The sequence below is a fragment of the Convolutriloba macropyga genome, chromosome 1 (assembly GCF_964194025.1).
Source record: "Convolutriloba macropyga chromosome 1, txConMacr16.3, whole genome shotgun sequence".
Taxonomy (NCBI): Eukaryota; Metazoa; Xenacoelomorpha; order Acoela; family Convolutidae; genus Convolutriloba; species Convolutriloba macropyga.
Genome location: NC_134468.1, coordinates 46,428,101 through 46,550,399, shown reverse-complemented (window position 1 = coordinate 46,550,399; position 122,299 = coordinate 46,428,101). Strand labels below are relative to the sequence as shown.

At 36.2% G+C, this 122,299-nt stretch overlaps 1 protein-coding gene across 1 annotated transcript; it reads left to right on the top strand.

Annotated features, from left to right (window-relative positions):
- Window positions 1-11,800: 11,800 nt before the first annotated feature.
- Window positions 11,801-112,718, top strand: LOC142349545 (uncharacterized). The gene is made up of 8 exons (XM_075401182.1): window positions 11,801-11,934; window positions 19,219-19,631; window positions 28,565-28,786; window positions 34,838-35,087; window positions 86,332-86,377; window positions 105,746-105,857; window positions 106,391-106,653; window positions 112,529-112,718. The coding sequence occupies exons 2-8, from the start codon at window positions 19,229-19,231 to the stop codon at window positions 112,631-112,633; spliced, it is 1,401 nt and encodes a 466-aa protein (XP_075257297.1). The 5' UTR covers window positions 11,801-11,934; window positions 19,219-19,228; the 3' UTR covers window positions 112,634-112,718.
- The last annotated feature ends 9,581 nt before the right edge of the window (window positions 112,719-122,299 follow it).

Genomic DNA, 122,299 nt, shown 5'->3' with positions numbered 1-122,299 from the left:
GCGGTGAAATTTCGTAAGAAATGCGGTGATTGCGGTGAATGCGGTGAAAAAAAATAATTCACCTTTATTCGACCCCAGGCCTGGGTGTCAACGCTAAAAAGCGTTAAATTATGTGAGGTTTTGTTGTGGGCTGAAGTATCCATATTGTTTTCAATAAAAGTAGTTGGATGCAGATGAAACTGGAAAGTGTTGAAAGCAGACAAAAGTAGTGAGAATATCAAAAAAAAATTTATTTTTAACCATTCTATCTATATGATGAAGCAAACAAAACGACCCCCCAACCTAGGTTTTCGAACTCTTGTAGTAATCTACTTTCAAATTATACTTGCAATTTTTCATGAATTTAATTTGGACTTCCAGGAACGCTTGCTTGCTTTTGAACGTTGAATTCTGTTTACAAACATCAGACTTTAACAGTAAATTAGTTTTTAATATACAGTAAATATGAATTACTGGTAATATTCAAGGTGAAAAGGTCGTTTTTAGAAATGTTGATCCCATATAAGTCGCTCCTACCTATCTAAACGATAGACCAATCACCTACCTATGCCTGCCTAAGCCCACTTACCCCCACCCCCCAACAACCCAAATACTTTTCCCGCCAACTCTACCCCTCGAACTCTACACATACCTAACTGAAAATTGGTTGTTTCTGAACTATGCAATGCTTTCTTCGTCTTTTTTGATATTTCAGAAATAGGTACAGTTAATTGAAAGAATTTCTATTGCACCTACCTTATCATCCCACTCACCAACATCCCCCGCACCCACGGAGCTACCCTTTACCCCTACACCTGCCTGTCCCCACTTCCTACCTACCACATCACCTATTTACGTCCCCCACACCTGCCTAAATTCCGAACTAAAATTTGGTTGTTTAACTATGTTCTGCGGTCTGATTTCTTTCTGATATTTCTGAAATAGGTGGGATTAGTTTTTTGAGTCGTTCCCGGCATTCTACGGGCTATGCTCCATTCATTTTTTCGTACTAGCGAATTTTTATCTGACAGATTTTTTCGTCTCGAAAACGGGATGAACAGGTCAAGCCCGGCTCTAGTCGGTTATTTTCACTATAAATCTTTGAATTTAATATGTTGCGAGGAGTAGACTTTGGTTTTTCTTCTAATTTAGTCTGGTAACGTGAGTTTCTAAACTTTTAAAATGATTGTTAAGCCGGAGTACTTATTTGAAGTTGATGTTTTTTTTAAGAAAAACACGAGTTAGTTGTCTCGGGGATGGTTTCAAAGAAACATAAGGACACTTAGAAATTTTCTCTATTAAAGTTTCAATGAACAAAAGAAGTACTTACCTGACGCACTCTATTGTTGTGTCGATAAATAATGGCCACAAAACTAAACCTGAATCCTATTCTAATTTTGTTTTGGCGCTGTCATTATTTTATTGACAGATCAATCACGTGTCAGAAATGAAATTCTTTGAGCTATGGAATTTTGATTTCCAACTGAAGAACTTGATTATACCACGATGGTGAATGATTCTTATAACAAGTTCCGGAAAAAGAAAATCAGGTCCAGGACTTTGAACTAAAATCTTTTTGCAAATCAGTCATGTAGAATATTTTTAGCTAATCTCAATTTTGTCTGTAAAAATTTGCATAAATAAGTATTACAAAAACGAGCTAATTTTTGTATATTTTAAGATCCACTTTAATTTAAATTTCCACTTATCGAATTATTTTGACCCGTGTTATCGACCATTACAATGGTATCCAGACTACCAACAGACAGACAAATTTTGGATCTACCAAATGCAGAATCAGCTACTGCGTGGATTATATCTTCTGTAGCGAAATGTCGCGCAGAGAAGAAAGAGGAAAAGATTAACACCTGTGGTACCATACTGTACTTACAGGTAGCCAGTCACTTTCCTATTATGTGCAGGCAAGATGCAATTCGTAGGCTTAGGAGCCTAATGAGTGCTTGGATTTTGATAGACACTCCGTAAAAAGACATCAGTTTGGAGATTCAAAATTTTTTTCTGCTGAAGAGAGAGTATTAACGGCAGAAAAGGCTGAATGACAAGGTGCAGGGGAGTCAGTTGACGATTTATAAGCACGACGCAGAGAAAAAGCACGCTATTGTGACTTCGTAACACTCAAAAAAGCGGCCGAACCCGAAGAGGAGATGGCGAAAATAAAGTTTATCTCAGGATTGAGGGAACCCGAAGCAAAACATAGACTACTAGAGAGTTTTAAAGCAAGACCACCATTGTGAGTTAATGAAATGACAGATAACTTACGGTTCAGAAGTCAAGCAAGGTATTTTGCAAGTTCTTTATCAAGTGATAAGACTTTTATTGTGAAATAAGAAAATAGCTACAACTTTAAAGAGACATTTTGAAAACCAAATGAAAAATACACCACTAAGAAACGCAACAATATGTGCAATAAGTGTGTAGGTGATCCAAATTCTAGCAGTGCCACTCCAGCACTCCTCCACTTCTTTAAAAAAATGTCTAGAGGCAAACCCGAACCAAATGCAGGTAACTGCAATAGGCAGCATAACTTCTGTGAAGGAGATAATAAGTCTTCAGAGCAAGCATCTCCAGCATCAGAGATGGAAATTTGTTTTGTTATGCTAAAGGATAAATTTTTGGCATGGCTGCGATATTGGAATATATTTCAATAAATAACTGCATATCAAAAATGCTGGTAGACACAAGTGCATATAGCACAGAGATAGCATCAAAAAATGGAGTGAACTTGGTAAACCTCAGTTAGATGGTAAAATAAGACATCTCGAAGTTTATGATGGTAATCAATTGTTGTTTTTGGGATCACTTCCCTGTGACGTTATGTGGAACGGAAGCAGGCACACACAAAACAACTATCAGTTGTGAAGTCTGATAAAAAATTTGGACTACATGGTAGATATATTCTACTCAATTGTGGTGTGAACAATATCACGACTAAACACTTACCCGCTTTGATGGGTTTCACAGCTCATGTAAAATTTTTACATGGATCACATCCAATGCTCTGCAAAGCCAGGAAATACCCCCCTCTCTTCAAGACGAGTCACAGAGAAGTTGGAAAAGATGATCAGACGAGGAATCCTTGAACCGGTACAGCCAGGAGTAGTCAATAATGCATCTTCAGTTGTATGGCAAAGAAAGAAGAGCGGAGAACTGAGACTGCGTGGACTTGAAATTGCATATCAGTGGCAAGGTCATGGATGAGGACTACACAATACCAGATATTGAGACAATTTTCCACAATCCACATGGGGCCTCATATTTTGAAAAAAAGTGAATTCTCAGACACCTATCAAATTGTACTTGAAGAAGATGCAAAAGACATATACACAATCAGCGATTGTTCGTAATGTGCCGAATACCTCAGGGATGGGGAAAACTCTTCTTTCAATCTTCCGGAATTGCATCGAATCAACACTCAAAGGAATCAAAGGTGCTGTGATCTTTCAGAACGATGTGTTGGTCTATGGAACAACCCAGCAGCTGTTCGACAAGGAAATGCTTGAAGTCAAGAGTTGGCTACGTGAGAAAGACTTAATTTTTAGTGAGAAAAAATCTAATACAAAACCAGTCAATACGGTTAGTTTGTCGGGATACTACATTTCAAAGGAGTGAATTACAATAGATCCCAAAATTAAAAAAAAAATTAAAATGCAAATAGCACCAACTCAAAACAAACAGCTTTAATTGTTTGTTGGGCTACCAACTTTTTACGGTGAAATCTTTCATGATTTTTTAACAAAAAACTACCCTTAAATGACATTAGAAATAGCAACATACCATGGAACAAACTACAAAAAAAATCCATTGAGGATATAAAAAATAAATTTTGTGCCAACCGCTAGCTATAGCATCACAATTTGCAAAAAAGCCGCTGTAGCTATTGACGGGACGCCTCTGAAGAAGTTGGCGGGGTTGTTTTCCGAGAAGGACATGCAGTAATATCTGTCGAAGAAATTGACTTCCGCGAAGCAAAACTACTCAAAAAATAGCCTAAAGCTCTGTCAATGGCCCTTGTGGTTACAAGATTGAAATAATTTTTTCTTGGAAGACAATTTAACCTACAAACGGACCACAAACTACTCAAATATCTCTTTGAACCAAACGAGGAGATATCGGAAACAGCATCAGCCAGAATCACAAGACGGGCAATAGCTTTGCTGGGCTTCGACTATTAGTTGAAGTACACACCAACCAGGTGATCAGATACCCATTCAGATGCTTTGACCAGAATGGACTTCACGAAGACGAATCTAATTACGGTTGAGTGTGTTTTGCAGTCAACAACATTTACTTCGCTCAGACCGACTTGGTGACCCAAGAAGAAATCAAAACCAAACTTGGAACAAACAGGCTTTTCCAGGACATAAGGAAATGAATCAAAAATGGCGACTGGAAACAGTGCTCCGAAGCGGAAAAAGGATTCGAACTACAGAAAGATGCATTGACCATACACAATGATATTTAATCATCTTCAGAGGTGTTGTTCCCTTCATTCCACCCAAACTCATATATTTGGTTTTTGCAAAAGCACGTGAGACACATCCTGGGAAAAATGCAACCGAAGCATCAATCAGCATGACAGCATGGTGTCGTGACACTACTGATGAGGTTCAACATTTCGTGGGTAAACGTAAGAATTTTCAATTGAACAGGCCCAGCCTGGTAAAAACAGTAACCTGAAGCCGACATTTGGGAACGGCTTCACAAGGACTGGGTTTATGTTAAGGACCAAGGCAGTATCTTAGTAATTGTTGATGAAGGTTCAGACTGATGGGAAGTTTTACCATCGGACGATAGATTATCAGAAACAGTTAATGTTTACCTTAATAAAATCTGTGCAAGTTTGGGAATACCAAAACCTTTAATATCTGGTTATGGTCCTGATTTTATATGTGGCCACCTTAAACAGTGGTGTGAATCACTGAGAAATAAAAAAAATGGAATCATCCGTCTATCATCCAAGAGCTAACGGACTCTCTGAGAGTATAGTTCAGACAGTGAAGCGGCCACTTCAGGCGTGGACTCCCAATTTTAATGTGTCATTTGGAGCGTTCCTGCACAGGCCACTGATGACACATCGGAACACTTCGAAAACGATGGGCAAAACTCCTGTTGAATCAATTCCAAAATGCAGAGTGAGACTACCAGCAATAAGCAGATTTCGACCTGTGTGACCCCATTCTATTCAAACCAAGGAAATAACGAAGACAGCTCCTACGACTTTCACCATCGAAAGGGCTTAAACACATCTTTCATACAACCTAAAAGCTTAACTCCGACTATTCTAGTGAGCGACAAACGATTTGTGGGACCAGACAAAAACAACGCTGAAAACCGATCAACCCAGTGGAGGAAAACACAGATGTGTGACCTTCACTTGAAGACGAAGCTTCTGCAGCCACATCAACTGCAGAACAGCGAGAACCCGAATCATCAGAGCAGAGCCTTCACGAACATCAACAGGAAATAGAAGAAAACTCGACATATTTGTAGAGTCTATACCCACGAATTTGCTTAAAAAAAGATGCAGAATGTGATGGTTTCAAAGAAACATCAGGAAAATTAGAATTTTTTGCTAATAAAGTTTACAAGAACGAAAGAGCAACTTACCCGACCACCTCTATTGTTGTGTCGATAAGAAATGGCCACAAAACTAAACCTGAATTCTACTTTAATTTTGTCTTTGCGCTATCATTATTTTAGTGACCGATCAATCACGTGTCAGAAGTGAAATTCTTCGAGCTATGGGATTTTGATTTCAACCTCCAAATGTGGAACTTGATTATACCAAGATCATGAATTATTCACATGAAAAGTACCAAAAAAAAGAAAATCAGGTCCGAGACTTGGAAATAAAATTTTTTCTCATGTCAATCATGTAAAATGTTTTTTTTGCTAATTTCATTTTTCTCTGTAATACTTTTGCGTAAATAAGTTATATAAATACGAGACTAATTTTGTATATTTTCAGATCCAATTTTAATTTAAAATTCAACTTAATGAATTATTTTGACCCGTGTTATTATCGACCACGACACAAAACTGATTGACAACCAAGCGCAGTAAACAACACTTCTTTTTACTGATTATTGCTGAAACACTTTTGGATCTATTCTGTTTTGAGCCCACCCCCGTGCATAGTGCGCATAAAATTTTTTTGACCCCCAGGCGCATGTGTCATTTTCTTACATAGCAACGTGCTATATAACAATAGTGGGGGTCATAAAAACACTGGGGGAGCCGAAACAGATTAGATTCACTTTTTTCAGTTCCGTACTCGAATCTTCTGTAAATATTTAATAAATTTAATGTGACGACTACTATTGAGTTTCAGAAAGTGTTATTTCGTGCGCTGGTTTATGTTCTCCAATTGTTTCAAGTCTCTTAAATCATTTTTCAGGTAAATCCTTATCCACCACTGCTTCAATTTTACAGCTTTAGAAATACAAGTCCCCCCAGGCGCTCGTGCAACATAGCAACAAGCTTTACATAGCAACCTTTCTTTATATAGCAAAAAGTTTTACAACAACACAAAATTTGTAAATGGTTGTCACAAAAAACACAACTGGGGGAGAGGGCAGTACATCCAATTAACATCACTACTGCCTTTTTTTGGAGCTCATACTAAACCCCTTCTCCCCATCATAAATTGACTGCTTAAGCTGACTGACTGTAGAAATGGAATTTATATCTTAAGATATCTTAAGGAAATTAAGAAAACTTAAGAAATTATAGCAAAGTACTAACCTTGGGTTATTTCTCAGAAGTTTCGAATTAATTATAATGAAAGGATAATGGCTAAGTAAGTTAGAACGGCATAGGTGGTTTATTGAAAAAATATTGATTTTGATTAGTAATGATAGTTCTGATTTTGTCTAAACTGAACGGATTTAGAACCTTTAATTGAACTTATGATTTCTCAGCTCAAATTAGAGGTTATTTACCAAATTGGGGATAAACTTAATTCAACGATGTGATTTTTTGGGGTTTTTTCGCATAAGATTAGATTATAAAAAGAAATCGGACAGGATTATATCTCTATTACCTACTTTTGCGGAGTAAATATCCCGCGTGGTTTTTGTACGATTGGAAGGGATTGAACAAATCTTTCATACAACCTAGAAACTTAATTAGGACTATTCTAGTGAGCGACAAACCAATTGTGTGACCAGACAGAACAATGCTGAAAACGGATCAACCAGTGGAGGAAAACATAGATGTGTAACCTTCACTTAAAGACGAAGTTTTTGCAGTCACTTCAACTTCAGAACAGCCAGAACGCGAATCACCAGAGCCTTCACAAACATCAATAGGAAATAGAAACTAACCCGACAGATTTGTAGAGTCTATACCCACGAACTTGCTTAAAAAAAGAGCCAGAATGTGATGGTTTCAAAGAAACATCAGGAAACTTAGAACTTTTTGCTAATAAAGTTTACAAGAACGAAAGAACAACTTACCCGACGAACTCTATAGTTGTGTCGATCAGAAATGGCCTCAAAACTAAACCTGAATTCTACTCTATTTTTGTCTTGGCGCTATCATTATTTTAGTGACCGATCAATCACGTGTCAGAAGTGAAATTCTTCGAGCTATGGGATTTTGATTTTGTCCTCCAACTGAAGATATTGATTATACCAAGATCATGAATGATTCTCATGAAAAGTACCGAATATAGAAAATCAGGTACGGGTTTTGGAAAATTTTTTTCTCATGTCAATCATGTAAAATATTTTTTTTTGCTTATCTCAATTTTCTCTGTAATATCTTTGCGTATATAAGTAATATAAATACGAGCTTGTTTTTGTATATTTTCAGATCAAATTTTAATCCAAAAATTCAACTTATTGAACTATTTTGACTCGTGTTATCGACCACAACACAAAACTGATCGACAACCAAGTACAGTAAACAACACTTTCTTTTTACTGATTGTTGCTGAAACAGTTTTTTCGATCTATTCTGTTTTGCCCCCACCCCCCAGCCTAGTGCGCATAAATTGTTTTTGACCCCTCAGGCGCACGTGTTATTTTCTTACTTAGTAACTTGCTAGATAACAACATATAATTAGTGATGGGGGTCATATAAAACACTGCGGGAGCCGAAACAGAATAGATCCACTTTTTTCATTTCCGTACTCGAATCTTGTGTAAATATTTATTAACATTAATTTGACTACTACTATTGAGTTTCAAAAAGTATCATTTGGTGCGCTGGCTTATTTTCTCCAATTGTTTCACGTCTCCTAAATCGTTTTTCAGGTTAATCCCCCACAGCTTCAATTTTACAGCTCTAGAAATATAAGTCTCCCCAGGAGCTCGTGCAACATAGCAACAAGCTTTACATAGCAAAATTATTTTATATAGCAGAATGTTTTACAACAACACCATAATTTGTAAATGGTCATTATAAAAAGCACACTTGGGGAAGGGCCAGTAGATCCAATTAAGATCACTTCTGCCTTTTCTCTGAGCCTATACTAACCCCCTACTCCCCCAGGATATAATGACTGCTTAAGATGTTTGACTGTAGAAATGGAATTTATGTCTTATGATATCTCAAGGAAATTGTGAAAATTTAAACTATTATAGCAAATTGATAACCTTGGGTTATTTCTCAGAAGTTTCGAATTAATTTATACTGAAAGAATAATGGATAAGTAAGTTAGAACGGCATAAGCAGTTTTTTGAACAAATATTGATTTTGATTAGTAATGATAGTTCTGACTTTGTCTAAACTGAACGGATTTAGAACCTTTAATTGAACTTATGATTTCTCAGCTCAAATTAGAGGTTATTTACCAAATTGGGGATAAACTTAATTCAACGATGTGATTTTTTGGGGTTTTTTCGCATAAGATTAGATTATAAAAAGAAATCGGACAGGATTATATCTCTATTAGTTACTTTTGCGGAGTATATATATATACCGCTTGATTTTTGTACATTTTCAGAGCTTCTTTTCAAATTAATTTTGTAAGTGAAGTTTCTCCTTTCTTCTGGTAAATCAAAGAGTTCGTAGTTACATTTTGGCTTTATTTTGATATAATTTTCTCAGTAGGCACAAGTACTAGAAATTAGCTGGTGTAAGTTAACTTTTTCTTCTAAGTGTAGGATTGTACCGGTTTTTCTAAAACTAGTTAGGGCAGAAGATCTTAAAGTCACCTAGAATTAAGGTCACCTTAAATTCGCCTTAATTAAGGGCGAATTAAAGTCGCCTAGAGGGCTGACTTAGAGAAAATCAATACTTAGGAAATATTTTCAAAACTTGAAATTAGAGGCTAAGGCCCCCTGAACCACCTTAGCTGAACTTTAAATTCTTCATTGGAAACCACAGTAGGATTCAGGAATTTTTGATCGAACCTTTAGGATATTTAAGTTTTGCTGATGAATTTGCAGAATTTTGTGAACTGTTCGTGAGGTGTTAAAATTAAATATGAAAAGTTCTTTTACTGTTTCAGATTTCTCCTAACTAAGTGTTAAGTTGTTGTTTCGTTTCTTTTTCCTAATTAACAGTTGAATAATGGAATGTTTTATCATAGCAAAAGCCTAGATTCCCTGTTTATATCAGTCGTCGATTGCTATATTCGGTTAACTGCACCGAAAAATGACAGATGTCCGGGCAAGGTTAACCAAAGGGCGAATCTTTGACCGCTTTTGTGGATCGTTTTCTGTGGAATAGTTTGTATTGACTCAATTTCTTTCTAAAATCACCCGCTTAATATGCAATCTTTGTTTTTTTGGTATGATTTTGTCACAAAAAAAATTTCAGAAAAATCTATTTGATTTTTTTAAAAAATAACCGCAGAAAAATTGATACAGAGACACATTTGTTGTGGAGATAGCTATCAATAGTTGTTTTAAATTAAGGAAATAGATTCAAGACTTTTTTCTCCTTACTCTTGGACGAAGTCTTCTGTTTGGCAAGCTCATTAACCCCTTAAATGTTATAAACAAACATCCTCAAAACCATGTCAAACACTATGCGCAACGTCAGGCAGCATCTTGGATAAACACCAATGAACTGGAAGGACAGAGCGTATCAGACTTGTGTATGTTACAACCCCTTGGCCCCAGAGGCAGAGCTGGAGAGATTGGCTAACTGCATTTTTACAGGAGGACTACTCGATGGGGAGATTGCCAAAGAGTTAAGGCGACAGACATACGTGCGTCTCGCTGTTAATGTGGGCAAGGCAATAGACTTGAGTTTGAACATCCCAGCAAACAACGACGACGATGATGATGATCGGTGGAGTACTACAGCGACAGTGGGTGTGCGGCCGACCAGAGGAGTGGCAACGCAAACCGAGATGGAGGAAGCACCCTTGAACCCAGAACCTCACTTCCATTTTCTTGATTTGCTACTTTCTGGGCAGTAAAAGATGCGGTGGGCAAAAGAGCATCTGATCAGGGGTCAGGAAGTGATAATCGGTGAACAACAGTCCCAGTCAAGAGCTCGGGTAATATGCAACCGATGCGGCCAGGAAGGACACTACAATTGAGGTTGTGGGAAATAAAAGAATTCTGCAGAGATCGACGAGTGAGAAACTCAAGGAAACTCACTGAACTTCTGTATGCAACAAGCCATGGTAATGACACCAAGGACTCGCTCAAACTTCATAACACTTCTACATGTAATTTTACTGTGCTTTCACTTTGTTAATGTAATTCTTTTAGTTTTTACTAGTAACTATTCAGGAGAATTGTGAAGTCCGACTGGGTGGTGTAGAAATGGAATTTATATCTTAAGATATCTTAAGAAAATGAAGAAAACTTAAGAAATTATAGCAAAACACTAACCTTGGGTTATTTCTCAGAAGTTTTGAGCTAAATTATAATGAAAGAAAAATTGCTAAGTAAGTTAGAGCAGTATAAGCGGTTTATTGAACAAATATTGATTTTGATTATTAATGCTATTTCTGACTTCGTCTAAACTGAACGGATTTCGAACATTGAATGGAACTTAAGATTTCTCAGCTCAAATTAGAGGTTACTTACCAAATTGGGGACAAACTTAATTCAACCAGGTGATTTGTTAGGACTTTTCGCATAGGATTAGTTTATAAAAAGAAATCGGACTTGATTATATCTCTATTATTTAATTTTGCGGAGTATATATACCTCTTGATTTTTGCAGATTTTCAGAGCTTCTTTACCATTCAATTTTGTTAGTGAAGTTTCTCCTTTCTGTTGGTAAGAGAGAGAGTACCTGTTTAGATTTCGGCTTGTTTTTAATATAATTTTCTCAGTAGGCATAAGTACTAGAAGTTAGCTGGTGTAAGTTAACTTTTTCTAAGTATAGGATTGTGCCCGTTTTTCTTTATAAGTTAGTGAGGGCATAAGGTCTTTAAGAGAAACAAAGTAGCCTAGAGGGCTAACTTAGAGAAAAACAATATTTAGGAATTATTTTCAAAACTTGTTGGAATTTAGTGGCTGAGGCCCCCGAACCACCTTAGCTGAATTTTAAATTCTACATGGACTGTCTCATTCATTTTGCATGAAGTGATTGAGTATTATCGAATTAACATATTTTAATGATACGTGATATCTTTGTCATTGTTTGTAGCTGGGGATTTATTCTGGTTCCTGTGTTTTTTATAACCCTTACTTACAAATTTTGTAATATATAGTACGGTACGTTACTATACAAAAATTAGCACGTATGCCGGGGGGGGGGGGATCATAACAGTTACACGCCCTCTAAACTAGGGGCCGAAACAGAATAGATCTGTAGCTGGCTGTGAGATTAGCACGCAGTAGCTGCGTGCTGTGTTCTCTTTCTCTTCTACTGAACTGAAATTAAAACAGTCCACCCGGATGTGGCAATTTGTAATTTATCACGTGACAGTTTGTCGCTAGTGTCGCATCTCCATCACCGAAGCAACTAAGCAGCCAAGTCTCAATTAAAGAAACCAAGTCCGAGATAACCAAACACCTAGTGAGTGAAAATAAAAATAACTTTTTCAGTCCAAACTTAAAAAGAACCCCCCCCCCCCCACCACTAAACGCCGCAAACTTAGTTGGTGCAATTAAACTTTTTGTAGCCGTTCGGGAGTGTTTTTTAGCTTATATTGAAGTGCTGAATAAGGGCATAAATTCTTCGCCTGGAAGTGGATACAACGGAAATTATCCCAAACTTGACCAACACGCTCGTAACTCAGTTTAAGCAGCGTTTTCATGGCTGACTTTTAAATTTACTTTTTTCTCTGTACACCCGTGAACCACCATAATGTGACTAGACACAAGTCCCCTTTGATTGATAGAGGTCATTGTGTTAAATAATAATCCTCATAAAAGAAATAGGGGCTCCACCGAAACAACTAGCAGTTTTGGGAGTTAGTGTACACTTAGACGGGGACAGTTCCATTATGGCAAAAGAACAAACTGCTGACAAAAATTATGGCTACTCAGAATCAAGTCAGCGACCTAAGACATGTATCGGCCAAACCGACTTGAGTCGCGGGGAAAGTGGTCTCACTGTTTTGAAAAAAAGGATCTATTCTGTTTTTCTGTTTTACCCCCCCCCCCCCCCCCCCCTGTTTTTTACACCCCCAGTTACAATTTATATGTTATTGTTAAATAGTTTGTTACTATGTAAAAAAAAGCACATGCACCCGGGGCGTAAAAGATATAAGCCCACTAAGCACCCAAATTTCGTTTTGACCAATACCCACTTTTTCGTCTGGCCATTGCTTACATCCAAAGCTTTGAGGTCCAGCCGAAACAAAAGGCGGTTATCTGCTAAAAAGTATAATAGTGCTGCATTGACTGTTTTTTCTGAATAACACGCCGATCTTTGATGCTGTTTCACCAAATCAAAATTCTGAACTTTGCAATGGGTTTTTAATCGATTCCGTTAGTGCAACTTAAAGCAATTTGAGCAATCTAAAGCAATTTAGGTTTTTTTCCGCTTCCCAGGTTGAGGTCCATACCCAAATTGGTTTATGATCAGACCCAGTGGAGCGCACACCCGTGTGTTCCCAGACCGAAATTACAGGGTCTGGACGGAAGTTCGAGCGCACTACAGTCTGGACGATGGTCTGGAGATGGTCTGATCAGAGGTAATTTTGGTCTAAAAAGTCTGGACCATGGTCTGGAGATGGTCTGATCAGAGCTCAATTTAGTCTGAAAAGTCTGATCATAGGCGGATTCGAGCGCACTTGGGTCTGATCAGAGGCGACTTTGAGCGCAATTGGGTCTGATTATAAACTCTTCGAGCGCACTTTGGTCTGATCAGAGGCACCTTCGAGCGCAATTGGGTCTGATCATAAACTCTTCGAGCGCACTTCGGTCTGATCAGAGATGCTTTCGAACGCAACTGGGTCTGATCAGAGACTATTTCGAAGGTGCCTCTGATCAGACCAAAGTGCGCTCGAAGAGTTTATGATCAGACCCAATTGCGCTCAAAGTCGCCTCTGATCAGACCCAAGTGCGCTCGAATCCGCCTGTGATCAGACTTTTCAGACTAAATTGAGCTCTGATCAGACCATCTCCAGACCATGGTCCAGACTTTTAGACCAAAATTACCTCTGATCAGACCATCTCCAGACCATCGTCCAGACTGTAGTGCGCACACCCGTATGATCAGACCCAGTGGAGCGCAAACCCGTGTGTTCCCAGACCGAAATTACAGGGTCTGGACGGAAGTTCGAGCGCACTACAGTCTGGACGATGGTCTGGAGATGGTCTGATCAGAGGTAATTTTGGTCTAAAAAGTCTGGACCATGGTCTGGAGATGGTCTGATCATAGCTCAATTTAGTCTGAAAAGTCTGATCATAGGCGGATTCGAGCGCACTTGGGTCTGATCATAAACTCTTCGAGCGCATTTCGGTCTGATCAGAGATGCTTTCGAACGCAATTGGGTCTGATCAGAGACTATTTTGAAGGCCCTATTTTTTTCTTTTTTTCATTTTTTTGTTTTTTGTTACTGAGAGATGGTGGCTCTGCCAAGAGGCAACAATAAAGCAGCATTCTGATCAGAGACTCATTTAAAGTCTGATAGCTCTGATCAGAAAAAGAGTCCAGCTGATAGCAGAGTCCCCTTAGGAGAAATTTTGATCAACTGGAGACCACGATCTTTCTCATGGAAAGCTGTCTAAACTCATCCATTGAGTCAGAAATATACACTAAACGGTACACTAAATAAAATTTGTTCTCGACAGTTGGGTTTCGTTTTATTTTGCAATGTTTTTACAACTGATTTATCCTTAGATGATTTAAATACTGCAAGCAACGGTTTTTATGAAATGCATAGATTATAGGAAAACTAAGCGATTTTTTCAAGTAAAACTTTTCTGATCAGACTTTTTTGAGCGCACTTGAGTCTGATCAGAACCGGTTACGAGCGCACTTCAGTCTGATCATAAACGGCTGCAAGCGCAACTGGGTCTGACCATAAATGCTTTGAACGCAACTGGGTCTGATCATAACCTCTTCGAGCGCACCTGAGTCTGATCATAGTCTGATTAAGTTCTGGGCAATGGTCTGAATTTGAGCCTGGACCATTTTCTGAAGATGGTCTGATCAGAACGCTTTCGGCCTGAAAAGTCTGATCAGAGAGCTTTTGTGTCTGGAAAGTCTGATCAGAGGTAACTTGGGTCTGGAAAGTCTGATCAGGGTTAATTTACGTCTGGAAAGTCTGATCAGAGTTAATTTCAGTCTGGAAAGTCTGATCAGACGAAAATTTGGGTCTGGACCTCAACCTGGGTTGCGCTTCCCAGTACGTTATGCTCCCCCACGTTACAGGACACGTGTCATTATACAGTAGGTCATTATGTAAAATTAGCACGTGCAAATAATGTGCACCCACTAAGCTGGGAGCAAAAACGTAAGAAATCGCATTTTTTGTTCAACCATCAGCTAAAGAAAGAAGGGATCTTTCCCGTTTGTGTCCCCCAGCATAGTGGGCGCATATTATTTGCACCCCCAGACACAAGTGCAACATTTTTACAATGATTTACTATGTAATGACACGTGTTTTGTAACTGGGGGCGCACAACGTATTCGGGGGCACAAACAGAAAAGATCCGGAAATGTTTAACACGCATTAAGAAGTTAAGAATCTGAGCTTCAGAAAGAAGTTATTGGTAAAATGACGACTGAATTTTCTCGTGTTGAAATTTGCTCTTTTCTCTTCTGGTGTTCTCAGTCATTTCAAGTACAGTGAAAGACTTCTATTGTCTGAACTTGTCATTTCCTTTTAAATTGCTCTCAAAGAAAAGAAATTATTATACACGTGTTTGTCTGTTTTATGCAAATGTTGCGGCTGCTCAAGAATCTCAGCGGAACCGATATATCACAGCCTAGTACTCGAGCTTTACCGCGGCCTGGTTTTTCGCTGAATCCGATTGTCTAATGATCTCGCAGAAATAATTAGTCGCTCGGACGTATTAAAGGACTGTGACTTTAATTTTGTTGATTGAAGTTAAGAAGATCCTTAGTGACAATCTGTGTTCAATCTCGTGCTGAAATTTGTAAGGCTGCAACCAGTAGCTAGTATTGTTGCTAACTTTTTGTCAAGTAAGCTCAACTAACTTAAAACTCGCAAGATCTTAAGATCTAGCAAAATTTAGCAAAAAAGGCTATAGTTTCTAAAGAATCAAATTTTAGTCAATCTGAGAGCCAACTGCTCTGTATAACAGTTTCTAATGGTTCTATATACAATTCGGTTTCACTATTCAAACAATTGGGTAAAAGTAAAAAATCAAATATTTATGTTTTATAACATCATCGTTACTTGTTTCTGATTGCTTAATCAAAAAGTTATTTAGTTCATTGTTCACATAGTAAACGTCAAATTACGGCAATATGTAATTTCATTGACATAAACACGGATGGATATTACGTGGCTCTAAATGCCTCGAATGTACGGTATTTGACCTTTAATGGTCGCCTAAATTATCATAAAATAAACATTTTAAGAAATTTAACAATGAACAACAAAATATCGAAAAATGCTAATTTTGCACCATATAAGTGCTATTATCCACACTTGTGGGTCTGACGCAAAAAAAATCGCTGGGTCCATGAGTAGCTTAGAGGTAACCCTAACCGTGTGCCATAACCTCGGGTTGCTCAGGTTTCCCCTTCCAAAAATGGGGGGAGGGGTTGTACGGAAATTTGGTCCCAAGTTTTAAAATTTTTTCAGTTTTTGACCATTTTTGAGTTTTGACGATTTTCAATTTTTTTTTAAGTTTCAAAGCTGATTTTTTGGTGTCTGATGGCTTTTGTAGCTGTTTTGAAGTGGTGCCAACAGCAAAATTTTTGCTTGACCGTTTTTTTGACGTTTCGAGTGACTTTTCACGCCCTTGACTGTGTGCATATTGCGTGATCTACATTTCTCTCTCATTCAAATCTTCAGGCAACCTAACTCAATTAGCGGCAAATTAATACTAAACGTCAAATGATAAGTGCGCCAAATTTGTTGCTTCATTTTACTATAAATCCTAATAGTGATATAGGTTGAAAATCTCAGCCCTAAAAAGGCTACACAATCCTACTACACGTACAAGCAAGTTCCTAAGTTCACGTAACACTGGATGCTGCGCAACCGAATTCCTTTAGTACTTCGTCCAACGTATGGATTGACCCGTTGCAAACCCGTTGTATTTGAAAGGACAACAGCATCCCCCACTTTCTGCTCTTGCTTTGAACTCCGCGGATTTGACAAAGATGTTGCGGGAAGCAAACACCAGTAAGAATAACGATCCACTGCTTGAATAGAAACTGTCACAGTACAATGGTGACCCCCTGCATTTGCATGAACAGTTCGACCAATTTAGAAGCGCCTCAGTATTAAATTCTTTCAGCGATGAAGTCAAGTTGACTTTCATAAAAAACTCTTGAAACCGAAAAGGCATAAGCCGCCATCGGTCAGTCGCTAAAAAACTTGGATCTTTCGGGTCTTTCCCATTAATGCTCCCCATAAAAACATAGCCCCCATTATGGTACATTTACCATGATTGGGGAAGCTATAGGTTATCTGACCAATAAGTTGGGGGGGGGGGGGGGCTATAATGGGAGACCCAAAAACTTGACTGAATTTTTGGCCCGTCAATGACAGTTGTCAGTTCACATATAGACAAATTCAACACTTTTTCGCCGCTTAAGATGCACAATAGTGAAAGCATCTAAAAGTACATCAATAACTCATATAAATTTTGAGTTATTATTACTTGACGCTGATTTGAAGAGCACCTCACTCTGAAACACGACACAGCGAAAACTGAAGCGCAATATGAAATAATCTTGGTCACTCTTCACGGTTTAGAAGCAATGGTTAAAACCGACACTCGTGGACTTCTTTGAGTTCAATTTGACAAGTCTTCAAATTCAACCGAAATGGAAGTGATCGCTTATCAAATGAAGAATTCTCTCAAACGTATTTAGCGCCGTAGCCGTACCGTAGCACACACACTATTTATCATTCTTGTCAGACTTCTCCTTCTTAAAGCGTCTTCTCCAGTACTTTATTCAAGTTGTTTTTAGTTTCTAAAACAGATTGTTTTGATAACAAATTGTCAAGAGGAGCAGCCGAGTTTCTCATTTATTATCGTTTATTAGGCCTCATACGATTCATTAATTCGATCTCTGTTTTGTGCATAAGTTTCCGCGCCGCAACCACTCAAGTAATTATGGCTGAACTTCCCAAAGAGAGACTTGCATAACAATCTCCTCGTTTCACTGGGGTTGAAAACTTCAGCCCATTTTAAGTCACGACGGCTCATTTTCGTCGGAATACCTAGAAGAGGCGGGGAATTATCTTTTTTTTGTCTGACAATTTGTGCTGTCCATGTTGAAATCGTACTGTCTGTCGACACTACTTCTTGCTTAGTGGGAGGAACATCTAGCATTGTTTGGTCTGATAATGGCACCAACGTTGTCCGATTGCAGTAAGAGCTTCGTGAGTGCACTGAAAAATTGAACTTGATCAACTTCTGCGCGGAACTTGCGCATATAGGCACCAAGTGGATTTTTAATCTACCCAGTGTGCAACTCGAATTTGGCATCTGGGACAACTTGGTCCATAGTTTTAATAGAGTACTGTATGTCATCATCAGTTCACATCGCCTCGACGATGCGGTTTTGCATCTTATTCACGTCCGTTAGCACCGACCAGTGTGATCTATGTTCACACCCACTAATTTTTTACTTGGTAACCAGGCAACCGGAGTTCTTTCGATCATTGGCATTGAGGAGTTCGGTCATCCTACGGGGTATGCTTGCTCGCAGTTTTACGCAAACGCAAATTTGGCACGTTGGCTTGGAATATGTGTGGGCTCCGAATAGTAGATCTATTTTGCAGACGACTGCAGGCAGCACCAAGGTCGGTGACTTTGTTGGGATACTAGAAACATGGGTTACTATTGCACTGCCTGGATTGACGAACTCCAATACGGTTTCGACAACTTCGCCCGCTCCTCCGTCGTACGCACGTCGTCCGGATCTGTCATTCGCCCGCACGTTGAGCTTGTCCCCAATCTCCCAACTTCTTCTTCTGGCCCGGAGTACGTTAGAAAATAAATGATCAATGCTTTATTTCTGGGAAATACATCCAGTGAGAAAATGTGAAATGCGCATAAAACGCGTTCTATTCTACGTAGAAAGCTCAGAAGATATTTCGCTTAACAGATTTTTAAGTAATTTTGATCGAAGACCTATCAAGTTAAATAACATTTGGCTCTTTGTTTTTCGGTTTTTTGGATTCATCGGTTCAAACGGGTGACCAGTTTTGATCTCATTCGTGATCCGTCAAGATCCGTCTAAAAAACCGGATCTACCGCTTGTATCCCCCCCCAGCTTAGTGGGTGCATATTATTTGCACCCCCCAGACGCACGTGTAATAATGATTTTCTGTGTAATAGCACGACTCGGTAATTGGGGGTGGATAACGTACTGGAGGGGGGGGGGGCATGAACGGAAAAAGTTCCAAAAAACAACTTGATTTTCCGGTCGCCGTAATCTTAGTACGCTGTTATACGTTATGTTGAAGTGCTATATCATTCTTGTTTTTCTTGCTTGTTAATTCTAAACGAATAGAAATTGAGATTTGCCGGTGTACAATTTTATCTGAGATTACACATGGCGGCGTAAGCGCAGAAAAGATAGTCTTTCCCATTGTAGCCCCCATACCCAATATTTTAGCACGTGAGTTGTGGTATGTTTACGGCCATTGGCTGGGGGGGGGGGGGGGGGGGGGGTCAATACTGGAGGCCCGTTTAGGTCAAGTTTGATGGCGGATGCGGATGATGATCAGATCTCAGCTCTTGATGATCTCAACGGTGAACCAATTGGGCCAGATGGTGAAAAGAGTGACATAATAATTCTGAAAAGTAAACCAGCTACGCTGAGGGATAAAGTGAAATCAAGCCGACAACCTTACAGTGACAAAAATTGGAAGCACTTGATAAGTGACAGTGCGTATGTTGACCTCATTTGGGATACGTTCCCTCTATATTTGAGAGATGCTGCTGCCAAAAGGTTTCTGCAGAAAAAGTACGAGCTCACCTACCCCAATTTTGACCCTCCTGTACCCGACAGTGAATTCTGGTTCGATAGTCGCGAAAAGATGAAGAGTAGGAAAAGTAAAGTTGAACGTGAAGACAGTTGGGAGGCACTGTGGCTAGGATGCTCAGGAAACTGCTTCTTTTCTCTATTCACTTATATTTCTGAAAACTTTTAGGATCTTTTCTTTTCTTTTCCGCCCCGCCCCAGCTAAAGTACCCAGTAACGTGCTATATAACTATACTCATAAGTTATAAAAGTGGGTCAAGCAAATAATTGACGGTCCAAGACAGTAGATCCAAATTGACTTACAATTTCAAAATATGATTTCAATGTGAGCATTCACCGGAAAAAATGAGAATGTTATTGGATAAAGTCTCAATTAAAACTAGTCTGCATAAAGTCAGATAAAGTCTTAAATAAAGAAAACCGTTTAGTCTTGGTACCCGTGTCGAATTTGTACCCTAAAAAAGATGTACGATTAAGGGGGTAATCGGGGGAATTTTTTTGCGAATTCCTCTCAAGACCCTTACATCTCTTTGGGGTGTAATTTGGTTAATTCGATGCAAGACTGAGGGGTAATGGGGGAGGGTCATTTTGAGGGGTAACGTGGTGCAAGAGTAGGGGGGTAATTGGGGGTAAAACGATGCAAGAGTAGGGGGGGGGGGGCAATGGGCGAGATTTTGTGCCTCCTCGTTAATTTGTTCAGATGACTGGTGCCTAGAGTTGGGCTTACTTTTTGGTCTAGAACGAGAACCCTAACGGTGTAAAATCTAACAGCTCCCCTCCCCTTAATCCTCATTACCCCCATTACCCCCATCTTACATCGTTTTACCCCCCCCCCCCCACCCCTAAAATTAACCCCTTGTTCTTACATCTTTTTGAATGGTAATTTTGGGTGGTAAAGTTTAACAATTCCCTTTCAACACGGGATCTATTTTTTGTCTAGCTACTTCAAGTCCGTTTACTCAAGACCCTCTAGTTACTATTCACGATGTGTTATATTAAACGTAAGTATGTAAAATTGCCGCCTGCGCGTGAGAGACGGAAGATCTTTACATAATGCCCACTAAGCTGGAGGGTTCAAAACAGAAGGTATCGCTTGTCTTTTTCAATCATGGGAGAAAAACGTTATAGTGGCAGTGGCTCTGGTGTGGCCAACGGCTTTAAAGCATACCCTCACTCTCTAGCTTGGCGCTCTTAAGCATAACTCAGATAACAACTAAGCTGCCTAACTAACTAGACTTCAAAACAAACCCATTGTACCACAATTCCAAAAAAAATTAGCTAATGGATGTTCTAAATAATTGAACATTGAACAGACCATGCTACTGGTTCTGTCCATTAGTTTAATCAATCACAGTAAAATTTTGTCCAACTCTCAGTATGACTCTTTCTCATTGTAACCCAACAAATTATCATTGACCAGAAATGTTAAGGGGCTCCAATGGGGAAGACCCGTTTCTTCGAAACAATTAGAGTTGATTGTTCAATTTTCCTATATTTGGTGAGCCACTTAAAAAATCAATGTTTTCTATCGCCAATTGTTCACAACGCCTTAAACTCTCTCAACCTATATTGATGATGAGAAATGCTTTTCAAAATTCCTTCCGGAGTTTGAGGGGAGTGCTGCCTGCTCATCTCTTCCTGAAACTGCCCTGTGTTTGATTACCCTTCAAAATTAAATTTGATTGTGATTGCTTGAAGTCATTTCTATGTAGTGTGGATTGATGAAAGCCATTGAATCTGCCCACAATTCATCGTAATATAAAAGAGCATAATACTTTGTTATGCATTGGTTTAAAAAACTGACTTTGCGGACTGAATTGAAGGTTCCTGAGTTTTTGCGGATCATCTGCTCTTTATTGAGCTGGTTTCCGCGGTCCTAAGGTGACACATTATCACATGGTTCATCATAAGAGCTCATCCAGTCTGCAAAATTGGACGTATTGGTTTGCTGTAGTCGCCAATTCTCGACATGCTTTTCGCCGCGAATTATTATTTGCTGTCATTTTTTCTCGTCAGAGGGAAGACGAATTTGACAAAACTTTCGCGGTCATTCATTCTGGGTGCCTTCTGGCCATTACTCACACTATGCGAATTAGGCGGTGACTACTTTTTGCCGTTTTCCAAACCTGTTGATCAGCTCCCGTAATGCGTTATCATAGATGCCACCATTTATGACATTGATGCCACCTCATGGGATCACATTAGTACCATTGCCTCGTGTTGCATCAAATCGGTTGCTTAGATTGATGCTGATATTCATTAGGTGATACACTGGTTTTGGTTAATATATGATTGATGACTGATTTTTTGACGACTGAAATGTTCGGTTTGCTCAATAAAGCAAAAAGTTTTCCGTTTCCACGGACCATCCAATCAGATCAACTCATCCTTTTTACTTTGTCGACTGATCGTTGCTGTTTCGAAAAAAAATGTCTGGTTCTGAATTGATAACGTCAATTTTTGTTCCAAATCAGAACTGCGGGCATTTTTTTTTACTGGAAGTCAATTACCGGAGGCTGGAGGCCGGTTTCAAGATGCCCCGACGGGTAGTCTTCTATTTTGGATGTAGCAACCACTTCCTTTTGAAACATTCCCGTTGTCAGAAGTGGACCTCTTGTCTCAATTCGGTTTTTGAACTCTTTGTTCTTGGGTGCAAGCTTTTTAAATTGTTGACTGCTTTCAATTCGACTGACATCCACTTTGCAGTAGATATTCCATGTCTTAGGTTACTATGTGATGCAGAAGCACGAGATTTTCAGTTTTCAGCATTGGATTTCTTTGATTTTTGCTGGGCTCGCAACCATGAGCAGTTTCTCTTGACAGATTGCTCAGCTATGTTGTCAAATCCGTTTGTTGTTAGCTAGTGCCCCACGAGCTTACGGCACAAGTGGTCAAGCTCCCCTTTTGTGGTTGCTGCTCGTTGAGGTGTTTGAGAAAATCAACTGTTTAGTAGTTCTGTCATTGTTCCTCAAACAGATATCGAACTGCTCCCATTAGACTAATTTCAATCTCAGCTGTTGGACTAGTTGTCCTTTTGAGATTGGTTTGGTCTTGATTTTGTTTGGCGTTGTTTCGGCTAGTTTTGCTCTCTGTTCGTGGTTTCAGATTGTTTAGTTCATTTTTAGATTTAAATGTATTGCTATATGATGTTGCACATGAAAATAGCTCCGTTTTTGTATGACTTCAAAACTCAAAAAGTGTTTCGGCAAACCTTGAAATGTCATTGTCCTCAAGATCAGATAGTTTGAGTTGAGCTAGAACATGCTATAAATTTTGAAATACCAGTCCCAACCCCCACGTTTAGATATGATCTACCATGCTTGTCGATTGCGCGTGGCCTCTGCTTTGGTTGAAAAAAAAATTCCACAGCCTCACCCTCTCAGGCCCCAGTAAATCTCATTAGATAATACAGAGCCTGTCAGAGTCTATAGATCTGCATTAAGCAGACTGCATCATAATATTCGGAGTGCAACAAGCAACATATGGTGAAGATCCTCAAGCTGTCGCCAACTTCGAAACCCCGATAGCTTTTAAATTCGTATTGTTCTTGATATAAGATTGACAAATTTTTCGATTGTTCAGTTCAACTTAGGGGTGGGATTTTTCCAAAGTTTTGGTGAAGAAATAATGATCTTAAATTGAAGTTGATTCTGAGGAGGTGGATAGGTTTTAAAAACGAGGCTGCGCCCGAATTTATTAATTTCCTTCTTTAACGTAAAGCTTGAGAGAGACAACTGCTTTGTATTCTGTCGAGTCAAATTGTAAAGGCCAGTGTGATTGTTGCATAGCCCCGGTCGAGGTTTGGTGGTGAATTTTCGTAAGAAATGCGGTGAAATGCGGTAAAAAAAAATAATTTTCACCGCGTATTTCTTACATCTTTTTTCGGTGAATGCGGTGAATCGCGGTGAATTATTTTTTTTCACCGCGTTCTCAGTGGCGGTGAATTATTTTTTTTCACCGCTAAATGCGGTGAAAAAAACAATAAAGTTTTCACTACTTTTGTCTGCCTTCCAGTTTCAATTGCATCCAACTATTTTTTTTGAAAATTTGCAATAATTTTTTGAAAGTAGATTACAGCAAGAGTTCAAAAATTGAGGTTGGGGGGTCGATAATTTGCTCCATCATATAGAAAAAATGGTTTAAAAATAAAAATTTTTGATATTCTCACTACTTTTGTCTGCTTTCAACACTTTCCAGTTTCATCTGCATCCAACTGATTTTATTGAAAAAAATATGGATACTTCAGCCCACAACAAAATCTCACATAATTTAACGCTTTTTAGCGTTGACACCTAGACCTGGGGTCGATTAGCGGTGAATTATTTTTTTTCACCGCATTCACCGCATTCACCGCATTTCTTACATTAATTTGCCATAATAGTCTATGCGGTGAATTTTCGTAAGAAATGCGGTGAATTTGGTGGTGAATTTTTGTAAGAAATGCGGTGAAAAGCGATGAATTATTTTTTTCACCGCATTCACCGCAATCACCGCATTTCTTACGAAAAATCACCGCATTCACCGCATTTCTTACGAAAATTTACCCAAAAACCTCGACCCGGGAAGGATTTACAAAAGTGTTGTTCAATCGCGCAAATTTGAGTGTAAATGGGTGGATTGTCCAGTTACATGCAAAAGAATGAACGGTAACATTAATGATGGAAAGTAAACGCAAATCTAACATTTATTTATGACGTCTGCAGAGAATATAAACTTGAAACTCGAAAACTTGGACTACAATAATTTGGAGTAAATGTTGGGCGGATAAACGGTGACAGCATATTGACATTTGCAGCATACCGTTTAAGAGAACAGTTTTAATTGGTGCTAGCTTTAGAGTTTTCGATTTTGGAAACGATTGTTTTGACCCTTTTTTTGCTAAATGGCAGTTTTTGACCGTTTTTATACCTACAAAATATTGGCGTAGACCTCTTTTTCGGACCATTTTTTAAACATAAAACTTTCTGTCATTATTTGCCGAAATCTTTCCTTGAATTCAATTGGAATTGGGGCATTTCGAAAAAATTGATGAAATGCGTGTGCAAATTTTGGCGTGGTGGTCCCTTGTTAGGAAAACTGCCAAAAATAATCACATCCGTAAAAAGTCATGCCTAATAAAAGGACCAAATCCTGAAGATTTAAATAAAAAAACGCTCAAAGACGGTCATTTGCTTCAGAAAAAGACAGTGAAAAGAGAAGAGTCATTTACAGCTAGAAAATGACCATTTTACCCACTTTCTCAACTGGGTGACATTGTACGTTTGTATTAAATGTTGTGATTGTTCTCGTTTGTGTTCGTGGTCCAACCTTAAATCAAGAAAATAAATTGTTTTGAAATGTATCAAATTGCTCAACAACTTCAAATTAAAAATTGACGAGTTGCCAACAGAATTAATTTAGTTTTCTTTACGCATGGGAACAGACGAAAGAGAAATTTTTGGAGGCAAACTATTTATCTGAAAAGATTTAGATTCAAAAATGAGAAACGAGCTCATGAAGAGTAGTTATTGGCTCTTACTCTGGAATTGCATAACAAGTTGAAGCTTCCAATTGAAATCTTCAGCAAGCTCTTTGTAAGCATGCTGTTTTTTTTACAAAATTTTACTGTCCAAACGACCAAATTTCTCAACACAAAAACGCTATATTTATGTGCATGTACTGTGAGTAAAAATTTCCTTCAGAATCTTTTGAGAAGGGTAAAATGAAATAAAGCAGTAAAGTTACCTAAAGAACGAGAAAATTAAGCATTGCATCTGATTGATTGATTGTGAAATCACGCAGTAAATCTTTTTGGCGAATGCAAAGTAAGCCGATAGGCAAGCAAGCCGACAGAAAAGCAAGCCGAAAGTTATGTAATAGTTATGTAATCTATCAGAAATAATACATTGTCAGCCGTTACAATCAATACTGCGCGTAGTATTATTGTGGATAATGTATTCCAATGCACCAAAGAAACAAAAATGCGTCAATTGTTAGATATCTAGTGAGTACGGGCCTCAGCAGACCGCTGTCCATGGCCATGCCTCTCATCCGCTGTGGGATGTAATCCGGAAATAGCGGGCCGGTTATCGCGGCGAAGCCCACCGGCCCGCCAGGGGCAACTTAAAATACGGGTATCCGAAAATTTTTCGGCTTATTTGACCTCATTTTCAAAATTCGGCTTGCTTGCCTATCGGCTTGCTTGACCGCCACCAATCTGTGTATTACAATTCTACATATTTTTATATATTTTATAGTGAGCTCTAAATATAATGCGCTTTTCGATCTTTCGAAAATTTTAAGGTTAAAGACATGAATAATGTAAGATTACAAAAGCACAAGTTTTCCAAAAACTTGAAATGTATGCTTTTTCGGAATAAAAACACATCAAATTATTAAATCAAACTTTTGGTTGCATGTCTTTTAGCAATTTTGAATGGAAAGACGGCCATAAGACAAGTGCGGCGCACTTGAACAAAAACTGTAATTATAGTCTTGAAAATTGTACGCTATTTTTGGCAAAAAGTGTAATACTGGTGGTACAAAGTTTTGCCTCATTGTTTTCAGCACTAATTGACAACTCGTCGTCATTTTAACAAAAAAGTATTTTCATACACGGTTTCATAGCAATTTTTGATATCATCATTTGACACAAAACCTTTTTGAATGTTATTGTATCAAATGTTCTTGATAAAAAAGACAGGAATCTTGATACAGATGCAAAACAGACGTTCGTCACTTCAATTTATTGTTCAGAAACGGCAGAAATAAGCGATAATATAAGTCAACGTATTATCATCGTAAAATACATAGCAACAAGCGAGTTTTAGATGGCAAATTTTTTCTTAATGCTCTTCTACCGGCTTTTGTCTGATGTCTCTGATGTCAGAATCGGTTCATAATCGGTCAACAATCGTCTAGAGAAACTAAAAATGTTACGCCAAAAACAACCTATTTTGATACATATTGTAGCATTACAACGTATAATAGAACGATTTTTACGTATATTAGAACGATTTGCGTGTATTTATAAATTAGAGCGTATGTTAGAACCATTTGTGTGTATTTATATCCGTATTGAAAATACTCTATTCTGATTGGTTAATATTTTAAGCGTGCATTCATTTTCTCGGTAACAAAACTGTTTGCGTTTTTGCATGAATGAGACAAAAATTAGCTTGAGATTAGTGAAAAGGGCAAGAACTCCATAGAAGAAGCTACTTTTTTGTTCAAATTTAAATTTTGATTGGAATGAACTCTTTAATCTATAGTGTTGAGTGTTGTTAAGCAGATCTATATACACAAAATTGACTTAACTCTTGTGGAATTTTGAGTTTTAATAATTTGGACATACAAGTTCATTATGAGAACTTGCACTGCACCGAAACTTTGGTTGTTTTTTGGAACAAAACTAACATCAACAATTGATTGAAAATAACCATAAAACTGGAAGAATTCTAGGACAAAAAGCAGGGACTGATCAACAATAGAAACTAAAAAATGCTCAAAAGTAGAAACCAAACAGCGGTGTATTTAGGCTTCTTTGCAATAATTGTTACTGCGTTAGTTTTATTGATTCATAAAATCAGAAAACGGGCCAATAAATGTTGTCATTTTAAACGTGTTGTCATTCAAAAATTGCAGGTCATCGGGATTAGGCAAAACCGAAAGGAAAATGCTTAGATATTGATAAGATGCTTCAAAACAATGAAGAATAAGCCAAACTTCAGAGTTCCAAAATATCATGAAAAATGACATTCAAATTTGATCATTTATTTGATCTACGATCGATGTCCTCTCCAATGATACCACTCAAATTTTACGTAAAAAGACAATTGCTCAATAATAATTTAGGTGCAAAACGGTCAGAAAATGTTTTTGGCAGAAGTTGACGGGCTTTTCAACTCCACTTAAAAGATTTGACATGTTTATTGGAATTCCATGCCTGGATTTCATTGACCAATCATAAATTTGAATACCAAAATCTACTGACAATTTTTTTGGCTACCTCAATTTTAGATTTCACGGAACCCGAAGTTATTAGGCTGGGGTTAGAGCTCATAGTTGTCTTAAGCAGTCTAAATGGTGCAGATTCTGCCGAATAAAAAAGTTGAAAAGACATGAAACAGATTATCTAGTAGTTTTTTATTCTAAATGTTGCTTTGCCTCAAAGAAAGTGATTTTTAAGCAATTAACTTTAATGCTTCATCAATTGTTTGGTGATAATTTTTTTCAGTTTTTGTTTTTCCCCTGAAGAAATTTAGGTGCCCGTTTACTTGGTTTTTGATAGAATGAATTTCAGTTTTAAGAAATTAACGTAAAAATCATAAGGTTATTGGAAAGAGAAGAGTGAAAGTTTTGCGCTTAATTTATTTTGACGCTGACAGAGAGGTTTTATGTAATTTTTAGGAATAGGCTACTAATTGTGAGTTTTCGATTTGAAATTCCATGAATTCCAAAAGGTCTCGTAAAACAAGGTGCAGTTTTCTCACCTTTTCCAATGCTAACTGGTTTATATACTGTCCCGTATTTGTTCCCTCATTTTTGTTAACTTATTTCATTACATAGATAATGGAGTTTTGCCTTCGTACTCATGGTAAACTCTGGCAATTTTCAAATTCGTGAGTCCTCAGCGTCAAATTTTTGTAAGCAATTGGAAACAAAATCAAAGATTTTCTGTTTCAGTGGTATGTGCCTGTCACATCACCATTCACTGTATTGAAGTTACTGTTTATAGCGGTATCAGTGTGAAGATTAACTTGACTGCATGCATATTCGAGGTCCATGGTGGAGAAAAATACTTGATCATGCGAATCATTGTTGCAGTCGTTTATGGTTTTTGAAATTGAATCTTTTAATGCATCAATATGACGGTATTAGGCATCTGATAATTATTTTTGTCGATGAAGTTAAATGTCATCATTTTTCACAGTAAACAAGGCTTGTTTGAACTATCTGTTTTCATGTAGGCATCTAAACTTCTGGCAAAAACACCCCCCCCCCCCCCGACTAATATCATTTAGGAACAAAATTGACTGAAGTAGCGGAGAAAAGAAGCAAATAATTGTGTGGATAGTTGACTGGCAGAAGAAGGCCCTGGCGACGCGACCTCTTCTCCCATATTATATAAAGGAGAGAGTATGCGGCTTAGAAGAGAAGCCTGTATTGATTCGAGCTAACATTAAGCCCATTTTACAACTCAATATGAATTTCACTCTACCCCAGAGATGCCAGATGTCTTTGAACCCATTCTTGCAATCGGGCGAACCACAGGATGGTGACACGAACAACAATCAAGGCAAATATTTTTCTCTGGATTTTGACACACAAACATTTTAACTTATCTCGTTGATGTCGTAAGCCTGTGCGTCTTCAATGCATCATTGTGTAGTAAAAGTTGGTCTGAGTTGATGAATTGTCAAATGAACGCCGCTAAATTTCGGCATTTTCTGCATCATTTTTGGCGTCAATCTCAGTCCCTTCCAGCGCACTTCACTACACTTTTTTCAACACACTTTTATTGCATCTCTTACACTAACTTAAGTGTTTTCAACTCTAAACTTAGTCTTCAACTTAGAGGTATTTTTGTTCTATCCCTGTAAATATATGTTGTGATTATGAAGTTCATGCCAGCCCGACTTTTTCGATAAAAATTGGGCAGGTATCATCTTTTGCGTAAATGCGGAAGTGGTAATAATTGAAAAGCTCACCATAACCTGACATAGCCACTGAAGAGATATTTGTATTTTTTTTGTCCTAATAAAAAAATTATAAATTGAAAGGGTGAAAAAAATTCTTTAGATACTTGAAATGAACTATAAAAGTTATCACCATAGAGCCGGTACAAAAATGCAAATAATACTAATAATCAGGCTTCTGAATATTGCTTGCCCGTTCTAGATAAAAACTGCAATCGCATATCACATATAAACTACAATCACACAAGAGTACATGCTTACAAAGGCGGATGAAACATGACAAAAATTTTTTCAATACATTTCACAATATGTGAATTTAATGCCTGCAGAAACCACTTAGAATTATCCGCATTACAAGTCGTTTGACCTTAAATTTATGATGCAAACTTGCATTTATCTTTAAGTGAATCTCACGACCAATCCTAATAAACGTAATATTAATTAATCTCTGTGAACAGCGCTTGCTTTTGAAACATAAAAGCAAGAATACGTAAGCAGAGTTCACAAAGAAACTTTAATTCGCTTAGGTTCAAACGACTTTTAATGCGCTCAAAAATTTTGCTTTCAAATTAAAAGAAGTTTAACGTAAGTAAAATCCGCGCCGTCGGGTTTCTCACAATTTATCAAAATAGTGTGTGAATTTTACTTACAAACGATAGCAACATCTCCATTTTCCGCTAGGTAGTGCGTATATATGTGATAAAAACATTTTTCTCAGCAGATTAACAAACTGTGCAATGCTGAAAAGGGACAAATTTTGAGCAAAAAAATTGCAACAATTTTCTGAATTTCCTGGTAAAATTATTTCAACTAACGGTGAAAAAATGAATTTTATCGCGAAACACATTACACAAACGGTTTCTGTTGACAAAATATTTTGTCGATAATATTGTTTGACATAAAATTTAAGAAAAGATATTTGCGTTAAACTTAGAAATATCAAACTATAAAAAAAATTAGTCTCCAATCCTTGATATTTTCAATAAATAAGTCACACTAGGCACTCAGTCTTATGCAGTCTCATACTTTACAATAGCATTTAAAACTACAACAATTGGAATTTTTAAATCGTTATCACTTTTTTCAAAAAAAAATGCAACATTTTTTTAAAAAATTTTTAAATAAAAATGTCTATTAAGGCTGAATTGGGTTAATAATGAGTTCTCTGGAAAACCTAAATACAGAAAACAAAATACTAAAGAAGACAGAGATAAAAAGTGATTTAACCGACCCTTTGGTTGCCTCTCTGACTTTAATGAAATGAAAGTCGTATAAATTTTTGTTGACTGCTTTTTGAGTCAATGTTTTTTTTAAGACTGGCGTTTGTTCTTACAAACAGCAAATCAAAATAGGTATTTTAATACGATGATGAATACGTTTTTTTTTCAATTTTATTTTCTAATTTTTAAAAATAGTTCCATAGTTTTCATAAGTAACAATTGCTTATTATAACTATTCAACCTTCGTTTTTGATTTGTAAAACTGTAGCTCTTTTTTAAAAGAATGCGTACACTTATGATTAATCATTCTATTTGTTCCTCTCATAGTTAAAATTTCTCAACTTTAATGCGTTGCTTGTAGTGATATGAAATGTACTATTAAAAATAATTGAGTAATAAAGTTTAGGCCTGCAAAAGGAAAATTTAGTATTCTGTTTTACGGGTTCTAATGCATCTCAATTAAAAACAAAATCTGGATTTTATTTGTTGTTTATAATAGAATAGTATCAAATTGGCTCTTTTGAGGCACATTGATCTCGTGTTTTTTTTAAATCATTTTGCCATTTATTTTGCATATTAGTTGAAAATAATCCAACCTAACGCATTTTCCAAAAAATTTAATCATCTGTTTTTCTTTTCACCACTGCAATAATTTCAGCGGAATATTTGATATTCTAATTGTTCAAACATTCAATTTTCACTGCTTACGGGCACAAAAAGAGATTAAATGAAACTTCTATTACATTTCTGAAATTTGCTTGTACAATGTTTGCTTTCTAAGACCAGATAGTAAAGGGATGGTTGTTATCATTCCTACTATTTATCAAACATCTTTCTTATTTTTGTTTCGCCAATCTTGTTCGAATTTGAAAATTTTAAAACCCTGAAATTTTTGAATTTTTGCTAAAAATTGTCAACAATTTTTCAGAATAAATGTTAACTGATTCATTATTAAAGATGATTAGAAATTATTAATAGAAAGAGCTGGGCAGTTATCAAAATATTTAATTTCCTATGCTTTTTGGGCTCAAATGTCTGCAATATACAAAAAATTGTACCCCAACCAAACCTTCTATCGTCCCCTTCTGTGTTTATCCAGTGGTTTCTTTTCTTGCTTTGAAAAAAGGAGCAAGCGCGCTTTCATGTTTCAACTCAATCAAAACTTTAAATTGGTTAATGTACTCTTGAAGCGAGAGCACGAACATGCTGAAATATTTAACTTATGATATAATTCTAAGAAGAACTGTTTCCATTTCCTTTCTTGAAATTTTGATATGTTGCTACCTGTGACGCCTTGGATCATTCTTCGGTTCTCCTTTATCAATAGGAATTCTAGAATGTCAATGCGGTTCTAGAAATCTTTCATATAGTCATTAACAGGTACTTGGTTGAGCTATGCTTAATATGCATACAAATACAAATTTAATTTTAGCAGACATAAGGAGGCTCGGTAATGTGCGTACGCACATAATGTTCCGATCCCGCTCATTCACATTCTTGACTCCGTTTGCTACCAAATGATGAAGAGATAGAAAACTTTCAAAAATATACACATCGTTCAATGAACAACCAAGGAAATACGATAATGCCAAGCTAGAGGGCCGATGAAAAATGTTGATAATAGGACTGCTAGAAGGGACAATAATAAAAATCAAACAGCAAACTTTATTTACGACAAAAATTCGATGTCTATAATAAAAAAATCATAACAAAATCAGCTTTGCATCAGATAAAAACCAAAATAAAACAATTAAACCTAAACTTCATTAGAAAAGATATGAAACCTGTCCCAAATGCGACCAGTTAACAAGTCGATAAAAAAGAGCAAATAGTTGCAAATTTGAAAAAATACTTTTCCGTTTTTGAAAACAATCAATTTCACAATTATTATTGTCATTAGATATCAGCTGAAACCACTAAAAAGTTCATTTACATCTACAAAGGGAGCAATTGAGACATGTCATTGTCCAATTTTTGATTGGGCAGATTTTGAAAGCCAACGGAATCAAGGATTTTTGTTATAATTTATAAAAAATAAAAACCCTTTGAAATGTACAAATATAAAAAAAATCTAAATTTATGAAATCTCGAAACAGCAGTAAAAAAGCCGAGAAACGAAAGTTTGAAGCTAAAACCGTTATAAATATTAAGTTATAGCTCACTAGAAAAGTGTTGTGACCTGTTTTACAGGGACTGAGCTAAAAATCGACGGAAAAATTATTTAATAAAAAGAAGCTCAATATCTAAATTTTTTGAAAACAAATGTTTTCAGGTCATAACAGTCTAAGAATTACAAAAAATGCAAAGGTTTAAGTTCCAACACCTCAGGGAGCCAATTGAGCCTGTTAATAATGAGACTAAGTTACGAACCCTAAAAAACATTTACATAAACAAGTTAAATCGTCAAGCAATTTTTCGACAAGACACTGTTCACGGCAGTATAATTATAAAATTATACATGCAGAAACTGTAAATCAATTTTTTACTTTCATGTTAACATCAACAAGTCTTCCTCATAAAAAGACTGTTTAGTCACGACAACAAAAACTCAGTGGTCGAAGCAATCAGTCACAATTTATAGCCAAGCAAAAGAAGTTGCAAGCAACAAAAGTACTTGAGACTACTAATGAGTGAGATTGATTACTTGGTGACGAAAATAAAAGCAAAAAGGAGGAAACAGATGGAAAAAACTTTTTTAATATTCTTAATTTGAAAGTCATTAAAACAAACAGCTATAAACTGAAATCTTTAATTAAGTTGAGTTATACGTCTTGGGGAAGCAAATAAGATCTATCACTATTCGGTATGTGGCGCACAACGAAAAGAAATACAAACTTAGGCAAAATAAAAAAACTCATAAAAAAGCTTAAACTATTCAACAAAAACAATTAACATATCCAGATTCGCCTTTTCCAACCTTGTGCATTTTCCCTATACTGAATTTATTCAGTTGGACTTGTCAATAATGTGAAAATTTGACAAGAAAGCAAAATGCACTGATAAAATATGCAGTTTTTATATAAAAGAAACTGAAAATGAGTAGTACCAAAATAAAGAAAGCATTAGTTGAATTTAAAACTGTTAGCGGCATTAGTTTTGAGTTCAAAGAAGGTCGGTTTTTGACTGTTTTCACTGAGGATTAGCCTGAAGTTGAGAGAACTAAAATAAAATGATGGTAATGTTCGATAATTCGTAGATAATTTCTCAAAACAAATAGATTCAATGTCATAACAGATATTAGATAACAACAGAAAAAAGTGTCTAGTTTTTTTTATATTTTCTAAAAACTAATTTGATCTTTGATTGGGGACACTTAGTCATTGGGCTAAAAAAAAGTATACGAAATGAAAGCAATACGAATGAAGTCCATAAAATTTTTAAGAAAACAATTTTGTCAGAGCCAAAAAAAAACCATGAACTTATCTCTGAAACCCTATCTCGTTGGGTCTCGTTTATATTTAATAGTAATTGTTGCTAATGGAGCACTGGTTTGAAATGTTTGTCCGTAATTTACATAAAAAACGTTTACATAACGGAAATATTTGGGAAAAAAATGTAGCGCCCCATAAAAAATATAAAAACTTTTTGTCATAAGGATCCATAGTGTGCTCAAGATCAACGCAGATGTTGCTGCGGTTCCAGCAAATCACTCAAATGTTGAATTGGCTGCAAAATAGATCAATTCTATGCAAAATTTTACAGTTCAATTATTGAGTTTGAGTTTGCGAAAAATTGGTAAAATTATAATTCCAGAAGACTCATAAGCCAACTGGAATACAAGTTGCTCTTTTTTGAGCTTAAAACGAATCTGGCCGCAGTTTTAAGGTGTCTACTTCCAGCAAATTTGATACCATTTTTGACGAAAAAAGGTCGGAATTTTGATAAATTTAGCATAAAACTCGGATCGAACAATTCAGCAAGCCTCCTCTATCTTTAGAGATAAAACCTATAACACTACAGTTAACAAATTCAACATATTTTAGCAAAATTGACGAGCGACAATTGGTCAACATTGACAAAAATTTGGTCAAAAATGTGAATAAAAACAGCTGAAATACGTCTAATTTTCCCAAAATTTTAAACCTCGATAACTCCATATCAAAAGCAAAAATTGTAAAAATGTTTTTAATTCCATATTCTATGCTGGACGGGCTTTCTAATGATACCACTCACAACTCTGTACGATTATTATATCGATCGGCTAAAATTGTCGGAACAAAAGAAACCCATTTGAGTATATAGTTCCTCCCCCCTTCAAGAGGGGTCGGAACAATAATTTCAGTGATTTTAAGGGGAGGGCTCAGTGATAAAAATTTTCTGCCTTGTGTTATTTTCGAAAATTGAGCATGTTTCAGCGCAGTTCTTTACACCAAAAATTTCAGAACAAACTGCAATATCGCCTAGGGGGAAAGAAAGCTACTTTTATTTTAGATGAACAAGAAATGGATTTGTGTCTAGCAGACGATTCAACAACTTTAAAAGTTGGTCAAACAAAAGTTGACGAAGCAGCCGGTTTCTTGAATATTATGAAAAAGAGAGATTTGGAAAAAGAGAGAGCGGATCAGAATCAAGCCATATTAGTTGAGAAGGGCCGGCCGAGGGAGAGAGTGGCACGCTACTCTGATTATTACAAACAGATTCAGTCAACTTCAGCTCAGAAGACAAAACTTCTAATGCACAAGTTAGCCTTTTTACTTTATTCAATCAAAACGAAGCACTAGAATTGACAATGTGGGCTAATCTAATGTGGTCTGGAACGTGGTTAGTGGTTGTTGTAATTTTTGTACCAGTGGATTTACTTTTCATGCATTGACTCTTCTTAGTTGACATTAAGTGGACTCCATATAAAATTTGGAATAACAATGTAAATTGTAATTTTGGTTAAGAAACTTATACAGGCATCTCCTGGAGCAACCACAGAAGTTTCAATTCTTAAGCACAAAAAAGATAAGAGAATCCTTGTTTTTGTTTCCTAGATAATTAATAATTAAACAACTTCCGTTTACACGTGTCAAGATCAGAGAGAAATCTGCAACTTAATCATAAACTGTCACTTGCTCTGTCCCTTTCGTAGGGAAAAAATCTCCCCGGCAACCACACCAAGCCTACAAATTAGTAGGTGCGCTGGCGTCTTGTCAAGTATAGCAATTGCCCTTAACACTTCACTTGTTCGCCAGATCCCAATAGTAGTAAGTAAATACTGTCTGAAAGAGAGAGAGAGAGAGAGAGAGAGAGAGAGAGAGAGAGAGAGAGAGAGAGAGAGAGAGAGAGAGAGAGAGAGAGAGAGAGAGGGATTTTACTACGATACTTAAACATGGGATAATAGGGGGTTATCCTAGACGGAAAGGGATTAAGGGGATTAGGCCGCCTAGAAACTCATTTTTTCGTCATGACAACCCTAGCGACGGTTGATTTGAAAGCTATTCACTAAATTTACAAAGAACTGAAAAAAAGATCATTCTCAATACGGTGAAAGGTTTCTTTGTTTCTTGGCGACATGTCAGTACTTGGATCCTGACTTTGATTTGGATGTTGCTATGAAAATGAAACCCTATGGAGGACTGATTGGTATTGATAATTCATCTCTGACAAGTATTCAAGTCTTACAAAATTTTTGAGGTTTCTTGCTATCCTTCACGACGCTTTAGGTTTTGTTTTTGAATATAGTGAAAAAGGGCCGGGCTATTCGTATGTCTTACCATGTCCAGTGACAAACGAGTACCTTGGTCACGTGACAGGACTTGCCTTCTGTCTTTATGTAAATTTTTTTCAAGGCAATTTATCCAGTTAACTAGAATGTTGTAATCACGACCATTTGTTCTTGATTTTGAAGGCTTACGACATAAAAAGTTTGATTTTATTATCAAAGACCTAGCTGTTTCGACAGAAAATTGTTGCGATACTGTGTCATTTTTACCCCCAACTTCATTCAACATAAAGTCTTCGAGTGAGAGACGATCAAACAGTTGGGTGTCAAAATATCTCCATGATTTGAAATGGGAGAATGCAAATTCCTCATATTGTTATTTGCAACATTTTATTGATAGCATAGCACTTCGATTTCCCTCGGCAACTTTTTATGCGAAAGGAACCGAGAAAACAGAAACTCTTCAGAAACTTCTCAAAAAGGACGTTGTCAAATTAGAGATTTTTTTTATGTCCAAAAATTGAAAATTTAAAAACTTTTCACGAGACACCAATTTGTACTTTACATGTTTTAAGCTGTCCTAAGCAACAAAGAAATAAACACTGTGCAACAAAAAAGCTACACTTTTTACCTGTGGCTAACGAATGAATCGACGGTCCGAGAATGCAGCACCGTTTTTACTTCAAATGAACTTCTCCCCAAAATTAGTGGTTTACAGTTGTACAGCGGATATAAAGCAATTGACAGTTACAGTTGTCAAGGAGGACAAATTTGACAGTCGTAATCAAACTGTGATGAGGAAACAGCAAATTGTCTGTACTAGAGCTGAAATAGAAGCCTTCAAGAAATACTTTTCGCTTTTGGAGTACTTTCAATTGTACCATGTCGTTGGAAGAGAAAAGGCGAAAGCTAAAACTAACCCCTGTAACTCTGCCCAAGCCTGCAGTACCAGTTCTGATGTCAATGGCCAATAAGAGCTTTCCGGCTGAAATAAGACAAAGAATTGAAAAGAACAACGTACAGTCATATGTTTTCAGAGACAAAACTGCAGAGTAAATGCGAACTACACCATTGTCTTTATCAATGATAATCAAAATTCACAATTTGTATCTTATGAAATATATAAAATGAAATTAACAAATTTAGCTCTCTGAAATGAGAAGAGCAGAGGATCAGTTAGATACGGGCGGGGCAATAACTGACTTAGTTTTTGATGATAATCACCGTGAAAGAGGATCATGGAGGTTTTGTAACTCAAAGATACCACGATCAGAAATTGTTTATTTTACACAACTTTTCATAATAATTTTTCTCGTTATTGGTTCTCTGGTAGAACTGTTCTCTGGTTCTCTGGTAAAACTTTTTCAGCTTGAATGTGATGAGTCTACATTTTGGTTTTCTCTTCTTTCTTGTACAGTTGGATATGCTCTTCCCAACCCAAAATTACAATTAAAATCTTTTCAACAACTGACCGGTTGTTTATAGCCGTTTGCGGTCCGTCATGTTGTGGAAAAACAGAGCTTATTTTCAGAATGTTACTCGAAAACACTTTCTCCAAAGTTTCTTCTCAATTTTTATTTCTACCAACATGAACAGCCCAAGCCTAAGTCACTACAGTCAAAATTAAAAATACAGTTTACCAAATTTTCAAACTTCTATTTGATATCGGAGCTCGAAAGCTGTCTGTTGGTGTTTGACGATTCATGCAAAAAAATTTTCGATGACAAAGAGTTTTGGAAATTGGCTACAGTCGGACGTCACAAAAACATTAGTGTAATTTAAGTGAAACACAATTTATTTCAGCAAAGTAAATGGTCACAATCAATTGACCACACACATTATTTTATTTAAATCACCCCGTGACATACAACAGATTTCTTCAATTGGTCGACATTTGAATAACACGCAATTTATAAAAAGATAGCTACGAGCTAGCAACCAAACAACCCTTTGGGCATTTACTGTTCGATCTGAATCCAAAAACATTGGACAATTTACGTTACTGCTCCAATATTTTTCCAACAGGACCATTCGTTTTTTACCTCCCCTCGCTAAGGTTGTTATAACCAATTTGAGTAATGAGAGAGAAAGAGTTTTGTATGCTGCGGCGAATCTTAGAGACATCGGACATAATATCAAAGAAACTAATCAAGTCGGCATCTAGTAGTTTTATTAATTTCTTTGCGAGTATTTGCTTAATGATGTCAACGGTAACGATCCCGTCAAGCAAACAAATTGATAAGAGACCATGAAAATTCTTTTAAAATTTTTATCTAAACAAACAAGTTTAAAAAATAAAAGGCAGAGTTTTCCTAAAAGCACTGTTCTTTTAAAAGGCATTGTTCTCTCGAAATACCTTCATCTGAGGAAGTGACAATGCATACTGAAGAGTTTATTTTAAATCCCAAAAGAATGTTCATGTCAACACAACCGGCAAAAATTGAAATTTTTGCTAATCCTGTCTACAAACAGAAAGCCACGCAATTGTCTCTCATTCGAAGAAACAGGTTAAAACAACCGGAAAAGAGAGAAAAAGAAGATGGAGCAGTCCGGACAGAACCCAGCATAAATGTTGAAACAGATCATGAGGAAAAAGAGGAGACCATAAGTGATGACAGTGAAATTGAAGCTTTTGTCAAAAAAAGTACAACTACAACGTTTCAGTTAATAATTAGAGATTTGGGAGTGATGGAGAAAAGCAAATTAGGAAGAGCAGAAATCATTCTCAACAAGATATTAGAATCTCTGACGGTATCTATTGAAGATCCAAGTGGTATCATTTAAATTGGTTACCATCCACTTGGCTTAGAAGTGTCAACTTTTTTTGTATAGCACAGAGAAGTCAACAAAAAAATGGATATTTTCAAATATTCTAGAGCGCTATTAGCTCTCAAACTTCCAGTTTGAAAACCTATGCCAAACAGATCTTGGAAGCATCCAAAACCAAGAAAGACATTTTTGCAAGCCCACGAGGACAATCAGGAAGCGGTTATTAAGTTACCAACCAGTCAAAAACGGGCACAAGACAGCAGAAGACGAGAACAAACAGCAAAAATGATCTTATTTCTTCTGAGAAAAAAAAAACGTTGGACCAACTGTATTTGAAGGGATCTGCGTCGCTTGGAAACCCAACGCGATTGAAAACTCAAAGCAAGTTATCGTTTGGTAAAATTAAGAAATACTTGGAAAACAGGCTACCTTTTACAAAATATCACCCAATGCATTTACGATTTCCTAGACTCAAAAGCAATAGTAAAAGTTCTAAAAGAAATTTGGTCCGTTGACTTGGTTTACGTGGACAAACTAGCAAAATACAATGGAAATGTTAAAAATTTATTGGTTGCGGTCGACTGTCTTTCCAGATGCTTTCGTGTGGAGCCCTTAAAAACAAAGTTTGCAACGGAAACTGCTTTGGCCTTTAAAAAAATGATAAAAAACAAGCAACCACAAAAAGTGTGGGTTGATGATGGTACAGAGTTTCTTGGAGCCATCAGAACCTTGTGCAACAAACAAGAAATTCAATTATACAGCACTTTTAGTGAAAAAAAGTCTGCATTCGCTGAGCGAAACATTTGATCACTAAAAAACATTATCTACCAGTACCTTGTAGAAAAGTTTACGTACTCCTGCATCGATAAACTGGATCAATTTGTGAAAGCAATTAATTAACGGGTCCACCGAGTAACCAAACTTGCTTCAATTAATGTCACTAAAAAGGATATTCCACGACTTGCCTCTTTGAGCGCTCAAACAATTAAGGTTCAGAGACCCGAATTTTACGTTGGAGATTTTGTTAGAATTGTCAAGAAAGACAAAGCCTTCATGAAGGGGTATAAACAATCTTTCCCCGACGAAGTTTTTGAGATAGAACACTTACCAACCTTCAACCCACCAACTTATTTACTTATTGATGCAAACGTTGAAAACATTAAAGGCAAATATTATCAAGCAGGGTTACAAATTGTTCGCGTAGAGAAAAATGAGTGAAAACCGTTTTAGCGATGAATTCACTGTGCATGTTATTTCGTCTGCTTCAATGGAAATTTTTGACTCTAACGCTCTCAATTCATTTCGAAACGTTTTCAATGATAACATTCAACTCGCTGGTGACTGGTGATTAGCTCTCAGTAAGATCATTTTCCCCACAAAATTGAGCATATTGTTAATGGAGACATGGTAGTATATAGCTTAAAAGGGTACAAAGGCAGCCAAAAATGGCTACTGAAGCCAATGTAATCTCTTGTCCGTATAAAAGGGAGAAATTTTCTACCATGACGGGAACTTATATCTCAGTGGTTGACATACTAACTCCCATCAAAAGAAATGTTGGACTACCAAACTTTTTGTTCAGAGAGATAACAAAACTGGAAAATTTTAAATTTTGATGGGGAAAATGAGGAAATTACTTTTCCAAGTAAAGGAATTCCGAGCATTGTCTGTTTTTCGGGCAAACCAGATGGTAATGGAGTACACATAGGATACAAAATGAAAAGCGCAACTTCAAACAAACTAATGAAGATTGATGAAACCGCAGCATACTATGGAGAAGTTACCGTTGATCTTTGCTCAGGAAAGCACTCAATTTTCATATATACCAATATTATTGAGTACCAGTACATTGATGATACGAAGCCTCCTTGCTTCGAGTCATTGATTCAAAACAACGTCTTGAAAACGGTAGTGCCTGCAATCTTGAACCAACTCATTGGATTGTTTTTCCGATTTAGACTTCAAAAAAACGTCTATCAAACACTATACAGTCAATATCGATTGAGCTTCACACATAAACGGGAGAATTGGTTCCCTTTTCGGGAACCAGTAAAATTATTTTAACCCTTCAGTTCAAAAAATTCTTCGTTCAGCATGGACTCTTATTACGCTAACCAAGAGACATCCTTACCACTTTTTTCTGGCCACTACAAGCAAAGAGGCAACGGTTTTGGAGCCTTAGCTGCGGGAATTGGGCAGTTGGCTTTACCCCTAGCTCGACGTATCATTCTTCCTACTGCAAAACGTATTGGAAAAGAACTTCTAAAGCAAAGTGTTCCAGATTTGTTAGACGTTGTCAGCAGTAAAAAATCACCCAAACAAACATCCAAAAATGCAACAAGCAACAGGGCTAAGAAAAAAAACAGGGGCATCAATACTTCGCCAAGAAAGAAAAACCATTAGGAGTTTCTCAAAAAAATCCACTGTTTATAGTCCTGATGGACTTATGTTAGAATCCGGGGTAACTGGTGACCGTAACAACCTTATAGATTTACAAAAAATGTTTTGGGAAATCAAATGCAAAATTGTTCAGTCATCGGGAGTTGATCTCAAACATGACGGAGCAGCTGCTTTTGACACTGCTAGAACCGATGCTCCTTTTGCAATAATGTGTTGCATTCACTTTTCTCTGACTGCACAGTGTCAGCCAACGGATTGAAAATCTGTGACGCAAATGAAAATTATACACACAAGAGTTTCATAGAGACTGAGTTCCCGCAAAACAAAGATGCAAAGAACACTTGGTTAGCCTGTCAAGGCTTTTCTTACGGAGAAGATCCATCTGCAATAAAAGCAGCGGAAATTTCTCGAAAAAATAACTCGGTCAGAGAGTCAGCAGAAAACAATTTTTATGGTAATGTAGCGGTACATTTTTTCACATGTGATAAACATCTGCTATTTGTTGTATCACTTTATATTGCATTCAAAAGATCTATTGACGATTTTGTTATCGTTTCCGATGATGCTGCAAAACATTACAAGGTGAAAATTATTGAAGCTAATTTGCACGTTCGCAATGAAATTGAATGATGAGGTCGTTTCTGCCATTGACAAAACCTTGCTTACTAGCCCTGCTGCCTGTCTCTACTTTGAAACCTTGACAAAGACGTTTTTAGCTTCAACTGGTCTCCATATTGGGAAGCAAGAGGATATTTTTGCACGGGAGCCAATCCGAAGATTAGCAATTTGTCATAATACAAAGGAAGCTTTTTTGGGCAACAACAATCAAAATCTATTTCATTTGGAACAGATACATATTTATCGCAACGGGTTAGCAGTGGCTGATAGCCCAAAATCTACAACTGATAGCCATCGCTTTTTCTAAATACAAAATCAGATTTAGCCTATTTTGACAATGGACACGGAATAAGTCTTTCAGACTAACCCAACCATTTTATAATGGTATTTGATCTGACTAGCACCAACAAACTTCTCATGATTTTATACATCCGGAGCTAACAAACGGTTCCATATCTATTGAGTTGAAGTTTTCAGCGGCCTTACGGACCTACATTGAAATTTTTACTGTTGGAGAAAAAGCCAGTACAAATTTTGTTGATACTTCGCGACCAGTGTCAAAAAATCATATTCTAACAAACTGATGTACGTTTATTTCAGATATGTCAAAATGTAGAGCACAAATTGCAAGGAATTTTTTCAGCAGACAATTTTCCTTCAAAATTGACATCAAAAAATTTTTTAATAGTAAACGCGTCAAATTTTCAAAGTCCTGGCACGCACTGGCTCCTCATATGTAAAAAGAACCTCCATCTAGTGTTTGCTGATCCTCCTGGACGATCCTTGTCTTCTTACAAAAATATTTATCAACGACTTGCAAAAAATAATTTACAGTTTCACCAATTACTTGAAAACCAACCAATTCAAAGTCAGAACTCAGAATTGTGCGGACTCTTTTGCTTTTTTATTGCTCATTTAATTTTTGATAATAGAAAAATTGTAAATTGTAATGATTTTCAAATGATTCGCTTTGCACTTCAGATGATGCTCTAACAAAACTAACATTGCGAAACAATTTTTTCTAAATTGAATTTTCCTTCATATACAAGACGAACAAATAGTAAATCAGAATCAAAATTTAGTTTTCCCAAAACCACTCATAAAGATATCCATAATCTCACAAAAAGCACCAGAATAAGGACCACTTAAAATTGATTACACTCTTTTCAAAATTTCACTACTAAACTGATCAGGTTGAGTTTTCGAGGAAATTGTAGAACACACAAAATTGTGAATCGTTTTCTGTGGTTCCAGTTCCGCTGTTGCCAAGAGTGGACTTCGCTTGCGTAAATTTGCGGTATAAATTTTGTCTCCAGATCTGCTAATAGAGTCTTCGGCTAATTGTAATTTTGAAAATGTATCTCCTTTAAATTCCACACTCTTTGAATTTGAAAATAATTCTCTGAAGGTAGTAAAGAGACAGGGAAATGCAAAAGTTTTGATTCGCTTCATGGTATCAACATCAATTGCACTCTCAATCAGAACGTGAAAATGGTTAGTTGGTAACTGACAAAATGCGGAATCAAAATGAGGACACACAGCATAGTTTTTCAAAGCTGTTACGTTTGGCTTTTCGTCAACATTTAAAAACTTGAACTGCTTTTGAAACCGTTTGAAATAGTTGGGAGAGCGTTCAAACATTGCTCCCACCATCTTTACTACACTTATCAAGTTTCAGCTTCTTTGCTGGGGGTGGTTTTGATGGGGAACCTTGCGTTGCAGCTTCACGTATTTTTTCTGCTTTTTTGACTAAATTTCCAAACTCATCTAAAATCAGAGAAATTCTCTGTTCAAACTCATAATCCACCGCCCTTTTCTCGAACAACTTTAGAAACACATAGGTTCCGGTTTTCTTCTACGTTTTTAAAGTTGTCCTGGCCAAACGCTTTTCAGTTTGGAAAATGTTGAAATAGCAATCTCCAAATTGTGTGTCTTTTGAAGAAGTAAAAAGCATGGTAGGCAACATATTTTATCACTTTCAGTCAACATAATGAAAACAACTACAAAATAAGGAAGCTCACCAAGTTGGGATCAAACCAGTGTCGTCATATTTGTTATTAAATCCAAGTGATTGTAAATATAGTTTCAAGTATGCCCGACGGCGTACTTGAGACTGTTAATTTTAGACTTTTATACGTATGTGGCCTTAGATAATAATTAATTAAAACCATACCTCTGCAAAACATTAGTTACGTGAACTTGCTTGCGAACAAATATAACAAGTACATGTGTTTTTTATATGAACCAGTAAAATTACCAACACAACCTCACACTTCTGTGGGGAGAGAGGTCAAAATTAATTGTGTAGGGACACGTGAAATTTACATACAAGTTAATTTAGAACAGATTTGACCCTAGATTGTATAGTGCAGAGACCACAGATAATTTACATACAAACCCATACAAAACAGATGTGACTCCAATTTCCTCTGTAAAGTAACCACAGTACGTCTTAATAAAACCACATGCTATATACAAAGAGAGCTATAATATGCAACTAGTTGTGACTAAGTCTATGCGCCAATCATATGTTTGGTCTTAGAAAAAACGAACCTTGTTTTTATTAAGCACATGTTGCGAAAGAATTTTGTACTTGTGTTCATTTCTTTTTTGGCTCCAACTTAATAGTTAATTATTGAAACGAACGTGAAAACAAACTTTAAAACAATGTCCCTGAAAATTCTTTCGGAGTCTGCTATTTCTTTTGAGAGAACTCTTGTTTACCAGACTGTGTTTGAAAATTTTGTCGGTCTGATACAGGAAAAAAGAAAAAACGATTTGTGGTACACTTACCAGCAATGTTTGATACCGAAGGTGTTTATTAACGCTCTTGCTGCCCAACCGGAAAAAATGGAGCCGTCTGAATGCACTATCTTTACTTCTGGAGGACACTTACCTCCAAAAACTATACCACAAATGCTTTCAACTGACGAAATTTGCCGGATGAAGTGAGATGTATCTTGTACAGATAGTGCGATTGTGTGCCATTTTTCGAGAATCAACTCAACAGATATCAAGCCTACGAAAATTTGGGTGACATGTGTGGAGTCAAATCATCACCATCCTCACTGGACAGTCAGCCACTGGATGTTTCAGTCAGTATTCCAGCAACCACTGCTCTGGGTCCAAGACCAACTGTTACTCCAACCCCAGCCCATCACTCTTTGAGGATTTCCAGAGGAAGAACAATATCTCTGACATTTTTGCAAGTACAAGTCAGTTTGATGTCAATATTTTATCTGGTTCAAACTTTCAGACACCACAACAGCAAACAATTTCATCCGACTTCAAGACACCAAATTGCTTGGAAACTCCAGTAGTGTGCGCAGCACCAAAAAAACGAAGACAAAAAGGCTCTCTAATGGACTTTTTTGATCTCTAACAATTTATTTAATATTGAATTAAATTTCCTTTGCACCTTGGTGTAGTGTTATTGGCTTTTGTAGATAGCTCGCTAATTGATATTCTTCTTTTAATCTTTTTACAAATTTTACAAAAATGGATCTGTTCAAACATGTTCACTTAAGACACGTAAACAATATTGTTTAGTTAGAAACCTCGAGAAAAAAAATCAAAAAGGGACATGTTCAATCATGTTTAAAAGGTAATATATATCAGGAAGCAACCAAGCTTCTGATTGGTTGAGAGAAAAGTTGTTGAGAAAGCTATTAAAATGTAAAATTTGGTTTGAAAAAAAGCTTCAAAAAAATGCATAAAATCCTTTTTAACAAAAATTTCTTAAAAACAAATTGTTCTTGGTATGCTGGTGTTGAACCAGCGCCTTTTGCTGGTTAAACCTTCAGGTGTCAGTTAAATTAGTAAAACATCATTTTTTTAAGCGAAAAAGAGGGAAAAAGAATGGAATTTTTTATTAAAAAAATGAGATTTTTTTTGTTTTATTGCCAAATGAATTTTTTTTCGACGGAACGATAACTCCTAAACTTGAACATCATCACCTTCAAGTGTCAGTTAAATTAGTAAAACATCACTTTTTCAGCGAAAGAGAGGAAAAAAAGAGAATGGAGTTTTTTAAAAAAAAGTTGGGATTTTTTCGTTTTATTGCCTAAAAATTTTTTTTCGACGGAACTATAACTCATAACCTGAACGCCTTCACCGAGTGGTTTTTGTGGGCTTTCAATTTGAAGAAAAATAACCACATTTTGTCTCAAAAAGTTGAAAAAAAAGACAAAAAAATTTTATTTCGTTTTTCATGGTGATCTTTGATTGACCCCAAAAGAGTCGGCTCCAACAGATAATTGGGATAAAACCGACTAATGGGTTTACACTATCAGACACTGCACTACAAAAAAGCTCATAACCCTCGTCAACTTAAACTCGATCCTTCGTGAGATCATTGCTTATTATTTAACAGCTAATTAAAACCTAATTAGTTTAACTAGTAATTAATGAAAAAAATTCAAGTTTTTTTGGATTTGTAATCAGTAATACACGCTTGTTTCTTTTGCTCCTTTACCAATTTTCAAAAGATCTCGACATTAACGTCTCATTAAAATTTGGCATTAATTAGCAATTGAAGTACACGAAAGAATAATGAAATACTACTTTTTTCTAAAAAAAACAATTTTTGGGGGGCTGGAGACAAAATCATCTCAAAACAGCTGTCATCAAAAAATGCTTGCAACAGGGGCTTGTCATTAGCTGTCATTTTATGACATTGATTGATTATGATTGACAGAAAACCTAACTTTTTTCCTGACAGAGATGAGGGCTTTTTTCTTGTCAGGTCTTACGTTTAGTGTCCGGGGATTATTTTTGTTATGAGGCCCAACATCGTCAGACGCATCCATCATCTTCTACAGTAAAAAATTACATTACAATATTTAGTAAAAAAAATGAAAAAGTCATATGCTTTTAGTAAACTTATGAGTTGTTCAAACACCGTGACAATTATAAACTGTGCGTCATAACCCTCTCAAGAATCTCTTGTACTTAAAAAGTGGACAAAAAAACCGATGTTTTTGGAATAATTTTCAATATATCTGAGGAATTCAAATCAAATTTTTTTTAACGTAGACCACTGAAGTGTAATATTACCTCTAAACGGTTGAAATACAACTGTTTCCTCTTCTTTTATGTCTTTAGAGCATATTAGCTATCAAAATGAAGAAAAACGATTAAAACATTTGATTGAACGTCAATAAAAATTCATAAAAGTTTACTTTGACTTGACCTAATTCTTTATACAAACCAAAAAAATTGCAATTGATATGTTTTGTCAGATCACATATACCTAGTAACTAAAAGGAACTACCCATGGATTAAAAAATATTTGTATATTGTAATAAGAGTTCAAAAATATCAAACAAGTTTTTATCATATCAGTGTTCTTCAGTGGGAAACGTAAACTTAAGTGCTACTTTTAGTTTAGCGCAACTTGATATGTTCATAGTAGTTGACTAAAGCGGGATAACATAGTGAACGCGCGCTCTTGTTATCCAATGAAAATCGAAAATTTTGAAAGATTGAATTGCGTGCCTTTTATATGAGCCTCGTGTGGAATAGAAAAATTCGCCATTTGAACTTGAGTTTCATATTTAGAAGAGTTGTTATTATCTCTGCTAACTTTTGAATCTCGAATTTTTCTACTATGGTTTGCAATTGTAAACATTGTTCAGCAACTTTTGTTAACAGGGGAAACCAATCTTGTCATGAGCACCGCTCCCACCCCGACGAAGTACGTCTACCAGTCTTTACCTCATGTATTTGTACATTCACTTGTAGAAAATTTTTAGGACTGGAACAACAGGTTTTGTCATCAAAAATTTACAACGTTTTGACGGTCCTGCTATATGGGCTTTAACGACATCAGACTTTTTGCGCAGCATATGAGGTCTCTGCAATCTTTACCTGTCTTTGGCGATCGATTCTAAACAACTCAAGTGCCGGCGGAAATTGCCTTTAATGGTGCCCTTCAGAGCTACCATCTGCCGCCATCAACAACCCAAGTCAACACAGACCTTGCTGAATTCAAGCTCCAACAAAAGCCACAAGTCGATTCGCTTGTAGAACAAAAACTCTCTCAAGGATCACAAAAAGTTCAATATAGTGCTCATCTTCAACTCCGAAAACGGAGTCAAAACGACGATCAGGAAGATGAGCTTAATGAAATTCATGCAAATTCGCTCATGACACCCGTTTATAGTCAGGGACTTAGCAACGAGACCTTCTGGTTTATTGTCGAGAGGATGATTATAGGGCTAACAAGATTTGCCTCTAATGGTAGTGGATTGGTGCTGGAAAAAGTTATCAAAGTAATTGTGAACTCTGACCACTACTGATCATGATTGACAGAAAACCTAACTTTTTTCCTGACAGAGATGAGGGCTTTTTTCTTGTCAGGTCTTACGTTTCGTGTCCGGGGATTATTTTTGTTATGAGGCCCAACATCGTCAGACGCATCCATCATCTTCTACAGTAAAAAATTACATTACAACATTTAGTAAAAAAAATGAAAAAGTCATATGCTTTTAGTAAACTTATGAGTTGTTCAAACACCGTGACAATTATAAACTGTGCGTCATAACCCTCTCAAGAATCTCTTGTACTTAAAAAGTGGACAAAAAAACCGATGTTTTTGGAATAATTTTCAATATATCTGAGGAAATCAAATCAATTTTTTTTAACGTAGACCACTGAAGTGTAATATTACCTCTAAACGGTTGAAATACAAATGTTTCCTCTTCTTTTACGTCTTTAGAGCATATTAGCTATCAAAATGAAGAAAAAAGATTAAAACATTTGATTGAACGTCAATAAAAATTCATAAAAGTTTACTTTGACTTGACCTAATTCTTTATACAAACCAAAAAAATTGCAATTGATATGTTTTGTCAGATCACATATACCTAGTAACTAAAAGGAACTACCCATGGATTAAAAAATATTTGTATATTGTAATAAGAGTTCAAAAATATCAAACAAGTTTTTATCATATGTGCTACTTTTAGTTTAGCGCAACTTGATATGTTCATAGTAGTTGACTAAAGCGGGATAACATAGTGAACGCGCGCTCTTGTTATCCAATAAAAATCGAAAATTTTGAAAGATTGAATTGCGTGCCTTTTATATGAGCCTCGTGTGGAATAGAAAAATTCGCCATTTGAACTTGAGTTTCATATTTAGAAGAGTTGTTATTATCTCTGCTAACTTTTGAATCTCGAATTTTTCTACTATGGTTTGCAATTGTAAACATTGTTCAGCAACTTTTGTTAACAGGGGAAACCAATCTTGTCATGAGCACCGCTCCCACCCCGACGAAGTACGTCTACCAGTCTTTACCTCATGTATTTGTACATTCACTTGTAGAAAATTTTTAGGACTGGAACAACAGGTTTTGTCATCAAATATTTACAACGTTTTGACGGTCCTGCTATATGGGCTTTAACGACATCAGACTTTTTGCGCAGCATATGAGGTCTCTGCAATCTTTACCTGTCTTTAGCGATCGATTCTAAACAACTCAAGTGCCGGCGGAAATTGCCTTTAATGGTGCCCTTCAGAGCTACCATCTGCCGCCATCAACAACCCAAGTCAACACAGACCTTGCTGAATTCAAGCTCCAACAAAAACCACAAGTCGATTCGCTTGTAGAACAAAAACTCTCTCAAGGATCACAAAAAGTTCAATATAGTGCTCATCTTCAACTCCGAAAACGGAGTCAAAACGACGATCACGAAGATGAGCTTAATGAAATTCATGCAAATTCGCTCATGACACCCGTTTATAGTCAGGGACTTAGCAACGAGACCTGCTGGTTTATTGTCGAGAGGATGATTATAGGGCTAACAAAATTTGCCTCTAATGGTAGTGGATTGGTGCTGGAAAAAGTTATCAAAGTAATTGTGAACTCTGACCACTACTGACCTATAACTGGCTCTTCTTACTTTGAATTACCTTCAAAATTACAAAAGTAAAGCCGTTTATTTAATATTCCTAAACATGAGGACTCAATTGGCTTCTTTTACTGCTATTTTGCCGCATATCATATGTACAACAATATTAGCTTAGATCGACCAGGAGGGAACTACAGCACAGCCAAAACTACACCTGAAACTTACAAGCAAGCCAACCCTCATCTACCAACTGGAGACTTCGGTATGCCCATGGGGCTAGAAGACATCAATCATTTCAAAAATCCAAATGAAGGTCGAATCAACGTTTTTGGTTATAATGGTAGAGACTTATTTCCACTCAGAGTGTCAAAGATTGTCTCAAACTTCAAAATGGATCTACTGCTTTTAAACGAAGCTGACTGTTACCATTATGTTTTGATTACCCATTTTGGTTAAAGTAGTCTGTCAACTCCGAAATATCAAATTCCCCTTTGCGTTTCATTTTTTCCGGAATTGTTCTGGTTGCGTGAAGAAGGCCTTGCAAAGCTTGCCGAACATATGGAGTTCTGCTGTAAAAATGCGCCGTTTGTTGTTCGATTACCAGCTCCGGAAAAAAATTTATATAAGTTTTAAAACTTGGCCGCTACCTTGTTTGTTCCATTAGTCATTCACTTTGACTTCGAATCCTTCTTGTTTCCAGTAGCAGGTTGCACGCCCCAATGGAACAACTCATACACCAGAGTTATTGAAAAACACGAGCACTGTGGGTTTTCAGTGGTGGTAATTGATCACAACTCAATAAAACCCATCTTTTTCAACGTGCACAGCTCTGAAGATTGCATTACTAAATTTGTACACATGTTACACCTAATAGCCAAGGATATATACAAGCGCAAACGAGCTTTTCCTATCTTCAGAGGTGACCGTAGCCAGTATCCGAAAAGTGCAGCTAGCGAATGTTGTATATGTAACGAGCATTTTGACGACAATGATGAACAGCCGTCAATTGATCTGGATCACTGCCACTACAGCGTACAATTTCTTGGATGAATTCAGGAAAAATGCAACCGAGCACGAAGGAACGTCAACTATACCCATGTGGTGGGTCGTAATATACAAAAATATGATCTTCATCACATTTGTTTAGCCCTGAAATCTTGCTAGCCAACGACCACTGTAAGTATAATTCCGTCTACTGATGAAAATAAAACATTTCCATGAATTTTGGAGTACTCGTGGAGACCATAACCCTAGATGATCAAAAAGTTATCAAAAAGTATTAAAATCTTTGCTTTATTGATTCCTTCAAAATGAGGAATTCGTCTGTTGAAAAGTTGGTTGACATATTGCCAAGAGATTGTTTTGGAATACTTGCTTCTGTTTTCCCTAACCTATGCTCAACAGAATTGAAGCTTCTCCAGCAAAAAGATATTATCCCTATTCATATGTTAGCGGTCGAGAAAAGTTCAACAAAAAATCTTTACCGCCTGTTTATGAACAGCGTAACACTTTAGAGGGAAACGCGGCAACAATAACTCAAGAAAACCTGGTTCACGCCAAGACGATTTGGATCACTCTGAATTGTCAAACTCCACAAGACTACCACGATGCATACCTGGAAACCGATTGTGCTTTTCTCGCATGCGTTTGTGAAATCCACGGAGAGCTCCGTTTCTCCACTTACAAACTCGATTGCATGCTTTTTTTTACATTGCCAAATATGGCTAAGGAAGCATCTTTGAGAATATGCAAGGCGAAGGTCGAATTGCTTACAGAACACGAGCATCTCGATATAATAGAAGGAGCAGTACGTGGGTGAGTATGTTCAGTTTACGAGATGGGAAAGTTTACGGCAAATAAAAAATATTTTTGAGATTATGACTCCTCACAACTCTCAACGTTTGGCTTCTGCGTGGACGCCAATAACCTATACGGTGGCGTCATGCAGAACCAAAAACTCCCTTAGTCAGACCTTGCACTAAATTCTGATATTACACTGGCTGAGATATTAAACTGTCCTAATGATAATCCTGTCGGTTACTTCGTGGAAGTCGATTTACATTATCCACCAAGTCTACACGATTACCATCAGGACTCGCACCATCGAAAAATATTGCTGAGGATGACTGGCTCAGTGACCACCAATTTAATTTGCGAAAGAGTCGTAACTTAGACCCCACAAAAGTGCCAAAACTCTTGCAGACTTTCGTTGACAAAGAACACTATGCGCTGCATTACAAGCTGTTCAAACTATATGTTATCTTGGGACTAGTGGTTAGGAAAGTGCATCGTGTGTCACATTTTACTCAAAACAATTGGTTAACACACTATATGACCCTAAACAGTGAGAAGAGACAAGCAGTTTCAAATAAATTTGAGGAGAGTTTCCATAAACTAGTGAAAAACGCAGTCTATGGGAAAAACTGCCAATCAAAGCGTCTACGGATGAAAATCGGTCTTACGAGAGACGCAATAGTAACCCTAATCATAGTAAGCAAGTTTGAGTTTGTTGAATTCAGAGTGTTTGGCGCAAACATGGCAGCTCTCTCCTCCCGCCCATGAAACATCTATTGGGATACACCGACAATGGTAGGTGCTACAATACTTGATCTAGCACATTACTACATGTATCAGTTTCATTATGAAACAATGCGATCTTCATTTGACTGTCGATTACTATATAGTGATACTGATAGCTTGCTATACCGGATCAATTGTGAAGATCTCTGCCGTGAACTGATTGAGAGCAACGTTCTTGATGAATTTGACTTCTCAAATTAACCAGAGGATTACAGACTATACAGCGATGAAAATAAACGCGTCGCCATAAAATTCAAAGAGGAATTTGCTGGGGATTATTGAAAAGAGTTTATATGCCTGAGGCCAAAGCTGTACAGCATTACTTCAACTAGTGAATATTTTACGTTTAATGAATTAGAAAAAAGTAACAAAGTACCAACTAAACTTGTATAATTGTCATGATTTGACTGTTTTTTCTTTTCATAGGTAACCGGAAAATGTCCGCCAAAGGAATAACCAGAGCAGCCCAAAATTTGCTTCGACATGCAGACTACAATGATCCACTTGTGACTGGTAGTACACTGCGCGCTGAAAACATAAGGATTGTTTCGGAAAATTATGTTCTACAAACGGTTTCAACGAATAAAATATGTCTCCCTGCTTTTTATAATAAACGCCACATTTTAAATGAGGGATTAAAAACACTATCATTGGGCCACTATAAAATTGATCACTGCCGAGTTGGTGATTTTTCTTGGGATAGCGATGAAGTCGAGTGGGACTACGAAAATGTGGAAAACTATGCGCACCTTCTCCTAGAGTCGAGTCCAAACTGGGACCATAATAGTAGTTTTGTTGTGTCAGATACAACAAACAATGAAAGCCGGGAAGAATGGGAAACACCTGACGCGGGATTTGCAATGACAAGTATTATTAACGAGGAAGATATTGATAGCAATGATAATGTAGATTTTGATGCTACCACCAGCTGCACCAGCTCTTCCTCCCCAAACCAATTCATTAATTATGAAGCTAATAGTGCAGTGAAAGTAGTAGCGATTATGAAGAAGAGCCAGCGTTCAAAGCTGCGCGCAGACAATAAACTTGTTCCTAACTACCCAAATTGCGCCTTTTGAATTCCTAACCGTGTAAAATTTGTGTTTATGAGTACTAAAATACGTTTCAATAAATTGTTCACTTGGAGTTTTTATCGGAACGAAATTGAAGTTAGAAAAAAAGTTGGCTGTTTGACCAAAAACATGTTTGCCGCCTTGGAAATAGTCGCATCTGTTAAAGAATGAAAGCGAATCCCTTTCCGTCTAGGATAACCCCCTATTATCCCACGTTTAAGTATCGTAGGATAACCCCCCTCTCTTGAAACAGTTTTTACTTACTACTCACAATGCCTCACGAGATTTCTTTCAACGTTATTGAGTGACCTCAAAGTTCCTTTTGAGTATTTCGGCTTCAAATCTTTCAACGTCACCGAGTTCAATGTCCCAACTGTCCGCAAGTGTTTGTATTTTTTTTTTATTTATTTAAAAGTCGGGGCCCAATTAGTTTGATTGAAATCGGTTTTTGTTTCCCTGAAAGCGCTAACCAAGTGTTAGTCGACATGTACCCAAAGACAAGGTAGGTAAAATTCCCCCCAATCAGAGTACCTACAAATGACTACATACCTAACACGAGCTTCCATGTAGCTTCGAAGTCCACAGTTACCTTTTTACATAAAATTTTCTGATTTTTAAAGCATCAATCCATCAAAGCCAATATTAGTGGCTTCTGATGGCAACCTTTCTGCAGGACGCAACCGTTCATTCAATGTTTTCTAAAGCTATCCCATCAAACAATTGCTGACCATTTGCAAAAACTGCCCAATACTCATTGTTTACGTGGAGAAGCTTTCAAAACTTTTAAGTTAGCGTTGAGCTGCAATAATAAATAGAAATGGCCGTGACACTAAGTTTATAATCATTTTGAGAGCTGTCATAACAGTGTCCTTTATAGCACCGATTCATATTAATTAACACCTGGTAAACCCACTATTCGGAACAACAGGTAGAGTATATTTTGCTCATTCACTGCAAACAAGGAGTTTCGGTAATGTGCGATTGCACATAAGGTCCCGACCCCACTCATCCACATTTTTAGCTTAATTGTCTACCAAATGAGGAACAGATAGAAAAACCCAAAAATTCAACTATTCAAAAAAAATTGGTGTATGAACGAAAAGATAGCCTCCAAAGCAAAGAACTCAAATGGTGTATTATAATGACGAGATATGCCAAAATTAAGGAAGCGAGTCAAGACGAACAGAAAAATCAAAAAAACAACAAACTTTATTTACATCAAAAGCTTTATGTCCGTTTTGAAAAACAAAACCTAATAACACAGTCAAAATAGCTTCAGATAAAACTGAAACTAAACAAAATAACTTGTAACTCACCAAAAAATATACGGGACCCGTCCATAATATGGCTTGGCATAGAGATCAGCTAAAATATTCCTAAGGTTTACAATTACCAATGCTTCAATAGAATGGAATTAAGAACTGTCGGTATTCATTTTTTGCGGTTACAAAAAGAACAACAAATAGACAACAAACAAAAAATCAATTCAAACTTGCCAGAAAACGCTTTCAAAGCTGTAAAGCCATACTTTGGTCCTCAAAATATGTTTGATTGCGATTTTCTCCGAACAAGATAACGTATTATGCGACCTCTCAATAATGAAACTAGATAACAAGTTGAAAAAAGGATAAAAGACCTAAAAATAACAAAAACGTGAAATATAGTAATATAAAAACCATGAAACCATAACATAATGTGTAAAACGCAATAAGGACTGAGTTTTGGTTTCAGTAGAAAGAGGAAGCATTCTTTCATTGCTGACACTAAGCTATAAGTTGACCAAATTAAGAGAAAAATGGAGGCAAAAATCAATAAGCCATTTTTTATTTAAAAAACAAATATTTTTATAAGTCAAAACGACGATACGCTTTCAAGCAATAAGCTAGATGAATTATATTGAAGCCTTTTAGAAAGCCAATTGGACGTATCACCAGTCAGTTTTGATTTGAAATGTTCTAATATTTAATTAATATAAAAAGAATCGAATTTTTTTTAATAGGAAAGACCGATTGACTACAATCCGAATTTTTTTTTGGGTTGTAACAGTCCAATATTGGTCAAAAACTAGCCATGCTAATGTTGTTTGTCCATTTAGAACACTTAATTTTTCGAAAGTCATAGATATAGATGCTTTGGTATTTGAAAAATCTAAAATGAATTCTGCGTTTTTGATAATCAACGAATAATGTTAGCAAAAACGGCAAAGTTGTAACTACAGAGCACTCTCAACGGAAGTTGAAGTAGAATTAGCCCACTGTTGAGTCTACAAAGATTATGTTAGTGGTTTTCGGGACCAAAGGAACTTATTTCGTACTGTTTTTGATGAAACAGTCTGAATTTTGTGAAAATTACATAAAAAAGCCGACAATATTTTTGTCTTAAAAAATAAAATCAACGACACTTTCTTGAAAAATTTTAACAAAGTTTAGCAAAATTGGAGAAAATTTATTCAAAAATTCCAAAAAATGTGAATAAAATCAACGGAATTCACTCTATTTTTTCAAAAGTTTAAACCTCGATAACTCCCTGTAGAAAACGAAAATCACAATCATTTTAATTCCTTATTTTACGCTGGACAAGTTTTCTTTTGATACCAGTCTCAACTCTCTACGATGAATATATCGATTGGCCAAAATTGTCTGAACAAAAAAAACCATTTGAGTGTATAGTTCCTCCCCGCCTCAGGAGGGGTCGGAAGAATTATTTGTTATGCTTTGTCTCCTCATTGACTCCCTTCAAAATAAAACGCTCTGTGTCATCACTTAATCGAGAGAGTCAACTCCATGTTCTCTGAAAACTTGTTTCAAACCAAACCCGCAAATAATTTTTTTCACAGTTATGTGAATCTTACCAATGCAGCTCTAAAATTTATCGCATTTGCGTAGTTTATATCTTACTCCTATTTAAGATTGACCTTCGTGTTTATTATCCCGTCGCTAGGTCAAAGAGTATACCAGTAATACTATATAGCAATCTCCAAATTGTGTGTCTTTTGAAGAAGTAAAAAGCATGATAGGCAACATGTTTTATCACTTTCAGTCAACATAATGAAAACAACTACAAAATAAGGAGGCTCAGCAAGTTGGGATCAAACCAGTGTCGTCATATTTGTTATTAAATCCAAGTGATTGTAAATATAGTCTCAAGTATGCCCGACGGCGTACTTGAGACTGTTAATTTTAGACTTTTATCCGTATTTGACCTTAGATAATAATTAATTAAAACCATACCTCTACAAACCATTAGTTACGTGAACTTGCTTGCGAACAAATATAACAAGTACATGTGTTTTTTATATGAACCAGTAAAATTACCAACACAACCTCAGACTTCTGTGGGGGAGAGAGGTCAACATTAATTGTGTAGGGACACTTGAAATTTACATACAAGTTAATTTAGAACAGATTTGACCCTAGATTGTATAGTGCAGAGACCACAGATAATTTACATACAAACCCAAACAAAACATATGTGACTCCAATTTCCTCTGTAAAGTAACCACAGTACGTCTTAATAAAACCACATGCTATATACAAAGAGAGCTATAATATGCAACTAGTTGTGACTAAGTCTATGCGCCAATCATATGTTTGGTCTTAGAAAAAGCGAACCTTGTTTTTATTAAACACATGTTGCGAAAGAATTTTGTACTTGAGTTCATTTCTTTTTTGGCTCCAACTTAATAGTTAATTATTGAAACGAACGTAAAAACAAACTTTAAAACAATGTCCCTGAAAATTCTTTCGGAGTCTGCTATTTCTTTTGAGAGAACTCTTGTTTACCAGACTGTGTTTGAAAATTTTGTTGGTCTGATACAGAAAAAAAGAAAAAACGATTTGTGGTACACTTACCAGCAATGTTTGATACCGAAGCTGTTTATTAACGCTATTGCTGCCCAACCGGAGAAAACGGAGCCGTCTGAATGCACTATCTTTACTTCTGGAGGACACTTACCTCCAAAAACTATACCACAAATGCTTTCAACTGAAGAAAATTTGCCAGATGAAGTGAGACGTATCTTGTACAGATAGTGCGATTGTGTGCCATTTTTCGAGAATCAACTCAACAGATATCAAGCCTACGAAAATTTGGGCGACATGTGTGGAGTCAAATCATCACCATCCTCACTGGACAGTCAGCCACTGGATGTTTCAGTCAGTATTCCAGCAACCACTGCTCTGGGTCCAAGACCAACTGTTACTCCAACCCCAGCCCATCACTCTTTGAGGATTTCCAGAGGAAGAACAATATCTCTGACATTTTTGCAAGTACAAGTCAGTTTGATGTCAATATTTTATCTGGTTCAAACTTTCAGACACCACAACAGCAAACAATTTCATCCGACTTCAAGACACCAAATTGCTTGGAAACTCCAGTAGTGTGCGCAGCACCAAAAAAACGAAGACAAAAAGGCTCTCTAATGGACTTTTTTGATCTCTAACAATTTATTTAATATTGAATTAAATTTCCTTTGCACCTTGGTGTAGTGTTATTGGCTTTTGTAGATAGCTCGCTAATTGATATTCTTCTTTTAATCTTTTTACAAATTTTACAAAAATGGATCTGTTCAAACATGTTCACTTAAGACACGTAAACAATATTGTTTAGTTAGAAACCTCGAGAAAAAAAATCAAAAAGGGACATGTTCAATCATGTTTAAAAGGTAATATATATCAGGAAGCAACCAAGCTTCTGATTGGTTGAGAGAAAAGTTGTTGAGAAAGCTATTAAAATGTAAAATTTGGTTTGAAAAAAAGCTTCAAAAAAATGCATAAAATCCTTTTTAACAAAAATTTCTTAAAAACAAATTGTTCTTGGTATGCTGGTGTTGAACCAGCGCCTTTTGCTGGTTAAACCTTCAGGTGTCAGTTAAATTAGTAAAACATCATTTTTTTAAGCGAAAAAGAGGGAAAAAGAATGGAATTTTTTATTAAAAAAATGAGATTTTTTTTGTTTTATTGCCAAATGAATTTTTTTTTCGACGGAACGATAACTCCTAAACTTGAACATCATCACCTTCAAGTGTCAGTTAAATTAGTAAAACATCACTTTTTCAGCGAAAGAGAGGAAAAAAAGAGAATGGAGTTTTTTTAAAAAAAAGTTGGGATTTTTTCGTTTTATTGCCTAAAAATTTTTTTTCGACGGAACTATAACTCATAACCTGAACGCCTTTACCGAGTGGTTTTTGTGGGCTTTCAATTTGAAGAAAAATAACCACATTTTGTCTCAAAAAGTTGAAAAAAAAAGACAAAAAAAATTTTATTTCGTTTTTCATGGTGATCTTTGATTGACCCCAAAAGAGTCGGCTCCAACAGATAATTGGGATAAAACCGACTAATGGGTTTACACTATCAGACACTGCACTACAAAAAAGCTCATAACCCTCGTCAACTTAAACTCGATCCTTCGTGAGATCATTGCTTATTATTTAACAGCTAATTAAAACCTAATTAGTTTAACTAGTAATTAATGAAAAAAATTCAAGTTTTTTTGGATTTGTAATCAGTAATACACGCTTGTTTCTTTTGCTCCTTTACCAATTTTCAAAAGATCTCGACATTAACGTCTCATTAAAATTTGGCATTAATTAGCAATTGAAGTACACGAAAGAATAATGAAATACTACTTTTTTCTAAAAAAAAAACAATTTTTGGGGGGCTGGAGACAAAATCATCTCAAAACAGCTGTCATCGAAAAATGCTTGCAACAGGGGCTTGTCATTAGCTGTCATTTTATGACATTGATTGATCATGATTGACAGAAAACCTAACTTTTTTCCTGACAGAGATGAGGGCTTTTTTCTTGTCAGGTCTTACGTTTAGTGTCCGGGGATTATTTTTGTTATGAGGCCCAACATCGTCAGACGCATCCATCATCTTCTACAGTAAAAAATTACAAAATTTGCATTACAACATTTAGTAAAAAAAATGAAAAAGTCATATGCTTTTAGTAAACTTATGAGTTGTTCAAACACCGTGACAATTAAAAGCTGTGCGTCATAACCCTCTCAAGAATCTCTTGTACTTAAAAAGTGGACAAAAAAACCGATGTTTTTGGAATAATTTTCAATATATCTGAGGAAATCAAATCAAATTTTTTTTAACGTAGACCACTGAAGTGTAATATTACCTCTAAACGGTTGAAATACAAATGTTTCCTCTTCTTTTACGTCTTTAGAGCATATTAGCTATCAAAATGAAGAAAAAAGATTAAAACATTTGATTGAACGTCAATAAAAATTCATAAAAGTTTACTTTGACTTGACCTAATTCTTTATACAAACCAAAAAAATTGCAATTGATATGTTTTGTCAGATCTCATATACCTAGTAACTAAAAGGAACTACCCATGGATTAAAAAATATTTGTAAATTGTAATAAGAGTTCAAAAATATCAAACAAGTTTTATCATATCAGTGTTCTTCATTGGGAAACGTAAACTTAAGTGCTACTTTTAGTTCAGCGCAACTTGATATGTTCATAGTAGTTGACTAAAGCGGGAAAACATAGTGAACGCGCGCTCTTGTTATCCAATAAAAATCGAAAATTTTGAAAGTTTGAATTGCGTGCCTTTTATATGAGCCTCGTGTGCAATAGAAAAATTCGCCATTTGAACTTGAGTTTCATATTTAGAAAAGTTGTTATTATCTCTGCTAACTTTTGAATCTCGAATTTTTCTACTATGGTTTGCAATTGTAAACATTGTTCAGCAACTTTTGTTAACAGGGGAAAACAATCTTGTCATGAGCACCGCTCCCACCCCGACGAAGTACGTCTACCAGTCTTTACCTCATGTATTTGTACATTCACTTGTAGAAAATTTTTAGGACTGGAACAACAGGTTTTGTCATCAAAAATTTACAAATTTTTGACGGTCCTGCTATATGGGCTTTAACGACATCAGACTTTTTGCGCAGCATATGAGGTCTCTGCAATCTTTACCTCTTTTTGGCGATCGATTCTAAACAACTCAAGTGCCGGCGGAAATTGTCTTTATTGGTGCCCTTCAGAGCTACCATCTGCTGCCATCAACAACCCAAGTCAACACAGACCTTGCTGAATTCAAGCTCCAACAAAAACCACAAGTCGATTCGCTTGTAGAACAAAAACTCTCTCAAGGATCACAAAGTTCAATATAGTGCTCATCTTCAACTCCGAAAACGGAGTCAAAACAAACATCAGGAAGATGAGCTTAATGAAATTCATGCAAATTCGCTCATGACACCCGTTTATAGTCAGGGACTTAGCAACGAGACCTTCTGGTTTATTGTCGAGAGGATGATTATAGGGCTAACAAAATTTGCCTCTAATGGTAGTGGATTGGTGCTGGAAAAAGTTATCAAAGTAATTGTGAACTCTGACCACTACTGACCTATAACTGGCGTTTCATTTTTTCCGGAATTGTTCTGGTTGCGTGAAGAAGGCCTTGCAAAGCTTGCCGAACATATGGAGTTCTGCTGTAAAAATGCGCCGTTTGTTGTTCGATTACCAGCTCCGGAAAAAAATTTATATAAGTTTTAAAACTTGGCCGCTACCTTGTTTGTTCCATTAGTCATTCACTTTGACTTCGAATCCTTCTTGTTTCCAGTAGCAGGTTGCACGCCCCAATGGAACAACTCATACACCAGAGTTATTGAAAAACACGAGCACTGTGGGTTTTCAGTGGTGGTAATTGATCACAACTCAATAAAACCCATCTTTTTCAACGTGCACAGCTCTGAAGATTGCATTACTAAATTTGTACACATGTTACACCTAATAGCCAAGGATATATACAAGCGCAAACGAGCTTTTCCTATCTTCAGAGGTGACCGTAGCCAGTATCCGAAAAGTGCAGCTAGCGAATGTTGTATATGTAACGAGCATTTTGACGACAATGATGAACAGCCGTCAATTGATCTGGATCACTGCCACTACAGCGTACAATTTCTTGGATGAATTCAGGAAAAATGCAACCGAGCACGAAGGAACGTCAACTATACCCATGTGGTGGGTCGTAATATACAAAAATTTGATCTTCATCACATTTGTTTAGCCCTGAAATCTTGCTAGCCAACGACCACTGTAAGTATAATTCCGTCTACTGATGAATTTTGGAGTACTCGTGGAGGCCATAACCCTAGATGATCAAAAAGTTATCAAAAAGTATTAAAATCTTTGCTTTATTGATTCCTTCAAAATGAGGAATTCGTCTCTTGAAAAGTTGGTTGACATATTGCCAAGAGATTGTTTTGGAATACTTGCTTCTGTTTTCCCTAACCTATACTCAACAGAATTGAAGCTTCTCCAGCAAAAAGATATTATCCCTATTCATATGTTAGCGGTCGAGAAAAGTTCAACAAAAAATCTTTACCGCCTGTTTATGAACAGCGTAACACTTTAGAGGGAAACGCGGCAACAATAACTCAAGAAAACTTGGTTCACGCCAAGACGATTTGGATCACTCTGAATTGTCAAACTCCACAAGACTACCACGATGCATACCTGAAAAACGATTGTGCTTTTCTCGCATGCGTTTGTGAAATCCACGGAGAGCTCAGTTTCTCCACTTACAAACTCGATTGCATGCTTTTTTACACATTGCCAAATTTGGCTAAGGAAGCATCTTTGAGAATATGCAAGGCGAAGGCCGAATTGCTTACAGAACACGAGCATCTCGATATGTTCAGTTTACGAGATGGAAAACTTTACGGCAAATAAAAAATATTTATAAGATTATGACTCCTCACAACTCTCAACGTTTGGCTTCTGCGTGGACGCCAATAACCTGTACGGTGGCGTCATGCAGAACCAAAAACTCCCTTAGTAAGACCTTGCACTAAATTCTGATATTACACTGGCTGAGATTTTAAACTGTTCTAATGATAATCCTGTCGGTTACTTCGTGGAAGTCGATTTACATTATCCACCAAGTCTACACGATTACCATCAGGACTTCCCCCTCGCACCATCGAAAATATTGTTGAGGATGACTGGCTCAGTGACCACCAATTTAATTTGCGAAAGAGTCATAACTTAGACCCCACAAAAGTGCCAAAACTTTTGCAGACTTTCGTTGACAAAGAACACTATGTGCTGCATTACAAGCTGTTCAAACTGTATGTTATCTTGGGACTAGTGGTTAGGAAAGTGCATCGTGTGTCACATTTTACTCAAAACAATTGGTTAACACACTATATGACCCTAAACAGTGAGAAGAGACAAGCAGCTTCAAATAAATATGAGGAGAGTTTCCATAAACTAGTGAAAAACGCAGTCTATGGGAAAAACTGCGAATCAAAGCGTCTACGGATGAAAATCGGTGTTACGAGAGACGCAATAGGAACCCTAATCATAGTAGGCAAGTTTGAGTTTGTTGAATTCAGAGTGTTTGGCGCAAACATGGCAGCTCTCTCCTCCCGCCCATGAAACATCTATTGGGATACACCGACAATGGTAGGTGCTACAATACTTGATCTAGCACATTACTACATGTATCAGTTTCATTATGAAACAATGCGATCTTCATTTGACTGTCGATTACTATATAGTGATACTGATAGCTTGCTATACCGGATCAATTGTGAAGATCTCTGCCGTGAACTGATTGAGAGCAACGTTCTTGATGAATTTGACTTCTCAAATTAACCAGAGGATTACAGACTATACAGCGATGAAAATAAACGCGTCGCCATAAAATTCAAAGAGGAATTTGCTGGGGATTATTGAAAAGAGTTTATATGCCTGAGGCCAAAGCTGTACAGCATTACTTCAACTAGTGAATATTTTACGTTTAATGAATTAGAAAAAAGTAACAAAGTACCAACTAAACTTGTATAATTGTCATGATTTGACTGTTTTTTCTTTTCATAGGTAACCGGAAAATGTCCGCCAAAGGAATAACCAGAGCAGCCCAAAATTTGCTTCGACATGCAGACTACAATGATCCACTTGTGACTGGTAGTACACTGCGCGCTGAAAACATAAGGATTGTTTCGGAAAATTATGTTCTACAAACGGTTTCAACGAATAAAATATGTCTCCCTGCTTTTTATAATAAACGCCACATTTTAAATGAGGGATTAAAAACACTATCATTTGGCCACTATAAAATTGATCACTGCCGAGTTGGTGATTTTTCTTGGGATAGCGATGAAGTCGAGTGGCACTACGAAAATGTGGAAAACTATGCGCACCTTCTCCTAGAGTCGAGTCCAAACTGGGACCATAATAGTAGTTTTGTTGTGTCAGATACAACAACAAATGAAAGCCGGGAAGAATGGGAAACACCTGACGCGGGATTTGCAATGACAAGTATTATTAACGAGGAAGATATTGATAGCAATGATAATGTAGATTTTGATGCTACCACCAGCTGCACCAGCTCTTCCTCCCCAAACCCATTCATTAATTATGAAGCTAATAGTGCAGTGAAAGTAGTAGCGATTATGAAGAAGAGCCAGCGTTTAAAGTTGCGCGCAGACAATAAACTTGTTCCTAACTACCCAAATTGCGCCTTTTGAATTCCTAACCGTGTAAAATTTGTGTTTATGAGTACTAAAATACGTTTCAATAAATTGTTCACTGGGAGATCTTATCGGAACGAAATTGAAGTTAGAAAAAAAGTTGGCTGTTTGACCGAAAACATGTTTGCCGCCTTGGAAATAGTCGCATCTGTTAAAGAATGAAAGCGAATCCCTTTCCGTCTAGGATAACCCCCTATTATCCCACGTTTAAGTATCGTAGGATAACCCCCCTCTCTTGAAACAGTATTTACTTACTACTCACAATGCCTCACGAGATTTCTTTCAACGTTATTGAGTGACCTCAAAGTTCCTTTTGAGTATTTCGGCTTCAAATCTTTCAACGTCACCGAGTTCAATGTCCCAACTGTCCGCAAGTGTTTGTATTTTTTTGTGATTTATTTAAAAGTCGGGGCCCAATTAGTTTGATTGAAATCGGTTTTTGTTTCCCTGAAAGCGTTAACCAAGTGTTAGTCGACATGTACCCGAAGACAAGGTAGGTAAAACTCCCCCCAATCAGAGTACCTACAAATGACTACATACCTAACACGAGCTTCCATGTAGCTTCGAAGTCCACAGTTACCTTCTTACATAAAATTTTCTGATTTTTAAAGCATCAATCCATCAAAGCCAATATTAGTGGCTTCTGATGGCAACCTTTCTGCAGGACGCAACCGTTCATTCAATGTTTTCTAAAGCTATCCCATCAAACAATTGCTGACCATTTGCAAAAACTGCCCAATACTCATTGTTTACGTGGAGAAGCTTTCAAAACTTTTAAGTTAGCGTTGAGCTGCAATAATAAATAGAAATGGCCGTGACTCTAAGTTTATAATCATTTTGAGAGCTGTCATAACAGTGTCCTTTATAGCACCGATTCATATTAATTAACACCTGGTAAACCCACTATTCGGAACAACAGGTAGAGTATATTTTGCTCATTCACTGCAAACAAGGAGTTTCGGTAATGTGCGATTGCACATAAGGTCCCGACCCCACTCATCCACATTTTTAGCTTAATTGTCTACCAAATGAGGAACAGATAGAAAAACCCAAAAATTCAACTATTCAAAAAAAATTGGTGTATGAACGAAAAGATAGCCTCCAAAGCAAAGAACTCAAATGGTGTATTATAATGACGAGATATGCCAAAATTAAGGAAGCGAGTCAAGACGAACAGAAAAATCAAAAAAACAACAAACTTTATTTACATCAAAAGCTTTATGTCCGTTTTGAAAAACAAAGCCTAATAAAACAGTCAAAATAGCGTCAGATAAAACTGAAACTAAACAAAATAACTTGTAACTCACCAAAAAATATACGGGACCAGTCCATAATAAGGCTTGGCATAGAGATCAGCTAAAATATCCCTTAGGTTTACAATTACCAATGCTTCAATAGAACGGAATTAAGAACTGTCGGTATTCATTTTTTGCGGTTACAAAAAGAACAACAAATAGACAACAAACAAAAAATCAATTCAAACTTGCCAGAAAACGCTTTCGAAGCTGTAAAGCCATACTTTGGTCCTCAAAATATGTTTGATTGCAATTTTCTCCGAACAAGATAACGTATTATGCGACCTCTCATTAATGAAACTAGATAACAAGTTGAAAAAAGGATAAAAGACCTAAAAATAACAAAAACGTGAAATATAGTAATATCAAAACCATGAAACCATAACATAATGTGTCAAAACCGCAATAAGGACTGAGTTTGATTTCAGTAGAAAGAGGAAGCATTCTTTCATTGCTGACACTAAGCTATAAGTTGACCAAATTAAGAGAAAAATGGAGGCAAAAATCAATAAGCCATTTTTTATTCAAAAAACAATTATTTTTATAAGTCAAAACGACGATACGCTTTCAAGCAATAAGCTAGATGAATTATATTGAAGCTTATTAGAAAGCCAATTGGACGTATCACCAGTCAGTTTTGATTTGAAATCTTCTAATATTTAATTAATATAAAAAGAATCGAATTTTTTTTAATAGGAAAGACCGATTGACTACAATCCGAATTTTTTTTGGGTTGTAACAGTCCAAGATTGGTCAAAAACTAGCCATGCTAATGTTGTTTGTCCATTTAGAACACTTAATTTTTCGAAAGTCATAGATATATATGTTTTGGTATTTAAAAAATCTAAAATGAATTCTGCGTTTTTGATAATCAACGAATAATGTTAGCAAAAACGGCAAAGTTGTAACTACAGAGCACTCTCAACGGAAGTTGAAGTAGAATTAGCCCACTGTTGAGTCTACAAAGATTGTGTTAGTGGTTTTCGGGACCAAAGGAACTTATTTCGTACTGTTTTTGATGAAACAGTCTGAATTTTGTGAAAATTACATAAAAATAGCAGACAATATTTTTGTCTTAAAAAATAAAATCAACGACACTTTCTTGAAAAATTTTAACAAAGTTTAGAAAAATTGGCGAAAATTTATTCAAAAATTCCGAAAAATGTGAATAAAATCAACGAAATGCACATAAGGTCCCGACCCCACTCATCCACAATTTTAGCTTAATTGTCTACCAAATGAGGAACAGATAGAAAAGCCCAAAAATTCAACTATTCAAAAGAAATTGGTGTATGAACGAAAAGATAGCCTCCAAAGCAAAGAACTCAAATGGTGTATTATATTGACGAGATATGCCAAAATTAAGGAAGCGAGTCGAGACGAACAGCAAAATCAAACAAAAACAACAAACTTTATTTACATCAAAAGCTTTATGTCCGTTTTGAAAAACAAAGCCTAATAAAACAGTCAAAATAGCGTCAGATAAAACTGAAACTAAACAAAATAACTTGTAACTCACCAAAAAATATACGGGACCAGTCCATAATAAGGCTTGGCATAGAGATCAGCTAAAATATCCCTTAGGTTTACAATTACCAATGCTTCAATAGAACGGAATTAAGAACTGTCGGTATTCATTTTTTGCGGTTACAAAAAGAACAACAAATAGACAACAAACAAAAAATCAATTCAAACTTGCCAGAAAACGCTTTCGAAGCTGTAAAGCCATACTTTGGTCCTCAAAATATGTTTGATTGCAATTTTCTCCGAACAAGATAACGTATTATGCGACCTCTCATTAATGAAACTAGATAACAAGTTGAAAAAAGGATAAAAGACCTAAAAATAACAAAAACGTGAAATATAGTAATATCAAAACCATGAAACCATAACATAATGTGTCAAAACCGCAATAAGGACTGAGTTTGATTTCAGTAGAAAGAGGAAGCATTCTTTCATTGCTGACACTAAGCTATAAGTTGACCAAATTAAGAGAAAAATGGAGGCAAAAATCAATAAGCCATTTTTTATTCAAAAAACAAATATTTTTATAAGTCAAAACGACGATACGCTTTCAAGCAATAAGCTAGATGAATTATATTGAAGCTTATTAGAAAGCCAATTGGACGTATCACCAGTCAGTTTTGATTTGAAATCTTCTAATATTTAATTAATATAAAAAGAATCGAATTTTTTTTAATAGGAAAGACCGATTGACTACAATCCGAATTTTTTTTGGGTTGTAACAGTCCAAGATTGGTCAAAAACTAGCCATGCTAATGTTGTTTGTCCATTTAGAACACTTAATTTTTCGAAAGTCATAGATATATATGTTTTGGTATTTAAAAAATCTAAAATGAATTCTGCGTTTTTGATAATCAACGAATAATGTTAGCAAAAACGGCAAAGTTGTAACTACAGAGCACTCTCAACGGAAGTTGAAGTAGAATTAGCCCACTGTTGAGTCTACAAAGATTGTGTTAGTGGTTTTCGGGACCAAAGGAACTTATTTCGTACTGTTTTTGATGAAACAGTCTGAATTTTGTGAAAATTACATAAAAATAGCAGACAATATTTTTGTCTTAAAAAATAAAATCAACGACACTTTCTTGAAAAATTTTAACAAAGTTTAGAAAAATTGGCGAAAATTTATTCAAAAATTCCGAAAAATGTGAATAAAATCAACGGAATTCACTCTATTTTTTCAAAAGTTTAAACCTCGATAACTCCCTGTAGAAAACGAAAATCACAATCATTTTAATTCCTTATTTTACGCTGGACAAGTTTTCTTTTGATACCAGTCTCAACTCTCTACGATGAATATATCGATCGGCCAAAATTGTCTGAACAAAAAAAACCATTTGAGTGTATAGTTCCTCCCCGCCTCAGGAGGGGTCGGAAGAATTATTTGTTATGCTTTGTCTCCTCATTGACTCCCTTCAAAATAAAACGCTCTGTGTCATCACTTAATCGAGAGAGTCAACTCCATGTTCTCTGAAAACTTGTTTCAAACCAAACCCGCAAATAATTTTTTTCACAGTTATGTGAATCTTACCTATGCAGCTCTAAAATTTATCGCATTTGCGTAGTTTATATCTTACTCCTATTTAAGATTGACCTTCGTGTTTATTATCCCGTCGCTAGGTCAAAGAGTATACCAGTAATGGTACGGAAACTCTGAATATAGAATTTGAAAATACATTTCTGAGTCTTTAAAGCTATATTTAAAATAACGCTTAACTGACCATTGAAAGGTATGTCGTAACTGTGTTTAGCCGCATTGCATAGTCTGTTGGAACAGCAAAAGGTTAGCGCTGCTGTTGTTTTTTTTACAGTCACAAGTACATTCTGTAGAGCTGAATTGACTAAAAAGAGTTTCTGAAAATAAAATCTAGCCATAAGACTATCATAAAATATCCAGAGTAAAACGGTTTTTCGAAATTTTCAATCAAGTTACATGAATCCATAAAACAGTACAAAATCATCATTTTAGAGATCCATTTGAACAGTACACCCATTGAACAGTAAATTGATAGACTTCTTCAGAAGAAACAAAAAGATGTCAATCTCAAGTTATTTTTTGCCTCAATGATTGCCTCTGAAAAGGTTTTCCCTTATCGATTTTCAGACCTCCTGTCATCATAAACATTTCCCCTTACTTCTGTAAAGAAATTCTTGCAAGCTTTTGTTGAGTTCAACTGTCACGCGATTGAGGGGTATCGTTGTTGTCCTGATGTAAAGAGACTACTCGCTCTTTGTGAGAACACCATTTCCTCGTTTCAATTGTCACATTCAACAACACTTCCCTTTCCTTATTCCCTTTGCAATCTGCAAACTTTTGCTGGTCCAAAACATAAATCACTGGTCAGTGTCAAGTTTTCCCACTTACAATCATTGGTAAGCGGTTATGATAGGCTGTCTTACATTTTTGCTGTCAGCTTCTCTGCTCTGAAAAAACGTCTTTTGGTAAATGATACGCCGCGGGTTCTCGTTTTTGCGACGGAACTCTCTATTAAAGGTGTAAAACCACTCTTTCGAACGTCAATTGAAACCATATATATCATAAGCAACAACGTATAAGCCAACCACGTATAAGCATTAGTACGATCAAGTCAACAGGTGACTTACACGGTAAGATATTTTTTGCTGTTCATTTAACAGGTTTTTTCGTCTGATGTCATTGACGTCAAATCAGTTCGTATTCATTCGGCAACCTAAAAATATTAAGTCGAAAACCAGCTTAATCGATACATATCATGGTTATGTTTACTTAAAATTAGGTTAAATGAACTTTTTCGGAACTTTCTACGTATATTAGAACGTATTTTATTAATTTAGAACGATTTCTGTACGCATTTGAATACTCGATTCTGATTGGCTAATAAATCGCTATTTACTACGTAACATCCTCCGGCCCGGAAGAAGATGTTGGAAAAACTGGTACAAGTTTTACAAGCGGGCGGACGAGTGAACCGGTCGACGTACGTAAAACGGCAGAGCGCGCGACGCTATCGGAGCCGTAACGGAGTTTTACAATCCGAGCGGTTGGGTAGTCACCCCTAGGGTGTTAAAGGACGCAAATTGAGAGCATTCTCCTCGAGACAAAAGGTAGTATGCAGCACCTCATCCGTGAGGCGACGCGTGCCAAGAATAGTATACAACACACGCTTGAAGCTGCGTACCAGCCTCTCCCTGATACCACCATGATGTGGTGCGCTGGGTGGATTGAACTTCCAATTTATACCTTTGTGAGCGAGCTCAGCTGCATTATAGACAATGCTCCACTTTTCGACACTTTCTCGGAGTTCTTTCGCCGCTCCAATAAAGTTAGTACCATTGTCCGACCAAATCATGGCAGGTGTACCCCTACGTGACACAAACTGCTCAACTCCCATGATACAAGAGCTGGTGTCCATAGATGTAACTATCTCGACATAGACAGCGCGAGTAGTTAGACAGGTGAAGAGGAAGCCCCACCTTTTCTCAGTAGTACGGCGGACACTAACATAGAATGGCCCAAAGTAGTCAACGCCAGTGTTCGTGAAGGGAGGAGACTGGTAAGCAAGTCTCTCCTTAGGCAAGTCAGACATGATTGGTTGCATAGTCACAGCTTGGAATTCTCGGCATCTCAGGCAGTGTGCTTTGATGGAATGTAAAGGTGATCTTAGTTTCAGTACTGTATAGTGTTCCTGCACAATTGATCTTAGGTATTCAACGCCTTGATGACCTTGCTTTACGTGCGTGTGTTCAAGGAACAGTTTTACAAAGTGATGACGTGCATCTAAGATGATTGGGTACTTTACGTTAAACCCAACTTCCATTAACCGTCTGATGCGGCCCGAGGAACGGATTATCCCATTTGGACTAAAAAACGGTGAATGTGGAGCAATTCGGCAACTCCGTTTAACAGATTTATTGTCAAGAAGATCTTTTCTTTCGGTTTCAAAATACTTTCCTTGAACAAAGTTTTGTAGATGACGCTCGGCTTCGTCAAGTTCAGTAGGGTCAGTAATGCCACCATCGAGATTACGGTGGCCGGCATGTTTCGGCAAAAGCCGGAGAACGTATGCGGCAATGCGCAAGTAATTTTGATAAGAACTAAACTTATCAAACGGAAATATTGAAGGAACGGGAGTTATCTCTTTTTTGACATATGTAGTCAGAGATACAGTGTGTTCTATAGTGACTGCTTGGTTGACGCCAAGTTTGATGTTATTATTGATGTCTTTGTTCGGTACGAACGAGAAACGTGAGCTAGTTAGGAAATGTGGACCTTTGACCAACTGCCTAGTTACAAAATCTCAGCAGACATTCCGCGCGTGCCAGCGTCAGCTGGATTATCCTTAGTTGCGACGTGGTTCCATTGGTCAACGCTGGTATACTCCAGAATTTCGCAAAAAAGGTTTGCAACGAAGATTGGTTGCTTTTCGTTAGAGTTTATCCACTGGAGAACGGTCGTGCTGTCTGTTCACATGAATACTTGGTTAACAGTTACAGTAAGTGCTTGCGTAATTTCCCTTTTCAATGAGAGGCAAGTAGAACTTCTTGCAACTCCAGTTTTGGGACAGTCAATACTTTCATTGGCGCCACGCGCGCTTTCCCCAAAATAAACCCAAGCTCTGTTTTTACCTTGACCGTAGGAGCTGTTACTCGGGCTCGAAGAAATGGGACGGCACTAAAATATCTTGGGAACTGTCACCGATCATATGCATTTTTACATTACCAAAGGGTCCAGTAAAATAACTTCGAGCAATTTTGATGTTTTCAAGCTTTGGTAAGTCCGCACTCCAAGCCAAAATCTTTGAACCTTGTCTTGCGGGAGTTCATCATCCCATTGTTGTCCTGTGACACGCCAGATATCTTTTAAGAGCAGTCGCGCATCGACGGTAAACGGTGCGACAAGACCAATGGTGTCAAAGACGTCCGAGACAAGACTTAGGACCAAGTGTTGCGTGAGGGACTTAGTGATAGCGCAGCTTGTACCCCTACTAACAACTAAAGTGTCATTAGTGTGATCCCACTTTAACCCTAGCACATGCGATGAACCCTCCTGACATGAAACAATAACCTTGGGCTCAGTAGATTGAGGGAAACCATCAATTCGGTCAGCCAGATTTGGTACATTGCTCACGATCTTTGTAAGCTTGAACCCAACGAGATGGAGAAGATTTACCAATTCCTTTGATCTATTGATGGCTTTCTCGGGAGAATCCACTGAGTCAAGGTAATCGTCCATGTAGAAGTTTTCAAGGACGGCTTTTGCAGCTTCGTGATAAAACTTGGCATTGTCTCTCTCAGTGCGTTGAATGCATAGTTGGCGCATGTGGGCGAGTCTTTTGCCCCGAATATATGGCGCGTATATTGATACACTACAACGTTAGTTGTGGGGTCCTCCCACCACATAAAGCGAAGTGATGGTTGATCTGATTGTAATACACCAACCTGTAGGAACATTCCCTTGATGTCGGCAGAGACTGCATATGGATGTTGTCGGAAGCGAAAAAGTACGTAAATAAGAGTTTGGAGCAGATCAGGGCCAGTCGGCAAAGATTTATTTAGTGAGGCACCATGAAATTTTGCTGCTCCATTGAGTACCCTACGCACCTTGCCCGGTTTGTTCGGGTTTAGAACCGAATGGTGGGGCAGGTACCACTCTTTATCGGACTGGTTCTCTACCTTGTGAGCGTCTTGAACCTCAATTACATGTCCCTTATTTAGGTCTTCCTTGATGGTACTAGTGTACTTCTCTCTAAAGTCTTTCTCCTTGACCAGTCGTTTTTCGAGAGATTTTAGCTGTACAAGGGAGGAGGAGTAATTATTTGGGAGCTTGGTGTTGTCTGCTGCCCACAGCTTTCCGACATCGTATCTCAGACCATTGTGTTTGGTAGTACTCTCAAGGATTTTGTGAGCCCTTGCGTCTGCTGCAGATCTTGAGTTGACCTGCTTGTTTGCCCCGAATAATTCAATGTCGTACCATGACTTTACTTGAATTGCTAACTCCTTGTCATGTTCGATATTCATTTTAAAGCACTTTGAGCTTAGACAAGAACTTGATGGCAACGGACTGCTTAAGACCCAAACTATGGGTAAGCGTATGGCAACGGGTGAACGCTTCTCATCGGCAGAGAAGTATTCTAATGGGCAGATTATATGATAGACATCTTGTCAGATTATCATCTCAATGTCTTTATAGGAATATGTCACGGGAACAAGCACTGCTAAGTGTGGGTAAGTCTCTTGCAGGGCCTGTACATTAATTATATCACAGCCAACTTTCAGACTCTAGTTAACGAATGGGTCGATGGTAAATGGTTTGAAATCCTGATGTTCTCTTGGTTTTACAGTAACTTCAACAACCCTAGTATCAACTACTTCCTCCGTATTAATACCCTTGACAGTTAGCTTTAGTTCTTTACCGTGCAAACCGAGTCTATCTGCGAGACTACCGGCCACCCAAGAGTTACTGCAGGCGGTATCACATAAAACTAAAGCCTTGGTATCTAAACCGGATGAATTGACCAACTGTAGTTCCGTCACCTGAAGTAGCCCTTTAACATCAGTAACAGATGACATTGTTGGGGTCTTATTAGGCTGCAATTGACTAGAAGCCGCTTTACTGTGACCTAAGTTGCCAGAAGGCTGAGTCCTATTGGAAATTGTTGACTGTTTTGTTGAGAAAACCCTATCTGCTCCATGTAATAGTGTGTTATGCGAACTATTACACCCTTCTGCTCGACACTTTCTCGGTTGAGGGCACTGGCGGAATGTGTGCTTGTCCCGTAAGCACGAAAAACAAGGTTTATTGTCCGCCACCAACTTAGCTCTCTGGGTTGGTGTCTTTTCCTTGAAAACTCAACACTCCCAGAGCCGGTGGTTACCTTTACATACAACGCAGCGAAAGTAAGTGTTTCTGGAAGAAGATGGCATTTGCGACTTTGTTTCCCTTTGTTGTGAGTTTGATGCAAACACTTTTGAGGCTGTTTTGGTCATGGTAACTGAAGTGATGTTATCTTCAGACTTTGCCTTGGTTGCGCTTTGTTTCATAAGAACATGGGCCTCAGCCTTTTCTTTAGGCCAATCGTTAAAGTCAAGGAGGGTAGGATTATCCCAGTGCTTTTTAACCGTATAGAGCGACCGTGACTCTTTCATGTTTGGTGGTAACTTCTGTACCGCTTGGTTATGTAGGGAAGCGCTCTTCAAGTCAGCATCATATGATAGTGACTTGAAAACCCCAACCAAGCTGGATATGGCTGCAGAATAGTTAATGATGTTATCACTATTGTGCATTTTAAGAGGTGGAGAAATGCTTAGTTTATCCAAGTGTGCACATACGACTGCCTGTGGCTGGCCAAATTTACGTTCTAAGGTCCTTAATTCATCCTTGTACATTGAACCACAGTAAGCAAACTCGGCGATTGCAATCTTTGCTTTACCGGTGACGAGCGTTTTAAGGTATGTCAATTTAACGTTATCAGTGAGCGACTGCGAGTCAATCGCGCTTTTAAATTGACTATACCACTCGTGCCATTGTAATGGATCGCCATTATACTGAGCAAGTTTTCATTCTGGCAAGGGGTCATTTTTCTTGCTGGTTTCTGCATCAGCCAATTCTTTAATCAATGACGCATTGTCTGCAATTGAAGAGACAGGTGCAGACACCTGCGGGCCACTCCAACTCAGCGGTGTGGGCCCATCATGAGGATCTGTTGGCTGAAAAACCGGAGTGGCTAGACCAGGTACAACGTTACCAGAAGTTGCGATTGGGTTTTCCTGTTGTGTGCCGGATGGTGATTGAATATCAATCAAATGGGTGAATTCGAATATATTTGTTGTTGAAAATTCGTAACAGATGGTGCGATGTGTGGCTGTACATTTGGAGCAACATTATTTAGGGTAGTAATGTCTTGGTTGACTAATGACGGTCTGTGCTGTGCAAAACGCCGAAGACTCATATTTGGCACGAGGGATATTGGGATATTAGACTCATATTTGGCACGAGGGAAGTGTTGGCCAAGAGGGATATTGGGAATATATGGGACAGGTCGAGCAACGGAGCGTTCGACTTTATGTACTTGGTTAGTATTGTTTTTGAAAGTGTTGTGGACGGGAGGCTGATTGATCAAGGGCGAGTGTGGAATTCGAGCAGTGAGGTTAGCTGCAAAAACTGGGTTCAGAATGGGAAGGTCATTAGGATGAGCGGTTTCGGAGATGTGCTGTTGTGTGTATGGACTTGGTGGGGCGCTTGGGTGCAAGGGAACGTTTATTGTGGGGGCTGGATGATTTGTGGTCGGAAAAGGAGGAAGAGTGGCGTTTGGTGCTCGGAGAACAAAATTAATTTGTTGTCGAGAGCACATACGCTGGGCCAAATTATTCTTGGGCAGACTTCATGTTTCAGGTCCCCTGGATTCTGAAGTTTGAAGTTGTGCGTGTGGAAAAAAATTGGACGAATTATTTTGATTAATTTTTGGTCGAACGGGCTCTTGAATGGGTGGCGAATAAACACCTGGGGCGTGTACAGAAGACGGGTGACTATCTGCGGTTACTTGGTTAGTTTTATGCTCGGAAGCGCCGTGCCTTGTTGGCCTGTTTGTTTCATTTGCACCCGTAGGTGCACCTGGTACAACGCCTGTGTGTTAGCAGCAGCCAAAAAGTTTTCAGGTGGGTTATAGTAGGGATCGAGTTGCTGTAAGGTCTCATTGCTTAAAATGTAATTGCCTCGACAATTTTTTGCAGTATAATGCCTTGAAGTTTCAGTGTTCTGATCTTCCACTGTTTTGCGGTTGTTGTGGCTAGGAAATTCTGGAGGGTCAATCATAACATCTGGTTCACTAATTTTCTCCTTATTGTTAAAACTTAAAGCAAGTGAGGTGTTGATCCAGTCTTGGACAGCCTTTTCACTTCTCATTGAGCTCCTAGCACTTGCAGTTGTTTCAGATTGGCTACCTTTTGAAACGGCGTCCAGCAATTCATATTCTTGCAGAGTTGCCTCTGCCAACCGCTTCCTGTTGTCTTCCTCCAGTTCATCTAACTCCATTTGCTTTTTTTTGTTTAGCAAGGCGAATGGCTGCCTCATTCTGTTTTTCAATTTCTTCGCGCTTCATTTTAGCAATTACGTAATCATGTTCACGTTGACTGGATGTTTTTGACAAGGCCATAAGTGAGGGAAGTCTAGAACGAATGGAACTTTTTGGTTCCTGGAACTCACTCACTTTATCATCAGCAGAGTTGATGTAGTTTTGTGCTGAAGTGAGTATCTTGTCGTTCTTAGCTGTCATTGCTTCCAAGTAAGACTCTAATGAAGGAACAAGTGCATTTGTATCCTCCGTTTTTCCAGCAAATGCTATCAGGTCCTCATTTTTGTCTACAACAGTCATAAATGCTTCGTTGCACTTTGTTACTAGGCGTTCAACTTTCACTCGCCTACTTTGACTATTTATACAATGAAGTGTATCTTCATGTATAGCATGCAATTGAGCTTCACGCTTTGACCTGGCAGCGTACAACTTTTTGTTTTTTTGATCAAGACTATTAGACATTACAATGTTGTTATTTCCAACGACCAGCAAAACTACCACTGCAAACGGTTATCTATTATATGCACACTCCAAACAAACCAAATCCACGCGAAACAAACCCAACGCAAAATGCACCAAACACAGCACACTGTAGACGGTCTGTAAAACCCACCGCCCGAAGAGCAAAAAAGGTCGTCGAGCACACAGTGTCCGACAAAAACAGAAGTGGAGCGCTGAATGCTATGCGCTTTATGCGGCGGGAGATAAAGGACACCCGGAAAATTGAGCGAGGAGCGCGCGACAACGGAAACGTGACGGACGGGAAGTCGGGCAAGCAACGCGCGATGCAACGGAAACGGGAAGGACGGACGGGAAGTCGAGCGAAAACGCGCAACGCAACGAAACGGGACGGTGGGGAAAGAACCGGAGGGAAATGAGATCGGAAAGTACTATGTTAGCAGACCACAGCAAAAAACTCTACCAAACAACCTAGCCGTAACTCCAGAACAAGTTTAAGTCACACCCTAGGAAGAAGGAGAGAAGCTACTGCAAGACAATCTAGCATTGTTCATTATGGGGCTTAATATAACAACAAATTAATTTACGGCAATGCAGTAGTACACTAAAAAGATAAAAAAGGTCGAGAAATTTACTAGCCGTAACTCCAGAATAAACTTAAGTCACATCCCAGCAAAACCCAAACCACAACAAACAATCAGCATACTAGCGGTATTAAACAAACTACAGCTAAATTGAACAAACTACAATAAAGTATTTGTAGACAAAGACAGTTGGAAAAGTCAAGAAACAATCCAACCATAACTCGAAAACAAACTTAAGTCACACCCTAGAAGGCAACAAGACCAAACCAACTAGCAATCATACAGGTACACAAAAACGCACAGCAGCAAAATCAATATACTACAACAGGAGGGCTAGTAAATTAGTAAAGTTGAAAAGTCAAAAGACAATCCAGCCGTAACTCGAGAATAAACTTAAGTCACACCCTAGAAAACTATAAGACCTGAACAATAAACCAGCATACTAGCATACACAACATACTACAGCAAAAACAACAACATAATTCAAAAATATGACATACATCAAAATCCGGAAAAGTATACGGAGAAAACGGAAAGCAACGTTTTGGGAGAGCGACGTTATTGAAAAGAAAAACGGAACACGGAGAATTGAAAAGTTAAGGGACGAAAAGGACGCGGACGAAACGGTACATAAACGAACAACGAGGAAAAATTATAGGGATTCGATAATTTTTTGTTTAGTCCAGAGGTTGTGAAAATTTTCAAAACTTTTTGTGTTAATTGAATTTCACTCAAATTACAAACCTTCTTGCTGGAATATTGATGTTTTTGACAAATTTGTCAAAATTTTATGCATTTGTCCAATTTTTTTCAAATTTTGGTCAATTTTTGCAAATTCTTGATTACGGAACGGTAATCCAGTAAACTGGAAAGTTTTAAACTCAAAAATAGGTTTATCAAAATTATTAAAAGTATTGATTTTCTAAAATTCTTTTAGAATTGCCTCAAATTTGACCAAAAAATTTCAACATTGAACAATTAAGCGTTATTTTCTCTCAATTTTCTCTATATCATAGGTTATTTTTGAAAATTTGAGAATTCGAACAAAAATTTTCAAAATTGATGTTTTTTCGTCCCAAAAATTATATTTTTCTAACCAATATTTTCTGCTAAGAAGCGTTTTAATTTCACTACCCTATGCAACATCGAAGAAAAAAAATCACGAGTTGGGTTTCTTGCCGTCTAGGTGATAAATCTAATTATTTCACACAAATCAGCAGCTATTGCCTGCGTCCCTGTTGATTCGGCCCTGTTTTTTTCTCAACATCTGTTGTACTGCGAGAAACGTATGTCACTTGGTCACTTGACGCCATCAGGTGTCTTCACAATCACAAGGTCAGATGCCCCGGATGGACCACAACCTCTCGTCTGATTTTGAGATTGCCTTCAGGGTCATCTGAAACTCGGTTTTCTGGCCCAATGACAAAGTAGTGTACTATCAACAGGCAGAATCCACAAATGGCACAGAATTTGATCCAGGTCTTCAATTTTAATATCATCCTCACTCTTTCTTTTTGCGAAACAGTAAGTTGTGTTCCCCACAATCCGTCTCAATCCAGGGAATCGACAAAATAAGATCCAATCCAAAGATTCAAGACGTGCAAAATAATTGCAGTGATTCGAACTTCGTCTGTTTTTATACAAATACCCGATTAATTATAATGCAACACGAATTAAGATTTCAGCAAAGCTTAATAAAGGCCTTTTCTATCAGACTCTGCCAGCTATTTTCAGGAATTGCAGACAAACTAAAGTGTAATTATAGTAACGAGCCGATTTAGTCCGAATCCAATCAATAATGATCTGGTTCTATCCCGGCTCCCTGGTTCAATCCATTGGGTTCCCGGGTCGCGGCAATTGAAACCATATATATCATAAGCAACAACGTATAAGCCAACCACGTATAAGCATTAGTACGATCAAGTACGATACCGTCAAGGTGACTTACACGGTAAGATATTTTTTGCTGTTCATTTAACAGGTTTTTTCGTCTGATGTCATTGACGTCAGATCAGTTCGTATTCATTCGGCAACCTAAAAATATTAAGCCGAAAACCAGCTTAATTGATACATATCATGGTTATGTTTACTTAAATTTAGGTTAAATGAGCTTTTTCGGAACTTTCTACGTATATTAGAACGTATTTTATTAATTTAAAACAATTTCTGTACGCGTTTGAATACTCGATTCTGATGGGCTAATAATTCGCCCATTTACTACGTAAGACTCTCAATTGGTTTCATCAACACTTTTTTGTGTTCGCGATTTGACGAATGATCTATTCGGTTTCCCTATTTGTCGCTCTTGGGCACATGTTTTTCGGCGAATGCAAGAGAAGCCAATAGGCAAGCAAGCCGACAGAAAAGCAAGCCGAAAGTCATGTAATAGTTATGTAATCTATCAGAAATAATACATTGTCAGCCGTTACAACCAATACTGCGCGTAGTATTATAGTGCATAATATATTCCAATGCACCAAAGAAACAAAAATGCGTCAATTGTTAGACATCTAGTGGGTACGGGCCTCAGCAGACCACTGTCCATGGCCATGCCTCTCATCCGCTGTGGGATGTAATCAGGAAATAGCGGGCCGGTTATCGCGGTGAAGCCGCGACGCGCGTCAAGCGCGCCCACCGGCCCGCCAGGGGCAACTTAAAATACGGGTATCCGAAAATTTTTCGGCTTACTTGACCTCATTTTCAAAATTCGGCTTGCTTGCCTATCAGCTTGCTTGACCGTCACCATGTTTTTCAATAATTACCGAGATCAATATGCGCATCTTCTTTGTTGAGATGCAAAAATCTCCAATCATTCACCAGCACCGCAAAATGAAAAATCTGTTTTCATGGTTTCTATGGTTTCTGATATTATAATTTTCCAAATACTTTTCGAACAGTTGCTTTTGCTTATGATTTGCTGACATTGCGTACGTAGCAACTTGTTCAGACGAGCTTGGTCTTTTCTCATCGTGCCTTGAGTTCTGCGCGAAGTACGTATTACAGTAGATTGCCAATAGCCCTTGACATCCAATTAGTCTCATCTCATGAATCTAAGAGACCAATGGTATATATGATCTTCTCCTTTCTGCATCTTCTACTAAGGTGTACCTAGTCACTTCTCCGCTAGTCACAACACATACCGCAGGTATCTCGCAATTAAAAAACGTACAATTCTGCCACTAATTCTCAAAGCAGTTAATTCCCGTTTTTTTGAGTCTTGCGTATTCATAGAATTTGATGTCAATTTTTTTTTGAAAAATCGGTAACACCAATTATTGGTATTAAATGAGCATTAGGTAGTTTTATTTAAAAATTGACTCTTACAACAAACTTCAGCAAAATAGTCGCCCAAGTGGTTAAAAAAATAGAACGAAGCGAGGTTTCCCAATCGATCGAATAAAGCTCTGTACAGTGAACTTTGCCAAACCGCAGTCCTAAGTCATCTTTTTTATTCTATAGAGAAACACTGGAATAGGCCTCCTGGAAATGTTGCACGTTTACATTCGACTAACTAGATAAAGCCGAGTTTCTGTCTAAGCTAAGAAGAGTTTTTGGCCTTCCGATGGATTGCTCCTGTAATTACTTCCGATTGAGCTAACAAAAAAAACAATGTTCTACGGAGCTTCTCAATTGAACTTTCTTACCGCTTGTCTAATATAGAGGCATGTCTATATTAAATTTGAGCTAATCACTAAAATATGATACCAAAGGTCATTCAGAACGAATCCGTTAAAATTGTTGACATCAGATTTAGAAACCTTTAATAGCAATCATTGCATGAAACAAGAAAATTTGCTCACAATATCGAACATGCGTAAAAAATTGTCAACCATCGAAAGCTCTTTCGACAACCTCAAGTTGTTGCTAATATCACCAGGGAAATTTTTTGGAAAGTTTAATTTTTTACTTTGAATAAACGGCAAAAAAAGAATATTTAGAGCTAACTGACATCTTTACAGAAGCGATTTTGTTTGTTTGATCGAAGTCAGCTATTAGTTACTCCTTATTATCAATTGCAAGTGAACATGAAATAGGAGGTTAAAATTAAACTCGAACTACTTCCGCTATCACAAAAAAGTTGTCCGACGCATTTACGACACATAGAATGACATAAAATTGTCAATAAGATCATTTCTCATAATTTTGCGACCAATTCTGTTTATGTTATACAATATTTGAAAAAGCTCTATACAGTTAACAATCTCCTCAGGACATAAGTTTTACGCTGAAGGAGTGACGTTATGGAAAACTGTTCACATCCTGTTGACATCGCTCCCTAAGTTCAATCAGGGATGTCATTTCGACAAATAAATCTGCGTGACTAGCAGTATAAGTAACGCCTTACAAATCACCAAAAAATTCGTGAATTTTTGATAAAATCATCAGCTCAAATACAGTGCCGCTTGAGGCGCAATTCTCAAACTTTAATTTTTTTTTACTGTTTCTTTGATTTTGTGCTTTTACATCTGAACCAAGTTTGATTAAAAACAAAGATAATTATCTCTGATGTTCTAAATTTTTCCTTTTGCAAAAAACAAAGTCGATTGATAAATAAAAAACACTTTGCGCCAAAATTTCAACGGCCATTCTTTTTTGATTTTGATGAATCGTAGTTTTTTCTCATATTGATGTTATTGAGGCCCAGTGAATACTAGAAATCAGATAATGAAAAAAAATTAGAAATGAATTAAACAATTTTTGTTAGGCTTAGTTCATTTCTGAATCATCAGTTTTGTGTTTTTTTTAATTTTGCATTTGAAAGAGCAGTCAATGGACAAGGACTGACTTACGAGATAATTTCGACTTTCTTTTGTATTTTGAGTTGATACCAGAAACTCCAAAAATTTTTTTATTTCAGCTGTAAGCTCTTTCTTAATCAGAGTGAAGCAATTTTTAAAACCACAACTCTGAACAATTAGATAACAAAACATATTGATTATCAAGTAAAAGCACTAGTTTACAAAATAGGAGATCATGCAGTCACAAAACTTGTAGTGACTGCATAAAATCACGGAAATGTAGTTTCTTGACAAAATTGAGACCGTTGAAACGAACTGGCTGTTGTTACGTTTTCCTCGTTATTGATACATTTGTTTTCCACTAAATTTGTCTGCCGACCCCGAAATTTACTTGCCTGATGCAGAGAGTGCTTGTGATACCAACTAACAAACGTCATAGGAAATCAGAAGGAAACGCCAGATATTTCGTTCGAAAACAGAATTTCAATGGCAAAATTGAAAAACTGACCCTGCCTAAAAACTAAAAACCTAATTTACAGAGAACAGTGTCAGTCAACTCTGAACAAACGCGTCAAGACAAAAATAAATAACTTTGGTCGAAAAAAGTTAGCAGTAAAAATGTCTTGGCTTCAAATAACCTAATATTCATATCGACCCAACAAACTTTGCAAAGATTTTTGCTAACAAATTGTTAATGCTTTTGAGGAGGGCAGTCCCAAGCAACTACAAAATCGAAACAAGCTAGTACTGTAATGACGAAACTGTTATGCGGAGCAGTTAATGCAAGTCAGAGAGTGCAAAGCGAAATGGGAAATCCGTTTGATTAAGCATGAAAGCAAACGCACGCAATGAGAAACAAATGCAGAGCAAAAAAATTCTAGCCAGGTATGAAAAAAGACAAGTTTAACCGACACTAAAGATATGCAAAAATCAGTGAATCATAAGTTAAATATTCAGACAGCAGTGAACCATCGAGATAAAGAAGAATCTTATGTGTGAAGCATGGATGAAAAAATGCAAAAATTAGTCTCAGTTTGCAAAAAATGCGATCTGAACAGGAACATGTTTAACAAAGGAAAATGACGAACGAAAATGACGAAACTCTAAACAAGCATCAACTAATAGAGGGAAGGCGTAAACAAGAACCAAAGTGAAAATAACGACTTCAAAAGATGATTATGCTCGTTTTCAATCAATCAGTGCTCGGCACAAGTGGCCCTTCAGCTGGACTGAAAGTCAAGGAGATATCGAATGTGGCCATTAGAACCAACAAACTCTTAAGGCCAGATAGTTGTAGCCCTCGTTTCGAGGCAGCCACTCACCTAAACAGAAATAGTCAGTTCTCAAAATATCGAAAATTGTTCAATCATTTATCAACTAATGAAGAGCAGGACGCTTTTTCGGGAGCTGATTTACATTTCAGCAATGCTATTTTCAAGAAACAATAAACCACCGAGCTGAAATTGAATGATTTTAAGGGAAACACACAAATGGTCTGAGTTGTTTAGTGTGTTTCTTGATATGGTAGATCAATAAAAGACTATGAAGGATTGAACCAAAGCGCTGCTGACCGGGATTGAACCAAAGCCCTGAAGGATTGAATCAAAGCTCTGCTGACAGGCGAAGCAAAATTGACCATGCGATTTTCTGGAGTATTCCATGATGTTTACTGGAGCACTCTTGAGGTGAGCTTTTATGACCCCATGAGATTTATAGCTAGGCAAGTCAAGTTAAACCTCAGGAATCACCAGTTTTGATGAATTTTGTGATCAATAGTTCTCAGTTCGTGCACGAGCTCTAAAAAGTACAAGAAACACTAATTGGTAATCTCTAATCAAGTTCTACAACTGGATAGTCCACTTCGAGTTCTCAATGAGATGTTTCAATCTTTCAATGTTGATGATTACAATGAAAACTGCGCTTATGTGGTTGAGTTTGTGAAACGGCTATGAAGAATGTCTTTTGTACCCGAAAGTTTTTCTGCTTTCAGTGGAGAGCGAAAAAAAGAGCGAAGAAAACCAATTAAAGCAAACTGTTTTCGAAACAACTGTACTTCAGTTGAAGTTCAAAATTGGAAGTAACGAAGCCAAGTCAAAGCATCACAGTTCACTAGTTATTGGTTCTCATACGACATGGAAATGTCCATTATTCATCAACATGAGTCTGAATGCTCGGTACGCTACACTGGAGAAAAAGGCTTAAGAAAGGTGTGTCTAGGCAGAGAAAATTAAACCAAAAATTATAAAATCAAATTGTGCTGTACAAATGGATGCACCAGGACGTACAATCAATACACTCTTGTAACAAGCAAAAGGTGGAAATGAATATATTTTACTCGATAGTGGACAAACTGCTTCATTCACAGATCAAAGTGCTCAACATAGGTTAAAAACCCAAGGCACTGTTATCATAAATGCTATACACGGAACAAGGAGTCTGAAAACAGATTGCGTTCCTCTGAAAAAAAGCCACTCTATTCAGAGATGCATTCATATAATCTCTCTGTGCACACACTTCAATCTCATTGGGTTACCAAAATTATGTCGACAACAAGCTTAAACAAAGCTTCAAATAATTGAATGTTCTCTCTAATAGAAGCTTCAACTTGAATGAAGTGAGCAGTTTTTGTCGTGCAAGTGGCTTATGAGCAACAACACTCCTTGAAAGACAAAATACAAAAGCAAAATGATTATTCAACTGTTCTATTGGAGCTGCGAGTGGGCCTATAATGAGGTGGAATAAAATCTATCTTCGTCACTTGATCTTCACATATAATGATAACTTGCCGGAGATAACATAAAGTTGTTGCAGGTAGAAGTCGATGCTTTTCCAAAATTTTTGTCGGGAGTCAGTCATGGAAAGAACTGCAGGCCCAAAAGATGCCAGAGAGTACAACAAAAATTACAGACAAAATGTAAAAATTTTAAATGCTCTGGAGTGGACCAAAGCATTTTAGCGAACAACTAAGTTTTGAGTCGGTTTCACTCGTTTGTTCGAGGAAGTCGAAGGGAATCAACCTTTAGAACTTTATTTCCACAACCAACAGATACAGATGTTTACAAGCAAATGGTGAAGATAATAATAAAGTCCGTATTGAAAAGTAACATTGGGAAAGAATATGTGCCACATCGTTCAGCTATGAACCTGATCAAGCCGGACAAAGTGAGACGTGTTTGCAAATTCGCATCAGGGAACAAAAAATATGCCAAAAAAGTAATCGATTAGCAGGACATGATCTACTCTACTACACAATGTTATAAAAACGGCATTTCTTCGAAGGGCTAATTGACATGACAGCTGCTATCGAGTCAATCTTTCCTGAGAATGAAAGTACCCGAAAGGGTGAAGAGTTCCTATGGCGTCCAACAGTTATCGAGCATCCCGAACAATTTGAAAATCGCTTGACGTGCTTGGCGCTAAGAGTGCCAAATTTTGTTCACTTTTTGCGCCCGAACGACTGGGATCAAATAAAAAAATGTACTGCAACTCAGCAAAAGCAACACAAATTAGTTCATATTTCGACGGCAGCATCAAAACATTGGGAACCTCAGTAAAATCCATCACATTTTTCCAGCTGTTGAAACAAATTGAGATGAAGAATTGGATACGCCACAATGATACGGGTAGCCCGTTGATTTTGAACTCACATCAAAGAGCTCTTCATTGCTTGGACTACAATGGACTGTTACTGACTTTAGCCTTATTGTGTGCGCAGAGGTACCAACAAAAAAATTTGAAACCCAGTAACTCAGAGGAAGATTCCGCTACTAATATTTTCATTATTCGAGTCAATCGGTTTCCTTGCTTCATTCACAGTTCACAAGGGAAGATTTCTGAAAAAGGTTTGGAGTAAATAAATAAAATATTTACGGATAAACGTAACTCATTTCCACAACTGTAAACTTGTCATTAGCCTAAGACTTCATTGCCCAAAATTTGTTCGTAATAATTTCAGACCCAATTCAAAGACTTAGTTGTTGTTGTGAAAATTATTATTGTGATTGAAAGTCTGCTGTTTGCCTTCTTAATCCTCTATTAATATCGAGAGTAAAATTTCTAAAATATTCATAATTGGTCTCTCTTTTTTTCGTTCGAATTGATCCTAGTTTAGTTAATTGGAGATAATTACTCAAAGTGCGGAAGCTAGTGAGTTACGGCGTGGAAATTAGTGAAAAGAGAGTTTTCACGATGGCCCAAAACAACGCGTTGTTAAAATTGAGTCCACGTATGCCCAATTTAGTAGTCGTTTTGAACCAAATTATCTTAGTGTTGTGCACGTATGTTAGTTACTTACAGTCTGACTAAGTTTAGACTCTGTGATGAAACATTTTTAGCCCTGCAAACACAAAAATAAAGTCAAACTAATTACCAACTGCGAGGATAATATTATTGAATTTTTATAATAAATTTTGTTCAAAAGTTTTTAAATGTTTTTAATATTAAAATATACATACGTAAGATAAATCTGTTGTTATGAGTTTGCACTTAATTTTAGGTAATTTACTCGAGGCAAATTGCGCGTATCATTTTTAGCAGGTAATTTTGCAGGTACTGCTACCTGCAATTTTGCTTACCTGAAAACGTCGCAGGTAAATTTACCAGACATTTTTCTTAGAGTGAAAAATACTATTCGGAATCTGCAACAGTGCTTCCGCATGCAGCTTCCTTAACATGACTTGGGTTCCATAATTTGTAATCGACAAAAATGTTTTAGTTTTGTTAATATCACCTACGTGAATGAATACGTCCTCTAAACAGAATTAAACAATAGAGACATAATACAAGATGTAGATAAATTTTCTTAAATTATCATAAATTTTTCTTCTGTTTTAGTGTTGATCAGAGCGTACAGAATGCAACTGGGTCTCAACCTCAGCAGGTATGAGTTGCTATAATTTATAAAACATGCCTCCTATCGTCTCCGATTGTGCATTATTTTGGAGAGAAATACTTTAAGCGCTCGTTATGAGTACCTGTGATACTCGTAATGGGTTGCTACGCGAGGCTTCAACTTATGAAAAGACCGTTTTCAACCGGTATTTGCTGTAAGAGTTTGTTGATTTTTTACCTGTCCTTGACGTTAGCTGGAAATTGAAGCAATGACCTCTAATTTAACTCGACTATAAAGTTCAGTTTATTATGGCTGGACTGATAGAAGTGGTAAGAAATGGCGCGCTCCGTAATAAAAAATGGCGGGCTTCTACTATATGGACCATGCAGGGAAGGTTCGCGCATAATATTCGGGCATTTCAGTTGTCAAACAATGTACAAGATAAAAGATTAAAATGTACACAAAAAATACCAAATTTGTTGACAGTAGATAGATAAAAGCATCATTGTTCCGCATCACCCCACTTAAGCATCACCCCACTTACATATATAAGCATCACCCCACTTGTTGGAGGAGGAACTATGTACTCAAATAGTTTTTTTTGCAGACAATTTTGGCCGACCGATATATTGATCGCAGAGAAATGTGAGTGGTATCATTAAAAAACTTGTCCAGCGTAGAACTCAAAACTAAAACGAAATTCTGTGTGAACACGTGATAATTACATGATTTTTGTTCACTTTTATCGTAATTTTTGTTCAAATTAAGGCACTTCTATAAAAACATTATTTCAAAATTACATTTCACTCAACAAAATGAAAAAAATTTGTGTTACCAATCGGTCAATGGAGACGTTAGCTCTGGTCTCGTGAGGAAGTCTACGATCAAGAAAACTCGAATTCATTTTGAGAGCTGTTTTTTTTTAGAAAAATTTTTATTTATTTTTGTTTTTTAGTGACTTAGAGACTATTTATTTTCATATCGAGGTTCCGCTGATGACAAAACTCGTATACAGTTTTATGATACCCAATGAACAAAAATTTTTCACTCATGTTTTTTGTCTTGGACTTTCAATGAAATTTTGATTTCTTTTTGAGATTTTAACAATTTTTGTGAGTCCTATGGCATAAATTCGCTAAATAAAAGTGCAATCCTTTTTCCAATGTGCATTAGATAAACCTATATGGTGCTTTCAGTTGACGGCTAATGGCTGGCAAGACTTAAAAATATAAATTTTCGAAAATTTTTTTGATCATTAACCGAGATTTAACCTATTTTGACGAAGATTAAGTCACTCACAGTAAAAAAAAGCACCCCTTTTTTACTGCAATCAATACAAATCTGGTAAACAGTTATATCTTCTTACTATTGGATTTATATCTCCGATGCCAAGAGTTTTCATATTTTAAAAAAAATTATTGGATATTTTTTCCCCTAAAATTTTTGGTTTTTGCCTGCTTTTGTTGTTGTTTTCATAATCATAAGACTTATTGCGATGTTTTATTGATAACCTTAATTTGGAAATTTCCTTATCTCCTTATTGACATAAGTTAGCGTATTTATTGACTTCTTTTGAGAGATATTGAATTTAGTGATAAGACTTTAAAACTTTTTGGACACTAACCATTATTAAACTTATTTTTATGAACTTTAAGTCCGTCTCAGTAATGACCGGACCCTCTTCCTTTTGACTGCAACCAAAATTAATCTGATAAGCTGTTTGGTTTTATCTTCTAACTATGGGTCTTATGACTTTGATGCTACGAGTTTTTAATATTTTTTAAAAAATATTGTGGATAATTTTTGTAATTTTGGTTCGTTTTGAAATCTTATCTCCTTATCTGGATATTTATAGTTCTCTGCGGCTAGAAAAAGCCGTTCAATGGATCATAGAAAAAGTTTTTAGAGAAAAGTTTATGGTTTAAATGTCTTTGAAACTTTCTTCTTTCACTTTTCTACTGAATTTCTGGCTTTTGCAAGTATTTGTCGTTGTTTTCATAATCATAGGACTTACTGTAATGTCTTGTTCACAACTTAATGGTGTGAAAAACCTCCTTTTCTTCCCATCGAGACATAGCGTTGTGTATTTTTTTACTTCCGTTGAAAGCTCTTGAACTTAATGTATCTTAATACTGAAAAAAATTTAGATTTTCGTGGACATTAACCAACCTAAAACTTATTTTGGTGAACTGTAAGTAAATCTCAGTAATGACAAGACCTCCTTGGTTTCTACTGCAACTAAAAAGAATCTGGCTAGCGGTTTCATCTTCTAACCATTGGTTTTATGACTTCGATGCCATGAAATTTGATAATTTTTTTTAGTTAGTGTTTTTTTTTTGTAATTTTGGTTCCTTTTGAAATTTCATCACATTATCCGAAAACTGATAGTTCTCAGTGGCTTAGGAAAGGCGTTCAATGGATCATAGATAAAGCTTTTGAGAAAAATTTAGGATATAAAAAGCTTCGACACAATCTTGCATTTTTCTACTGAAGTTTTTGGATTTTGCCCGCTTTTGTTGTTATTTTCATAATCATAAGACTTATTTGTTGTCATTTTGATAATTTTATGATGACCAACGTCCTTATTTCTTTATTGAGGATTAAGTTTTTGTTTTTATTGACTTTCGTTGAGAGCAACTGAATTTAGTGGCTGATAAGAGTTTAAATTTTTTTTGGACACTAAGCAATATTAAACTTTTTTTCATGAACATTAAGTCATTCTCAGTAACAACAGGACCCTCCTCTCTTAACTGCAGCCAAAGTTAATCTGGTAAGCGGTTTTTTCTCCTAACTATTGGTTTTTTGACTTCGATGCCACGAGTTTTCATATTTTTTTTTAATTTCTGGTTTTATTTTTGTAATTTGGTTCCTTTTGAAATTTTGTCGCATTATCCGAATAATGATAGTTCTCAGTGGCTTAGAAAAAGCATTCAATGGATTATAGATAAAGTTTTCAGAGGAAAATATATGGTTTAAATGGCTTCGACCTTTTCTTGCGTTTTTCTACTAAAGTTCTTGGTTTTTGCCTGCTTTTGTTGTTGTTTTCATAATCATAAGACTTATTGTGATGTCTTACTTGTTACTTTAAGATGAAAATATCATTTTTCCTTTTTAGGGCATAAGTTTGCGTATTTAATGACTTCTCTGAGAGCTATTGAATTTATTGGTTGATAAATATTTAATTTTTTTTGGACACTTTGGTTTTTAAATTTTGGTTTTTTTTTTCGAAATCTTATCTCATTATCCTAATATTGATAGTTCCGATTGACTTCCGACGTGATAGAATACGTCCAAACGCACATAGAAAAAATTTTTAAAGAAATTGTTGTCATCATAATCATAAGACTTATTGTGATGTCTTATTGATAAATTTAAGATGACTAACATCTTTATCTCCTTATTGAGGCATAAGTTTGCGTATATATTGACTTCCGTTGAGAGCTATTGAGTTTAGTGGCTGATAAGGCTTTTAAAAAAATTTTTGGGACACTAACAATTATTAAGTTTGTTTTTATGAACTGTAACCAGTCTCAGTAAAGACGGGACCCTTTTGACTGCAACCATAATTAATCTGGTAAGTTGTTTGATTTTCTAACTATTGGTCTTATGAATTCGATGCCACGAGTTTCCAATATAATTTTAAAAAAATTTTGGATTTTTTTGTAACTTTGGTTCCTTTTGAAATCTTATCTCATTATCCTATTATTGATAGTTCCGCTTGACTTATAGAATACGTCCAAAGGTACGCACATACAAAAAGTTTTCGGAGAAACGCTTATATTTTAAATGGCTTCGACAACATCTTCTTACATTTTTCTAATGAATTTTTGGTTTTTTCATGTATTTTTTGTTGGTTTCATAATCATAGGACAAATTGTGATGTCTTATCCATGACTTATTGATGAGAAACGATATAACGTAGTGTTATTTTTTTTACTTCCGTTGAAAGCTTTTGAATTTAATGTCTGTTAATACTTTAATAAAAATTTTTAGATTTTTTTGGACATTAACCAAACTTGAACTTTTTCTGGTGAACTGTAAGTCATTCTTCTAACTATTGGTTTTATGGTTTCGATATTTTTGGTATTTTTTTTAGTTTTTGGTTTTTTTGTAACTTTGGTTCCTTTTGAAATTTTATCACATAATCCGAAAAATAATAGTTCTCAGTGGCTTGGGGAAGGCGTTCAAGGGATCACAAATAAAATTTTCAGAGAAAAATTTATGGTTTAAATGGCTTCGGCACTTCCTTGCGCTTTTCTACTAAAGTTTTTTGTTTTTGCCTGCTTTTGTTGTTGTTTTCATAACCATAAGACTTATTGCGATTTCTTATTGATTGCTTTCGGATGAGAAATTTCCTTATCTCTTTTTTGAGATAAGTTAGCGTATTTATTGACTTCCGTTTAGAGCTATTGACTTTAGTGGCTGATAAGACTTTAAAATTTTTTTGGACACTTACCATGAGTAAACTTATTTCCATGAATTGTAAGTCAGTCTCAGTAATGACAGGACCATCTTCCATTTAGCTGCAAACAAAATTAATCTGGTAAGCGGTTTTACCCTCCAACTATTGGTCTTATGACTTCGATGCCACGAGTTACCAATATTATTTTTAAAAAGTTTGGATATTTTTTTAACTTTGGTTTTTTTCGAAAACTTATCTCATTATCCTAATATTGATAGTTCCGACTGACTTAGAGAAGACGTCCAAAGGCACATAGAAAAAGTTGTGAGAGAAATGCTTATGGTTCAAAATGGCTTCGACACTTTCTTCTTACACTTTCATACTGAATTTTTGACTTTTGTATTTGTCGTTTCATTTGTCGTTGTATTTTTCGTTGTTTCTATGTATTTGTCGTTGTTTTCATAATCATAGGACTTATTAAGATGTCTTATTCATGGCTTATTGGTGAGAAACGATATAACGTAGTGTTATTTTTTCTTCCGTTGAAAGCTCTTGAATTTAATGTCTGTTAATACTTTGAAAAAATTTTAGACTTTTTTTTGGACATTAACCAATCTTAAACCAATTCTGGTGAACTGTAAGTCATTCTCAGTAATGCAAAATGGACGTCCTTATTTTCTTATGCAAATAAAATGATGCAAATGAACGTCCTTCTTTTCTAATGCAAATAAAATTAATTTGGCTGGTGGTTTCATCTTTTAACTATTGGTTTTATGGTTTCGGTGCCACGAGTTTGATATTTTTTTTAGTTTTTGGTTTTTTTGTAACTTTGGTTCAATTTGAAATTTTATCACATAATCCGAAAAATAATAGTTCTCAGTGGCTTAGGGAAGGCGTTCAATGGATCACAAATAAAATTTTCAGAGAAAAATTTATGGTTTAAATGGCTTCGGCACTTCCTTGCGCTTTTCTACTAAAGTTTTTTTGTTTTTGCCTGCTTTTGTTGTTGTTTTCATAACCATAAGACTTATTGTGATTTCGTATTGATTGCTTTTGGATGAGAAATTTCCTTATCTCTTTATTGAGATAAGTTAGCGTATTTATTGACTTCCGTTTAGAGCTATTGACTTTAGTGGCTGATAAGACTTTAAAATTTTTTTTGGACACTAACCATTGTTAAACTTATTTTCATGAACTGTAATTCAGTCTCTGTAATGACAGGAATCTTTTCCGTTTAAACGCAATCAGCATTATTCTGGTAAGTAGTTTTATCTCCTAATTGGTCCCCTATTGGTCTTATGACTTCAATGCCTCGAGTTTCTAATTTTGGATATTTTTGTAATTTTGGTTCCTCTTGAAACCTGATCTCATTATCCTATTGTTGATAGTTCCGATTGACTTATAGAAGACGTTCAAAGGCAGATAGAAAAAGTTTTCAGAGAAACGCTTACGGTTTAAATGGCTTCGACACTTTCTTCTTACACTTTTCTACTGAATTTTTGGCTTTTGCATGTTTTTGTCGTTGTTTTCATAATCATGTCTTATTAATAAATTTAGGATGGAAATATCATTATCTATTTATTGAGGTATATATTTGCGTTCTTATTTAATTTCTTTGAGAGCTATTGAATTTAGTGGCTGACAAGACTTTAAAAATTTTTTTATGGATCTAATCATTATTAATACTATTTTCATGAACTGTAAGTCAGTCTTGGCAATGACAGGACTCTTTTCTGTTTAGTTGCAACCAAAATAATCTGGTAAGCGGCTTTAACCTCTAAATTTGGTCTTATGACTTCGAAGCCACTAGTTTCCAAAATTGTTTTAAAAGTTTTTTTGATATTTTTTTGTTTCCTTTTGAACTCATTATCTTTTATCTCATTATCCTAATATTGATAGTTCCGATTGACTTATAGAATACGTGCAAAGGCACATAGAAAATTCTTTCAGAGAAATGCATATGGTTTAAATGGCTTCGACACTTTCTTCTTACACACTTCTTCTGAAATTTTGGCTTTTCATGTATTTGTCGTTGTTTTCATAATCTTTAGGATGCAAATATACTTATCTCTTTATTGAGGGATATATTTGCGTATTTATTGAATTTTTTTGAGAACTATTTAATTTAGTGGCTGATAAGACTTTAAAATTCTTTTTGGACACTAACCATGAGTAAACTTATTTCCATGAATTGCAAGTCAGTCTCAGTAATGACAGGACCCTCTTCCTTTTAGCTGCAACCAAAAATAATCTGTTAAGCGGTTTTTTCCTCCAACTATTGGTCCTATGACTTCGATGCCACGAGTTACTAATATTATTTTTAAAAATTCAGGATATGTTTTAAACTTTGTTTTTTTTCGAAATCTTATCTCATTATCCTAATATTGATAGTTCCGACTGACTTAGAGAAGACGTCCAAAGGCACATAGAAAAAGTTGTCAGAGAAATGCTTATGGTTCAAAATGGCTTCGACACTTTCTTCTTACACTTTCATACTGAATTTTTGACTTTTGTATTTGTCGTTTTATTGGTCGTTGTATTTTTCGTTGTTTCTATGTATTTGTCGTTGTTTTCAGAATCACAGGACTTATTAAGATGTCTTATCCATGGCTTATTGGTGAGAAACGATAAAACGTATTGTTATTGTTTACTTCCGTTGAAAGCTCTTGAATTTAATGTCTGTTAATACTTTAAAAAGAATTTTTAGATTTTTTTTGGACATTAACCAATCTTAGAGCTTTTCTGGTGAACTGTAAGTCATTCTCAGTAATGCAAAATGGACGTCCTTATTTTTTTATGCAAATAAAATTATGCAAATGGACGTCCTTATTTTCTAATGCAAATAAAAATAATTTGGCTGGTGGTTTCATCTTCTAACTATTGGTTTTATGGTTTCGGTGCCACGAATCTTGATATTTTTTTAGTTTTTGGTTTTTTTTGTAACTTTTGGTTCATTTTGAAATTTTATCACATAATCCAAAAATTGATAGTTCTCAGTGGCTTAGAGAAGGCATTCAATGGATCACAATTAAAATTTTCAGAGAAAAATTTATGGTTTAAATGGCTTCGGCACTTCCTTGCGCTTTTCTACTAAAGTTTTTTTGTTTTTGCCAGCTTATGTTGTTGTTTTCATAACCAAAGGACTTATTGTGATTTTTTATTGACTGCTTTTGGATGAGAAATTTCCTTATCTCCTTATTGAGGTAAGTTAGCGTATTTATTGACTTCCGTATAGAGCTATTGACTTTAGTGGCTGATAAGACTTCATAATTTTTTTTGGACACTAAACATGAGTAAACTTATTTTCATGACTTGTAAGTCAGTCTCAGTAATGACAGGACCCTCTTCCATTTAGTTGCAACCAAAATAATCTGGTAAGCGGTTTTACCCTCCAACTATTAGTCTTATGACTTCGATGCCACGAGTTACCATTTTTTTTAAAATTTCGGATAATTTTTTGTAACTTTGGTTTATTTCGAAATCTTATTTCATTATCCTATTGATAGATCGGATTGACTTATAGAATACGTCCAAAGGCACATAGAAAAATTTTTGTAGAGAAATGCATATGGTTTAAATGGCTTCGACACTTTCTTCTTACACACTTCTTCTGAAATTTTGGCTTTTCATGTATTTGTCGTTGTTTTCATAATCATAAGACTTATTGTGATGTCTTATTGATAACTTTAGGATGCAAATATACTTATCTCTTTATTGAGGGATATATTTGCGTATTTATTGAATTCCTTTGAGAGCTATTTAATTTAGTGGCTGATAAGACTTTAAATTTTTTTTGGACACTAACCATGAGTAAACTTATTTCCATGAATTGTAAGTCAGTCTCAGTAATGACAGGACCCTCATCCATTTAGCTGCAACCAAAAGTAACCTGGTAAGTGGTTTTACCCTCCCACTATAGGTCTTATGACTTCGATGCCACGAGTTACCAAAATTATTTTTAAAAATTTTGGATATTTTCTTGTAATTTTGGTTTTTTTCGAAATCGTATCTCATTATCCTAATATTGATAGCTCCGATTGACGTATAGAATACGTGCAATGGCACATAGAAGTTTTTTTAGAGAAATGCATATGGTTTAAATGGCTTCGAAACTTTCTTCTTACACACTTCTTCTAAAATTTGGCTTTTCATGTCTTTGTCGTTGTTTTCATAATAATAAGACTTATTGTGATTTCTTATTGATTGCTTTCGGATGAGAAATTTCCTTATCTCGTTATTGAGATAAGTTAGCGTATTTATTGACTTCCGTTTAGAGCGATTGACTTTAGTGGCTGATAAGACTTCATGATTTTTTTTTGGACACTAACCATGAGTAAACATATTTCCATGAATTGTAAGTCAGTCTCAGTAATGACAGGACCCTCTTCCATTTAGCTGCAACCAAAATTAATCTGGTAAGCGGTTTTACCCTCCAACTATAGGTCTTATGACTTCCATGCCACGAGTTACCAATATTATTTTTAAAAATTTTGGATATTTTCTTGTAATTTTTGTTTTTTTTCGAAATCGTATCTCATTATCCTAATATTGATAGTTCCGATTGACATATAGAATACGTGCAAAGGCACATAGAATTTTTTTTAGAGAAATGCATATGGTTTAAATGGCTTCGACACTTTCTTCTTACACACTTCTTCTAAAATTTGGCTTTTCATGTATTTGTCGTTGTTTTCATAATCATAGGACTTATTGTGATGTCTTATTGATAACTTTAGGAAGCAAATATCCTTATCTCTTTATTGAGAGATATATTTGCGTATTTATTGAATTCATTTGAGAGCTATTGAATTTAGTGGCTGACAAGACTTTAATAATTTTTTTGGACAACAACCATTATTAAACTTTTTTTCATGAACTGTAATTCAGTCTCAGTAGAGACAGGACCCTTTTCCGTTTAACTGCACCCAAAATTTATCTGGTAAGTGGTTTTATCTTCTAATTGATGGCCTTATGACTTCGATGCCACGATTTCTAATATTTTGTTAAAAAATCTTTTGGATATTTTTTGCAATAGAAAAAGATGTCAGAAAAACGCTCATGGTTCAAAATGGCTTCAACACTTTCTTCTTACAATTTTCTACTGAATTTTTGGCTTTCGTATGTATTTGTCGTTGTCTTCATAATCATAGGACTTATTGTGATGTCTTATTGATAACTTTTTGAAGTAAATATCCTTATCTCTCTATTGAGGCATATGTTTGGGTATTTATTGAATTCCTTTGAGAGCTATTGAATTTATTGGCTGACAAGACTCTAATAATTTTTTTGGACACTAACCATTGTTAAACATATTTTCATAAACTTTTATTCAGTCTCAGTAACGACAGGTCTCTTTTCCGTTAAAATGCAATGAAAATCATTCTGGTAAGTGGTTTTATCTCCTAACTATTGTCTTGTGACTTCGATGCCACGAGTTTCTAATATTTTCTTAAAAAAGTTTTTGGATATTTTTTGGAATTTTGGTTCCTTTTGAAATCTTATCTCATTATTCTATTGTTGATAGTTCCGATTGACTTATAGAAGACCTCCAAAGGCGCATACAAAAAGTTTTTGGAGAAACGCTTATGGTTTAAATGGCTTCGACACTTTCTTCTTAAACACTTCTTCTGAAATTTTGGCTTTTCATGTATTTGTCGTTGTTATCATAATCATAAGACTTATTGTGATGTCTTATTGATAACTTTAGGATGGAAATATACTTATCTCTTTATTGAGGGATATATTTGCGTATTTATTGAATTTCTTTGAGAGCTATTTAATTTAGTGGCTGATAAGACTTTAATATTTTTTTTGGACACTAACCATGAGTAAACATATTTCCATGAATTGTAAGTCATTCTCAGTAATGACAGGACCCTCTTCCATTTAATTGCAACCAAAATTAACCTGGCAAGCGGTTTTACCCTCCAACTATAGGTCTTATGACTTCGATGCCACGAGTCACCAATATTATTTTTAAAAATTTTGGATATTTTTTTGTAATTTTGTTTTTTTTTCGAAATCGTATCTCATTATCCTAATATTGATAGTTCCGATTGACATATAGAATACGTGCAAAGGCACATAGAATTTTTTTTTTTTAGAGAAATGCATATGGTTTAAATGGCTTCGACACTTTCTTCTTACACACTTCTTCTAAAATCTGGCTTTTCATGTATTTATCGTTGTTTTCATAATCATAGGACTTATTGTGATGTCTTATTGAAAACTTTAGGAAGCAAATATCCGTATCTCTTTATTGAGGGATATATTTGCGTATTTATTGAATTCATTTGAGAGCTATTTAATTTAGTGGCTGACAACACTTTAAAATTTTTTTTGGACACTAACCATGAGTAAACTTATTTCCATGAATTGTAAGTCAGTCTCAGTAATGACAGGACCCTCATCCATTTAGCTGCAACCAAAATTAACCTGGTAAGCGGTTTTACCCTCCAACTATAGGTCTTATGACTTCGATGCCACGAGTCATCAATATTATTTTTAAAAATTTTGGATATTTTTTTGTAATTTTGTTTTTTTTTCGAAATCGTATCTCATTATCCTAATATTGATAGTTCCGATTGACATATAGAATACGTGCAAAGGCACATAAAATTTATTTTAGAGAAATGCATATGGTTTAAATGGCTTCGACACCTTCTTCTTACACACTTCTTCTAAAATTAGGCTTTTCATGTATTTGTCGTTGTTTTCATAATAATAAGACTTATTGTGATTTCTTATTGATTGCTTTCGGATGAGAAATTTCCTTATCTCGTTATTGAGATAAGTTAGCGTATTTATTGACTTCCGTTTAGAGCTTTTGACTTTAGTGGCTGATAAGACTTCATGATTTTTTTTTTGGACACTAACCATGAGTAAACTTATTTCCATGAATTGTAATTCAGTCTCAGTAATGACAGGACCCTCATCCATTTAGCTGCAACCAAAATTAACCTGGTAAGCGGTTTTACCCTCCAACTATAGGTCTTATGACTTCGATGCCACGAGTCATCAATATTATTTTTAAAAATTTTGGATATTTTTTTGTAATTTTGTTTTTTTTTCGAAATCGTATCTCATTATCCTAATATTGATAGTTCCGATTGACATATAGAATACGTGCAAAGGCACATAGAAATTTTTTTTTTAGAGAAATGCATATGGTTTAAGTGGCTTCGACACTTTCTTCTTACACACTTCTTCTAAAATCTGGCTTTTCATGTATTTATCGTTGTTTTCATAATCATAGGACTTATTGTGATGTCTTATTGAAAACTTTAGGAAGCAAATATCCGTATCTCTTTATTGAGGGATATATTTGCGTATTTATTGAATTCATTTGAGAGCTATTTAATTTAGTGGCTGACAACACTTTAAAATTTTTTTTGGACACTAACCATGAGTAAACTTATTTCCATGAATTGTAAGTCAGTCTCAGTAATGACAGGACCCTCATCCATTTAGCTGCAACCAAAATTAACCTGGTAAGCGGTTTTACCCTCCAACTATAGGTCTTATGACTTCGATGCCACGAGTCATCAATATTATTTTTAAAAATTTTGGATATTTTTTTGTAATTTTGTTTTTTTTTCGAAATCGTATCTCATTATCCTAATATTGATAGTTCCGATTGACATATAGAATACGTGCAAAGGCACATAAAATTTATTTTAGAGAAATGCATATGGTTTAAATGGCTTCGACACCTTCTTCTTACACACTTCTTCTAAAATTAGGCTTTTCATGTATTTGTCGTTGTTTTCATAATAATAAGACTTATTGTGATTTCTTATTGATTGCTTTCGGATGAGAAATTTCCTTATCTCGTTATTGAGATAAGTTAGCGTATTTATTGACTTCCGTTTAGAGCTTTTGACTTTAGTGGCTGATAAGACTTCATGATTTTTTTTTGGACACTAACCATGAGTAAACTTATTTCCATGAATTGTAATTCAGTCTCAGTAATGACAGGGCTCTTTTCCGTTTAAAAGCAATGAAAATCATTGTGGTAACTGATTTTATCTCCTAACTATTGTCTTATGACTTCGATGCCACGAGTTTCTAATATTTTCTTAAAAAAAGTTTTTGGATGTTTTTTGGAATTTTGGTTCCTTTTGAAATCTTATCTCATTATTCTATTGTTGATAGTTCCGATTGACTTATAGAAGACCTCCAAAGGCGCATACAAAAAGTTTTTGGAGAAACGCTTATGGTTTAAATGGCTTCGACACTTTCTTCTTACACTTTTCTACTGAATTTTTGGCTTTTGCATGTATTTTTTGTTGTTTTGATAATCATAGGTCTTATTATGATGCCTTATTCATGACTGATTGGTGAGAATCGATAAAACGTAGTGTTATTTTTTATTTCCGTTGAAAGCTCTTGAATTTAATGTCTGTTAATAATTTAAAAACAAACTTTTTTTAATTTTTTTTGTACATTAACCAATCTTAAACATTTTCTGGTGAACTGTAAGTCATTTTTCTAACTATTGGTTTTATGGTTTCGGTGCCACGAGTTTTGGTTTTTTTTTTTTGGTTTTTGGTTTTTTTGTAACTTTGGTTCCTTTTGAAATTTTATCACATAATCCGAAAAATGATACTTCTCAGTGGCTTAGAGAAGGTGTTCAAAGGATCACAAATAAAATTTTCAGAGAAAAGTTTATGGTTTAAATGATTTTGGCACTTCCTTGCGCTTTTCTACTAAAGTTTTTTTGTTTTAGCCTGCTTTTGTTGTTGTTTTCATAACCATAAGACTTATTGTGATTTCTTATTGATTGCTTTCGGATGAGAAGTTTCCTTATCTCCTTATTGAGATAAGTTAGCGTATTTATTGACTTCCGTTTAGAGCTATTGACTTTAGTGGCTGATAAGACTTCATAAATTTTTTTGGAGACTAACTATGAGTAATTTTATTTCCATGAATTGTAAGTCATTCTCAGTAATGACAGGACCCTCTTCCATTTAGCTGCAACCAAAATTAATCTGGTAAGCGGTTTTACCCTCCAACTATTGGTCTTATGACTTCGATGCCACGAGTTACCATTATTTTTTTAAAAAAATTTCGGATAATTTTTTGTAACTTCATTTTGTTTCGAAATCTTATTTCCTTATCCTATTGATAGATCGGATTGACTTATAGAATGCGTCCAAAGGCACATAGAAAAATTTTGGTAGAGAAATGCACATGGTTTAAATGGCTTCGACACTTTCTTCTTACACACTTCTTCTGAAATTTTGGCTTTTCATGTATTTGTCGTTGTTTTCATAATCATAGGACTTATTGTGATGTCTTATTGATAACTTTAGGAAGCAAATATCCTTATATGCTTATTGAGGGATATATTTGCGTATTTATTGATTTCATTTGAGAGCTATTGAATTTAGTGGCTGACAAGACTTTAATACTTTTTTTGGACACTAGCCATTATTAAAGTTTTTTTCAAGAACTGTAATTCAGTCTCAGTAATGACAGGACCCTTTTCCGTTTAACTGCAATCAAAATTAAACTGGTAAGTGGTTTTGTCTTCTAACAAATGGCCTTATGGCTTCGATGCCACGAGTTTCTAATATTATCATAAAAAATCTTTTGGATATTTTTTGCAATTTGTGTTCCTTTTGAAATCTTATCCCATTATCCTATTATTGATAGTTCTGATTGACCTATAGAAAACGTCCAAAGGCACATAGAAATTTTTTCAGAGAAAAGCTTATGGTTTAAATGGCTTCGACACTCGACACTTCTTACACATCTCTACTGAATTTTTGATAACTTTAGGAACTAAATATCTTTATCTCTTTATTGAGGGATATGTTAGCGTATTTATTGAATTCCTTTGAGAGCTATTGAATTTTTTTGCCTGACAAGACTTTAATAATTTTTTGGACACTAACCACTGTCAAACTTATTTTCAAGAACTGTAATTCAGTCTCAGTAATGACAGGAATCTTTTCCGTTTAAACGCAATCAACATTATTCTGGTAAGTGGTTTTATCTCCTAATTGGTCCCCTATTGGTCTTATGACTTCGATGCCTCGAGTTTCTGATTTTAGATATTTTTGTAGTTTTGGTTCCTTTTGAAATCTGATATCATTATCCTATTGTTGATAGTTCCGATTGACTTATAGCAGACGTTCAAAGGCAGATAGAAAAAGTTTTCAGAGAAACGCTTACGGTTTAAATGGCTTCGACACTTTCTTCTTACACTTTACTACTGAATTTTTGGCTTTTGCATGTTTTTGTCGTTGTTTTCATAATCATAGGACTAATTGTGATGTCTTATTAATAAATTTAGGATGGAAGTATCATTATCTATTTATTGAGGTATATATTTGCGTTCTTATTTAATTTCTTTGAGAGCTATTGAATTTAATGGCTGACAAGACTTTAAATTTTTTTTTGGATCTAATCATTATTAATACTATTTTCATGAACTGTAAGTCAGTCTTGGCAATGACAGGACTCTTTTCTGTTTAGTTGCAACCAAAATAATCTGGTAAGCGGCTTTAACCTCTAAATTTGGTCTTATGACTTCGAAGCCACTAGTTTCCAAAATTGTTTTAAAAATTTTTTTGACATTTTTTTGGTTCCTTTTGAACTCATTATCCTTTATCTCATTATCCTAAAATTGATAGTTCACATTGACTTATGGAATACGTCCAAAGGCACACAGAAAAAACTTTCAGAGAAACTCTTATGGTTTAAATGGCTTCGACACCTTCTTCTTACACTTTTCTACTGAGTTTTTGGTTTTTGAATGTATTTGTTGTTGTTTTCGTAATCATAAGACTTATTGTGAAGTCCTGTTGATGACCTATGGTTGACAAAACATCCTTGCCTTCTAATTGAGGCATAGTTTAGCGTATTTTTTGCCTTCTGTTTAAAGCCATTGAATTTAACGTCGTTGATATAGCGGGATTTCTCAAAAATTTAGTGATTTAATTATATTTGTTCATACTTGTTGATTTCCTGAAATCATGTTGTTATGAAAAGAAAAACTCCATTGCTGTTAAGAATTGTATGATCTCATAAGCTTTTAATTGAGAATTGAATGAATGATGTTGCTCAATGCACACAGTTTATAGCAATTAGTATTAAACTTTACGATATTGTTCGTTCTCAATGAATTTTTATACCTCTCAGTTTTTATTCTTTTCGTCAACCTGTAATTTATTCTCATAGGGAAGTTCTATCCAATTCCCAATTCCTTTTAATTCAGAAACTGTTTTTCCATTGATATCATATCTTAGCTGATGTTTTTGTTGGACAATATGCCTTTTCTTAAAAAGTTTTGAGAGTGCTCATCAATATTTGTGTTTCTTTTTCTCTTCTTTTAGCACATTCGCTGAAATTTTTTCGTTTTTGCTTATTTTGTTGTTTGTTTTATTTCTCGTAGTCTTCCTAATGGCAGATCTTGTGAGCACTTTAATGAGGCATGGTATTATGCAATCAATTAGTAGTTCTGTTTTGTAACGATTTTTTTAAACTCAAACATTTATTTTTAATTATCTCATCATTAGGTTGATAATTGAGTCAAAAATCTAGATGAGCTCGGGTCGGAACATCATGTGCGAACGCACTTTAACGAGCATCCTTGTTGGTTATGTATTTGAACGTATTAATGATCAAGAAACAGGAGCACATTGACCAGTACCTATATATTGACTTAAAGGCCTTTTTGGTGCGCAGAACCTTTTTGGTTTTTTTTATCTTGAAAACGGCATGAGCTGTGAAACAATTGGAAAAGCGAAATTTTCAAATGGACCAAAAACATCAAATTGAGGAAAACAGCTGGCTATTTTTTTAAATAATTCTACAGACGAATTAAAGTAAAAATATGCGTTTTCTCGCTTCATTAAATTTTAAGTCTCGATTTTTCTTGAGAAAGTGTATTTGAAAAATTTTTCTATGAGGATTGATTAGGTTTCAAGGAACTTCTCAATGATAGTTTTTGTCTCTGCTCTAAAAATTTTCCTCATGCCGTGTAAGGGCACGCTAAAATAAGTGCTCAACAGTTCTGAGTTTTCATGACATGTTTAATTTTATAAATTCTGTCAAGGCTAACTTGATAGAATTGTTGTTTTTTTATTCTGGGTGCAAATTATACTCTGAAAGTGTGAATGAATTCAGTTTGGTGAAAATTTTAGTAGAAAAGAGGCAATCCATGTTCGGAATAGAAGAGATTTTATCATTTTACTGAATTGCTGACATCCAAACAAATGCGTAAGCTTGCATCAATGAGAAGCTATTCGGATCAAAATAACTTGCATTTTTGAATGAAATTTGACTAAAATAACTTTTGAATTAAAAACAGATTAACTTACTCATTGCCGGAGTACTTTCTGCAAAACATTAATACGTTCAAATAACAGGAACATTTCGCATAGTCTTTTAATATGAAACAGCTGTTGTTGAAGCGATTGCTTGTTTAAACTTACTGAGTTAAATAAACTGTAACATTCGTTTTCCTTTTATCTAAATAAAATTGTATGGCATCCCATATTTTATAATCAAATTACTCTTTAACTAGTTAAGACAAATAAAAGAGCTTTTCTCACAAGTATTGGGGAATCAGTTTTGAAACATTCATGCACTCAATTTAAAACTACATTGAATTTAAGATACAAGATTGTTTCGGCCAAAATCGTAGATTGAGGTTCATAAGGAAATATTTAGAAATTTTTCTCTAGTCATAAATTATTCACTCATCTCTCTAAACATTGTTCCTGTATATGGTTTGAGGGAAACTTGAAGTTTACTGCTTTCAATGGCGCTAGTGAAAATGGCAGACGTACCAAAATATAGAAATTTTACGGCTGGCCAATCACAATTGAGAAAATAGGAATATTTTTTTCTGATTGGATGATTGCTCAACAAATTCTCCATGTTTTAGGATATGCGTGTTAACAAAAAATTGCTCAGAAATTGCGATAAGCCGAAATAGAATAATTATAGTTTTTTGGGGGAAGCTGATCTCCCGTTCGGTTGTGATAGGTTCATATCAAGTCCAACGGGCAGCTGAGGCATGGCCATGGCCCGCAAGGCATGGCCAGATGCGGTAAAAATTATAATCTAGCATTAGGCTATGTCCAATTTAGGCTGACTGATCGCATAAAGGTACAGCGTTTTAAATTTCTCAACCAATCAGATTTGTTGAAAATTCTACATTTTGGTACGTCTATTTGTTAAGACGTCACCGCTTTCAATATCCAGCTGCTGTATCATTATCTTTTGGAAGAATTTTTTGAGTTCGAATTTATAGGCAGCAGACATGGAGTACTTCTTTCGATGTTTGTTTCTGTTCATTCAGTTCTTTTTTGTATAGGCTTGCGTACTAATATTTTTCTGGGCTGGTCACTGGTGTAAAAGTAAACAGAAATGCAATAATTGGCGTGACATCAGTTTTATTTTCTTTTATCTTGATATATTATTTAGTTTTTTTAGAACGGTGGGATGTTTAATTGTTTTTTTATTTAGAAGGATGTCCAGCTTCTAAGCTACATAAGTCATACTGTCATATTTTTTAACTTGGAAAATAATTAATTTTCAAAATAATTCTCAAAAATTGCTCTTGGCAGGACTTAGCGAGGTATACCATCCTCATAAAGGCTGGTTGCTGTTATTTTTTAGGCCCTAGTTAAATGGAATGATAGTTAAGGAATAATGATAAATCAAAAAAACCAAAGCAATCTTTGAAATTTTGAATCAGTGTATTGATAACCCTTCAACTTCGTTTTGTAATATATCTTAAAAATTCAGCAGCATCTGTGATTTTAGCAAAAGATGATATTGAGGTTGAGTAGTTGTTAAAGAAAACTTTTGAACTCATAGTCAATTTTAAAAATGAAGAAGGTTATCCCAATAAAATGGCACAAACAAGAGTTTAATATGCTTTAAGAGAAAACTTATAGTGATACTGTTTCTAAAACTAGCAAAGCTATTAGTAGCAAAGATTAAACAAACTTCATCTTTTACCGCTAATACCGCTAATGGACTTGTGAAAAATTTTGCTACCATGTGCGCTAAATTTTGTAAAATACAGTCACTTTGTATCTTGTGGATGAGTTTTTTTTATTTATGCTAGTTTATCAGATAAAACACTGGCTGTCTAAGGCAATCCAAAGTTGGTTCCCCCGCCAACAATTTTTGTCAAAAATAACGGGGAAAAATTAAACTTGACCTCAGAACTTGACCTGAGATATTCCACCTTTTTACTTGCTCTCGGAATGACGCCTTGATTTCCCCCCTGTTTTTTAAATTGAAAAACTTCGCGTCTAATTACACCGTCACAATTTTAGTTCACTCCTATTGCAGATTTCATTATTGATGCATTTTCTCACTTGTTTGTCACTCAACTGAAAGATGTAATAATAAGAGTGAACTAAGTGTAATTGGACGAGAAGTTTATTTAGCACCCTTACACTTTTTCCCTCATTTGCCCGAGTGTAACGTTGCCTTCGATCTAAGTTCTCGTTTTGAAGCTATGGATTATGAGTTAAACTCGGTGCGGGTACTGGCAACCACTGTATTGAATGCCACCTCTACCCATTTGGAGAACATCAGCTTCTAGATTCTACAAAAATTTTGGTGCCATCGAGGTGGCTATCTATGGTCCCATACCAAACTGACTTCTGATCCGTCCCCCTTTCTGAATTGACCCACCAAACAAAATGTCGTTGATCGAATTTGTGTTTGGTTTTTGACACAGTTCAGAGCCTTTAATTTTGATCGCGAGCTTCTCCAAGTTTACTCTCGAATATAGTCTGATCAGAAGTCACTTCAGTCTGGAACATCAATCTTGGCAGATTCATAAGCTAATTCTTGTCTGACCATCTCAGGCCGCAATAATATTTGATTAGGAGTTAGGTAGATTATGCCCTTGTATGATTGAAATGACTCTACTCAGAGGTCAGGGGCAGGTAAGTTTCTGGGACGGGTCTCAAAATTTATTTATAGGACATCCCAACAATAATTATGTTTGACCTTTGAGGATTTAAATATTTCACTAGGGAGCAGCTACAAATACTGCCGGGAAGTCTCCCAGTATCAAATCGCAAGGATCTGGAACCAGCAAGTCCAAAACACCCAAAACCTCACCAAGCGTCAAATCTGAGGCAGCTTGTACGACCAATTTCAAATCTATTACTGACCGTCTCTATGTCTAAAGTAGCTTCCAGTAAAGAAGGGCTCAGTTAATTTACTATCCGATTAGATATCGGTTTCTCCGTATATTAATTCTTAGGATACAAACATTTAAAAACATGTTTACTTAAGTTTGTCTTTTTCCTCTTTTAAGCAAATATTGCCACATAAGGATAAACACACTAACTCTTTTACTTAAGGGGAAGGATTATTTTCAGTTTCCTTATATGGTAAAACTTGCTTGACAGGATTGTTCTCAATTTCCTTCTGGTAACATTTAATGAGTTTTAAATGAGGGAAATCCGGGCGATGTAGGATTAGGACAGTTAGGACCCGGGCCGAGGAATTTACCAAAAATAACGGGGCAACGAGTGTAAAAAATGTAGAAAAAATATTTTTACACCATTAGTGCTACCTTTAATAGGGGTGGAAAACTTTATGCGAGTAAGTAATTGAAAACCAGTTTTGATTCAAAGCCAATTCAGAAATACGGTCCGTAATATCACTTGCAGCCCAACATGCAGCAGTGACGGGAACATTGGAAGCTCATATTGATAGCCAGCCCACACCTTCTCGTCCTCCCTCCGATTTCATTCCCCTGCCAGATGTTCTAGGAAGTGAATATTCAAACGTCGACAATACGAACATAGAGGCTCTTGAGGCATTGAGCTGTATGCCCTATTATCAGGCAGTGGATGTTCACGGGGTCCCCTCTTATGCGAGACTGACAATGAGCATTGAGGATATCAGAAATGTGGTCGAGTTCATGCGCATCGTATGTATGACTTTTATTCATTCATCAATTTATTGGATGATTAATCCCTAGTGATGGCAGTTATTTGAAGTTTATTGACTAATGTGACTTCCATACAAATAGTGATGTTCCAAACAACCCTGGTCTCGCTACCACTTATTACGAAATGCTAAACCATTCTTCTCGTGTTAGGTGTTTCAAAAGAGAAAAATTTCACGAAAAAAGCCAGATTTTTGTTCTTCCCAGCCCCTTTGTCAACGTGTCCGCGGCCACACGGTCTTTGGACAAGTAGTTTAGTTCTACTAGTTGTTTTTACAATCAAATCCCGAATAAAATCTAAGTTGAAAGCAAAATGCTTTGCTTTCCGTTTCTAGGAGAACGTTTAATTAGAGAAATCCATGCTTGATTTATTGGTGTACAGATTAGTGGATTTGTTTTAACTCCTATTTTTTGAAGAAGGTTTTCAAGATGTCTGATTCTACTACAGATTTCAGCGTCTGTTGTGGAGGTTTGAAGCGCATTATAGGTGATTACTATTGCTAAAATTAGGTATACCCTCAAGCAGTGTCCACTATATGTTTCTATGATGTCTAAATTTCCTCCCCATTCTCAATCTGTATACTCCTCCAACTTCATCTTCTCATCCAGAGCATTTTTAAAACCCTTTCAATCCCTTTACATATACATTTTTTTGCAGCATTTCGGTTCGTTTGATCTAGAATGGCAGCAGAAATACGAAGAACATGGCAAAATAAGCAATGTCAGGTTGACTCCCTCAAGTTTAACTGATCAAACAAACAATTTTTCCTCTATGATCAGATTACATTCTTTCAGTTTTTTATTCAGCTCCACCAATATCGGTGTCACTAGTATTACTGGACCACTACTTTCTTCCACTTATGGTGCTTTTAAGGATCGGGGCCGCTTCAGGACAAAAACGAGTGACACATAACTGCCCAGAGCAGTCCTCGGTTAAATGCTCTTTATTGTTCGGGCAGTTTCGATATTAGTTCCTTTTCGCGCCGCACGCTTGGCACTCAATGTCTTGCTTCGCTATCTCTCGTTTTTTTCTGGTCACTGAAATTTCATTGTCTGAAGACCATTCTTCATCACCTGCATCAGTTCCTCTTGCAGTTTGATGGAGTGTAAAAGGGATGATTGAATAGATTTTAGATCCTTACTGTTTGCAAAGTCTGTACCCTCGAGGTCTATCGCACAGAAACACCACGCCGGTGGTATTTCTGCGCCATCCCTCACATCATGGTCCACCAGGTCACGACTCTTTTGCAGCCAAGTCTCTGGCTTCTGCTGCTAGAGTTGCATTGCCTGGTTTGCTCACTTCTGCGTAACTGTCGTTGGAAGTCAGTTCAACCATGGTTGTCATCAAGTTTGAAAAGTCTCCGATACTGTTTCTCAAGTCCTTGAATTGAATTTTAAGAGTTCGCGAATTTTAATTTTAACACTTTCAGTGTTCTCTTTTTTGCTACATTTCTATGTCTTAACTTCAACAAATCAAAAATATTGACATCAGAAATTTGCTAGTTTTCTTTTGGTAATACATACCACATGGAGCTTGATCATGGAATTATCAGCCCTACGTTCAGTATCCTCGCCTGTTTGGTTTTTGCTTACAAAGTTTAATCAGAACCACACACCCTTATTTCAAGGGTGAAATGTTTTCTTAATAAAATGCGCAAACGTTACAGTTAAATGAGTTCAAGGATCTGGTATTTGATTAGATAAGGTAAAATATTTTGTTTTATGCTGCTATCAAGCGCCTGAGCCCACTCTGCATTTAAGATTTTTGTTACAAATACGTCATAGTGCAATTCCTATTCAAAACTTAATCATATGTCTCTTTTGATTCATCGGATATAACGATTTTCTTTATTTAACTATTCATGGAGAACAATCAACGTCACTGGAACTCACATAGACTATTGGGCCAAAATTTGAACGAAAAAATTAGACTGTACAGAAATTGTACTATGCTCATATAATTGACTGAGTAAACTTTGTTCTAACTTATTTGCTTAGTCAAGCGATTAGCGCCTGACTCAGGGTATTTTCCTTTTGCTATAAGTAATGGAAATTATGCAACGATTTTTTGGCTCTAAATTGAATCTCTTTTTCCAATCCTACAAAATGCATTAGTTGCTTGATATCCCAGGCTGAGGCGGGCGCTCAACATTTCCCTTGATGAGATAAGTTCGAGTGCACACCTGACCATTTTGTGTTCGAAAATACAGAGAAATTAGGAGCACACGAAGGCACTTGAGTTTGATCAAAAACGATTTTGAGCGCACCTGATTCTCATCATGACACTTTTTGATCGCATTTGAGTTCGATCAAAAATGCTTCAAGCGTAACTGTGTCTCATCGTAAACGATTAGAATGCAACTCCGTTTCATCATAAAAAAAGTGAGTGCAACTGAGTCTGATCAAACAGTATTTCGAGCTCACTTTTTCACTTTTGCATTGTTTTCTGAGGAATGATAACTTTGCCAGGAAGCAACTCTAAGGCAGTGTTCTGATCAAAGACTCATCTTATGTCGGATGGCTTTGATCAGAACCAAAGAATGCAGCTGATAGCTAATGCCCGTCCCCTTTACAGAAACCTATTTAACTGTTAATCAAGACGGTTCTTATTGAAACTTGTATCATGTCATCCACTGAGTCAGAAATATGCACTAAAGGTGTAAGTAATAAAGTTTTTCCTCAACAGCTGGTTTTTTGTTCAGCAATACTTTCAGAATTGTCTGTATGTTGCTGCAAATATCAGTTTTAATGAAAGTAATACTTCTTTAAGCAAAATAATGATGTTGTTGAAAAGTAAAATGATTCTCTGATCAGACTTTTTCAAGCGCACTTGAGTCTGATCAGAACCCGCTTCGAGCGTCTGTTATTGAACAGCATCGAGCGCAACTGGATGTGTTCAAAAGCGGCTACAGGGTTATCTGAGGCTGACCACAAACGGTTCGCGCTTAACTGAGTCCGATCATAAACGGTTTGAGCGCAAGATGGTTGATAATCCTGCGCTGGAAATTTTTCTGAGAGAGACGGAGAGAGAAGTTTGAGTTCAACTGAGTGTTATTGGACGACTTCGAACATAAGTGGGCCTGATCGGAGACCATTTCAGATGCTTTTTCAATTCTTTGTATTGTTAACTGAGAGATAATGGCTTTGCCAAGAGGCAACACTAAAGCGGCGTTTTGATCAGACACTCACTAATGTCCGATAATTTTTATCAAAACCGAGGGGTCCAGCTGATATCGAATCCCCTTCCCCTTTACAGAAACTTATTTAACTGTAAATCCGGTAAGTTCTTATTGATAGCTGTATTATTTCATCCATTGAGTCAGAAATGTGTATACAAATTAAAATCTTGCCTCAACAGCTGGGTTTATTTTATTTAGCAATATTTTCAGAATGGTCTCTTCCATAGTTTTGTATGATTCTGCAAACATCGGTTTTTATAAGAGTATTATTTTATAGCAAAATTCGTGGAAAAATAAAATGATCCTCGATTAAGACTATTTCGAGCACACTTGAGTGTTATCAGAACCGGTTTCAGGCGCCTGTTCACAAACAGTTTAGAGCGCAACTGGGTCTGCTCAAAAACGACTAAAAGTGCAACTGCGTCTGACCGTGAACGGTTCCAGCGCACGATGGTCGATAATCCTGCGCTGGAAACCTTTCAATCAGAAAGAGTTTCGAGGGGCGCAACTCTGTGTTATTGGAAACAATTTCAAACACAAGTGGGCTTGATCAGAGACCATTTTGAGTGCTATTTTCCCCAGTTTATTTAATGTTTTTAGGGATGTTGCCTCTACCAAGAGGCAACATTGAAGCAGCGTTCTGATCAGAGACTCATCTAAAGGGCGATGGCTCTGATCAAAAGCAAGGGCCTAGTTGATGGCAAATGCAGGTCCCTTTTAGAGGATTTTAATGAACCGTAGATCAAGATAACGTTTTTTGTGGAAAATTGTTTAAGTTCATCCATTGATTCAAAATGATGCGCTAACGGTATAGTTGTGAGTCGTTTTAACTGTTTATAGGTTAGCGGTGTTTTTTTATTTACCGCTAACTGATTATTGGTTACAAAAACCATCAATAGTCACGAAGCAAAAAGTGAAGAAAAAGATTTGTAGTGATTTTAGCAATGTATATTTGTGAGATTGTAACTTTTTACCGCTTTCACGGCTGAAACCGCAAATCTTTTTCAAGCGATTTTTAACGGTGACACTTGGAGCCGGGAATCTGACCAGAAGTACATTCGAGCGCAGTTGCGTCTGCTCAGCAACGCAGGTCTTTTCTAGTGCGCAGAAACTGTCGGGTGCGCTTGAGTTTGATCAGAGACGAATTCGAACGCACTTCGAGCGCATATGAACTGTCGAGCGCGGTTGAGTCTGATCAGAGGCACTTTCGGTCTGGAACGGTCTGATGAGAGGCATTGTGTCTCCATCCTCTAAGACGCTAACTTCAACCAACACTGGTTCTCTCGCTCGCGGCCAATAGAACTTGAGTTGTTGGGTTTTTGGAACCAGAATAAAAATCTTTGTGGCAAAGAACCAAGTCAGTTCCATTCTTTGACGTGAAGTCCAGATCAACTGCAGTACCAGTCTCTAACCCTATCGTTCCATAGGTGAAGTTTTCCCAGAATAGAGCCATAGTCCATTTAAGATGTTGCTACTGGTGTCGTAATACGCGGTAAGTGTGTAGATAACATTGGCCGTCAGATCTGAGAATGAATTCCAGAGAATGAGGCACTGGTTCAAACGAGATCTTGAAAGTGAACCCTGATCAGACTATATCCCAGACAAAAATGACCTCTGATCAGACCATCCCCAGACCGAAGTGACCTCTGATCATACTTAAGTGCGCTCGAACCAAATCCCAGGCCCTGTAATTTTGGTCTGGGAACACACCGTGTGCGTTGGACTTGGTCTGATCAGAGGTCACTTCCGGATGGTACCTCAACCTGGGGAGCGCAATCGCAGACTTCCTTGTGGGAATTTCTTATCATTCTGTGCACCCTCTAGTAAATGTTGGTAGTATCTAGGCTGAGGTGTGAATGAGTCGCCTGAGACTGTGTCTGCTATGTGAAATGTCGATGTGTTGACCTCTTCGTATCCTTCATTTGCCTGATATTGTTCCCTATTTTTGTCTGATATAAGGGTAGCGGTATCAGAAATAGAGCTAAAAGCGCTCTATGGGCTTGATGAGAACTTCAACTCATGAATACTATGACAAAGTAGGCGTCTAATTAAGCATTAAAATAACATTTTTTTGTTATGACGACGATAAGGGAACTGTTCAATGTAAACACCAATTAAGGCAAAAGCAACAAACTTTTTAGCCTAAAAGGTGCGCAATGGATTTACTCTTTTCGCTGGATAGATTTACTCAGCTTTTTTTTACTTATGTAACGCATTGCTTATTTCATTCACTGGGTGACACATCGGAACGCTGATACAAAAATTATATTAAAAACTAAAGTTACCTCAATCAGAGCAATGTGAAAACAAACATTAAGCGTAATTCGGAATGAACTATGAACTGAAAATTATCTTTTGCCCGATCGATTCAGTTTTTGGGGACTCTTCCCTTGAATATGCACAGAAGATATTAAAGCGGCCAGGCAGAGGCGTCTGTGCTAATAAACGCAAAATTATTAGCGTTGATCTTATTTAATTTGAACACTTTCATCGCATTCATCGAAAAAAATCATTGCCGAGAAATTTCTGACTTGTCAATGCCAGTTAACGGTTATATTAACATTTTATGACGATTCCGCGGCCCGGGCCGTCTTTATTGACAAAACCGATAAATCGCTGGTCATAGAGTTGAATTTTTGTTGGGTTGGGAAAAGTCTTATTTGGGTTTGCGGTTTTAGTTCAACGGAGTGCATGGTCACAATGTAGGAGCCTTAAACTTCATGGAAGCATTCAGATATTTACAGGAAAAGGATGCGTTGAATCCCAGAGTATACCAGGAATAACAAATAACAAGATGGAAATAGAAAACAAGACAAAATAGCCTCTGAACCAAGAAACCAAGACTCGCAATTCAAGGTTTTCTATCTATTCATACTGCTCTTTTTATGAATAACAGATTTTTATTTTCACATTATTTACTAAAGAAATCGACAACAAATAGGGTTTTAACTCGGCGCTCAAACCCCTCGACAAGATTATACCCCGTCAAAAATCGAATGCTCGTGTTCAGCTGAACAAAAAGGTGCAAACCATGGTGAATAGGCATGCAAAAGCCTTAAACCTGTTGAGATAAAACGCTTTTAAAACTTCTGTCAATAAATATTAATGATCGTAAGGCTACTTTCTCAGACTTCTTTCAAAATATCATAGTTTGTGCATATATTTTCGTTTTAAATTCTTTTTTTTTTCAAACAGACTTCGATAAAGTTCAAGTTCTGTTTTTAATTTAATTTTTTTCTCCCCGCATTACCAAGTCCAGAAACATTTTTTTCTAATCATGCCACAAAGATTTGTCATCATGCCAGCGAGTTCGAAAGAATTAAAGAAGAGTTTAAGCCGTGCAAAATATGATAGCAAAAGGTACCAAATCCAGATTATACAGAAAAGAATTGTTAGAAGGCAAAAGGCTTTTCATAGTGAAGTCAAAAGACTCAACAATTGGCTTTTCAAATGCATTGTATTAAAAAATAAACGAGATTGCAGCAGAAATTTCCCAGCAATCTGATTGCTAATTTTTGGAAGTCAAGTGAGGGTTTATTTCCATGGTGGCTTATTGCTCCGACCCCCTCTGTAGTGGGGAGGGAGGAACTATATACTCAAATGGGTTTTTTTTGTTCAGCCAATTTTGGCCGATCGACATATTCATCGTGGAGAGTTGTGAGTGGTATCATTAGAAAGCACGTACATCCTAGAATATGGAATTAAAAGATTTTTTTGAATTAGTTTTTTTACAGGGAGTTATCAAGGTTTAAATTTTATGAATATTTGAGTTTTTATTCATATTTTCTGTAATTTTTCGCTAAGATTTGGCTAAATTTTGCTAATATAATTAAAAATATGTTTAAATTTTCAATGATAGAGTGTTATTTTTTCATTAACGATAGAAGAGCGCGAAGAGCGTTGAAGAATTGTTTGATTGAAGTTTTGTTTCGGCTAAAATTTTTGACAAAATTTTCAAAATGCGACTTTTTTCATCAAAAACGGCACAAAATTTACTTTTTCTGTTCAATTTCGCGTAAGTTTGTCAGAAGTAGAGACCTAGAATGCAATGACACAAACTCCGTAAACTCCAAAAGAGAGCTCTTTGACTTTGGACTTCCGATAAAGTCTTCTAGTATTAAAATGTTGCTGTTTTTTTATAATAAAACTCAATAATTATACAAAAAGCATCACTGTATTTTGAATATTTGAAAAATTTAACTAAGCAAGTGATCTAATTCACAAACCTTTGGAACAACTGGGTGTTTTTTTGGACGCGCGGCAACATCAGGGATAGGTTTTTCAATCAGAATTTTTCAATTTTTCTTTGGGCGCTCCCTTTATTTTCCAAAACATTTCGCTTTTATTGTTTTTTAAAGTTCATTAAACGGCTCAAATGGTGACATCTCCGAAATACTTGAAATTGAGGTCAAACGTAGTCATTGTTTAATTTCCGTGAAAACCTAATGGGTTTATGGTTTTGACGAAGACTTTTAGTAAACTCGAAATGATTTTTTGTGTGTTGCCTTTATTTCTTAATCTTCTTGCTCTCTGATTTTTATGTCTAACTGATCAAAGGTCATAATGGCTACCTCAGTAGGTGTAAGTGAACCTATAAGTTTCATTCGGTTGTTATCTAATGTCTCTTATTTGAATTTAATTGTTTTTAGGAAATTTCACTGAATTTTTGAACGCGTCAATTTTTTTTATGTCATTTCTTTCAACTTTTATCTTATTCTATGTAAATACAGGTCAAATTTTCTTCCATGAGACAGAACTTAATCTTTGTGGTAATTTTTCTTCAATAAGGGCTTCTTGTTTCTAGTGCTACGAGTTTTCACACATAATTTTGTGATTTTTGTGCATAATTGCCCATTCTTGCTGTTATTTTTTGTTTCTGTGGTTCGACTTCACGTTACTGAAAAGTCCAGTCAGGAAACCTTTAAAATGCAGAACTCAACACATTAATTGCTTTTATAACTTAACTGTTATTTTTTGTTTCTGTGGTTCGATTTCACGTTACTGAAAAATCCAATCAGAAAACGCTTAAAATGCAGAATTCAACACATTTATTGCTTTTATAACTTAAGATTTTTTCTTAAGGTAATTTTTTTTATTTTTTTCCAGTATTTGTTGTCATTATTTGTTTTTGTATGCCATATAATGGTTAATAAAATTTCTCAATGGCCAACTATAGCTTTGTATATGAGCGCCATAACCGATATCAGTGTTTTGCCAATGGTTTTATTGTTTTTTAACTTAACTTTATTCAAAAAAATAAAAGACGCAAGATAACATTTAATTTTCTTGCGGTTAATTTATTGTAAAATTTCGTAAAACTTCGTAAAATTTCACAAAAAAATTATTAAAATTGTGAAATTATCTAATTGTACTTAAATTTAATGTTATTTTATAGTCTTTTGACTTAGTCTCAATAATAACAGGCGGAATCAGTTTGCTTTGGCGTTGCAAGATAAACTGTCTATTTTTTTTAATTGAAAGCTTATGTTTGTTTGTAATTTTGAAACAAATTTACTTTTAAAAAAATCAATGGATTTTCGAGCTCTGCCAATCTTATTTCTGTTAAGTTAAGTTTAAAAAAAACGTTCGTCAGCCTAAAAAAGTAAAAGTTTAAAACCAGGTTCGTCGTTTTTGTTCTTGTTTTGCCTGACTTGTTCATGTTTTAGTTGTTTGCATTATTTTTGTAATTCAGCTTCATTGTTGCGAGATCTCAATAATTAAAATTTTGTTGAAACAAACAATAAATTCTCATCTCAATAAACGTTTTGACTGATGTCTTTAGGGCTTAACCAAATTCTTAAAATTTCCTAAAGTTGTTTGTGAAATTATCTAATTCTACCACGAGTTTTTCATAAAATACTCCTGATTCTCACAAATTTGTTCATTTTTGTATATTTTCGTTTTCTTTTCACAGCATCACAATAATCAGTGGTTCTGTTGCCATTAGAAGAGAAATGCCATTACGCAAATTTATTGTTCTTAATGAACAACTTAATCTTTGATTGGCTTGGAGACTGTTTTCGTGCAAATTCTGAATTTTTTCTTTATGCCGTTTTTTTCGTTATTTTTGTAGTTTTATGTTATTTCCTGAATAATTAAAGTTCTCAAACGCTTTCTATTGAGATATACATGAGTTTCTAGTTGATATCATTTGATATCTAATGTTTTTTATTTAGTTTGACATTATTTTCTTTGCAAAAAAGGCAACGTTTTTTTAAAAGTTGGGCCTTTTGCTCTTTTCTTGTTGACTTGTTATCATGTTGCATTGAGGAAATTTCCCATTTTTTTTCAATTGAAGTTCAGGTTTATTTTTTAGCATATTTTTCATCTGATGCCATTTTGATTTGTTAATTAACTGTTTTTAATAACGGACGAGTTATGGTTGTAAATAATGTTTGTTGTAAATTGCTTTTTGTCGACGTCATTTCTGGCAGCCACATTGATGACCGGTCTCGTCGGCCCTCTAAGATATATTGTTTTATTCATTTAGTGTTTTATTGAACGATATAAATTTTTTTTATCTCTTTCTCGTTTAACAGAAAATTAAGTGAAAAACGTAGATTTGTGGGTTCGGAACATTATGTGCAAACCCATATTACTGAGCCTCCTTGTTTCCTAATTAAAATTAAGCGGAATTTTTTCCGTGGGGTTTTTTCCCGGAATTGAAAGAAAACAAACAGCCTTTTGGAATTATCGTTCGCAAAACATGTTTGTGGGAACTTTAATTAAACAGAATATGATGCATGACATTATTGATATACCTCTCAAATTTTGTCACTACATTTTGCATTTTAAGAATTTAAAGACTGCGAAATTTAAAATTTTGCCATCCCAAACGCTACCGCTTAGGATTTATAAAACTATCTTAACGTCAAGATAATGTACCGCATGTGTTGTTTTTCCGTGTAGGAAGAGATGTCAATATGGAGTCTGTACAGTGAGATCCTAGATGACTACAGGGTAACGATTGGTTTTTCCTGCCAACGATAAACGAAAAGTTTGATCCATTTAAGAGCACTAGTTTTATACTGGTGTCAGGACAATATACAAAATGCCATTATACCCAATGCCATTATACCAAATGCCAATATACCCAATGCCAATATACCCAATACCAATCTCGATATACCTCGCAAAATTTGTCACATGTTGCAATTTACGAATTTAAAGACTGCGACAATCTAAATTTAGCCATCCCAAACGATATTACTCAGGAGTTATAAAACTATCCATTATACCCAATGCCAATATACCCAATGCCAATATACCCAATACCATTATACCCAATGCCAATATACCCAATACCATTATACCCAATGCCAATATACCCAATACCATTATACCCAATGCCAATTTACCCAATGCCAATATAACCAATACCACTATACCCAATGCATTTTGACATTTTTGGCACGTGGGACTTGATATGAAACTATCACAACCGAACATGGGATAGGATTATCCACTTGAGTATGTTAAAACAAACATTTAATACCGGCGGCTAATTTGTAGTCGGATTATTGAACAAAAATATTAAAGTATATTGGGTATGTGATACATATGAATACCTATATATATATATATATATATATATATATATATATATATATATATATATATATATCGAAATCCTTAAATCCTTATGTGTACTAAATTATAAATTACCCTCTATTTTATAATTTTTATCATACATATTACATATTTCAACTAAGGTTATAATGACTATTTTTTTTTCACGTACAAATTTGTTCCCGCTAGTCTACTAAATTATTTCATATTTTGTTCACCGTATTTTATTATAAGTAATCATAATCTCGATTAAGCATTCTGAATTCAAGTTACCGTTGTAAACGCTCTTCATTCTCAGAGACAAATTCTAGTTCGGATTCGCACTGCGATTCCACTAAGTAAAAGTAATAATTTTCACGTAATTACGGATTCGCTCCGCGATTCCCTTATACTTCTAAGATAACGTATTCGCCACACTAATACAATTCTAATTGCTAAACTATGTTATAACATGGTGCAGTCAGAATTAAAGGACAGCGGCAAATCTCCACTCGGAATTCAACCCTTTTGGGAAAAGGCAACTCTAGAGCCCCCACTTCGATGGGAATACTGGAGGACGCAACTCAAAGTCGCAATTCTTGCTCGTGAAGGCATTGTAGTGGACATTCTCTCGGCCGACCCTCCAGAGCATGTCAATCTGCATCCCGAACCGGCATATGAAGATGCAGTTGAAAACCCTACAGCACAATCCGAACGAGATCGACGCACTCGTAACGAACAAGCATTGACTGCGTGGAAAAATCATTGCCAACGTGTTGCGGCGGTAGGTATTCTATGCGGAGATAAACCGTGGCAACTCTGTGATCGAAAAACATCTTCATTGATGTACTTGAGTTTGGGAACGGGAGGGCGACGAGTATTCAATTCTAAGAACTCGACTGTTAACCTAGACGAAATCTCAACAAGAAATCTCTGGGACGTCCAGAATAAAACTTATTCGAATCCATAATATAACTTTCGACCGATATCTCTTCCCTACACAAAAATAACAAAAAGGGGAACTGATTGAGAAAATCTACGGTCATCTTAAAGAACTCTCCGAGAATTGTGACCTGGGAGAAAAGGGGGATACAATTATCAGAGACGTTTTCATCGCAAACATGCAAAATGAAGACATCCAAAAAGGACTTCTCAAAGAGACGGTAGAACCTGATAAAGCTTTAGCAATTGCAATCAGCATTGAAATGGGTACTCTCAATCAACTTAAAATGAACGCAAACAAAACTGAACTCAATTCAACGGTTAATCAAGTACAACGGATGCGCATCGTGAATGCTACCCCTCTTTCCACTATGAATACCACTGCACAGAAAAAGCCCACAACTTGTCACTTCTGTGGAATGAGTTGGACCCCAGAACCCTGCAGTAGATGTCCGGCACTTGGAAAGAAATGCAAAATCTGCGGTATTGAAAACCACTTCGCAAAGGTTTGTCGGAAACCTAAAGATCCCAACTCCTACCCAAAACCGAAGCCAAGGGTTAATAATGTTGAAAAGGATGATCAAACTGAAATTGTGTATCAAATTTCGGCTGATTTTGATCCCGATTTGGAATCAAACTACTCATCGGATGAAGATAACTGTGTAGCTTCAGTATCTTCGGCAGATTTTACAACTTCTGTAGAAGCAGTCAATCTCCCTGTAGTGTTTGGAAACACAGCAACAAATGTTCTGGTGGTTTCGGGTAGCGTATGTACAATAATAAGCGAGTCATTGGCAGATTCAATCATTTCCCAAAATCAAAATTCGAATTGGATACGCGAAGCGAATCCCAAACAATTGAAAACTTTCTCTAACGAGCACATTCAAATGCTAGACATCCTCCAAACGTCAATTCAAAGCAACAAATGGTGTGCGAATCCAATAGAAATTCAAGTAGTGACAGATGGTCACCGTCCTCTATTGGGTAGAGATTTATTTCCTGCCCTTGGCCTTTCTATTCAACAATCTAATAATCAAAAGACAGTTAATCAGGTAGATCAAGAATACTGTCCAATCAAAAAGCAAATTGCAACTGATTTTCCTGACCTAATCTCCAGAGTCGGTAAGTTCAAAGTACATACAGTTCGTTCAAAATTTCATAGAAATTATACCCCATCACACCAAAAGGTCGTCGTGTCCCTATAAATTTATTAGACAAAGTATCTGATGAATTGAAAAAACTTTCAGAACAAGGACATATCGAAAAATTACAGGAATGCTCTGATAAAATTTTTATTTCTTCAATTGTAATCACAGTTAAGAAAGACAAATCAGTAAAGCTGGCCCTCGATTCCAAAGTTCTGAACAAAGTTATTCATAAAAAAAAGTATCAAATGCCAAACATAGATAGTCTTATTGATTCGATTTCACAACATATTAACGATTCTAATCATGGTGATAATGTTTATTTTTCGACGATTGACTTAAAATATGCATATAGCCAACTAAACTTGCACCCGGATACCGCACCTCATTGTAATTTCAATATTATTTGTGGCGACGCAACAGGTACGTATTGCTTTAAAACGGGATTTTATGGCCTTACGGATATGCTGGCAGAATTTCAAAAAGCGATGGATTACACACTAGTTGGTTTGTCTAATACCTACTGTTTTCTCGATGACATAATTGTAGTTAGCAAAGGTACTAAGGAGTCGCACCTCAAATACGTCTACAAATGTTTACAGAAACTTGATGCTGATAATCTCAGAATTAATTTAAGCAAATCTGACTTTGCAAAACACCAGATAAATTGGCTTGGTTTCACAATTTCGCAACATGCTGTTAAACCAATAGAATCAAAGACAGCAGCAATTGCAGAAATTAAAGCACCTAAAACATTGAAACAATTACGATCATTCTTAGGCAGCGTTTATCATTTAAGCAAATTTATTCCCAACGTTGCTGAAACATGTCACCCTCTCCGGCCCTTACTAAAGAAAAGTGAAAATTTTATTTGGACCGATATTCACCAAAAACGTTTCGAGTATATTAAAACCGTAATCGCAAATGCTACAGAAAACACTCATTTTAACCCAACACTGGAAAAACCGAATCAAATGCGGTTTATCTCGCCAAGGCTTAGGCGCTGCGCTCGAGCAATTGGATTGTGACGGGTGGAAAACGGTGGCTTTTGCTTCTCGCTTTCTTAATAATAATGAAGAACGGTACAGTATAAATGAACTTGAATTGCTTGGTGTGGTTTGGGCCATCGAATATTTTAAATATTATCTTTTTGGAAAAAATTTTACAGTCCTGACAGATCATAGAGCACTCCTTTCAGTTTTAAAATCTCATCGTTCAAATAAATCTTACAATAGCCGATTAACACGATGGATTGATCGTTTGTTACCTTTCGACTTTAATATAGAACACATTCCCGGCACTAGAATGGGTTTAGTTGATTACATTTTGACCCAACCGAATCAAAAAGCAAAAAACATCACTTAATATGATGAGGAATTCATGGTAGCAACAGTTTCCCAAATTCGCGACGCAATTACATCTTTCTTCTGTCACTCAAATAAAATTCCTTTCCAAAAGCGGCACACTACCAACTCACATAAATTACAAGTAAACAAGACGCGCGTCCATTATTGCAAACCTGCTAGAAGTAGCACGCATATTTCAAATGCCTCAAATACTTCATTCAGTACTCGAGCAAAAGTAAACAATTACAATTCAAAATTCATTTTTGCTTTTAATTGCCACGCAAATCACTTGCTTAAAAATAATACTGCACTTGCAGCGCAAATCCACTTGCCAAATTTAAATTGTAATTCAACCACAAATCCAGATGGGAAAATACATCACATAGCAATGCCTAAAAACGCGTCACCACAAAATAGTCCCACAGCATCCCCGCAAACTCCCCGAGTGACGTTCCGTACCCACTCAACCCCTATAGAAACTACAATTACGAGCAATAACAACACTCAGGCCTCATCGTCGACCGAAAATCGTGACATTGAACTTTCTCGGGAGGAGATTTTTGAGAACAATCTCAATCAATTGTTCACCAAGTCCTTCCTCGCAGTCCTCACCAGCAAGGATGCGGTGTTGAAAGAAATCAGAGACTGCGTCATTCAAGACGACGAGGCTCGATGCAAGGAGGTCAGTCCATATGTCCACTCCTTCTGGAGAGACCTCCATGTAAAGTCTGGCTGCTTGTGTGTCGACCAACGCGTCGTCATACCCAATTCAATCAAGGAGGCTGTATTGGAATCAATACACATGACACACCCCGGTAGTTGGGGAATGATTTCTCTTTCCCAATATGCATGGTGGCCATACATGCACAGGGAAATTTTGGCCAAAACCTCTGATTGTGTTCCCTGTACGGATATTGGTGAGAATCTCAAACCTATTATACCGAAATCTAAATGAAATCCACATAAGGCTTGCCAAGAACCTAATGAAGAAATTCAGATTGACTTTGGGGCTCCGATAATAAACGATCAAGATAAAGATGTCTATTTCCTAACATGTATCGACCGTTATTCAAAGAATCCGACAGTTAGAATTGTTGAAAAAGCTAATGGGGCAAATGTAGTAAAATTTCTTCGAGACTATGCATATACTCACGGCATTCCACGAACCATACGTTTAGATCAAGCAACTTGTCTAGTAGGTAAACAAGTTACAAATTACTGTAATGAAAATAATATAAATATTATCGATGCCCCGGTCGGTGATCATAGAGCTATTTGATTAGTGGAGCGAATGATTCAAACAATAAAACGCCGTTTATCTTGTATGAAAGCTAAAAAAATAAAGATACATTCTCAACGTCGAAAGCAATTAAACAAATAGTCTCAGCTTCACGTTTAACAAAACAGAAAACTACAAAGATAACACCGTTTGAAGCTCACTTCGGTTGTCCTGCAAATACTCCTTTAC

Coding starts and splice junctions, on each gene's coding strand:
- LOC142349545 (XM_075401182.1), top strand. CDS start 19,229: ATGGCGGATGCGGATGATGATCAGATCTCAGCTCTTGATGATCTCAAC. Junction 28,787..34,837: donor TGACACGAACAACAATCAAG/GCAAATATTTTT, acceptor CTTTTATTTTAG/ATGAACAAGAAATGGATTTG. Junction 106,654..112,528: donor TGGTCGAGTTCATGCGCATC/GTATGTATGACT, acceptor TTGCGGTTTTAG/TTCAACGGAGTGCATGGTCA.